This window comes from Halichoerus grypus, chromosome 2 (genome assembly GCF_964656455.1).
Source record: "Halichoerus grypus chromosome 2, mHalGry1.hap1.1, whole genome shotgun sequence".
NCBI classification, from domain to species: Eukaryota; Metazoa; Chordata; class Mammalia; order Carnivora; family Phocidae; genus Halichoerus; species Halichoerus grypus.
In genome coordinates, this window is record NC_135713.1 from 111662399 (window position 1) to 111774825 (window position 112427).

Here is a 112427-nt window from a genome sequence, read left to right on the forward strand (position 1 = left end):
TTCACTTACTAGTTGTTTGGCCTTGGGTAAGTTACTTAAATTCTATAGGATTACTTCCTTATTTGTAAAATGGGGATAATACACATTTCTAGAATCATGGTAGAGACTTAAAAAGGTATTATATGTAAAATGCTTGGCACTCAATAGTAGCTATTAAATTTGGATTCGTTAATTTGGGTTCTTTATCCCATTACATGTGTTGTTTTCTTAAAAGAAAAAAAAAGCAACTGGCTTCCTATGTAAGAAGGGCTTAGGTGTTGCTATATGCTTTCCAAGGGACTTTGACTGAGCTGACTTTTTACAACAAGCACACTAATTTTACTTAGATTACAGGTTAATTTGGGGTGGCTTTGGGAGAAATTACTAGGGATGTGGAGAATGGACTAAAATACTCCCAAAGTCCCCTTTAGCCTAGGGACGAATTTGTCAACGCATTAAAAGAATAGAAGAAAACAAACCAGAACAAAACAACAACAAAAATTAAGTGTCCAGCCAAAAGAGTGAGAGTCCCAACCCAACATTTTTCAAACCAGTTTCCCTCGCTGTCCGTGGGATTCAAGCACGTGACGACAGTACAGAACACTAGCCAGAAGAGCCTGAGAAGAGACAGATAGTGGGAAGTCAGCCCTAGATGGAGATGTCACGTCAACTCTTTCCTAAGTAACCTTTGGAGGTGTAAGGACTGCAGGAGATGGCATTTCTTCTCCTAGATGCCTTTGGACCTCAGGCAAGCATCGCACACAACGCCAAACATCAGGAAGCAGAGATGAAATTTGCAAAACTGGACCGCCCCTCCTTCCAAAGCTGGAGGTCTGGGCTCTGCGGCGAGAGGCGTGTAGGCTCTCGCAGAGGTCTTTGGGAGTTGTAGTCCCCAGGGGCGTGAGGTCTGACGGCGGCGGCCGGCTTAACGCGCTCAGAACTCCATCCCCCGCCGGCCCCCGCGGCCTAGGCTATTGCCTCTTCCTGTTCAGGGGGGAGAAGCCCTGCCGCAGCAAGTTGAGAGGATTTCGGAAAGGGTCTCCGCTTTCTCGCTGACTTCTCGGAGACTGAGGGCTTTGCGGAAGTAGGTAGGGCAGTTCCCTGGTCTTATAAAATCATCCCTCGGGACCGAGCGGAGGGGACAGAGGGGAGGCGGCGGGAAGCGACGGGAACCGCTGAGCTTGCTATGGAGCCGGCTGTCATCGGGGAAGTTCTTTAGTGAAACGCGTCCAAACGGTTGCTTCTTGGGGGATCCATGAGGCCAAAGTCGGGGACTGAGGCGACCACTCCGGAGGAGCGGCGTGCGCTCCTCTCTGGGTCTGGTGACTCCCGCGGGAGCTGAGACTTCGAGGGGCGGTGGGGAGTCGGTGCGTGTTTGAGCCTGAGGGTGATGATAAGTAAACAACCGGGTGAGAAGGAGGAGAATTGGAATTATTGCGAGAATGGGAGAACCTTCTCTGTCCCGAGTAGGGACGAGCTGGAAGGCAGTTGACAACACCTTTGTGCCTTGAGCTAGGATGCCTTGAGATGGATGGAGGGCCAAAACACTGAAGTCCTCGCCACACTTTTCCCCGGCTCAAATGTGAGAGCGGGTGTCTTGATAGTAGGTGACTTTACATCTTAGCTGTCTTAGAATGCTAGAGCTGGAAGAGGCCTTCGAGAATAGCTAGTCAAGCACATTCTCCTCACTTTACTGATGAGGAAACTAAGGTCCACCAAGTTGGAGAAACTGCCTCGCTCATGACCAGACAGCCAGTTAATGGCCAACTTGACTAAAACCTAATTTTCATGACTCTGAAGCAGTGCCTTAATCTATTGCTGAGATCAGTAGATCAGCAAACTCTAACCTGTTACTCTTTTTTTTTTTTTTAATGCTTAGGTATACAAAATAATAGGCAGCCGCTGAAGGGAAAGTTTTTAAACTTCTCAATAGGTCAAAGAAACCCTTGTCTTAACTTGAAAAATCGCTACAAACTTCATAGTAATATAAAAGGTTGGTAATAAATTAAGATGTGACCTTTCCTTTCCCAACCTATGCCCATTTGAGCTCTGATAACACTTAGCCTTAGATTGCTTCTCTCAATCCTAAATGCTGTATATCTCAGTCATATAAAAATAGCATGCTGATTGTGATTTTACAATACCCTAAATATTTACAGTAAAGGGTAAACAGCATAGGAGGATGGGAATACCCACCTGAATTAAAAAATAAAATAATTTATAGTATTTTTTTAAGAAGGAGATAATGACCATAAAAATTAAAAAAAATCATTAAGAGGTTAAAAACTTCTACTGGGCCTGCATTTTATAATACACTTAAATTTCAGTCCTTCATCAGCATTCTTTCTTTCTTACTGCCTAAACATAACTTGAGAGCATTTAGTGTTCCCTTTGCATTATTTTGGCTGGTAATTTCTTTATTAGACTACCTTGCCCTCCAGCACTGTCAAATTTAACACCTTTTGAAGCATTTATTGATCAATTTGGAAGCATGTTCCACTAGTCTCCTCAGAATTGGAGCATTATAGCTCTTATTGGCTGACCATTAAATGATTCATAAGGAAGAGGTTGAGATAAGTTTGTTACTAGACTTTTAGCAGTTACAGACTTATACAGAAGAAAACACATATACATAGCATAACTTCTTTCACCAAGCTGCCTTTTTTATGATATGGTTCCATTGGCTTTCATATTGGCATAGGATGGAGGTGGGTAAACTATGACCAAATTTGCTACACCATTGCTGCCAGATATATTTATTTTTTATAAAGTTTTACTGGAACACAGCCATGCTCACTCATTTATATATTGTCTTATGTGCTACAGGACAGAGTTGAGTAGCTGCAGAGGTCATACAGCTCACAAAGCCGAAAGTATTATTTGGCCCTTTACAGAAAAAAATTTGTCAACCCCTGCTCTGGTAAGCAGAGGTTCAAACCTCTACTGTATGTAGAGGTATTAGGTAATACTAATTTTCAGTCTCTGAAACCTCTACCATATGCAGAGGTATTAGGTAATACTAATTTTCAGTCTCTAAGAAAGAACATATAAATATTTGTATGCTGGGTCCATAATAAAACTGACCCTTAACACAAGTTTGAACTGCACGGGTCCACTTATACTTGTGAATTTTTTACAGTATAGTACTGTAAATGTAATTTCCGTATGATTTTCTTAATAACATTTTGTTTTCTCTAGCTTTTAGTGTAAGAATACAGTGTATAATGCATACAATATACAAAATATGTGTTAATCAACTGTATATGCTATCAATAAGGCTTCCAGTCAAAAGTAGGCTTTTACTAAAGTTTTGGGGGAGTCAGAAGTTACATGTGCATTTTCAACTGTGGGGTTGGGGGGGTTGGGGTCAGCGCCCCTAACCTCTGCTTTGTTCAAGGGTCAGCTCTACATTTCTGTGGGCAAAAACTGATGGGTCCTATTGTAGATGGATGCTAGCATCTTAGCTAGATACTATAGATTGGCTTTTGCAAAGAATTGCGAAAGGACACTTCTGAGCCTAGTATGGAAAAGAGCTGACATTCTTTGAAATATACTGATACTTAATAGTCAATACTTTGAAGAATAATGTCAAATGAACTTTATTTGGTTGCTTTCTATGTCCTTTTTATGGAGAAAAGTATTTTTCAGCACAGGTATCAGCAAGCAGGTCAGTAAACTCTCATTTTCCTATTGAGACTCCATACTGAAACCAATTTTAAAGTGGGACTTATTATTAAATGACTTAGTTTTGACATTAATAGTCTTGCTTCTGGGACTTTGTTTTAAAACTCAGAGGATTGGGGTGCCTGGGTGGCTCAGTCGTTGGGCATCTGCCTTTGGCTCAGGTCGTGATCCCAGGGTCCTAGGATCGAGCTCCACATCAGGCTCCCTTCTCCGCGGGAGGCCTGCTTCTCCATCTCCCGCTCCCCCTACTTGTGTTCCCTGTCTCGCTGTCTCTCTCTCTGTCAGGTAACTAAATAAAATCTTTAAAAAAAATAAAATAAAATAAAACTGAGAGGATTGAGTGAGCCATTAGAAGTGAATGTATCTGTTTATGTCATCTTGCATGTTTAGCTCCCTGTATCAGTGTTGTCTATGGCAAATTAATGGTATAGGAGTATTTAACATTTTAGTTAATCATTGATGGCACTATTTTGTGTTATTATCTATGTAATATTAGCATGGAACTCTAATTTGCCTTTTAATCTAATTCATCAAACTTGAGAATATCTTGTAGTTGTACTCATCAAGACTTCCAAAAGGCATTACATTTCCTTCAAAATAGCATTTTTGGGGTATTTGAAGTTCAGGCTAATTGTCTAATTGAGGCAACTGAAAATTACCAGTTTTCTTACAATTCTTTGTATTTACTTGAATATTATTAAATCTTTGAAAGGCACTATGGACTTTGGACTCATTTACAGCTTATTTAGATTACTGAGAAGAAACAGTGTTCTTGCTCGTTTGGAATAAAGAGCTAATTTTTTTAAAAATATTTTATTTATTTATTTTTTCGGGAGAGAGAGAGGGAGAAAGAGAGAGCGAGCGAGCATAGGGGGAGGGGCAGAGGGAGAAGCAGACTCCCCGCCGAGCAAGGAGCCAGATGCGGGACTCGATCCCAGGACCCTGGGATCATGACCTGAGCCAAAGGCAGACACTCAACTGACTGAGCCACCCCAGCGTCCCAATAAAGAGCTAATTTGACAATGCTACATTTCAGATTTGCTCAGAACAAATACACATATGTGATTAAACTGGAAATTTTATGTCAAATCCTGAACACCCCTCACGTTTTCCCTAACTTTGATGATCATTTTTTGGTAAGGCTGACTGAAATCCAAGGACCTTTCTAGATTTTTCTTGTTCTGGGTTTCCTAACATTTAATCTTAGCAAAAGTATTAATCTCCAGAAGTTAAAAGAATCCTCTCTTCCTAAACTCAACTGCATTGTCAGTTTAGTATAGGAACCAATATTGCAGAGAGTATTGGTTAAAAACAGAAGTCTGGGCCGACATCACAGTATACTGGAAGTAACATTTGGGACCTAAGTAACCTGGTTTCCATCCCAGCTGTGGCTTTATTAGCCAAGTGATATAGGACAAGTTACTTCTGAGTTTCAGTTTCTTTTTTTATAATTTGAAGGTAGTACCTCTTTTTCAAATTCTAAGGATTAGGTACAGTTAAATAACATGTAAAAACTTAGTCCAGGGCGCCTGGGTGGCTCAGTCGTTAAGCGTCTGCCTTCGGCTCGGGTCGTGATCCCTGGGTCCTGGGATCGAGTCCCGCATCGGGCTCCCTGCTGGGCGGGAAGCCTGCTTCTCCCTCCCCCACTCCCCCTGCTTATGTTCCCTCTCTCGCTGTGTCTCTCTCTGTCAAATAAATAAATAAAATCTTTAAAATAAAAAAAAAAAAAAAAAAACTTAGTCCAGTAGTAGGTGTTCAGTAAATAAATGTTAGTCCCAACTCCCACTACTTATTTATTGATTTATCTTTTTCCCTGAGTTTTTCTCCAAAGTGACACCCAGTTTTCTTCTTCAGAAATGAGTTCTGTCCTTTAGGTCTTTTCTCTTTGTGACAGTTCAGTAATACTATGAAGCTCAACTTCTTTATCTTTCTTACCTCACCGAGTTTACTCTCTTTATACTAAAGGCATATAGATCATCAGCTGATTTTATCCACACCACTAAGTTAAGCCAAGACATAATTTTGCTAATTACTTTTAAAGAGCCAAACTCATAATAAAATGATAGCTGTGTTTGTTGAACACTCACTGTGAGTGAGGCACTATGTATATTATCTCATTAAATCTCAAACCCTGTAAGACTAGTACTTTTATTATTCCCTAAACCAGTGAGTCTTAGGGAATTTAAATCAGTTGCCCAAAGTCACATAGGAAATAGCAGAGCCAGGATTCAAATCCAGTGTGACACATGAGCTTTCAGCTACCACACTCTGCTCAATGAACCAGTGTAGGCCATGCCCCAAATTAACCATTGTGTATAATTCAAATGAAGGAATATCCTGGCAATACTTTCTGAAGATGATTTTATCAGTTTTTAGAGATTGAGGAGCAATAAGGTTGTGTCTTCTCATCAATATTTAAATTTTTCTCTAGCCCATTTGCAACAAGTGGATGGAACTAGAGGGTATTATGCTAAGCGAAATAAGTCAATCAGAGAAAGACAATTATCATATGATCTCACTGATATGAGGAATTTGAGAAACAAGACAGAGGATCATAGGGGAAGAGAGGGAAAAATGAAACAAAACGAAACCAGAGAGGGAGACAAACCATGAGAGACTCTTAATCTCAGGAAACAAATTGAGGGTTGCTGGAGTGGAGGGGTCTGGGAGGGATGGGGTGGCTGGGTGATGGACATTGGGGAGGGTATGTGCTATGGTGAGTGCTATAAATTGTGTAAGACTGATGAATCACAGAGCTGTACCCTTGAAACAAATACTACATTATATGTTAATTTAATAAATAAATAAATTTTCTCTAGTATTTCTTAGCAATTCTGTTGATGACTTTTCTCCCACAGTATACAAATTTCATTAAGCTTAGTTTTATTAAGTTCAGAAATAATAGCAAACTTCTATACAGAATTTAACAGTCCCTGGCATGCTTCTAAATGTTTACACAAATGAATTTATAGGTTGTTAGAAAAATTTTTATGTGCTTTGGATTTTCTTGAATGAATATTCCCCCAGTTCTTATGTTATTCTTTTTGTTGAAAGGATACTGGCTGACAATCATCTTTTCAATTCCTAAAATACTTAATTTTTGAAACTGAGAGAATGTTTTAAAAATTCTGTAAAGCTAATAACTTGGATTTTTTCAGGAGGCAAGTTAATGCTGAGACTGAGATTGTATTTGCCAATGGTTTATTTAACATAGGTCCACTGTGGGAATTTCACAAGCCAATAGTATACAGGATAATGACTCTTGATAAGCCAATAAAGAAATACTCCAACTCAGTGACAAATTAATCACACTCTTGTTCAAGACAAGGGGAGATGAAAGGAATAAAGTCCAAATTTAGTTAAGATGTACCTTTTTGGAATTGATACTTGGGAAGGACAGCTTAGCCAACCAGAGCTAATGTCCAGCTGCCTGCACAAAAGTAAAAGTCTCCTGTTGTTTGAGCATGTTGCTAGGGAAGGTCATTGTCCCTGTTGATGGGCAAGATGATCTTCTGGGCTGCTGCATGGCTTTTGCCACTGCAGGTAAAAATAGCCTTTGCCTCAGCAGCATCTAATTGCCCCCAGGTCTTCGGAGAGCTCTGATAGTCCTTCCAAACTCACTATTTATAGTACAGATAATCCCCTTGCCATAGTTGCTTCTTCGTAGTTGCTTCTTCGAATGTTTTTATTGATAAGCAACTGAGCTCCTGAGTTCTTATCAGTGAAAACAGTTGAGATAACATCCTAGCACAGCTTACTTCGTTCTTATGTCAAAACAACTTTTTTTTTAAACAACTTCTAAAACAATTTTTTTTGTCTTTGTCATAAACAGATGGATTAAAACAATTCACTTAGGTTGTAAACAAGTAGATTTGAAATCATATCAAACCAATACACAGCATAACTTCTCTACAATATCTTTATTTCCCAAGTTTTTAATTCCTGTGCTATGTCCACCTTAATTTAAAATGTATTTTTGTTGGTATTTTATATAGAGTATTTTCACTCTTTATATCCAGGGAGCAATTTTTTCACGTTAAGTAGTCATTGACAGTTTTTTTTTTTCTAAAGATTTTATTTATTTAGGGGCACCTGGGTGGCTCAGTTGTTAAGCGTCTGCCTTCAGCTCAGGTCATGATCCCGGGGCGCTGGGATCGCCCCGCATCGGGCTCCCTGCTCAGTGAGGAGCCTGCTTCTCCCTCTCCCACTCCCCCTGCTTGTGTTCCCTCTCACTGTGTCTCTTTCAAATAAATAAATAAAATATATATTTTTTAAAGATTTTTAAGATTTTTGATAGACAATGAGATGGGGGGCCGATCCCAGGGCACACACTTAACAACTGAGCCACCCAGGCGCTCCACTAGTGACAGTTTTAAATTAAGGAAGTTTAATAGGACTATCAATCCTAGTTTTATAGTTAGTGGCTCAAAGTAATCTTGAAAAATACTGCTTTTTAGTTTTAAAATTTAAGACCAAACAAGTCAACTGAATTATTAGTTTTATTATGTAGAGGAAGGAACTGAAAGATCAAGTTTGTGTTTTTGCTTCTCGGCTAACTCTGTTTTTGTGAAATTACTTAACCTTGCCTCAGTTACTTCCATATTAATGGAAGATTAATAACGATTACTTTGAATAATGTATACTTTATATTCAGGATCATTTCTGATGCTTCACATTTAAATATGTACAATGCATTTTGTGAATCTGTGTTTTAAACAGTCAAGTAAACTTCTTACCATAAAAAAATAAATTTTGCACTGATCTATTAGAAAGTTAATTTAGGAGCTAGGACCAGCAATTGTTGTAGATTTTAATTAAAAGTAAAATGATGAACTGAAAATCGGAATTGGTAATTAACATCCTACTAGGTTTTATTATTTAAGTGATTTAATACAAGTTACCTAACTTGTAGGCTTCCTAAATAATAATATTTCTTAAGTTTATTGAGGATGGGGACCATGAGTTAAAAAAATATTTTTTTTCTCAGTACTTCAGTACATTGTAGAGGCTTGGTGAGAAATTGTTGAATGAATATATTGTTCAGGGTTTGCCATTAACTCAGTATTTTGGTTTTTTTTGTTTTGTTTTTTTAAAGATTTTATTTATTTATTTGAGAGAGAGAGAATGAGAGACAGAGAGCATGAGAGGGAGGAGAGTCAGAGGGAGAAGCAGACTCCCTGCTGAGCAGGGAGCCTGATGTGGGACTCGATCCAGGGACTCCAGGATCATGACCTGAGCCGAAGGCCGTCGCTTAACCAACTGAGCCACCCAGGAGCCCCTAACTCAGTATTTTGGTTGTCTCATCTTAAAATAATCATTTTTGCATGTATACTCTTTATTATTTGTATACTCTTTATAGAAAGACATAGAAATAAAGCCCTTCATGACTGGAGATGGTAGTATTTTGATTTCACTTTTTTTGAAAAGTCACTATTACATAAGCTACTTCAACATTGTCTCTAGTGAGACTAATAAGTTAATGAGAGCTTTGGCTTAAATACTGGGCAGGAAAACAGAAGATGGAAATGGAAGGGAATGACAGGAAAGAAAATGCACATATTCTGGGGATAGAATATGTTACCAACATCTATGTTACTTAATAGTGGCATTTTGACAACTTTTGCCTATCTCTCACCTCCTCATTATTACAGAATTTTTCACTTAGAGAAAAGAGGAAAACCTCAAGAGGCTGCACGTGTAAAAAAAACAAACAAACAACAAAACAACAAGTTTTTTCATTTGTTATCTGAGAGGAATAATAATGCATTTGAACATTTATTTTCCGATTACAAAGTGCTAAGTATAACATGCATCATTTCACTTAATTTTCAACCACACCAGTGAGGTGGATGCTATTGTTTCAGTTTCACAGATGGGAAAATAGATTCATGAAGGTTAATCTTCAATTACGTAGGTTGTGAGTGGCAGGTAAGGATTGCTGACTCAAGTGTTTTCTTTCTACTCTGTCGTAAGTGCTATATTTAGAAAAATAGCAACAGCAGATATAAGACTACGTTAAACAAATACAGCACCAATAAAACTATACTTTTAAGTAGTCTGGTAAAAAGAAACAGAAGAAGGTGAAAGATAAAAGAGAGACAAAGGGCAAAGAACAGGAAAGAAGCACAGCATAATGGCAAAGAATATAGGCTCTGAACTTAGACTGCCTGGGTTTGACTTCTAACTCTCCCACTTACTTATTAACTTTATAATCGGTTAACTTCTCTGTACCTTGTATCCTTGTTTATAAAATGAGGATAGTCATAGTAACTTAGAGTTGAAGAATAAAGGTAAAGCACTTGCCTTTAAATGTTAAAACCTATTTATTTCACTTTATGGCGTTTAGTGTGTGTGTGCACGTGTGTGCATGCGTGCTTATGTGTGAAATACAACATCCATTCAGAAAAGTGCATAAAACATATATATAATTATTAAAGCAAATGGCCATATAACCAGAATCAAGTTGAAAAATACAATATTGCCATCACCATTTAAGGTCTTCTCCTGTCCCTTCCTATCAACCTCTTATTTTACCTGCCTAGAGCAGGGTTTTTCAACCTCAGAACTATTGACATTTTGGACTGAATAATTCTTTGTTGTAGGAGGCTGTCTTGTTCATTGTAGGATATTTAGCAGCATCCCTGGTTTCTACCCATTGGGTCTAATAGCACCTCCCCCAGTGATAAAAACCAATTGGGTGAGATCAAATGCCTGTCTTTATCTCTCTACAGCTCTACCTGCTATGTACAGAGTAGACAGTAAGGGCATAAGGGTAGAAGCAGGGAGCTCCATCAGAAAACTGTTGTAGAAATCTTGGTAACAAATTATGGTGGCCAGACCCTGAATATACTTGAAGAGAAAACCAACACAATTTTCCTAATAGATTGAATGTACACTGAGAAAAAGAAGTCATGAATACTTCTAAGGATTTGGGCCTGAATAACTAGAAGGAAGGAGATGCTAGCAATTGAAATCAGGAAAACAATGGGTAGGGTATTTTTTTGGGAAAAAATTAAAAGTTCAGTTTTGGACGTTAGTTGTCTGTTATATCCAAATAAAGATGTTAAGAAGAATATATACATATGTCAAATCATTATATTGTTCATCTAAAAGTAATACAATGTTATATGTCAATTGTATTAATAAAAAAAAAGATGGAGGCACCTGGGTAGCTTAGTTGGTTGAGCGTCTGACTCTTGATTTCGGCTCAGGTCATGATATCAGGGCCATGATATTGAGCCCCACATTGGGCTCTGGGCTCAGCAGGGAGTTTGCTTGGAATTCTCTCCCTCCCTCCCCCCGTCCCCCTGCTTGCACGCTCTCTCTCTTTAAATAAATAAATAAAATCTTAAAAAAAAAAAAGATGTTAAGTAGGCAGTTGGTTATGCAAGTGTGAAATGCAGGAGAGAAATTTTGGCTAGAAATGTTACTATGGAAGTTGTCATTGTCTAGATCAATAGAACTTTCTATAATGATGGAAATGTTTTATATCTACACTGTGCCATATGGTAACCACTGGACACATGTGCCTATCAAGCACTTCAAATGTGGTTAGTATGACTCAGGAATTGAATTTTTTTAATTTAATTTTAATTAATATATATAGCTACATGTGACTAGTGGCTGCTGTATTATATAATGAAGGTGGTGTTACTAAACCATGAGATTGGATAACATTACCCACAAATTGAGGGTAGATAGAGAAGAGAACCACGGCTGAAACTTGAGACTGCAATTTTAAGAATTCTGGGACACAAGAAGTAAACAGTAAATGAGACAAAGAAAGAGGAGAGACCAGTGAGGTATAGAGAAAACCTGGAGCCCTAGTAAATCTAATTTATTAAGAAGGAAAGTGTCCCTTATTGCACTTATTTCTGATGGGGCAAGTAAGTTAAATACTGAAAAGTAACCATTGGCTGTCGGTCATTGGTAATCTAACAAGAGCACTTTCTGTATAGTGATGGGGAAGAAAGCCTGATTAGCATGGTGTCAAGAAAGAATGGGAGGATCTTATCTATTTTATGCTTTCTGTTTCTCCAACCTTTTTTATTTTTCTCCTTTCTTACTTTTGTTTAGGTCTGCAATTTTTTTTATCATTCTCTTTTCCTACTCTACTAGATTTTAAGTTACATGCTGTTTTCTATTATGTTAATAGTTACCTTTAAAATTACAACATGCATTGCTTCAAAGTATAATGTTGATCTGGACAATACAAGGACCTTAGAACACTAATTCCAAGACCTTCACTTGACTTTTTTTCCCTTTGGTCTGGAATTTTAATTCTTTTTTTCCACTCTATGATAATATTGTTTATTAATTCTGGTTGGAATTCATTAAACTTCTTGAATCCGCAGATTGTTGTCTTTTATGAATTGTGGAAAATTCTCAGCCACTGTCTCTTCAAATATTACCTCTGCTATCTCCTCTCTTTATGATTCTCCAGTTATATGCATGTTAGACCTTCTCTATCTCCCATGTCTCTTAACTTGTCTTCCACAATTTCTGTCTTTTTTTTTTTTTCCTCTCTCTCTGCTGTTCTAGATAGTTTCTTCTGATGTATCTTCTAGTTCATTAGTTTTGAACTTTTAAACCCACCCATCAAGTTTTAAATTTTGGCTATTTTATTATTGGAGGGGGTTAAAATTCATGTTCTTGTCAAACATGCTAAGTTACTTGTTTGATAATTTCCACTTTGTCTTTGTTTGTTTGTTTGTTTTACAGAATACATTTATTGCAATGTGTACTGGGAATCAGATTTTAGGCTGTAAACTAAGCTGGTGGATTGAGCTTCATATATGCAAAGTGAGATGTTAATGTAATTAGTATATTAAATCAAAAATCTTTTTAAAGCTTTATTTATTTTAGAGAGAGGGAGTGAGAGAGCATGCAAGCCACAGGAAAGGCAGAGGGAGAGGGAGAGAGAATCCTCAAGCAGACTTCCTGCTGAGTGCAGAGCCCGATGCAGGGCTCAATCCCAGGACCCTGAAATCATGACCTGGGCCGAAATCAAGAGTTGGCCATTTAACCAACTGAGCTACCCAGGCACACCATTAAATCAAAAATTCTTTTTTTTTTAAAGATTTATTTATTTATTTGACAGTGAGAGAGAGAGAGACCACGAGCAGTGGGGAGGGGCAGAGGGAGAGGGACAAGCAGACTCCCCACTGAGCAGGGAGCCCAAGATGGGGCTCAATCCCAGGACCCCGGGATTATGACCTTAGCCAAAGGCAGACGCTTAACTGACTGAGCCACCTAGCCTCCCCTAAATCAAAAATTCTTAATGGCAAGTTGACAATAGAAGGAAAAAAAACCTCTTTTTTTTTTTTTTTAAGATTTTATTTATTAGAGAGTGCACAAGCAGGGGGCAAGGGCAGAGGGAGAGGGAGAGGCAGGCTTCCCGCAGAGCAGGGAGCCTGATGTGGGGCTCTATCCCAGGACCCCGGGATCATGACCCGAGCCAAAGGCATACACTTAACCAACTCAGCCACCCAGGTGCCTCTGAAACCCTCTTGAATTTAGCTTCTATGATGAGCAGTACATTGTACTTAAAATTTTCTTTTTTTTCTTCGTTTTCTTTTCTTGTTTTTTGTTTTAATTTCAGTATAGTTAACATACAGTGTTGTATTAGTTTCAATGTACAATATAGTGATTCAGCAGTTCCATATATTACTCAGTGCTCGTTAAGATAAACACACTTCTTAATCCCCATCACCTATTTCACCCATCCCTCCCACAAACCTCCCCTCTAGTAACCATCTGTTTGTTTTCTATAGTTAAGAATCTGTTTTTTGGTTTGTTTCTTTTTTTCATTTGTTGGCTGTTTTGTTTCTTAAATTGCACATGTGAGTGATACCATATATATTTGTCTTTCTCTGACTGGCTTATTTTGCTTAGCATTACCTTCTCTAGATCCAACTATGTTGCTGCAGATGGCAAGATTTTTTTTTTTTGGCCGAATAATATTCCATTGTATATATATCCACTTTGTTTTTTATTTTAAGATGGGAAGCATAATTGTTTTCTAATCTTATTTTGATAATCCCTATAGTTGAAGTCTTTATGAATATATTTCTACTAGTGTTTCTTCTGGTTCTCACTAAAAACACTTTATTTCTTTGCATGCTAGATTATTTTTATCTGTGTACTGTTCAGTGTCCTTGAAAGATTGTTAGCAGGTCTGCTTTGAGGCATAGGATCAAGGTGTGTCCTCACAGAAAAGATTTATATTTGTTTCTAGCAGGTACCTACCTAGTAGAAGTCCTACCAAGCAGGTTAACCTTAAACTATATTCACGGCTTTTAAGTGTTCTCTGACCTCCTGCGGATCCACATGAAGCGCAGTTTGTGGTACTGAACACTTCCTCCTCCACAGATGCATGCATGTGTGCACGTGTACACACACACACACTGCCTATGGGCATTGTCAGGAAATCTTGTTTGTAGTTCCCTTGTGAGGGAATGCGGCACTTCTACTGCTTGTTAATTCCCAATCTAATGGTAAAGATCTTTGTACTCCCAGCTAAGTTATTGGGAGAAGGGAAAGGGGATGATTTCTTATTACATCATTCCTTACTTTGGGTGAATCCCGGGTTTTATCTTCTATTTTCCTAGTACTTCACAAGGCCTTGAAAACCTCAGTCCCATTTTCTCCTGGTACAGCAAATACTCTCTGGGCAGAAGCAATTTCTTGAGCTATTTACCTCACTAGGTTCATTACCTGCACCTACCAATCGCCTGATTATCATCATTTTTGATGCGTTTCAAAAGACGTTTTCTGATTTTATCCAATTTTTTTCTACAGGAAAATAGGTCCAAATAGCCTAATCTGTTTTATTACTAGAAACAGATTGCCCTACTTATTTTTTAGTAAGCTGAAAAATAAACAGTAATTCCAATTCAGCTTAGCTAATTTCTGATAAAAGATTTAGGCATATACCTCATTAAGATATCATCAGCAAATTCCTATATTTTTCTAATATCTTATGCATGCAATGTATTACTTGTTAGTAGTAAAATAATTTTTAATTAAGTTTTATATTTTTTATACTTTCTGATTTATATAGGACTGACTTCATCAGTGTTTAGAGGCTAAGAAAAGTGGCAGATATGGATAGTGATTCTAGGCATCTTCTCATCCCTGAGGTAGATCATGAAATAATAAACCCTGGACCTATGAATATCCAGTTTGATTCATCAGATCTAAGATCCAAAAGGTAAGTGATTAAAATAAAACATTTATTTCATAACTAGGGTTTTTTGATTATTAGACTAGGACTAACTATGTAACCAAATATATGTAGTTTTGAATATAAAATATCCAGTTACTTAACAGCATCTGTATGTTTGTATGTGGAAGGGAAAAAATATGAATACTCTTTCGTTCTTTATTTTTGACTTTTTTGACTAAGCTCACCATTTGTGTTGTGAAAGGGGTTGGGTTAAATTTTACAAAGTAAGATGCATTTATGTAATTCATTTAACAAATATATATTGATTACCTGCTTTGTGCAAGGTAATATGCTAAGTACTGGGGATAAAACAGTAAAATTAATACATAATCCTTACCTTCACTGAGCTTAAATTCCAGCAAATAGTTTAAAATTCATTTCATTGCATACCTGGAAAACCCCAAAGAATCCACTGAAAAATTACAGAGAATTCAGTAAAGTGGCTATTTACAAAATAAACAAAAATAATAGTATTCCAGTAAGAAAGTGTAATGGAACAAAAGAAAAAATAAGAGTAGCCTTAACAGTGTGCAAAATCTACATGAGAGAAACTTCAGAATAAGATTTAGAGTATTTTTTCATATCTGAGATGCTGATTGTGAGTTGAACTGTTCTTCTTTTTGTAGTATAACACACAAAGATAAACTGCTACCAGTATACCTGATGCAATAATCTCTTAGGATGTAGAGATTTTTTTTTTTAATTTACTGAAAGAACTCTTGAGCTTATTTGGTATTTTATCATATATTTCTTATGCAATTATAAAAATGAAAACAAAATATTTCAGTTAAGATATTACTAATACTTTACATTTAGAATATGATTCTTTGCAATCAGTTTTCTGACTTGGTGTCATCAAAATTGTTTTTTTTTCCCCTTCCCACACCCAATGGTCCTTTGTATCATTAAGAATGTTAATAATGTAGTATTTGTTAAAAGAATTTTCTTTCAAATCACTGACACTTTCTTTAGTTTGGATGCTTGCACTTTCCTGATTTTACCAGAAGGTGTCATAGAAGGTTTTCTGACAATAATATGGCTCATAGTTCTTCTCCAATGGTTCTTAAATGGTTTGATGACTGAAATGACCGGGAATTACAATTACCTGTCATACCACCAGGAATAATTACTTTTATGACAGCTGCCTGGCGGACAGTGATTAAAAGATATCCTGGATTATGCGGATGCGTCCATATTTTAGAAGTGTATATATTAGAATTGGTAAAATATGACATTTAATGAAAAGGCATATTTTGCAGTTAGTGGAAGGACTCTAAAATACAGTCTTATGCTCTTTAAATTTTAGTCCATAAATTTAATGTCTTCCCCCACCCCCAGAAATGTCAGCAGCCAGTTCCAAAGTTTATATGGCCCAGCAGTTTCACTTCTAAGCATTAACTCACAATGTCAAATACTATATGTACAAGGTTGTTTAATGCAGTATTTTTTTTATAATAGTAAAAGATTTGAAACAACCAGAATGTCTTTTCTTACAGGACTGGGTAAATAAATTTTGGCCCATTGATACAATGGAATATTTTTCACCCATTAAAAAGAAGGAAGTGGGGCGCCTGGGTGGCTCAGTTGGTTAAGTGACTGCCTTCGGCTCAGGTCATGATCCTGGAGTCCTGGGATCGAGTCCCGCATCGGGCTCCCTGCTCAGCAGGGAGTCTGCTTCTCCCTCTGACCCTCCCCCCTCTCATGCTCTCTCTATCTCATTCTCCCTCTCAAATAAATAAATAAAATCTTTAAAAAAAAAAAAAAAAAAAAGAAGGAAGTGGCTTTATTACATATCAAAATGAAACAAGTCTTCAACTTGTTAAATCAAAAAAAGTGCAGAACAGTGTATATAGTGTACCATCATTTGGGTAAAAATAAATAAACTGTGTATAATACAATATGTATAAATGATTCTGGAAGAATAAGTAGTAAATTTAAGAGTGGTTGCCTCCTTAGGGAGAAATAGTGCTTGAGGTGGGAAGTGTGGCAGATGCTGTCTGTTCCTTGCCCACAGAATCTTAATTTTGTCAACAGTGAGAATAGGTTCCAATCTAGGAGATAAAGGAAGATTGATTTAAGCTAGTCTTCATAATCCTATTTCCGTTTTCCAGATACTTAATTTTTTAGTCTTTCTTGAAGCTAGAGATGGCAGTGTGAAATTTATCATATAAGAAATGTATCATTGTCATTTACATAGTGACCATCACAAAAGATAATGAAATTAATCTTAAAATTTTCACTTGTGTATTCCAACATCAAGTGAATACAAGAACTTATGAATGCTGATTGAATGCTCAGGATTTTCTTGAAACCTCTGAATTCTATGATAAATAATTGACCACTGTGACAATAGAATATAGGTCATTAAAGTGCATTCCATTGCGATAAGTTGGCAGGAGTTCAGGCAGTTCTCTGAGAATCTGTTTAACCATGTAGATTAAATGGAAGTATATTTTCTATAATGAAACTTGTCAAAATGAGAAGGGATCAACTATTGACAATCATGGGATAACTACCTAGGTGAGCATGTTTTAAGGAAGGCAAATATTTATAGGCACTTTGCAGTATTGAATGCTAATTTGCTTGTGAATTAATTCTGCTTAAGAAAACAGGAACTATTATTTGATAAGGAAAAAAAGTAGGAGTACCTAAAAACATTGTTAATTCTATTAAAAGATGGGTTACTTCACTTTGTATGCCTAAAAAAAACCTCAGACACACTGAGGAAAGTTATCTTCATTAGAAGAACCAGCTTAGACAACTCTTTCTAAGACATAGATCATTTTGGAGTCACCAAATAACTTTGGTATTGTCCCATTACAATTTTACCTGTGTAATATTATAATTTAGATATATTTTAAAATCTGTTCTTAAAATTAGGCTTAATTTAGCCTCATCTTCATAGGTTTGTGAAATGATGAGTTTCATCATTATTCTAATATGCATTATGATAAATATCAAGTAGTTAAGATAGCATTAGTCCTTGTGCTACCTAAAAATCATCTTACATGTAACCACACTTTGGGAAACTGTGTTTGGCCATCAGAGTATAGAAAACAACATTTGATACTAATTTTAGCTTGCTTTTCCTCAGTTTAGCTTGTGATTAATTTTATCTCTTCCACTAGGTGGCAATCAAAATCATGTATCAGTTCAAATGTAACAATTTTAAGAACTCCTTTGAACTGACAGTGTGATGGATCTGCTTATCACATTGGTGGAACTGGGGTCTAATTAGACTCATGGAGGATGAAGCTTGTCACTGTAGAATAGGAATACATGTCATAACCATCTGGATCATTTGAGGAACTTCTGCCAACTCTACATGCACACTTTTCTCTCTACACACCTCTCTTCCCCCTCAGTTTTTCATCTGGCTTGGGGTGGAGTTAAGAATGTGGGTGGAGGGACAGGAAGGTTTAGAAATCTCCTATGTTGTATGTGATATATTCCATTGGCAATCACTAGTCTGAGAGATTGTTTTCCTGCTTTTCCCAGACTTTCTGGTAACCAAAGATAGAGCTGGTATTCAGGGTTGCTTCATACTGTGCTGCTGCTCTGGGATTATGCCCCTTGGGAGTTGAACATTCCAGCCGGCCTGAAACCAGACTGTGAAGTGGTTAATTTCTTTTTGAGCTCCCCTTTTTCAGTTTTCTTCTACCAACATTTCCTTTTCCATTTTTCCTAGGGCCTAGGGTTTTCATGCTCCTTTTGTATCCACAGTGTTCCCTAGGGCAATAATTCACCCAGCAGTTTTCTCTTAGGCAATGCTTGGTAAATCATACTTTTCCTCACCCCTTTTTCTTTTTTTTTTTTTTTAAGATTTTATTTATTTATTTGAGAGAGAGAATGAGACAGAGAGAGAGAACATGAGAGGGGGGAGGATCAGAGGGAGAAGCGATGCGGGACTCGATCCCGAGACTCCAGGATCATGACCCGAGCCGAAGGCAGTCGCTTAACCAACTGAGCCACCCAGGCGCCCCTTCCTCACCCCTTTTTCACTAGTACTTATCTGTCCTATTCTTGTAGGGATCTGTTGTCTGTTTGGTGTTTTAATGGGAAACAATCTGAGGTGTCAGAGACCTGGTCTATTACCTTTTCCATGGCTATTTGTATTTTAATGTGGAGAATCCTAGAAATACAAAAGCCTAACCTAAAAGTTAGATTCTTTTTTTTTTTTTGTAATTGACAACATTGCAAGAAGTCTGGTAAGCCAGTGGGACAGAGGTAGATATTGAAAATAAGCAGCATTCCTGGTGCCTTCAAACACACTATGCTATGGCCCCTGGTTTCTTTGAATGTCTACTAGTCTGCACATATGTAAGTTGGCCTCTTTCTGTTTCATCTGGCAATAATACTATCCCTGATTAGCAGCCTGAATTGACTCTTTTGGGTACTTGTGGTTCTGGGAGAGAGAAGGAATAACAAAGCAAAGTGAAGAGTGTATTAATTTATAAGGGTAGATCTGGGCCCAATAATAATGATTAGAAGTGGTTACTAAGGCTTGGTAGTTCCATAGTTAGGGATTATGGAGATGTATAGCAAGAGATATAAGAGTAGTTTTCCCAGGACTGTTGGTTTCCAGAGCTGCATAAATTACATTTTGAGGAATGTGCCATCCATGTTAAGTAGATGGGACTAGGGTCTTGACTGTATATCAGTGACATGGAACAGATGGCCCACTTGCTGATTGCAGCACTCCTTCTATATCCTCCCTCTTCCTTGTTTTTCCTCCTATTCTCTTCCCTCTCCTGTCCACTTTTCTCACCCTTCTTCTCCCCGTGTTTCACTCCCCATATTACTTTCCACAATGGAACCCTTTTTTGCTAAATGCTTACATACATGTTTATGAGTCTATGTGCATTTGGAAATGCATCAAAATATGAAATGATTTTTTTCTAATGGATGATTTTCATTTTCCTCTATAACTTATATATTATCTTCAGTATAGACAGTGTACTACTTTTATAATGAGAACCAAGTTATCCAAAAAATACAGCATTCAGGGGCGCCTGGGTAGCTCAGTCAGTTAAGTGTCTGCCTTCAGCTCAGGTCATGATCCCGGGGTCCTGGAATTGAGCCCCACATCGGGCTCCCTGCTCGGTGAGGATTCTACTTCTCCCTCTGTCCCTCCCCCTGCTCGTGCACACATGTTCTCTCTCTCTCAAATAAATAAATACAATCTTAAAAAAGAAAAGAAAATATAGCATTCCTATAATTTAGGATAAAAATAGTATATGCAAAATGAAAACCCATTTTCTTAAAAGCATTGTTTAAATCACCTGTGCTTCTGTGGACTATTACAAATCATGTTTTTTCTCTACTTGGTGGAGCTTTTTTAGTAGGAGGGTATAAGGAAGTTTCTGACAACAGAAGCATAAGGAAATAAATTCCATCACATAGAGGCAAGCGTTGTTGAAATATTTTGGTATATTTCATCTTGTCCTTTTCTATGATTTTTTTAAAGAGGTCACATAGTCTATACAATTTAATGTACTGCTTATTCAGTTTAAATTCATTACTTCTGCCTTTTATTCCCTAGCTGTCTCCCTGCCTGCCTCCTTCTCTCTCTATCTCCGTCCCTCTCCATTTGCCTCCTCCTGTCCTTCTTTCTTATATGTTTTCCTTTTGTCAGTAAACATTCGCTAAGCTCCTGTAGTGTGCGAGAAAGTGCTCAAACACAGCCCCTACCTCCAGGGAAGGAGATAGGTACACACTGAAAAAAAGGGAGCACTATGATGAGCAGTTATAAATATTTTGATTTTATTTTTTTTTAACTCAGTACTCATTTTTCATTAGGAAAAATACTGGTTTATCCCATTCTGAGCCAGATTACCAAGAACCCTGTGGAATTACATCCCTATGAGTAACTATGCTCTAGGGTCTGGCTGAGCCCAGCCAGGAATACAATGAGGCCATTTGTAGTACTGATGGCTAGGTGTTTGGGGGGCTTTCTGTAAGGCACTGCTCTGGGTAAGAACATTTGTTGTGGCAGTTGTTTTGACTGAGGTTGAAGTTCTTTCATTTGATTTTTGTTTTGTTTGTAATATGTTGGTGGTAGATTTTCTAAAGGATTAAGCTGGATGAAGTTTACTAACATCTGGTTACAAACATTTCTAAAGGAAAAACCTATTCAGATACTCCCTGACATAGATGTGACAAGGGCATGAGGCCTCCTCCCTCCTTATCCGCTTTGCCCACCAGGAAGGGGAATAGAAGTCCTTATCTCCACCTCTAAGTCCCTAAGGAGACTTTCAGTGGTCTATGGCAGGAGTTAGGAAACTTTTTTTTTAATAAAGGGCCAGATAGTTAATACTTTAGGCTTTTTGGTCCTATGAATTAAATTTTGCCATTGTGGGGTGATAGTAGCCATAGAATACAAGATTATGTGGACATGGCTGTGATCCAATAAAACATGTCGTAGACTGGATTTGTCGTATCCTGCCATAATCTACCAACCTGTGATCTTTAAGAATGGGTTTTAGGGACTTGGGTGTAAGCAACCATAGGGACGTACTTTCTACTGCTGTGACTCCTAGGGATACCTCTTGCCTTGTTTCTGGAAAAGTTAGAAAGTAAGGGCTACTCACCTTAATTTCACTCTGCCCCCACAACTGCTTCTAATAAAACTGTTCTCATAATAAGTGTTCTGATCAAAATGGCCCCTTGGACAATAAAACAATCTCTAGCCTTTCCCCAAACTTCATGCCCCTGATGCAAGCCTAAAGTCCTTTGGCAAGGTTATCCAAGGATTTTAACTGCCATAAACTCTAGGGATAGAGACTGAAGCCCGAATGATGTATAAGGGGAATGTACCAGGTTTCAAGGAGAAGTAAAAAGTTTTACAGTAAAAATTGTGCTTAAAAATCACTGAAACGTCCCCCCAAAAACTGTATTGTCAGCATTTTCTCATATGAAGAATTCTTTTTTTTCCCCAAGATTTATTTATTCATTTTTAGAGAGAGAGAGAGAGAGAGAGAGAGAGAGAGTGAGGGGGAGGGGCAGAAGGGGAAGGAAAGGGACAAGCAGACTCTGTGCTGAGCGACCATGAGATCATGACCTGAGCCAAAATCAAGAGTGGGACACTTAACCGACTGAGACACCTGAGCACCCCAAGGGTTCTTTCTAAACATTATGTTAAAAAATATGAATTTAAATGTATCATAACTTAATAATGTTTAAATATTATGCTGTTTATAATTTTTTAAAATAATGCTGATTAGCAGCTTTGTACATACCATATTTTGATTTCCTTCTAGTAGAGTCTCAGAAGTATAATTATTAGATTAAAGGATATAAACACAATTAAGGCTTTTGATACATATTACAGCCAAATTGTTTTCTACAAAGATTGTTCCACATTATATTCCTACCAGCAATGTATGAAAGTTCCTATTTCACAATCCCCTTTCTAGCACTGTTTATTTTCTTTTTTCCTAAAATATCTCTTATATTTTGTTTATAAAACTTTCCTATATGTAAAAGTTGGTTAATAGAAGCCAGTTAGCAGGGCAGATTTCACAGTGGACTCTTGCCTTTATGGTCTATTCTGTTACTGTGGCTGAGTCGGCTGAGTAACATGCCATATAGCTAACAATGGGTTCTGATCAGCCTACTACAATATTTGCCATCTGTGTTGAAAATGTATCCTTTATCACCTGAATGACCATTTGGATAGACCATCTGTTGCTAGTGTATTTCCAGTGGCAAAGCAGAAGTTCTCTTAGCCATCTGCCTTTCTTGAGCCATGATGAAGATATCTAAGGCTTGATGTGTAGTAGCCCTTTCTTAAGTTATGGGTGAGGAGCAAGAAAGAGGCTTATTTTCTTTGGTGATCTGTTTAAAGAATAGATGAATTCTCCTTTTAGTGTTTTCAATTTCTAGGCAATTGAATTAACATAGCAAAGCAATGTTAATATTCATTTGAAGAATCACATGTATATATTAAAAATAAGATTTTATCTTAGTATTTATATTTACTTAATTTTTCACCTCTTTGTATTACCTTTCCAGTTTTTAAGGAAAGGAAATTTTAGTTAAAAATGCTGACCTGGCATTTTTCTTCTTCCCCATTTTTTTTTTAATGGAGAATATTTAGGTTACAAGACAGGAAATTTTATTTCTTTTCCAGAAATTCTTTTGGTAGATTTGTGTAAGAAGGGGAGTAGTAATTGGCATGACATTGCAGGCTGAAGCCTACCCTTTATTTATAATTAAGACAAATCTTTATTTCAAAATATTAAGTTAATGATATTCTTAATTTATTGCACTTAAGTTAATTGAGACAATTTGTGATTTATTTTTGCATTCTCATAGAGCAGTTAAAAGGAAGAGTTGCTGGAGAACTATGCTGTCTTGGGAATTTTTCCCACATTCCTAATCTTCCTTTGTTGAGGTCACTCACCATGTCCTGTTTGTGGGTCTGCTTTTTCTAGGTGGAAGATAGGATGCAGTGATGGTGGTGGTACTATTTTATATCAACCTAGAGAAAAATGGAAGAATATATGTTGGTATTTGCTTACAAGTGCTTCTACCTTGATTCTTGGTGTTTATTTAATTCTTTTAGCCTCAATCCAGTGCTGATACTAAAAACAAGACAAAAATCCTCACATTTCTGTTAGTGATCATTTTGTAGCCATAAAAGAAGAGACTGTTTATTTTCAGGACAGTTGGATTAAACCAGTTTATGGATTTTTTTTTTTTTTAAGATTTTATTTATTTGACAGAGACACAGCAAGAGAGGGAACACAAACGGGGGAGTGGGAGAGGGAGAAGGAGAAGCAGGCTTCCTGCCAAGCAGGGAGCCCAATGCGGGGCTCGATCCCAGGACCCTGGGATCATGACCTGAGCCGAAGGTAGACACTTAACGACTGAGCCACCTAAGCTCCCCATAAACCAGTTTATGGATTTTTTTAAAAGGTTTTATTTATTTATTTGAGAGAGAGTGTGTGAGCAACTGTGCCAGGTGGGCAGGGGCTAAGGGAGAGGAAGAGAAAGAATCTCAAGCAGACTCTGCACCCAGCATGGAGCCCAACTCTGAGATCACGACCCGAAATGAGACCAAGAGTCAGACTAAGCCACCCAGGCACCCCCAGTTTACGTATTTTTGTAAACCAAAATTTGGAAGCTTGAATTGCATTGAAAGAATTTTGAAATTCATTCTTAGTAGAATCTATATTTAATTAAGATATACAGGCCTGAGAATTAATATTCAGGTGAAGTTCTATGTCTACATGGTGTTGATGAAGTTGTTTACTTGCAGCTAAGTAAAGCTTGGAGTTCTAAAATAAGGAATCCGTAATTTTCAACCTGGGGTTTATTAACATTTATTTTTTTCATCAGACCACCCTTATCAGTTAAAAAAATAAAAATAACAATCTAAAAATAATGGGACTGAATATGTATGTGTGTGTGCATACATGTGGGTATTCATTTGCAAATTATGTATATGTACTACTGAACTTACATATCATGTACCTTATAAAGCATAAAAATTATAAGATACAGTGATCTTGATAAAATTAGCTTTAAATTTTATTTATGAACAGTATATTAATACTTTTATCATGTATATTATCAATAACAATTGAATATGCTCTAGTATCTTTTTTTTTTAAAGATTTTATTTATTTATTTATTTATTTGACAGAGAGAGATAACAGTGAGAGAGGGAACACAAGCAGGGGGAGTGGGAGAGGGAGAAGCAGGCTTCCCGCTGAGCAGGGAGCCCAATGCGGGGCTGGATCCCAGGACCCTGGGACCATGACCTGAGCTGAAGGCAGACGCTCAATGACTGAGCCATCCAGGCACCCCTATGCTCTATTATCTTAAAATATTTTGTAACACTTTGCTACACAGTAATTCAAACTGATCTGAAGTTCATTTGCATATCATCCAACAATTATGTGGAAGTTTTTGTTGAAATTTGCCTGGTAGATTTTCATTCTCCCTGATGTCACTCAGTTCTTACATCGAGTGATGGCAGTACTGTTTTGTATATTCTAGTATTCTATGCTAATTTTAAAGTCCAAAATAGTGTTTTTTAATACTATTAATTTGAAAACAACCAGTGGTTTTGTTCACCTTTTTTGGTTCTCTCTCCACATTATCCCGCAATCTCTCCTTTCCTTCATTTCTCGCATCGTCCTAGCTCTACTTTCCACTTACTTGCAGCGTTTACTTCCCAACATACACACACACACCTGGAGAAGGGGGAGAAAAGGCACTGAATTAGAGTCTTCAGAAGGTGGCTAATCTCTCTGCTGGGGGAAGGAGAGAACTTAATAGAACCATCTTTACCAGGTTAACTGTGGGAGAAATCAAAACTGCTACAACCCATTAGCTTCTGTCCAAAGTGGAGGAGCTGCCCATCTGGTCTGAACCCTCCACTGACGGGGCACTAAATATTTGAGGAAGGTCCTGAAGTTTATTAAAAGGTTTATAAACTTTTACATTTTTTTAAAGATTTATTTATTTATTTGATAGAGAGAGAACATACATGCGAGTGGTGGGAGGGCAGAGGGAGAGAATCTCAAGCAGACTCCCCGCTGAGTGCAGAGCCGACATGGGACTCAATCCTATGACCCATGAGATCATGACCTGACCTGAAACTAAGAGTTGGTCGCTCCTTCAACTGAGCCACCCAGGTGCCTCAAACCTTTGCAGTTTTTTATAAAGTTTATAAAAAATGTTAATATAGGGGCACCTGGGTGGCTCAGTTAGTTAAGCACCTTGCCTTTGGCTCAGGTCATGATCCCAAGTCCCCATATCAGGCTCCCTGCTCAGTAGGGAGCCTGCTCCTCCCTCTCCTTCTGCCCCTCCTCCTGCTCCTTCTCTCTCTCTCTCTCGCTCACTCTCTCTCTCAGATAAATAAACAGATCTTTTTTAAAAATGTTATATAAACTAATGTTTTATTTGATGATTTATAATGTTTGCAAATTTCCATTTTTGAAATATTTTGAATGTTTAATTTCACTGATTTGTAAACATTTTATACTCTTAAACACATTATAGTGAAAATACTGATTGGTGCTTGTATTACACGGAATAAATACCAAGATTTATTCCATACTTGTATTACATGGAATAAATACCATTTGCTTCATTATTACAATTATTATTTTGACTTATTTATGTTTAATAACAGATTCAAAAGCCATTTACATACTTCGGAAGTTTTTAAATGTTAGAAAAAGTTTCATCCATGTATGTAAGATTGCAGATAGGAGTTTTTATTGGTGACAGACATCATTTTCAGCAATAAAATTATGTACAATGGAAACATTTCTAAACATCCATTATCAGAATATTCTCTGCTCATGTGAATTTTTAAAAAGCAGCTACTTTCTTGGGTCGCCTGGGTGACTCAGTCAGTTAAGCGTCGGACTCTTGATTTCAACTTGAGTCTCGATCTCAGATAGTGAGTTCAAGCCCCGCCCAGCGTGGAGCCTACTTAAATATGTGTAGGCTTTTAGGTTTTTAATGCATGCTGTGTACCCATGTAGCATACTTTTGATAGCAACTTGCCATCACAGGAGGGGTTAACAAATTGGGAACAGTTGTCTTTTTATAGAAAAGTAGGTAACTTGTATTTAAGTTTGACACATCTTTATTAAGGTAGTTTGCCAAAAGATAACCAGTAAATTTCTGTATAATACAAAAGACTTTTTTGGTCCCTTTTCATCTCATTACTAAATTTTGAAAGAATGTGTTAATTCAAGTTGTATTTTGAAGTCTTATCACATGATATATGTACAGAAGACTGTGTAGCATGTATGTACTTTTTTTTTTTTTTTTTAATATTTTATTTATTTATTTGAGACAGAGAGAATGAGAGAGACAGAGCACATGAGAGGGGGGAGGGTCAGAGGGAGAAGCAGGCTCCCTGCCGAGCAGGGAGCCCGATGCGGGACTCGATCCAGGGACTCCAGGATCATGACCTGAGCCGAAGGCAGTCGCTCAACCAACTGAGCCACCCAGGCGCCCATGTATGTACATTTTAATTTTATTTTTTAAAAGATTTTATTTGAGAGAGAGAGAGAGAGAGAGCACAAGCAGGGGTAGGGGCAGAGGGAGAGGGAGAAGTAGACTCACCGCTGAGCAGAGAGCCTGACGCAGAACTCGATCCCAGGACCCTGGGATCATGACCTGAGATGAAGGCAGATGCTTAGCCAACTGAGCCACCCAGGCGCCCCATATGTACAATTTTAGAAATAATTATAAAGCCAACACCTATGCAGCCAACACCAAGGTATAGAAACAGCAGCACCCCAGAGTTCCTCATGTGTCCTTCACCAAACACATCCTCCTTCCTCCCTACAGGTAACCACTCTCCTGATGTTTGTGTGACCATTTCCCTATTTTTATTTATTGTTTCTGTATCCCTAAATACTGAATTCAGTTTTACCTTTTTGTGTACTTCATGTGAATGAGATCATTCTATGTGTATTATTTTAGAATTTTTGTTCAGTGTAATTTCCATCCAAGTTGTATGTAACAATATTTCTTTCCCATGCTTTCTGGTATTTTATAACTATCTGAAGTTTATGTATACATTCTACTCTAGTTGGACATTTGGGTTGTCTCCAGTGTAGAGATCTTACAATTAATGTTCTTATAAATGTTATTACATGTGTGTCTTAGCATACATGTGCAAGAACTTTTCTAGGATGTATGTATGTGTATATTCTACTTAACTAGATAATGCCAAACTCTTTTCTACAGGAGTTAAACCAGTTTACATTCCCACTATAGTGTGTAAGAGTTTCCATTACTCTACCTCCTGCTAGTGCTTGGTATTGTCAGATTTTAATATTTTAGCAATTCTGGTGAACATGGAATGGAATCTCATGTTTCTTGCAAGAAAATGAGGTTGGCAAAATGTTATTAATGGTTACTCATTGTGGGATTATGGGTGATTATTGTATTTGTTATGCTTTTTATTATGCTTTCTGAAGTATTTATCCTTAACTCGTTAGCTACCACTCCATTTCTTTCACTCCTTTTTACAAAAAACTCTTTGCAAGGATTATTTATACTTAACATACCCAGTTTTTCTCTTGAACCTAATTCAGAGAGGCTTTTGCCCTTACTACTCCACTGAAACTGCTCACATCACAGTCACCAGTGGTCATTTCATTGATCAGTTCTCATCTCATTTGACATAGCGGTAGCAGTTGACATGGTGTTAATCATTCTGTCCTCCTGAAAACTGTTTAATTGGTTTGAGGATAACACACTAAATTGATTTTTGTATAGGTTGCTTCTTCTTATTTTGTACAGTATTTAACACTTTGATTACTCCCTCCATCATTTTTCCCCCAAGTTTTATTTTAAACATTTAAACCTACAGAAAAGTTGAAAGAATTATCCCCATACTTTTTCATTAACTTTTTTCCTAATTTTAAAAGTAATACAAGTTTTGGGGCACCTGGGTGGCTCAGTTGTTAAACGTCTGCCTACAGCTCAGGTCACAATCCCAGGCTTCTGGGATCGAGCCCCACATCGGGCTCCCTGCTCAGCAGGGAGCCTGCTTCTCCCTCTCCCACTCCCGCTGCTTGTGTTCCCTCTCTCACTGTCTCTGTCAAATACCTAAATAAAATCTTTAAAAAAATAATAATAAATAAAAGTAATACAAGTTTTGATGATTGTACTATGGTTATGTAAGATACCGTCATTGGGGAACCTGAGTGGAGTGTTTATGGGAACTCTGTACTATTTTTCTAACTTCTTTGTGACTCTAAATTATTTCAAAATATTGGGGCACCTTGCTGGCTCAGTTGGTAGGGCATGCGACTCTTGATCTTTGGATCGTGAGTTCGAGCCCCATGTTGGGGATAGAGTTTACTTTAAAAAAATTATTTCAAAATAGACTTTTTCTTAAAGTAATACACCATATCTTACTCACCATATTCTAATGAGCTTTTATGATATGCCAAGTACTATCCTAGCCCCTGAGAATATAAGAGTGACCAAATTGACAAAAATCCCTGCTCTTATGGAACTTATATTTACTGGAAGCAACCAATAATAAATAAGTATATATTGTGTTAGATAGTATAAATGTTAAGGAGATATTGTAAAGCAGAGAAGATATATAAAATGACAAGGGTGGAGAAGATGGGTTGAAATTTTAGCTATGCTGTCAAGGGTAGCTAAATACCTCATTCCTCAAGTGAGGCAAGAATTGCAAAAAGTAAAGAAGCAAGCCACGCAGATATTTAGGGGAAAGGCCTTCAGAAACTTTGTGTTTTACCTGAAATTAGTAACAAAGGTCCTGGAGTAGGTGCATGCTTGTAGTGTTTCAGGAATTGTGAGGAGGCTAGTGTGATTAGTATTTTAAGCAGTGAAGTCCAAGAGATGGGGTGGGGGAGAGGGGGTGGCAAGAGCGGCCTGATACATGAATCAGGAGTTCAGGCTAGAGATAATAGTTTGAGTGCCATTAGCATATACATGATATTTATATTTACATGACTAGATTAGTCCACCAGGAGATTGAGTCTAGATAGAGAAAAGAAAATGTCAATGGATTAAACTCTGGATTACTCTGATTATTCGAGAGTTGGGGTTGGAGAAGGAATCAGCAGAGGATACCAAGACTGGGGGGTTCTTCCCTATAGGATCATATCCTTTGTTGGTATGTGAAGTCCTCCATGTCCTTGCCCAGGTTTACCTCATGTCTTACCCCTTTTCTTCCTACTACTTAGAGTTTTCAAAAATACATCATGCTCTCTCTCCTGGTTATTTCTACATGCTTTTATATATTTTTTGGAAACACTATTTCTTTACTTTTTCCCATATCTGAGGAACTCTGTATCTTTTAGGATTCACCTCAGCTGTAACTTCCTCAGTGATCTGTCAGACGTTGTTTAGCTTCTCCTTCTGTTTGATCTCATAGTACACTGTACATACCTAGTACCACACAACTCTGTCCACTCTTTCTTGCTCCCACTGTTGCTCATAAGTACTCACTCTCTCTCTATTTTTCCCTCTGGATTGGAATTGCTTACCTACCTATCTCCTCCAGCAGATTATGATCCTTCAGGTTTTATGTCTTATTCATTGTTAAATATTTAGAACTATGCTTCATACTTGCTTGGCACTTAAATACTATTTAATAAATTTAAGAACCAGTACAAATTAATTAACCATAATAGAAATAATTCTTGGGCTCAGCCTTTGATAATAATGAGTGAAATTGGAGTGTAGAGCAGGGTTTTTGTGGAAAAAGATGTTGTATAAGCATCAGAGGAAGTGATAAACACATTAGCAAGCTACAGGTCACCAGTATTTTTATTATAGCAGCAAGGAATTTCTAGGTACAATGACTTGATTAACTCCCTTTCTGTCTTTATTAAAAAGCTGCATGTCAGACATAGCGTTTTACCAAGCAGGAAGAGACATGTACAGTGGGTTCATTATTTTGGATGTTTATTTTGCTTGAGATTTTTGAATACTTGATTCTCTTTTCATTTTTTAACAACCTACCCCAGTCTAGCAGGTGTTGGAGTGCTTCAGCTTTCATAGAGATGTGAATAAAAGAACAGCTTTAAGTCATAGGTCTTCATTATTGAGTATGAACCTTAAGAGTCATGGGATTATTGCTAAACTTCAGAGAAGCATAACTGGTCAGTAGAAGGGTGGAGACAAATTTAAAAGCCAAAAATGTTTAAGGAATTTAAGGAGTGGAACCTAGAAAAGGTGTGAGGTAGAAATAACGTTCCTCTGTTTATAAGGGTATTAAATGAAAATATGGGATTTTGAATCACATTTTTAAATATTTTAAAAATTTTGCTAAATGTTAAAAGCATTTTCTTCTGTAGCATGACCATACGTATTTATAAGGTAAAACAAATATAATTTCTACATGAAATATCATAATTTATTTTTACTTTGGCACAGTTGAGCTACATTTCATTTGGGAAGTAACACTGATAGGGAGCAATCATGTGAAACCATGTTCAAAAGAAAAAGCCCAAGTTTCAGAAGTATTTTACTCTTAATACTGTTTTCTGTATACTATTAATTTTAAAAGTGTTTTCAGAACCAACTGAAGTTCAATTTAGAAAGGTAATTTATATTTTTTGCTCTGTCAGATGGAGCCTTAAGCGTGTATGTTTCTAATAATTTAGTTAAAATATGCTGAGTTGGATATTTTCTAAGAGAATCTGTTTTGAAAAGATTCCAAAATATTTGTTTGAACAGGCACTCAGCATCTTGATGAAAACTGTTGGAAAAGAAAAACTTTCAGAGTCATTCTGCTCTCATAGTACCCAAGCCAACTAAACTGGTACAGTTAACACTTCTGTTAGAGGCCAGGAGCCAAAAAATGTAGCACTTCCTGGACTGCTTTTCAGCAAGCCTTCAAGCCAACTTAGTGGTTGATATTAATACTGTTGGATTTTCAGAGTAAAAAGCTACAAATAGAACATCTACATCTCTCTATTAATATCATACTTGTTAGTCTCTTTTAGTAATCCTTGATTAATTACAATCTCTGTTTTATGTTGGCATTAAAGCTGTAATTCTTTCTTGAATTTTGTGCGGTATTATTCTTGCAAAAAAAGAAATGAATGCTTTGTAGATTGTGAAACCAGGTATGATTAAACTGTCTCCTGGACATAAATATTTTTACACTGCTTTTTAGTACTGCTGTCACAGTAGATATACAATTTATATAGAACACTATAATAATGTTTTGGGAGGGTTGGTAGTTATCTAAGGCTACCAAATTTATAAGTAGGGATAGTTTATTCAGCCTCTGATGCTCTTGTTTTCTTTATATCACCTTCAGATTTATTGACATCCCTTACTTCACTTATAATCATATGCTTAGTAGAGATAGACTGTCATGTTGATCTATATAGCCACATATTTGCTCTAGTAAGTGCTCAACTTTAAGATATATGTTGGATTGAACTGGAAGTACCCATCCTATTTAGGTGCTGTGGTGGAGAATAAATAGCAAAAGAAAGATTCAGAGATTCTGTATACTAACTAGAGAGACAGGATTAAATTTAACATCTGTACTATCATTTCTCTAATATCTAGTAGTTGGAAAAATAGCAGAAACTAAAATTTCAGTCACTTGGTTTTTCAAGTACTTCCACAAAATTAGATTGTCTCCAGAAATGACTAACAAATTTAGTTTAAATTCAATTTAATTAACATATAGTATATTATTAGTTTCAGAGGTAGAATTTAGTGATTCATAAGTTATACATAACACCCAGGGCTCATTCCATCAAGTGCCTTCCTTAATGCCCATCACCCACTTAACCCATCCCCCTACCCACTCCCTTCCAGCAACCCTCAGTTTGTTTCCCATAATTAAGAGTCTCTCTGGTTTGTCTCCGTCTCTGTTTTTGTCTTATTTTTCCTTCCCTTCCCCTCTGCTCATCTGTTTTGTTTAAATTCCACATATGAGTGAAATCATGTATTTGTCTTTCTCTGACTTACTTCGCTTAATATAATACCCTCTAGTTCCATCCACTTCGCTGAAAATGGCAAGATTTCATTCTTTTGATGACTGAGTAATATTGCATTGTAGATATATACCACATCTTCTTTATTCATTTATCTTTCAGTGGACATCTGGGCTCTTTCCATAGTTTGGCTGTTGTGGACATTGCTACTATAAACATTGGGGTACATGTGCCCCTTCAAATCACTATGTTTGTATCCTTTGGATAAGTACCTAATAGTGCAATTACTGGGTCATAGGGTAGTTCTATTTTTAACTTTTTGAGGAACCTCCATGCTATTTTCCAGAGGGGCTGCACCACTTTGCATTCCCACCAACAGTGTAAGAGGGTTCCTCTTTCTCAGAATCCTCACCAACATCTGTTGTTTCCTGAGTTGTTAATTTTAGCCATTCTGACTGGTATGCAGTGTTATCTCATTATGGTTTTGATTTGTATTTCCCTGAGGCCGGGTGATGTTGAGCATTTTTTCATGTGTCTGTTGGCCATTTGTATGTCTTCTTTTGGAGAAACATCTGTTCATGTCTTTTGCCCATTTCTTGATTGAATTTTTTGGTTTTTGGGTGTTAATTTTTTTTGTGTTTTTTTTTTTTAATTTCATTATGTTACGTTAGTCACCGTACAATGCATCATTAGTTTTTGATGTGGTGATCCACGATCCATTGTTTTCATATAACACCCAGTGCTCCATGCAGTACGTGCCCTCCTTAATACCTGTCACCGGGCTAACCAATCCCCCTTCCCCCCTCCCCTCTAAAACCCTGTTTGTCTTTCAGAGTCCATAGTCTCTCATGGTTCATCTCTCCCTCCAATTCCCCCCCCCTCATTTTTCCCTTCCTTCTCCTAATGTCCTCCATGTTATTCCTTATGTTCCACAAATAAATGAAACCATATGATAATTGACTTTCTCTGCTTGACTTATTTCACTTAGCATAATCTCCTCCAGTCCCATCCATGTTGATGTAAAAGTTGGGTATTCATCCTTTCTGATGACTGAGTAATATTCCATTGTATATATGGACCACATCTTCTTTATCCATTCGTCTGTTGAAGGGCATCTTGGCTCTTTCCACAGTTTGGCTATTGCAGACATTGCTGCTGTGAACATTGGGGTGCATATGGCCCTTCTTTTCACTACATCTGTGTCTTTGGGGTAAATACCCAGTAGTGCAATTGCTGGGTCATACGGTAGCTCTATTTTTAAATTTTTGAGGAACCTCCACACTGTTTTCCAAAGTGGCTGTACCAACTTGCATTCCCACCAACAGTATAAGAGGGTTCCCCTTTCTCCACAACCTCTCCAACATCTGTTGTTTCTTTCCCTGTCCATTTTTGCCATTCTAACTGGTGTAAGGTGGTATCTCAATGTGGTTTTGATTTGAATTTCCCTGATGGCTAATGATGACGAACATTTTTTCATGTGTCTGTTAGCCATTTGTATGTCTTCTTTGGAGAAGTGTCTGGTTCATGTCTTCTGCCCACTTTTTGACTTGATGATTTATTTTTTGGGTGTTGAGTTTGAGAAGTTCTTTATAGATCTTGGATACCAGCCCTTTATCTGTAGTGTCATTTGCAAATATCTTCTCCCATTCTGTAGGTTGCCTCTTTGTTTTGTTGACTGTTTCCTTTGCTGTGCAGAAGCTTTTCATCTTGATGAAGTCCCAAAAGTTCATTTTTGCTTTTGTTTCACTAGCTTTTGGAGATGTATCTTGAAAGAAGTTGCTGTGGCCGATGTCAGAGAGGTTACTGCCTATGTTTTCCTCTAGGATTTTGATGGATTCCTGTCTCACATTGAGGTCTTTCATCCACTTTGAGTTTATCTTTGTGAATGGTGTTAGAGAATGGTCAAGTTTCATTCTTCTGCCTATGGCTGTCCAATTTTCCCAGCACCATTTATTGAAGAGACTTTTTTCCATTGCATGTTTTTTCCTGCTTTGTCAAAGATTATTTGACCATAGAGTTGAGGGTCCATATCTGGGTTCTCTATTCTGTTCCATTGGCCTATATATCTGTTTTTGTGCCAGTACCACGCTGTCTTGGTGATCACAGCTTTATAATATAGCTTGAAATCGGGCAACGTGATGCCCCCAGTTTTGTTTTTCTTTTTCAACATCTCCTTGGCGATTCAGGGTCTTTTCTGATTCCATACAAATTTTAGGATTGTTTGTTCCAGCACTTTGAAAAATGTCATTGGAATTTTGATCGGGATGGCATTGAAGGTATAGATTGCTCTGGCTAGCATAGACATTTTAACAATGTTTATTCTTCCGATCCATGAGCATGGAATATTTTTCCATCTTTTTGTGTCTTCTTCAATTTCTTTCATGAGCGTTCTGTAGTTCCTAGAGTATAGATGCTTTCCCTCTTTGGTTAGGTTTATTCCGAGGTATCTTATGGTTTTTGGTGCTATTGTAAATGGAATCGTTTCTCTAATTTCTCTTTCTGCAGTTGCGTTGTTAGTGTATAAGAAAGCAACTGATATCTGTGCATTGATTTTGTATCCTGCCACATTACTGAATTGCTATATGAGGTCTAGTAATTTGGGGGTGGAGTCTTTTGGGTTTTCCACATAAAGTATCATGTCTGCAAAAAGAGAGAGTTTGACTTCTTTGCCAATTTGAATACCTTTTATTTTTTTTGTTGTCTGATTGCTGTTGCTGGGACTTCTAGTACTATGTTGAACAATAGTGGTGAGAGTGGGCATCCTTGACGTGTTCCTGATCTTAAGGGAAAGGCTCTCAGCTTTTCCCCATTGAGGATGATATTTGCTGTGGGTTTTTCATAGATGGATTTTATGAGCTTGAGGAATGTTCCCTCTATCCCTATACTCTGGAGAGTTTTAATCAAGAAAGGATGTTGTATTTTGTCAAATGCTTTTTCTGCATCAATTGAGAGGACCATATGGTTCTTCTCCCTCCTCTTATTAATGTGTTCTATCACATTGATTGATTTGCGAATGTTGAACCACCCTTGCATCCCGGGGATAAATCCCACTTGGTCGTGGTGGATGATCCTTTTAATGTATTGTTGGATCCTATTAGCTAGGATTTTGTTGAGGATTTTGGAATCCATATTCATCAGGGATATTGGTCTGAAATTCTCCTTTTTGATGGGGTCTTTGCCTGGTTTGGGGATTAAGGTAATGCTGGCCTCATAGAATGAGTTTGGAAGTTTTCTTTCTGTTTCTATTTTTTGAAACAGCTTCAGTAGAATAGGTATTATTTCTTCTTTGAATGTTTGGTAGAATTCCCCAGGGAATCCATCAGGTCCTGGACTCTTGTTTTTTGGGAGGTTTTTGATCACTGCTTCAATCTCGTTACTGGTTATTGGCCTATTCAGGTTGTCAGTTTCTTCCTGTTTCAGTCTTGGCAGCTGATAGGTTTCCAGGAAGGCCTCCATTTCATCCAGATTGCTCAGTTTTTTGGCATATAGTTGTTGATAATAATTTCTAATAATTGTTTCTATTTCCTTGGTGTTAGTCGTGATCTCTCCCCTTTCATTCATAATTTTATTAATTTGGGTCCTTTCTCTTTTCTTTTGGATAAGTCTGGCCAGTGGTTTATCAATCTTATTAATCCTTTCAAAGAACCAACTAGTTTCGTTGATCTGATCTACTGTGTTTCTGGTCTCTAATTCATTGATTTCTGCTCTAATTTTAATTATTTCTCTTCTAATGCGTGGCTTAGGCATCATTTGTTGCTTTTTCTCTAGTTCTTTAAGGTGTAGAGTTAATTGGTGAATTCAGGATTTTTCTATTTTTTTGAGTGAGGCTTGGATGGCTATGTATTTCCCCTTTAGGACCGCTTTTGCAATATCCCATAGGTTTTGGACCGATGTGTTTTCGTTCTCATTGATTTCCATGAATTGTTTAAGTTCTTCTTTGATTTCCTGGTTGACCCAAACATTCTTGAGCAGAGTGGTCTTTAGCTTCCAAGTGTTTGAATTTCTGCCAATTTTTTTCTTGTGATTGAGTTCCAGTTTTAAAGCATTATGGTCTGAGAATATGCAGAGAATAATCTCAATCTTTTGGTATCCGTTGAGACCTGATTTGTGACTCAGTATGTGGTTTATTCTGGAGAAAGTTCCATGTGCGCTCGAGAAGAATGAGTAATCTGTTGTTTTAGGGTGGAATGTTCTGTAAATATCTATGAGGTCCATCTGGTCCAGTGTGTCATTCAAAGCTCTTGTTTCCTTGTTGATTTTCTGCTTAGATGATCTGTCCATTGCTGAGAGTGGAGTATTGAGGTCTCCTACATTTAACATATTGTTATCAATGCAACTCTTTATTTTGGTTAACAGTTGGCTTATGTAGATGGCTGCTCTCATGTTGGGGCTGTAGATATTTACAATTGTAGATCTTCTTGTTGGATAGACCCTTTAAGAATGATATAGTGTCCTTCTGTGTCTCTAACTACAGTCTTTAGCTTAAAATCTAATTTGTCTGTTATAAGAATTGCTACTACCCCAGCTTTCTTTTGAGGTTGGTTGGCATGGAAGATGGATCTCCATCCCTTCACTTTCAGTCTGGATGTATCTTTAGGTTCAAAATGAGTCTCTTGTAGACAGCATATGGATGGGTCCTGTCTTTTTATCCCATCTTCAACCCTGTGCCATTTTATGGGAGCATTTAGGCCGTTGAGAGTGATTATTGAAAGATATGAATTTATTGTCATCATGTTGCCTGTGAAGTCCTTGTTTGTATAGATTGTCTCTGTAAATTTCTGTTCCGTATCATTCTTGGGGTCTTTCTCCTTTTATAGAACCCCCCTTAATATTTCTTGCAGGGCCGGCTTAGTGGTCACATATTCTTTCAGTTTCTGCCAGTCTTGGAAGCTCTGCATCTCTCCATCCATTCTAAATGACAGCCTTGCTGGATAAAGTATTCTTGGCTGCATGTTCTTCTTGTTTAGTACCCTGAATATGTCTTGCCAGGCCTTTCTGGCTTGCCAGGTCTCTGTGGATAGGTCTGACGTTATTCTGGTGTTCTTCCCTCTGTACATAAGGAATCTCTTCCCCCTAACTGCCCTTAAGATTTGCGAGTTTTACTATTACAAGCCGGGGTGTTGGCCTGTTTTCCTTGATCTTAGGAGGGGTCCTCTCTGCCTCTAGGACACGAGTGTTTCTTTCATTCCCCAGATTAGGGAAGTTCTCAGCTACGATTTGCTCAAATACATCTTCTAGTCCTCTCTCTCTCTCCACTCCCTCTGGGATTCCAATTATTCTGACATTGGAACGCTTCATTGTGTCACTTACTCCTCTGATTCTATTTTCATGGATTCTGAGTTGTTTTTCCCTGGCCTCCTCTTTTCCCTTTTTATCTATTATATTCTCTTCCAGGTCGCTTATTCGTTCTTCTGCCTCAGTTACCCTAGCTGTTAGATTATCTAGATTGGATTGGATCTCATTGATAGCATTTTTAAGTTCTGCCAATTCAGCTTTCATTTCTGCCCTTAGAGACTCTATGTTGCCATTAATTGATTTCTCCATTCTAGCCATTGTCTTCACAATTGCTAGCCTGCATTCCATCTCCGACATCTTGGTTATATCTGCATCCATTTGTAAATCTGCGGCATAAGTCATGATCTCTGAGTCTTTTCTATTTTGGGGGTTCCTCCTCCTAGTCATTCTGTTGATGGGTGTTTGAGGGAATGTATAGAGTCCAAATTATTGACCAGAACCCAAGCAAGGTGCACCTGTTTTCTTGGGACCTTAGGGTTGCTGGCCTCTTGTTTTCCCAGCCTGTCTTCTGTGGGAGGGGCCTGCCGCGCTGTTACTCAGGCAACCCTGTTGGGGCGGAGTTACCCTGCCCTCCTGTGGCGGGGGGATGGGCTCAGCGGGAATCAGTCTTTGGGGCTTTTGTTCTCTGGTGGCTTTCCCTGGCGGCTTTCCGCGTCTCTTCCGGGAGTCAGAGCAGAACCCTCTGCCTCAGAGCAGAGAGATCGCAGTCTGTTCTTCTGTGAGCTCTCCAGGCCACACCGTCTCCGTTTCTGTCCGTGCTGCTATAAACTGCAGCGGCCTGGGGTGTGCACCCCTCCCCAGCGCCCCCAGTCCTGCCTCCAGGTCAGAGCACGTCTCTGCCCTTTGTGCTTCTAAAACTGCCAGCTGCTCCCAGTTCGCTGGCGCCACCCCGCCACTCTGGGTTTCCGCCCCGGGGGCTGCCCTAAAGTCCTTTCCCGCCGCTACCGGTCTGCAAGTCTGTGCCCGGTCCCCAGCGCAGGAGGCTGTCGCTCACCGGCGGTGTAGGATCCCCATGGACAGGCTCCCTCCTGCTGCTGTTTATCCTCGATATCTGCCCACAGAATCAGGGCTCCCCCACTTCCTACCTCAAAACCAACCGCCTGCGATATTCTGTTTGTAGAGATCCAGATCTTCTTACATCTCGGGCTGGTTTCGTGGGTGCTCAGAGTGGTCTGGTAGATACCCAGCTCAATTCCGGGGACCAGTTGAAATAGGGTCCCCTACTCCTCCGCCATCTTTCCTTCTTCCGACCTCTGGGGCTCTGGTTCCAGCAGAACCTGGAAATTGGGATCCCAGCTGCTCCTTCTAGAAGATCCTGAGAGTCAGCAGTGCCTGTATTCCTGTCCCAGCTGAATGCAGCTCCCCTTCCTCTGAATTTAGGTCAGGATTTCTCCCCAGAAACAAGCCTGCATCAGCATGTCCTGGGAAGCCGCCCAGAGCCCCTTCCTCAGCACTCAGCCAACAAGGCAGCTTCTCTGTCGCTCCCCAGGAGGCACCAAGTTGCTGCAAAGGGCCCAGGTTCTCCCCGGGGTGGCTGCAGAACTTACTGGAAATGCAGCCCTGGCTTTCGGAGGGGCGCTGGGTCCTCAGGGGGCGGCAGAAGCCTTTCCTGCCCTGAGGCACCCTGGCTCCCGGTGTTAAGTTTAATAAGCTCTTTATAGATTTTGGATACTAGCCCTTTATCTGGTAAGACGTTTGCAGATATTTTCTCCCATTCCATAGGTTCCCTCTAGTTTTGTTGACTGTTTCTTTGCTGTGCAAAAGCTTTTTATCTTGATGAAGTCCCAATAGTTAATTTTTGTCTTTGTTTCCCTTGCCTTTGGAGACATGTCTAGCAAGAAGTTGCTGTGGCTGAGGTCAAAGAGGTTGCTGCCTGTGTTCTCTAGGATTCTGATGGATTCCTGTCTCACATTCTCACATTTAGGTCTTTCATCCATTTTGAGTTTATCTCTGTGTATGGTATAAGAAACTGGTCCAGTTTCATTTTTCTACATGTGACTATTCAATTTTTCCCATACCATTTGTTGAAGAGACTGTCTGTTTTCCATTGGATATTCTTTTCTGCTTTGTCGAAAATTAGTTGACCATAGAATTGAGGGTCCATTTCTGGCTTCTCTATTCTGTTCCATTGATCTATGTGTCTGTTTTTATGCCAGTACCATACTGTCTTGATGATTACAGCTTATGACTAACATACATTTTAAGCTTCTTTCAGAACTGTAAGTGTAGAAGACTTTGTTTTGTTTTTTTGTTTGTTTTTTGTTTTTTATTTGACAGAGAGAGTCATAGTGAGAGAGGGAACACAAGCAGGGGGAGTGGGAGAGGGAGAAGCAGGCTTCCCACTGAGCACGGAGCCCGATGCGGGGCTCGATCCCAAGACCCCAGGATCATGACCTGAGCCGAAGGCAGACGCTTAACAACTGAGCCACCCAGGCACCCCATTGTGTAGAAGAGTTATATGGAACTCAGAGAAATCTAAGGGTTTTTTTCCTTCATTATTTGGATCTGTGTGTAATTTGAAAATAGCATGTTATATGCAATTTGGGGCATAGCATATGCAGTTTGGGGCACAATATCATTGTGACTTTGAGAGATTTGAGAATCAGTGGAGAAGGGCAGTCCTTTTCATGGTCTTTCTGTTTGGGATTATATTACTGGAAGTTTAGAAGCAAACAGAGGGAGTTTTGGTAATGAACTGGCAGGGTTAGTGACTGAAAATCATGATTAAAAACCTGATCTGCAGTTGATTGGGACATAGTTATGGGAAAGAAGCATACACATAAATAATAGCATAATAGGATTTGTTACTAAAGTCCAAATAAAGTAGAATAAGGCAAAATATCTCTAGTGTCTTGATGTTCCATTTGATAGTACTTCAGACAAGTTTCACAAGGGAGGTGGTTGAGATTACTAATCTTTAGTACATGAACCAAGCAGTAGATATTTTATTTGTCATAGGAAGTAATTTTGGCCCATAAAGAAGGAGTGGAGACTCTTTAGTAGAAGAGAGTAGTTCCTCTTTAGTAGAGGAACATTTATGACAATAATTTCTTTGATTTAGTGCCAGAAGCTTTATGAGAGGATATTCAAAGCTGTGTGGGTCTAAATTTCATTGTTGAAAACTGATAGCTGCTATACTTCTTTTTAATGACTGACTGAAACTCTTTCTGTTATATCTCCTATTGCTAAATTCCTAAAGATTAAAAAAGTGTATTTATAATAGTATTATGAGACAAAAGCTTTAGTCTTTGGATTGGATAATACTTCTTTTGTGATATTTTCTTTTCCCACCAAAAGTGAGAACTGAATGCCTTGCCTTGGTACATCCCATTTCTAATGGAGGACAAGAAGTTATTTTCTTCAATGGCTGACTTCCAGAATTTCTGGCTGAATGTTCTTTGTCAAGTATATATTCCCTTCTCTAGGCCTTTCTATATAGAGCCCACAAACATCGTCAGTGTGAATGATGTCATTCAGAGGGTTAGCGACCATGCCTCTGCCATGAACAAGAGGATTCATTACTACAGCCGGCTCACTGCTCCTGCAGACAAGGCACTGGTAAGGGGCAAACATTGCTAATTGTCTAAGGTTAAGTTGAAATGAACAGTGAACAGCATAAGCAAGGGAAACTCCCAGTGATTGAACTTTTTGCTGGCCATATTCCAAGGATGGCATCATGGAAAATCAAGATAGTAATTAGTACACATCTTACATCTCAGGCTAGCTCAGTCTTATCTAGCATGACATAGAGATTTGAAACAATCTCTCTATGTTGACAGTAGCCTAAGAGATTTGTTGGATTGAATTCTGCTAGTCCCCAATCCTAAGAGCTCTGAAGAGAATAAACTACTGAAGTACTTTAGTAGGTCATTGATAAATAACATAAATAATAACAGATCTGATTAGTCTGTTCAGTTATTAAGTTTGAAGCTACAAGGGAAAAAAGTTTTTAGACGTTTTCTACAGGAGTGGGAAACTGAAATACAAACATATATAATATTTTGCTATTTAGTAATGTCCTTTTGTAGATCAAAAACAAGGGTCAAAGAGCAGATTCTAAACGTTTTAGGCTTTGTGGGCCATATACTATTGCATAGTCTTCTTCACTTTTGGTTGTGTTTTTTTTTAAGATTTCATGTATTTGAGAGAGAGAGAGAGCACCAGAGAGAGAGAGCAAGCACGAGTGAGGGGCAGAGGGAGAGGGAGAAGCAGGCTCCCCGCCGAGCAAGGAGCCCAGTTCGGGGCTGGATCCCAGGACCCTGGGATCATGACCTGAACTGAAGGCAGACGCTTAACTGAGTGAGCCACCCAGGCACCCCTACTACTGTTTTATGATCATTACAAACATAAAAACCATTCTTAGCAAAGAGGCTGTAAAATAATAGGTTGAAGGCCAGATTTGACCATGGGCCATGGTTGTTGACTTTTGATCTTCTAAAATCTGTATTATTATTTTAGGATCAAAAATATGGGAAGTAATTTGGTTGCTTTATAAGAATCATCACATATGAGATATGCAGAAACTTGAAAGCTTAAGGAAAAATGGAAACATTCTGGGAGGAAAAATGATATTTTTATTGATAATAAAAAAAGGAGAAGGGAACCAATACTCTTTAGATGTTTACTGAGGGAGGGACAAGGATTGGGATATCATTTGAACATAGATATCTCACTTAAAGTCTTATGAAGTATTAAGATCTCCTTTTGTATAACCAGAGTAATGACTTCCAAAATATTCTGGTCATTTTTTTTCCCCCCAATTTTTTCATTATTTCCTCCCCTAGGCCTTTATATCAGTACTTGTAGTAAAGTCTTAGTTCCATAACAATTATCTAAGCCCTCTGTGGAGTAGAAGTAATCCAATGTCTCTGGGTCTAATTCAGACCTTCTAGAGGCTCTATTTGTGGAAGCAAACTTCAGAGATACCAGCTGGGCCAGTCTATTCCTGAATGGACATTGTTTGCCTGGAAATTAAGTCAACATTGTACACCAAGTTGAATACCTCTTGTTAACTGACAGTGAGATGACTCTAGTAAAAGTATATAAACAGTGATCTAGAATTAACAGTAAGGCATGGCCATTTTTTTTTTTTTTTTTATTTGACAGAGAGATAGAGATCACAAGTAGGCAGAGAGGCAGGCAGAGAGAGAGGGGCAAGCAGGCTCCCCGCCAAGCAGAGAGCCCAATGCGGGGCTCGATCCCAGGACCCTGAGATCATGACCTGAGCCGAAGGCAGACGCTTAACCAACTGAACCACCCAGACACCCCAAAACATGACCATTTTTAGTGAATGTATGTATATATCCAGGCTCATTTCCTGAGAATTACAAAATTATTTTTCTTAAAAGGCGTTTAAGGGAAGAACAATGTGAAACCACATGTCTCAGGATTTTACGGAGTTGTGCCTTTTTATTTCTGAAAATTTCCTCATTTATCTTAATATTTTTATTCTAAAATGGGGAAGGGAAGAAAATTATTTGACTGCCAACATCTCCTAGATCCTTGTTAATAAAAATGTGGCCTGCACAGGCCAGCAATATTGGCATCACTGAGAACTTACTAAAAATGCAGAATCTCAGTCCTTACTCCAGACCTACTGAATCATAATCTGTATTTAACAACATCCCTGTGTCAGTCACAGGAAAATTTAAGTTTGAAAAGCACTGCCCTACGCCTGGGTGCTGGGTGGCTCATCAGGCTCTCTGCTTAGCAGGGAGTCTGCTTCTCCCTCTCCCTCTGCAACCCCTCCCCCCCCCCGTTCATGCTCACTCTCTTGCTTTCTCTCTCTATTTCAAATAAATATATAAAATCTTAAAAAAAAAAAAAAGAGAAAGAAAGAAAGAACGAAAGAAAGAAAGAAAAACACTGCCCAACATTACTGCCAAAGTATGGAATCCAATTCTCCATTTTGTCTGTAACTCTCTAGAATTTGCAACTTCTTTTTTTTTTTTTTAAAGATTTTATTTATTTATTTGAGAGAGAGAATGAGAGAGAGAGCATGAGAGGGGTGAGGGTCAGAGGGAGAAGCAGACCCCCCGCTGAGCAGGGAGCCCGATGCGGGACTCGATCCCGGGACTCCAGGATCATGACCTGAGCCGAAGGCAGTCGCTTAACCAACTGAGCCACCCAGGCGCCCTAGAATTTGCAACTTCTTAACCTCTAGCTTCTAATCCTGCCTCCTGTAACTTTCAGTTTTCACTTTTTCTGAACTTTGCTAGCCATCATGGTTTATCTCCTGCCTGATGCAGACATGGTCCTTTCCCTTTTTTCTTTTTACTACCTTGAAGAAGATAATATAACTCAGACCCAGGAGGATTAAGGGTAAAAGAGAAGGCAGCAGACCCATTTCTATATATGCCTTTTTATCTCTCAGAAATAGTTGTTTCCAAAGCCACACAAGGCATAGCATTCAAGACATTTTTTACCCACAAGCTACCACCAATTATATGCATAGAGAAGGACTCAAAACTTTTTCTTTTTGTACCAGTCCATATCCTGTCTACCTACTGAGGTTCAATATTCCATTGCTTCCTTGACATCTTCCCTAACTATTCTAGTCCCTGTTAATTTTTTGTCATTCCTGCAGTACAGTATCTCACAATTTTTTTCTCTCTTCTAGCCTTATCTAATTTCTTCATATGTCTTCCAAATGGAATTTAAGCTTCTTAAAGTTGTGGACTGTATTTTTTTTTCTTGAACACTAAACCTAGCACCGAGTTGTAGATTTACATAGTAGGTGCTAAATATAAAAGATAGTTGAAGGACACCTGTGTGGTTCAGTCCGTTAAGCCTCCAACTTTTCATCTCAGCTCAAGTCTTAATCTCAGGGTCATGAATTCAAGCTCTGCACTGGGCTGCATGCTGGGCGTGGAGCCTACTTAGAAAAAAAGGGGCCGCCTGGGTGGCTCAGTCAGTTAAACGTCCGACTCTTGGTTTTGGCTCAGGTCATGAACTCAGGGTCATGAGATGGAGCCCCATGGGGGGCTCTGTGCTCAGCGCAGAGTCTCCTTGAGATTCTCTCCTTCTTCCTCTGCCTTTCCCCCCCACTCACATGTGAAAGAAAGGAAAGAAAGAAAGGAAAAGAAAAGAAAAAGAAAGAAAGAAAGAAAGAAAGAAAGAAAGAAAGAAAGAAAGAAAGAAAGAAAGAAAGAAAAAGAAAGAAAGAAAGAAAGAAAGAAAGAAAGAAAGAAAGAAAGAGAAAGAAAGAAAGAAAGAAAGAAAGAAAGAAAGAAAGAAAAGAAAAGAAAGAAAAAGAAAGAAAATCTTTAAAAAAGAGAAAAGATCGTTGATTTATACCAGTCAGCTCCTATGTTTTTAACTACTATACTACTATATATGGGACTACTACATATTCCAAAGGACTGTTCTCAGGGAGATGGGCAGAATTCTATCTGGAGACTAATTTTTTTCCCCTCTCTAGGGAGGTAGAATTCAGAAGATATGTATGGGAGGTAAGGTGAGAGCTATGTGTATAAGAAAATGTATCTGTTCAGTCATTTTGTGTGTCTTCAGCCTCTCTTGGTTCCTATCCTTTTGTTTATATATTCCATCCTTACAAATCCTTGCTTTGCCTTTCCTTAGGCTATGTTAGCTCACTTTTTACTTCTGCTTTTTAAATGCTTTTAAGTATATATCTCCTTTCTTTACCTTGTATTGATGTGTCATTTCTTTATAGTTTGAGTTCCCTACCTCTTGGCTAAAACCACCCTCACAGAGGAGTTCAGTGGCCACTTGATTCTTGAAATTCCCCTCACTTAAGACCCAGATTTCCTCCATCTAGAATTCTTTAATCTCACTCTTTGCTGACTCTTCTTTCTTTCTCATGAAAATGAAGAGAAAAATATTTTGATAGTTGCATATTTTAGGAATTCATTGTCATTTCACATGAACATTTTATTGCTCTTATTCTTTAAACTCTTGGTTCTGGGGCGCCTGGGTGGCTCAGTCATTAAGCGTCTGCCTTCGGCTCGGGTCATGATCCCAGGGTCCTGGATCGAGCCCTGCATCGGGCTCCCTGCTCAGCAGGAAGCCTGCTTCTCCCTCTCCCACTCCCCCTGCTTGTGTTCCCTCTCTCGCTGTGTCTCTCTCTGTCAAATAAATAAATAAAATCTTAAAAAAAAAATAAACTCTTGGTCCTTTAGATTTTCTACTACATTTGGAAAGGGTTTTTTATATTCATTAATCAGGGATACATGCTATTTGTTTGTTCATGATATTTAGAATTGTGTCTAGAGTCAGGTACTCTGATACTTAGAAAATATCCTACTTTACACATTTACTGGTTGTAGCGTTTCTCTTATAACATTTCTTCTTTTACTAGATTGCCCCAGATCATGTAGTTCCAGCTCCAGAAGAGTGCTATGTATATAGTCCATTGGGTTCTGCTTATAAACTGCAAAGTTACACTGAAGGATACGGCAAAAACACCAGTTTAGTAACCATGTGAGTAAAACTTGTTTTTGGAGCGTAACTTAAACTATATGTTAATGAAAATTCATGGTTATTTTAATTTTTGTCTTAATTAAAATGTTTAAAGAGTCAAACTCCATATTTTTACTGCTACTATTCTGTGTTTTCAGTTTTATGATTTGGAATACCATGATGGGAACATCTATATTAAGTATTCCTTGGGGCATAAAACAGGTAATACAATTTTTCAGCTTTTCCACACTTTTTGCCTGAATTTTTTTCTCTTTATTTGTAAGTTTTACAATAGAGGTTTTAATAAGTCTATACAACATTTATTAAAGAAAATAATTATATTTAGTTTTATATCATCAGGTTTTTATCATAATTGTTTAGGGTATGGTAACATAATATAGTTGCATATGAATTTATTCTAACATGATGATATATGTTGTTTTATGTTTGTATTTTTAAACAGGCTGGCTTTACTACTGGAATGTGTGTCATCATGCTGATGGGCATTTTAACACTTTATTGCTGCTACAGAGTAGTGAAATCACGAGCTATGATATGTAAGAGTTTGCCATGGTGAAAACAGAGTAACAGTTTGGGTATTAATAAGTATATCCTATTGAAGTAGATCACTAATGTGTACATTCCACATGTGTGTTAACTATTTTGTGCCTAATGATTTACTTCTCTAATTCATAGCATTCAGCTGAACTGATATATCAATGAATTAGTGACTACCTTTGAAATTCAGAGAGGTTTGTAGTTCTTTGCAGAATGCATTTACTTTGATGCTGATTTCCTTATAAGAAAAAGTATTAAGGTCATATTTTTAAAATAAAGTCTTTTCCAGAACTAAATTGAAAATTCTATGATTCTGGGGTGCCTGGGTGGGTTGGTCAGTTAAATGTCGGACTCTTGATTTCGGCTCAGGTCATGATCTCAGGGTCCTGGGATCCAGCCCTACATCAGGCTCCTCACTCAGCAGGGAGTCAGCTCGAGGATTGTCTCTCTCCCTCTCCCTCTCCCTGTGCCCCTCCCCCTGCGCTCACTCTCTCTCAAATGAATAAATCTTTAAAAAAAAAAAAGAAAAGAAAATTCTATGATTCTTATCAGGTAATGGTGACTTTTGATCTATCCTCTACCAAGAGATCTAAATGTTGGAATCTCCTAAAAGTAGAAAATGTAACAGAAAAATATGAAAATATGAATGTGTCCTTTTCGGTGAATTCACAAAGCTTAATAATACATTGCCTCTACTCATCTCTACAAATTCTGCATCAGGGAAATACCTTTTTAGATTCTTTTAAAGTAATTTAGGACCTAAATAGACCTACATTATTTCAGTGAATCTTAGCAATTTTGAATCAAGAGATCAGGCTTTGTCTTCAATTTTTTTTTTTTTTTTTTTTTGGGTCTCTATTAAGCAATGGTGTATTTTCTCTTAATTGTATTATTTGTTCTTATCTCTTCCCATTTATCCTCAAGTCCCTTGGTGCTCTTATAGATCTGCTAAGTTCTTTGTATGATGTAGGCATTAGCCCTTTATCCATTATTTCTTGTCAATTTTCTTTTCCATTCAACATTTGAATGGCTTTTGTATTATATAAGTTTGTCTATATCTACCTATCTTTTCCACTGTAATTTCTGTTTCTTCATTTGATAGAAAAGAATAACCCTTCAAGGTCTATTTTTATATTGTCGTCTAACTTTTCTGTTATTTAATTTTTGAATTCTTAGCTCAGTTGTCTGAAATTGGCATGTGGTATAAAGTATGACTCAGGAAAACTTTCCTCCATATGTTATTTAAGTATGCCAAATATTATTGGATAATATCTTCTGACTCTTACTCATGATTTGCTTAGCCTTGATTTATTGTTTGTTGTTATTAATTACAACATATTATACTATAATCTGTTTCTTTTATTATCTGTACTGTTTTGTTGACCTACAATTTTTTTTATGTGTTTATAATGTTTTAATTTCTGTTATGTCATTCTCTGGTTTAATATCTGGTGGTGGAATATTCTTAATATTTTGCTAAATATTTTGAGTTAATTGGGGGAACACAGATTATGATTATGGGATATATGAGTAACATCTAATTTTATTCTTTCTCTTATTTTTATCTAGCATCAGTGGATACCACTACCTGGGAATATCCAGATGTCTGCAGATACTATTTTGGCTCCTTTGGACAGTGGTCGAGTCTCCTTTTCTCCTTGGTATCTCTCATTGGAGCAATGATAGTTTATTGGGTGCTTATGTCTAATTTTCTTTTTAATACTGGAAGGTTTATTTTTAGTAAGTATCCATATCATATGCTTTAACAGTAGTTACTTTTAGATACAGTAACTACTGCAGTGTTTTAGTTTCAGCCTTAAATTCTGGACTTGGGATAAATAAAGCAAAGAGTCATTTGTAATTCTAGAAAATATAGTTGATTCAGTTTGTTTTAATATCATAGATATACTTTTATCCATTTATGAACTCTGTGTGTATTTGTGCTTTATGTGTAAAAAGAATAAGGGGTGTTTTTGTTTTTTTTTTTTCCTCCTAGGCACAGATTTCCCCCCCATTGGGGTCATTATCCTATCCATTGAAAAAACATGATCTATGCTTATACCCACTCCCCGCCTCAGTTAACTATTATTATATACACAGTTCTCTTTTTTAGATAGAATATACATTCATAGAAACACATAAATCTTAGCCATGCGATTTTGATGAATATATCCATGTAACCCACACCTCTTTCATGAAACCATTCCATCTTCCTAGAAAGTAGTGATATACTTTTTAATTATAAAAATTCAAATTATTTGTTGCTATTATAAAATAACCTAATAAATTTTGGAATCTTTGTCTTGAATCTAGCAGATGTGTTGAACTCTTATTGATTCTAATTTTGTAGATTCACTTTGGATTTTATGTTTAGATAGTTATATTTCCATGAGTAATGAAAACTTCCTGTCCAGTTACTACTTTAAGTGATTCATACATATATACATACATTTATATTTGTATACAGATACCCTTATATTTATTTATATATATATATATATATATATATATATATATATATACACAATTTATACATGTTTATATGTAGACATGCTTATCTTTTTTAAAGTATAAAGTTATGTAGATGTAGTGCTGGTAGACATCCTTATATTGTTCCTATGGAAATCTTTCCCCATTAAATATTAAGTTTGTTGTGGGATATTGGTTATACCCTTTAGCAATTTAAAGATGTTCCTGCCTATTATTTTCTGAAGAATTTTATTAATGTGTACTGTATTTTATCAGACACTTAATACTCTACATCCCTTGGGATGATCATAAGTCTTTTTTATTTGTTTTATTATTTTTTTTTTTAGAAAGAGAGTGTGAGCAGGGTGGGGTGAGGCAGAGGGACAGGGAGAGAAAGAACGCTAAGCAGGCTCCACGCCCAGCACAGAGCCCCACACGGGGCTCAATCTCACGACCCTGAGGTCATGACCTGAACTGAAACCAAGAGTCAAATGTTTGACTGACTGAGCCACCCAGGCAACCCAATCTTTTCTCCCTTAAACTGTTAATATGGTAAAGTATATGAATATATTTTTATTTAAATCATTCTTATATTCTGAGATAAACTTAGTTTAGCAGTCACGATGTCTGTTTTTTAATTTCTTACTGGATTCAGTTTACTCTCGAGAGGAGTGGGGTTACTATTTTATTTAGAACCTTTGTGTCTTTTCAAAAGAGATATTAGCCTATAGTCTGTTTGTTTTGTTTTGTTTTTCTCATACTGTCCTTGTTGAGCCTTGGTATATTAGGCTGCTGTAACAAATTACCATAAACTGTTTGGCTTAAAGCAAGAGAAGTTTATTCTCTCACAGTCCTGGTGACTAGAAGTCCAAAACTGAAGTGTCACTAGGGAAGAAGACTCCTTCCTTGCCTCCTCCTAGCTTCTGATGATTGATTGTTGGCAATCCTTGTCATTCCTTGGCTTGTGGCTGCATCACCCAATTTCTGCCTGTCTTCACATGGCCATCTCCCCTCAGTGTGTCTTAGTGCACATTTTTCTCTCCTTATTAAAGCTATCAGTCATTGAATTTAGGGCCTGCCCTAACCTGTATGACCTCATCTTAATTTGATTATTTCCATAAAGACCCTATTTCCAAATAAGGTCACATTCTAAGGTTCCTGTGGACATGGATTTGGGGGGACAATATTCACCTTATCATACTTGGTGTCAGGGTTTTACTAGCCTTATTTGAGTCTTTGGCATCAGGAAATAAAGATTGATCACCTCCAATCTTATCACTAATAACCCTTGAAGATACTACAAAAACCTAGAGCACTACTCTACTGCTTTTATCTTGAGAAGCATACAGTGGAGGTGAATAATTCACATACTTAATTTACTTTATGACCTGAAAATCTAATCCAGCATTTTTTATCATCTCATTTAACTTTCACATTGAACCCTTTTTTTAAGGGTTACCAAGGTTATAAAAGATTAACATCAAACAGAATAACTTCAGTCTAACAAGAAACACATTCTTACCCATTCTCTCATTAACTATAGAATGATTTGAATGCTCAGGTATCTGCACATGCTTTTTTTTTTTTTTTTTTTTAATTTCAAGCAGTCAGATACTTTTTTTTTTCAAATTTTTATTTAAATTCTAGTTAGCATATAGTGTAATATTGGTTTCAGGAGCAGAATTTAGTGATTCATCACTTACATATAACATCCAGTGATCATCATAACAAGTGTCCTCCTTAATACCCATCACCCATTTAGCCCATCCCCCACCCACTTCCCTCCATCAACCCTCAGTTTGTTCCCTATTGTTAAGAGTCTCTTATGGGTTGCTTTCCTCTCTTTTTTTTTTTCCTTCCCCATGTTCATCTGTTTTGTTTTTTAAATTCCACATATAAGTAAAATTATATGGTATTTGTCTTTCTCTGACTAACTTAATTTGCTTAGTGTAATACACTCTAGCTCCATCCACATCATTGCAAATGGCAAGCTGTCATTCTTTTTGATGGCTAATATTCCAGTAATATGTATACATACATATATGTATGTATGTATGTATACACCACATCTTCTTTTTCCACTCATCAGTTAATGGACCTTTAGGCTGTTTCCATAGTTTGGCTATTGTTGATAATGCTGCTATAAATATTGGGGTGCATGTACCCCTTAGAATCTGTATTTTTGTATCCTTTGGGTAAATACCTAGTAGTGCAATTGCTGGGTTGTAGGGTAGCTCTATTTTCAACTTTTTGAGGAACCTCCATACTGTTTTCCAGAGTGGCTGCACCAGTTTGCATTCCCACCAACAGTGTAAGAGGCTTCGCCTTTCTCCACATCCTGGCCAACCTCTGTTGTTTCCTGTGCTGTTAATTTTAGCCATTCTGACCGGTGTGAGGTGGTATCTCATTGAGGTTTTGATTTGTATGTCCCTGATGATGAGTGATGTGGAGCATCTTTCCATGTGTCTGTTAGCCATCTGGATATCTTCTTTGGAAAAATGTCTGTTCATGTCTTCTGCCCATTTCTTGACTGGATTATTTGTTTTTTAGGTATTGAGTTTGATGGGTTTTGGATACTAACCTGTTACCAGATATGTCACTTGCACATATCTTCTCCCATTCTGCATGTGCTTTTTACTTTGCTACTTCCTTTAGTGTAACTTAGTGGCACATGTGAGCAATAATTACTACATAATCTTCAGTCTATAAAAGCATATATAATACTTTGTAAAAGCTTTAAGTGATTCTCCAGCTAAGTGTTGCTGTTATAAGTGTTGGTTTTCCCCTTCTGCAGGCTTTAGAACTTTATATAAGTAACTATACTTATATCAATTAGTGTGAATAGAAGAAAAAAATTGTACACTTTATCTTGATTTCGGGCTTTAACTAAATTCTGCCGTGTGGGTAGATTTCTTTTTCTTTAAATCTTCAATCATGTAAAAATTTTCCATAGTGGGAACAGTGAAGCCAATGACATCATTCCTGTAAGTAGAGGAAGCTGAAAATGGTGAAGCTCTGTTAACAATGAAGCAGTCTTGGTTCAGTGTACTAGGTAGTATTACCACACAGTAGATCTTAAAAGATTTTATAGATCAAAGATTTTAGGGGGTGATTGAATAAGCATCTTTATTTTGGTATTAAACTGTATTTTTTCTTTTAATTTTTAGATTTTATTCATCACATTAATGACACGGATGCTGTACTGAGTACCAATGATAGCAACCCAGGTGAGTAGTTTGAAATTTAAAGTTTAGCTTGTTTTTTTATTTTCCACTTTGCTTCAAAAGGAATTTAAGGTAGAACATATTGCTTTATTTTAGGTAAATAATTAGTGCAACATCATTACCATTATGTTAACTGAGCCACTATGAAATTGATGACAACCAATGTGTTTCAAAAAAAAACAAACTCCATAAAAGGTTGTATTAACGTGAGCTAAACAAGATTGAGTTCATATTATACAATTCACAATTGTAGCTCCATCTATAGAATCCATGTTTGCCTATGAATAGTCAATACATATTTTTAAGAGTTCGTGTCTTTGCTAATTGTTTTGGAAGTCTAGAAGCATAGTTCTCAGGTTGTTAACTTTTTTAGACAATTTACTGTATTATTTACTAATATTTAAGATATACAAATCTATATCCTGTGAAATAATTTCCTAATAATGAAAAAAGGTTAGTAAATGCAGAAAAATAAATTGAAGGCCAGGCAAAAAAAGAAAATCTTAATTTCTTAGAAAAGTTTCCTTTAATTAATTTGTTAAAAATAAATCTTTGTGGCTTGTGGTTTTATCCATTATGGCAGTCATGAGGAAATGAATGTAAAAGCTAATGTAGGGGCACCTGGGTGGCTCAGTAGGTTAAGCGTCTGCCTTCAGTTCGGGTCGTGATCTCAGGGTCCTGTGATAGAGCCCCGAGTGAGGCTCCCTGCTCAGCAGGGCGTCTGCTTCTCCCTCTGCCTCTCCCTCTCACTTGTTCTCTCTTTCTCTCAAATAAATAGATAAAATCTTTAAAAAAAAAAGTAAAAGCTAATGTAACCTTCTTAACAGTTATACTGTTAACCTTTAACATCACCTAAAGCTTTATGTATTAATGATTTAGATTTTAGAGTATTAGATTTCAGAAATACTAATGTATCTTTACATTATGTATTTAGATTTATGTGTTTAGATTTCAGAGATACTAAATTGATATCCTTTTGATGAACACATTGATCAATGAGAAGAAAATTCATTCTATATATATATATTTTTTTTTTTTTTAAGATTTATTTATTTATTTAAGAGAGAGAAAGCACACTGCCAGGGGGAGGGGCAGAGATCAAGCCCGACGAGGGGCTCCATCCCACCACCCTGAGATCACAGCCTGTTCCAAAACCAAGAGTTACCGCTCAACCAACTGCGCCACCCAGATGCCCCTCAACATATATGTATTAAGCCTCTTATATGTCAGGAACTATTCTAGGCTCTGGGGATATAATGAACAGACAAAAGTCTCTCCTCTCTTAAAGCAAACCTTTCAATGTTTACTATTCAGTGTCTTACTTTGTTCCTTAATTAAACTCATTAACCTGTGTTTTGTTAACACTAGCAAATGAGTGAGTGCAGTACCAGCTTTTCTGTGGACACACAGACACACACACACACACCTTTGAATAATTATATTAACATATTTTGGTATAATTTTAAAACATATTCATAAGTTTCATGATTACACTGATGATTTGGAGAGTACCATCAGCAAAGCAGTTTACTTTGCATTCTTCTCTTTGAATGATGTGTTAAATACTATGAAACAGTCCATCTCAGTTAATGTAAAATTACAGCTGACCTTTATTGGATACTTACTGTGTGCAGGCATTATTCTAAATATTTTACAGCACTTCTGTAAGGTAGATAATGTTAACTTCACTTCTTAGATAGAAAAACCAAAACACAGCGAAGTTAATGACTTGCCCAAGGTTACATAACTACTAAGTGACAGAGTCAAGATTCATTATTTAGCCAGTTTACTTCCACAGCCTGTGCTCTTTACCACTGTAATTATTAGCACAAGAAAAATTCAAGTTAATTTACTTCTGTCCAGACATAGAAGACAAAAGTATATGTTAAAATGCTGACTAAGCAAGAAAATTAAGTGTTTGGCTTTGTGGCATGCCAAATATATAATGGATAGAGAATAAAATTAGAAACAGAACTTAAAATGAATATATCATTTTCTCTTTGACTAGTGATGAGAATGATTGTTACTTATTAGGAGTATTTTTCACCAGCATTAAGAGTTCTTTTTAAAGGGCTGATTATTAGGAAAAGTACTATTATGAAATTAGAAACACAGAATGATTTGTATCCTCTCTCCTAACAGCAGAAATTGCCACTTGAAGATCAGTGTTAGGAAAAATATGTTTTACTCAGTTCCCAGTTCTCTGGATATCATCTAGGCTGTTAGGCTGCTATAATATGTGATAAACTTTCACGAGAATTATTCCAGATTGCTGGAATTCAAGATTCGTAAGCTATAAGCAGTAGTTAGGTTTTGGCAATACCATGTCATCTGTTTCAATGCTGTCCACTTTTTATTCCAAACCCATAGATTTTGTTTATTGTTAAAAGAAATCTGTTCTGAGGCGGCTGGGTGGCTCAGTCAGTTGGGCATCCGACTCTTGACTTTGACTCAGTTCATGATCTCAGGATTGTGAGATTGAGCCCCACATTGGACTCCGCACTGGGTGTGGAGCCTGCTTGAGATTATCTCTCTCCCTCTCCTTTTGCCCCTCCCTGCCTTCTAAAAAGAAAGAAACAAACAAACCTGTTGTTTGGCCTTCGTGTGGGTTATTAGCACAAAGGTAACAATCACCCTGAGTATTTCTTACATTATTGTATAAATAAGATCAAATACCATTTAGTCCAAAATTTTCTCTCTGGCAATGGAACCAAAAGATAGTTGGTAGGATAATTTTATAGCTTCCCATAGAAATTAAGGATATACCTCAGAATTTTCTAAGATTCTTCCACCTTTAATTATTTGTAAGTAAAAGTTCCCTAATGTGTTTAAATATAACCCTCTATTTCAGAAAGCAAAAACTTATTCATGATACAAGTTGAGTTTGGTAGAGCAAGTGTCAGTCTCTGGGGTAGTCATTTTGTATTCTTCGTGGTCTTCTCTAATCTGATGCTTTCTGTTGCAGTGATTTGTCCAAGTCCTGGGAGTGGTGACCATCCTGACAATGGCTCTATGATTTTCTATGCCAATGACACGGGACTCCAGCAGTTTGAAAAGTGGTGGAATAAGTCCAAGACAGTGCCCTTTTACCTCATAGGGCTCCTCCTGCCACTGCTCAATTTCAAATCTCCTTCATTTTTTTCAAAATTTAATATCCTAGGTAAGCTGAGGCACTGTGTCATGGAGCTTCTGTGTAATAGAGTACACACTGGATTCTGTGGAAATATGATCTGGCTAGAGAAAGTTACCTACCAGGCCTGTTCACCTATGTTTAATTTGCTCATTCATATGTCACCTTGCTTTCTGTTTTTTTTTTTTTTTTTTTAAAGATTTTATTTATTTATTTGACAGAGAGAAAGACATAGCGAGAGAGGGAACACAAGCAGGGGGAGTGGGAGAGGGAGAAGCAGGCTTCCCACGGAGCGGGGAGCCCGATGCTGGGCTCGATCCCAGGACCCTGGGATCATGACCTGAGCCGAAGGCAGACGCTTAACGACTGAGCCACCCAGGCGCACCTGCTTTCTGTTTTTTTTGTGGAGTTTGACACAGAGAAAAATGTAGATGACCATTTCAAGTCCAAGTTCTTTTTTTTTTAAATATGAGTTATTAGATTTCCCATTCTATCCTTACTGAACCACTGTTCCTCATTTCTTTGGTGGGTACAACTAGAGGAAACAGATTAAGATTTCAGGAGGAAAGATCCAAATTGTATATTACAGGGATTCTCAATACTAAGGATTGGAAACAGAAGAATTTACTAAGGGAAGTTATGGAATATTTTTTCCTACAGATTCTATTTAAGAGTATAGCACAGAATTATCACCTAGCTTTCAACCTGGGGTGTCATTCTCTAAGTCAACCTAATGAGGTTTATTCTGCTTTTGTTCTCCAGTGCTTTTCCTTTATTGGAATACTATTGCCTCCTTAAAAGAACAGACTTCTTACCGTGAGCCCAGTTTTTCAGAAATTTCTGAAATCACTAAAGAAATTTCACAAATTTCTGCATCATTAAAGGAATGTTTTTGATCCCATCTTCATTTGCAATACTGAACTTTAAGATGGCAAAAGGAACCCCCAATAAAAACTTAGATCTGGTTAACTAAAGATAAGGATAACATTCATAAAAAATTGATTACCCCAAATAAACCATAGGGTTTCACCTCCTCCCTATAGATCTGATCTCCTGGTAGGCAGTGTAGAGTATAAAATAATTAGATTACTCATCACATCAAGGAGTTGGCTTTGGGCGTTTTCAGAAAACCAAAGGAGGAGGTAAGGATATTTCTCTATACCTCTCTGCCTTACAATTGGATTCTGTCCAAGACTGCCGCAGACATACACAGAAAATCAAGCATTGTGGTTATATAAGCTTTGTCCTTTTGTTTTTATCGTTTCTGAATCAGCTAATCTGCAAACGCACAGTGAGCTTATATAACTCGTTTGTGGTTTCCTGATTTGCTTGCCGACTTTCCTATGGAACAGATCTTTAAAAGTTAGCATATAGACTGGTAAAAGTATTTGCTAGAACAATCACCAGACCTGTAACCAAGTTGATTATTCTCTACCCCCTTAAGAATATTTTTGCTTTCGCCCTTTTTTTTTTTTTTGGTACTTTCCCTTTCTTTTAAAACTATAGCTTCTTTACAGAAATTAGTATCTAATTCCTATAGAAAGAAACCTACTTGGATTTCTTGACTCTACTCCATAATGACTGGACTTAATTCTTTAAAAGGAAAACTCTCCAACTTCTAGAATACTAAAAAATCTGAATACCCACTTCACCCTGTGTATGATTACCTATGAATGGAATCTGTAATATTGTCATCTAGCAGGTAGTACTGCCTAGTCAAACCCTTCTCTAGTTACTAGATCAGATTGTTCATGGATTATTTGGCTTATCGCCTTTCTCAAATAGTCTTATGATCCACATTCACTACTTTTCTTTCTTTACTTTCTTATCATATAGTAAACGCTGTAACAGACTTTTCCAGCTTATTCACCATCTCTAATATTTCCAATACAAAGAATAAGAGTCAGTTTCATGTTGTGTTTTTTTTTCTCCTGTATAAGCTTACAGTTTTGTAATGAATTCTTTGCATGTGTCCTCCTCTTAACTGAGCTCTTAAATAAATTAAACAGTTTCGCATTCTTCAATATATGAGCTACCTTCATCTAGTTCTTCTTAGGCCTACTGCATAGTATTTTGCTTTCTGAAAACTCATATTAACTTGTTTCTATTCTTTAGATCCCACCTGGGTTTTAGTGGGCATAATCAACGAGAGTAATAATTTTCCAAACTGTGCTGAGAATATAGAAACAAAGCTTAATTTTAAAATAGTCTGTAAAACATGCAAAGATGATAAATGGTTTCTGAATTTTTTCTCACAGGCACAGTGTCCGTTCTCTATTTGATTTTCCTTGTCACCTTTAAGGCCATACACTTGGGATTTCATTTGGAATTTCACTGGCTTGTGCAAACAGAGTATTTTGTACCAGGTAAGCAGTTTTGGCCAAATAAAAAATCAATAAATTACAAAAATGTGATCTTTTAGCTAACTATTGTTGTTATAAAACAAATAATGTTATTTTTTTTTGATGAGCACTTTTTATTAATGCTATTAAGCTAAAAACAGGAGTGCAGTTAAAATTACTCTGCTTTTCTCTCAGGAGTAACCAAGGCCCTTTGTCATTTCTGCTTGAGAATTAAAGTTCAGTGAAATTATAATGCAATTAAAAAATCAAACTCATTTTCTAGGCTTTTCTGGGGAAGCATACCGCTAGAATTTCAGAAGCTTAGAACATAGTCATTGATTAACATATGTGGATAATACTGTTCATTAACATCAGTGTTCCCCTATGTTTTTTTTTTTTTTAATTGTTTTTCAGGCTAATTAAGATGGTGGTTATTAAGTGTTCCCTCCCTCCTTTTTTCTCTTATGGTTATAACTTGGCAATTATCTTAAGTTTCACCCAAATTCAGTGGATTTGGGATATGATAAAAGCACCATGAAGCAATGAATGGACAATGCTAAATGAGAGAACAGATTAGAAAATGGAAGTGAGTATTATACTAGTATCCTGAAAACTCATAAGGAGAAAGCAGTACAAAATTTTCTTGTTGGTTTAGAAAGACGACTTTCCATTCTTCACCTGTTAATTCAGGTAGTCTAGGATGCAGGTCTAATTAGTATCTGGTGTTACTCTCTGAAGTCAACAATTAGAATTGTCTACCACTCTTTCTGTTTCTTTTGTTACAACATGCCTGGGTTTTCCAAGTGTATCGAGTTGTTTGTTGGAAGTTGTTTGTTACTATGGTTACTTATTTTCAGATCATCTGGGTGCATTAGCTTTGATTTTTTTATTTCTATAAGAAGCCCATATAGGGGCGCCCGGGTGGCTCAGTCGTTAAGCGTCTGCCTTCAGCTCAGGTCATGATCCCAGGGTCCTGGGATCGAGCCCCGCGTCAGGCTCCCTGCTCTGCGGGAAGCCTGCTTCTCCCTCTCCCACTCCCCCTGCTTGTGTTCCCTCTCTCACTGTGTGTCTCTCTCTGTCAAATAAATAAATAAAATCTTAAAAAAAAAAAAAAGAAGCCCATATAGACTAAAAAGTCAGTGTAAATTCAGGATAAAGGAATACTGGAGCCCGAAAAGCATCCTTCTCTTCCATATTATATTTAAAATTGGATCTGAATGAAAATGACCACTTTAAGCTAGTGCTTCCATTCATTGATAAAAATAGTCTAGGATGTCTCTTCTAAAATTAGGTCCATACTGATTTATATTAAGAGTCTTAGTGATAAACGTTTCTGCTAATGATAAGACATGAGAGAAATATGAAAAAAAGTATAAATATTTAGAAGATGGAAAAGAAAACATGTTTTAATATATATTAAGCCATTTATTTCACTTTATTTCATTTCTAAATGATCTGAAGGGAGAATCATGAGGATTAAAGAGGCTTGTGTTTATATTTATGGTCCTGAAGTTAGTTACTTTATTATGAATGAAGAATTTTTTAGGAATCAAAATATGTCATAAATCTTTTTCAGTAAAGGCTAATTAAGAATCAGAGAACTTTGGAGGGTATGAGTCTTTACTGTCCTTGATGAACAGTTCACATAAACTTATAGTTCTGATTGAATCTTTATTTATATACTTTTGTTACAAAAATTTCTTTCTCAATGCAGTGGATCCTATTGCCCTTCTTGCCAGGTAATTGGAAAAGTAGGAAAAACTACTCATGTGTGTTTCATCCTATCCTTTCCTCCCTCCAGGACTTTATTTCTGTAGTTATCCCTTCTTTCTCCTTAATCACGTACCATCAAATATTTCCTTTACTGAACTATTCCTACCAGATAAAAATCTCTCTCTCAGTCTTAAAACAAAAACTCAGATAACTCCACATTCCCCGCTAGCTATTGCTTCCCTTTAAAGAAAAACTCTTTGAAAGAGTTGTCTATTCTCACTCCTTCTACTTCTCCTTCCATTTTGCCTTGAACTCGTGTTTGCTAGGCTTTTGCCCCAGTCACTCCACTGATATCCAGTAACTCCATCTTGGTCAAATCCAGTGACCAGTTCTCACGTCTCTTCCTGCTCAACTTATCAGCAGCATGAGCACATTTGGTTACTCCTTCCATCTTGAAACATTTTCTGAACTTCTAAAACCCTATTTTCTCTTTTTTTTTACTTTTTTTTTATTAACATATAATCTTGATGAAGTTTTTTATCTTGATGAAATCCCAATAGTTCATTTTTGCCCTTGCTTCCGTTGCCTTTGGTGATGTTTCTAGGAAGAAGTTGCTGCAGCTGAGGTCGAAAAGGTTGCTGCTTGTGTTCTCCTCAAGGATTTTGATGGATTCCTATCTCACATTTAGGTCTTTCAACCATTTTGAGTCTATTTTTGTGTGTGGTGTAAGGAAATGGGCCAGTTTCATTCTTCTGCATGTGGCTGTCTGATTTTCCCAACACCATTCGTTGAAGAGACTGTCTTTTTTCCATTGGACATTTTTTCCTGCTTTGTCAAAGATTAGTTGACCATAGAGTTGAGGGTCCATTTCTGGGCTCTCTGTTCTGTTCCATTGATCTATGTGTCTGTTTTTGTGCCAGTACCATACTGTCTTGATGATGACAGCTTTGCAATAGAGCTGGAAGTCCGGAATTGTGATGCCGCCAGCTTTGCTTTTCTTTTTCAACATTCCTCTGGCTATTTGGGGTCTTTTCTGGTTCCATACAAATTTTAGGATCATTTGTTCCATTTCTTTGAAAAAAGTGGATGGTATTTTGATAGGGATTGCATTAAATGTGTAGATTGCTCTAGGTAGCATAGTCATTTTCACAATATTTGTTCTCCAATCCATGAGCATGGAACGTTTTTCCATTTCTTTGTGTCTTCCTCAGTTTCTTTCATGAGTATTCTATAGTTTTCTGAGTGCAGAATCTTTGCTTCTGGTTAGATTTGTTCCTAGGTATCTTATGGTTTTGGGTGCAATTGTAAATGGGATCGACTCCTTAATTTCTCTTTCTTCTGTCTTGTTGGTGTATAGAAATGCAACTGATTTCTGTGCATTGATTTTATATCCTGCCACTTTACTGAATTCCTGTATGAGTTCTAGCAGTTTTGGGGTGGAGTCTTTTGGGTTTTCCACATAAAGTATCATATCTGCAAAAAGTGAGAGTTTCACTTCTTTGCTGATTTGGATGCCTTTTATTTCTTTTTGTTGTCTGATTGCTGTGGCTAGGACTTCTAATACTATGTTGAATAGCAGTGGTGATAGTGGACATCCCTGTCGTGTTCCTGACCTTAGGGGAAAAGCTCTCAGTTTTTCCCCATTGAGAATGATATTCACTGTGGGTTTTTCATAGATGGCTTTTATGATATTGAGGTATGTGCCCTCTATCCCTACACTGTGAAGAGTTTTAATCAAGAAAGGATGCTCTACTTTGTCAAATGCTTTTTCTGCATCTATTCAGAGGATCGTATGGTTCTTGTTCTTTCTTTTATTAATGTATTGTATCACATTGTTTGATTTGTGGATGTTGAACCAACCTTGCAGCCCAGGAATAAATCCCACTTGGTCGTGGTGAATAATCCTTTTAATGTACTGTTCTATCCTATTGGCTAGTATTTTGGTGAGAATTTTTGCATCCATGTTCATCAGAGATATTGGTCTGTAGTTCTCCTTTTTGATGGGGTCTTTGTAAAACCCCATTTTCTCTTGATTCTTCTACATGACTGCTTTCTCACATTCCTGACCAGTTAGTTATGGAGTTATGTAGGGTTTTATTCAAACTACTTTTCTCTCTACCTTTATTCCCTAAGTGATATCATGTAGTCACCTGGCTTTATATACTGTCTATATGGTGACTAGTCCCAGTTTTGTATCTAGGCCAGATCTCTCCACTGAGATCCATCCTTATCTACCTGCCCCTTCTACATCTCCACTTGGACATCCACTAGGTATTTCAAACTTATATTTATGAAAACCAAATATTTGTTTCCATCCTCATCCACCCCCATCCCACCAACCTGCTTAATCTGCTCTTCTCCCAGGTATCTCTATGTCAGAAAGTGGTAGCTCCAATTTTCCACGTGCTCAGGCCCCAAACTTTAGAATCATACTTAATTGTTTTTTTCCCCACCTTCCATATCTGCAAAGCATGTCAGCTATACTTTTTTTTTTTTTTAAAGATTTTATTTATTTAACAGAGAGAGAGACACAGCGAGAGAGGGAACACAAGCAGGGGAGTGGGAGAGGGAGAAGCGAAGCAGGCTTCCCGCTGAGCAGGGAGCCTGATGCGGGGCTTGATCCCAGGACCCTGGGATCATGACCTGAGCCAAAGGCAGACACTTAACGACTGAGCCACCCAGGCACCCCAAAGCGTGTCAGCTGTACTTTTAAAATAAATTGAGAATCTGACTACTTTTTACCATTTCCACCAGAAAGAATTAGTCAAGCTGCTAATCTTTCACCTGGATGATTATAGTAGCCTCTTAACTAGTCTCACCATTTCCACTCCTCCTCCCCCTCTGTAGTTTGTTCCATACCTAGCAACCAGAGTGAGGTTTTTAAAACACCACCTTCAAAAGCCTGGTTTCCCATCTCATTCATCTCATTCAGAATAAAACAAGCCTCTGGGTAACTGGGTGGTTCAGTTGGTTAAGCGTCTGACTTTGACTTAGGTCATGATCTCAGAGTCCTGGGATTGAGCCCAGTGTTGGGCTCCCTGCTGAGCGGGGAGTCTGCTTCTCCCTCTGCCTGCCACTCCCCCTTGCTTGTGCTCACTTTCTTTCTCTCAAATAAATAAATAAAAATCTTTAAATAAATAAATAAAGCAAGCCTCTGTCATAGTCCACAGGTCCTATATGATCTGACTCCTGGCATCCTGTCTGCCGTCATTCCGTTACTTTTCCACTTACTCAGTCCACTCCAGCCACACTGTTTCCCTGCTGTTCCACAAGAATGGCAAGCACACTCCTAGCTCAGAATTCTTGCACTAACTTTTACCTATACATGAAATGCCCTTGTCTTTTCTTAGGTATCCACATGATTATTATCATTAGAGAGGCCTTCCCTGGCTTCCTGCCCACTCCCACTTCATAATGGCTTATTTTTCTTTAGAGCTCTCATCACTACCAAATCTTATATGCAAGTATCCCTGGTTATCTAAATCTATTAAGTTCCTAATTCTAATAATGAGTTGAAATATTAAGGGATATCTATTATTCTAATCTATTTGGTTCTTGAGTTTCAGATAGAAAGTAGCAGAAGTTAAGAAAACAGAGGACTTTCTAAAAATGTTTCTTAATCTACTTGGTTCTTGAATTCAAGAGTGGTATGAATTGAATTCAGTTGGTAAGGAATACCTGTATTTTTTTTAACTTGTGTATCTGTCATCCTTAACAAGAATGTTTTAGCTCGGGCGCCTGGGTGGCTCAGTCATTGGGCGTCTGCCTTCGGCTCAGGTCATGATCCCAGGGTCCTGGAATCGAGTCCCACATCGGGCTCCCTCCTCGGTGGGAAGCCTGCTCTCCCTCTCCCACTCCCACTGCTTGTGTTCCTGCTCTCGCTGTCTCTGTCTCTGTCAAATAAATAAATAAAATCTTTAAAAAAAAAAAGAAGTTTTAGCTCCTGAGAAAAGGGATGTTCTTTGTTTTTGCTTTCTGTACTTCTGTATTACTCTTGTATCCCCAAGGCCTATAATAATTCCGAGGGCATAGTGAGTAGTCCGTAAACAATGTTGAATTAATAAAGGTGTTTATCCCTACTCCCTCCTGAATCTCATTAAAGCAATAGTGAAGAAATAAATATAAAAACAAACACAAAGAGACTATAGATGAGACAACAGCAGACAAGAGACAGCAGTAGATTGTTAGATACTGGAAAACTGGTAGATGGTTAGACTGACAGCAAAGCAGACAAAGCTGAAATTTAAGTACCTGTAGAGAGGGATTCCATCACAAAGGAGAACATTTTAAGCTATACATTGAAACCCTAAGTATTTAGAGGCATTTGGGTCCCTCCGAAAACAAGAGTAAGGAAAAGAGCTTAAAATGGGGAGAATTCTTTGCAAGTTTACATCAGGAATAGGTAGATAGTTAGATTATAAACCCTTTTTCCCCCTCAATCTAGCAAGTGATGGAAGAAACTGAGTTAGGCTCAGAAGTCAGATTCTCCACATACAACAAAGGGTGGGAAAAAGGCTTTAGTCTGAAAATGGAGACTAAGTGAAAGTGTTATTTTGAGTGGTAAGACTCTCCTCTCTCCCTGTACCCCTCCAATTCTCTTTTCTTTACTCTTTGGCTCCCAGAATGCTGACAGCATGGGATAACAGAGGATTCTCCTCTGGAGAAACTGACAAGTCCAAGAGAAAAGACCTAGAGTCTTGGACATTTGGGTTCTACCAAAGAAGTGGCAGGTACTTTGCTTGTATCAGACCATTTAGATGTTTACTAAGTATACATTTTTTTGTGCTTCAATATAAAGCACCAAAGCATATGTGCTTCGATATAAAAAAAAATAGGCAAAGATCACTAGATTTTTGTGGAAAGCCTCTTACATGAAAACAAAACTCAGTCAGGGGGGAAGACCTTGAAAGGAAAAGAGAATAAGAGGGAATAAGAATAAGAAAACTTGCAAAAAATTACCGTCTCAACATGACAAAAGAAAGTGATATATCCATGAAACAGTATTTGGGTGCCAAGGAAGGAAAGAAGGAAGGAGGTTGGTCTTAGAAACCAAAAATATAATAAAAATTAAGAATACAAAGAAAATTTGGAAGATAAAGCCAACTTCCCAAAAAGTAGATTAGGAATCCTGGATAGATGGAAGAAAGGAGGGAGGAAGGAAGGAAGGAAGAAAGGAAGGAAGAAAGAATAGAGAAAAGATAAGAAAATTAAAGCATTAATCCAGGTAGCCTAATAACTAAAAATAGTTCCATGGAATAGAGAGAAAATGAAGTGGGGGAGGAAATTGCCAAAGAAATAATTTAAGAAGTTTCCTGCTAACCAAAGAACATGAGTTTCTAGAGGTACAGGTCCCTAAAATCCACACTGAAGCATATCATCGCAAGATTTCAGAACACCATGGATAAAGAGAAGACCCTGAAAGCTTCTAGGGATGAAGAACAAGTTTACACAAAAAGTCTGGAGTCAGAATAGTCTCAGGCTTTTTAACAACTCCTAAAACTAGAAGACAGAAGAAGTGTCATGAAGGTCTCAGGATAAGTTATTTTAACTTAAAATTCTAAATCCCACCATACCCTAACTCAAGTGTTAGAGTACAATAGATATTTTCAGAAGGTAAAGTCTCACAAAATTTTACCTTCCATGCACTCTTTCTCACAAAAAAAAAAACACAAAAAACCCTGCAGAATGTGTTCCACCAAAAAGCAGTAAATCACAGAATCCTCAGAGTAGTGGTGAAGGGCTATCCTAGGAAACAGCCGTGCAGCAGGCCTAGCAAGCAACCTGCCCAGATCACAGCAGCAGACAGAGGGCCCCAGGAGGCATTTTTTCAAAAGGAAAATGAAATGGAAAAGATTATTTGATGTGTTGTATAGAGTAGGTTTTTTTTTTTAAAGATTTTATTTATTTATTTGACAGAGACACAGCAAGAGGGAACACAAGCAGGGGGAGTGAGAGAGGGAGAAGCAGGCTTCCCGTGGAGCAGGGAGCCCGATGTGGGGCTTGATCCCAGGACCCTGGGATCATGGCCTGAGCTGAAGGCAGACACTTAATGACTGAGCCACCCAAGCGCCCCTTGTATAGAGTAGATTTTTACCATTCTTTTGGAGAGTTTGGGGAAAAATTAGTGTTAAGGAGACAGGCAACCAAAAAGAAAATACCTCCAAATCTCTGTAAACCTCCATAAAAACAGGCCAACAAAAGTATTTTTATATAAGAAAATATAATGATAATACATTTCATGGCTTAACTGTGAATAATGCAAAATAATCATCAAAATTAAAACACTGAATATTTATTTTTACAAAACCAAAATTAGAATTGGGGGGATAGGGGATGGGAAAATGTGAGCAGTGGTAGTAACATAAAAGGTCAATGGATTATGTCTAAAATTTTAAAAATAAAGGAAAAGAAATATAAGCATATTAAATAAGATAGATTATAAATTTAAAGTGTGCTGAATAGTTATAAGAGGTATAATTAATTACCTCTAGGAAACAGGCTTCAGGATGGGAGGTATGAAGCAAGAGAATGCTGTTTTTTGTTGGAAGCCCTGTAATACTTTTTAACAATTAGTACACATTTAGGACTACATTTTTAAAATGAAAAACTGTTAAATGCTTTGAAACTGATTTCAGAAAGACTTCAGACACTGATATCCAAGGATTATGCAGTGATTTGCCATTTGTTAGCAGCATTGTGTTCATCTGCAACCAGAAAAAATAATTTTCTAACCACATATGCTTTAAATAGTTTTGTTATTAACTTTCCATTAGGAGCAGACTACATTCTACCATGCACTCACTGATACTTAATAATGCCTCCAAATATAATGGAATTTCTGTTTTCATATTTTTTTACATGTAAGCCCTATCATTTTTTTTTGTTTTTGCTTTTGAACTTTTTATTGAGGCATAACATACACATATAAAAGTGCACAACTCTTAAGTATACAGTTTGATTTTCACAATGTACCAGATACCCAGAACCAGAGCAAAAACTAGCACTCTAGAAGTTCCTCTCATTATGCCTACCAGCTGCTGTCTCCCTGCAAAGTTAACCACTGTTCTAACTTCTAACCCCAAAAGTTGGTTTTGTCTGTGTTTTGTTTTGTTTTGTTTTTAAGTCATGTAAAAGAAATATAGAACATATGTTCTTTAGTGTCTGGCTTCTTCCAGTCAACATTAAATTGTGATATTGATCCATGTAGTTGTGTCCATTTATAGTTCATTCTCATTGGTATTTCATTGTATAACTATACCCACAATTTGTTTATCTTTTGCTGTTCAAGGACGTTTGTCTCCAGTTGTTTAGTATTATGTTTATTGCTGTACTCTATTCTTATACATATTTAGGGTGAAAATATGACAGCTTTCTCTTGAGTATAAACCTAAGAGTGGATTTGCAAGGTCAAAGGGTATGCATATATTCTGCTTTGGTTGATATTGCCAAATGGCATTCCAAAATGGTTGTATACTTTAAATGGGTGAAGTGCATATGAATTATATCTCACTGAAACTGTTGAAAAGAATCTCAGGTTTTTAAGAAAATTACTCAGTGGGGCGTCTGGGTGGCTCAGTCGTTAAGCGTCTGCCTTCGGCTCAGGTCATGATCCCAGGGTCCTGGGATTGAGCCCCGCATTGGGCTCCCTGCTCGGCAGGGAGCCTGCTTCTCCCTCTCCTTCTACTGCTCCCCATGCTTGTGCTCTCTCTCTCTCTCTGTCAAATAAAGAAATAAAATCTTTAGGGCGCCTGGGTGGCTCAGATGGTTAAGCATCTGCTTTTGGCTCAGGTCATTATCCCAGGGTCCTGGGATCGAGTCCCGCATCGGGCTCCCTGCTCAGCGGGGAGCCTGCTTCTCTCTGCCTCTGCCTCTCTCTCTCTCTCCCTGTCTCTCATGAATAAATAAATAAAATCTTTAAAAAAAATAAAAAAGAAAGAAAATCTTTTAAAAAAAGAAAAAAGAAAATTACTCAAAAAGAGTTTTTGTTGGTTAATTGGAAAAAGCCAGATATTTACTCATTCTAATTTGACAAGTTAAAAACAACACTGTTATCACCGGCCATGGTTAGAAAAGGATCGATTAACAAATTGCTTCAGAAAGCATTTAGAGGTAATAGAAGTTGATTGCTCTGAAAGACAGGAAAGATCAGCTATACTGAAGGGAGCTTATTGAAAACTGAAAGATCTTAGCAAAAAGCAAAGGCATTCTGAAGAACAGTTTAAAATAGAATTTTGACCACTTAAATGGCTGAAGTCCTTTATTCTGAATATAAAGGAATACCTCTGATTATGTGCCATACATTGTCAAAAAGAGATGTGGCTCACTACCCTCCAGGATCTTACAGTTGAGCAGTAAGATCAATTTGTGAATTACTGATCATAATGTAGAGATAAATCTAAGAGACAATAATCTAGGGGGATTGCATGCAAATAAAAATTAGAAATCAGAGAAGGTTTCTAAGGACCTAAAGGAGTTCTTTAAATGAAGAATTGGTGGAAGGGATATATGCCAGGTCAATAGAACAACATGTTTAAGCAACAGTTAAGGCCTGAGATAACACGACCCATTTAGGAAATTACAAGAATCTGGGTTGCTGGAGTGAAAGAATACTAGTTGGGAAGTGATTGGAGATAAGGATAAAGAGGCCAAGTCCCAATCATGAAGAGCCTTCTCTTTTAAGCTAAAAACAACTTTAGTGGCACTGAAACACTCCTTCCCCTTTATTTAAGGCTGGCTGAAGTAGGAGATAGTTCTCTATGACTCCAGGACATCAGTAGGGTAGAGGAAAAATAGTCCTATAATTCCCTGCCTAAAAGTAGGGTTCATAATGGAGCTGCTACGGTCAAATGCATAATAATAATGGTAATGGTAATAATAACAATAATAATATAATAAGTTGAGGTGCTATAGCCTCATTTATGCATTCTCTCTGCACCAACAGAATATGTAGAAAAGCAGTGTTAATGAAAATACTGTCAGAACGTGAATGTGCTAAAGCACTGCTGAGGTAATAATTGAGAGGTGGGTGTGGCTGATCCAGTTTGTATATTTTGGGCTCCTTTAACATAAATGAATTGACCATGTATGTCTGGGTTTATTTCTGGGCACTGTCTTCTGTTCCAGTGATCTCTGTGTCTCTTTTTTGCCAGTACCATACTGTTTTGATTACAATAGCTTTGTACTGTAGTTTGAAATCTGGGATTGGGCTATCTTCAGTCTTGCTCTTCCTCAAGACTGCTTTGGCTTTCAGGGTCTTTTGTGATGCTATACACATCCTAAAATGGATTGTTTGTTCTATTTCTTTGAAAAATGCCATTGGAATTTTAATAGGGATTGCATTGAATTGCTTTGGGTAGCATGGACATTTTAACTGTAATAATTCTTCGAACATGGACATGGAATATCTTTCCATTTATTTGTGTCGTCTTCAGTTTCTTTCATTACTGTCTTATAGTTTTCACCTTACAGGTCTTTCACCTCTTTGGTTAAAATTGATTCTTAAGTACTTTATTCTTTCCGATACTATTGTAAATGGAATTGTTTTCTTAATTTCTCTTTCTAATGGTTCATTGTTAGTGTATAGAAGTGCAACAGATTTTTGCATATTGATTTTGTATCCTGAAACTTTACTGAATTTATTTATTAGTTTTAACAGTTGTTTTTTTTTTAAAGATTTTATTTATTTGATAGAGAGAGACATAGTGAGAGAGGGAACACAAGCAAGGGGAGTGGGAGAGGGAGAAGCAGGCTTCCCGCGGAGCAGGGAGCCCGATGTGGGGCTCGATCCCAGGATCCTGGGATCATGACCTGAGCTGAAGGCAGACGCTTAACAACTGAGCCACCCAGGCGCCCCAGGTGTAAGTTTTTTGGTGGAGTCTTTAGAGTTTTCTCTATATAATATAATGTCATTTGCAAATGGAGACAGTTTTACTTCTTCCTTTCTGATTTGGGGGCCTTTTATTTCTTTTTCTTGATTAATTGCTGTGGCTAGGATTTCTAGTACTGTGTTGAATAAGAATGGTGAGAGTGGGCATCCTGTCTCTCATTCCTGATCTTGGAGGAAAAGCTTTCAGCTTTTCACTGTTGAGTACTATGTTGGCCATGGCCTTTATTATGTTGATGTACATTCCCTCCATACCCAGTTTAGAGTTTTTATCATTAATGGATATTGAAGTTTGTGAAATGCTTTTTCTGCATCCATTGAGCTGATCATATGATTTTTATCCCTTGTTTTATTAATGTGGTCTATCATGTTGATTGATTTGTGGATGTTGAACTGTCCTTGCATCCCTAGAATTAATCCCACTTAATCATGGTATAGAATTCAGTTTGCTAATGTTTTGTTGAGGATTTTTGCATCTATGTTCATCAGGGATATTGGCCTGTAATTTTCTTTTTTTGTAGTGTCCTTGCCTGAATTTGATATCAGGATCAGGGTAATACTGGCCTCATAAAGTGAGTTTGGAAGTGTTCCCTCCTCTTTTATTTTTTTGGAAGAGTTTAAAAGGGATTAGTATTAATTCATCTTCATATGTTTGCTAGAAATCACCAGTGAAGATACCTGGTCCTGCCTGGACTTTTCTTTATTGGGAGATTTTTTATTACTGATTCAATCTCCTCACTAGAAATTGGTCTGTTCATATTTTCCATTTATGATTCAGTCTTGGTAGTTTGTATGTTTCTAGTAATGTATCTATCTCTTGGTGTCTAAGTCCAATTTGTATCCAGTTTGTATCCAGTTTGTTGGTGTATAAGTGTTTACAGTCGTCTCTTATAAATCTTTGTATTTCTGTGCTATCAGTTGTGATGTCTCCCCTTTCATTTATAATTTTTTCATTTGAGTCCTCTCTCTTTTTTCTTGTTTAATCTAGCTAAAGGTTTATCTCTTTTGTTTATCTTTTCAAAAAAATACCTTAGTTTTATTCATCTTTTCTATTGTCTTTTTAGTCTCTATTTCACTTATTTCTGCTCTCATCTTTGTTATTTCCTTTCTTCTACTTTAGGTTAATTTGTTCTTTTTTTCTCATTATTACTTGAGGTATAAAGTTGGTTTTTTTCTTTAAGATTTATTTATGTATTTTTGAGAGAGTGAGCAAACGAGCATGAGCTCAAGCGGGGGAAGGGGCAGAGGAAGAGGGAGAATCCTCAAGCAGACCCCCCACTTAGTGCAGAGCCTAACATGGGGCTCAATCCCAGGAACCTGAAATCATAACCTGAGCCAAAATCAAGAGTCAGACACTTAACCACCTGAGTCACCCAGGCATCTAGTTAGGTTGTTTATTTGAGATCTTTTTTGTTTCTTAATGTGGATGTTTATCACCATAAACTGACCTTATAGAACTGTTTTTGCTTCATCCTTTAAGTTTTGGTAAGTTGTATCCATTTTCATTTGTCTCAACATCTTGATTTCTCTTTTGATTCCTTCTTTGGCTCATTGGTTGTTCAGTAACATGTTACTTCATCTCCACATATTTGTGAATTTTCCAGTTTTCTTTTTTTTCTGTAATTGATTTCTAGTTTCATACCATCGTGGTTGGAAAAGATGCTTGGTATGATTTCAGTTCTTTTAAATTTGTTGAGACATACTTTGTGGGCTAACATGTGATGTATCCTGGAGATGTTCCATGTGCACTTGAGAAGAATGTGTATTCTGTTATTGGATGGAATGTTTTGTAAATGTCTATCAAGTACATCTGGTGTAACGTGTCATTTAAGTTCAATGTTGCCTGATTGATTTTCTGTCTGGGTGATCTGTTTATTGTTAAACGTGGTATATTGAAGCCTTCTACTATTATGATATTGCTGTCTATTTCTCCCCTCAGATCTGTTCATATTTGGTTTATGTACTTAGGTGCTCCTATGTTGGGAGCATAAATATTTGCAAATGTTTGATGAGTTGATCCCTTTATTATTATATAATGACCTTTTTTGTCTCTTGATACAGTCTTTGGTTTAAAGTCTATTTTTTTGGATATACATATAGCCCTGCTTTCTTTTGGTTTACATTTGCATGGAATATCTTTTCTCGGCCCTTCACTCTGAGTCTGTGTGTGTCCTTAAAGCTGAAGTGAGTCTCTTGTAGGCAACGTCTGGTTGAGTCTTGTTATTTTATCCATTCAGCTACTCTTTTTCTTTTGGTTGGAGAATTTAGTCCATTTACATTTAAAATAATTTTTGATACATACAGTGGCTAACTGAACATAATATTAAAGAAAAATACTCCTTCTGGAAAGTCATCCCAAGGAAATCATCCTGGATGTGCACAAGAAAAAAATAAATAAAGTAATTATTGATAGGTATGGACTTAATATTGTCATTTCATTAATTGATTTCTGGTTGTTTTGTAATTCCTTTTTTCCTTTCTTTCTCTTTTGCTCTCTTCCTTTGTGATTTGATGACTTTGAATTCTTACTAAAGAGTTTTTCAGTTATTGTTCTGCAGAGAATAAAGTCATGTAAATAATAATTTTATCATATTTCCAAAAATGGTACCTCTCTTACTATTATATAAATATAATTCTGATTATTGATCTGAAGTGATCAATGTATCCTTATATGCCCAATGTATTAAGAGTTGGTTTTGGCAGTGGGGCTCTGGCTGGCTCAGTCAGTAGAGAGTGCAACTCTTGATCTCGAAGTAAGTTCGAGCCCCACGTTGGTTGTAGAGATTACTTAAAAATAAAATTGTTTTAAAATTTTTATTTTTTTAAACAGAAGTGGGAGTTGCCTCCACATTTTATTTTATTGCTTAGATGTAAAAAAAAGTTAAAAGATTATAGACAGAAAAGGGGAAATTTTTCCTGAGAAAAATTTTTTTATTTTATTTTTTTTTTAGAGAGAGCATGTGTACATGGGTGGGGGGGGTGGGTGCAGTGGGAGAGGGAGAGAGAGACTCTTAAGCAGGCTCCATGCCCAGTGCAGAGCCCACCACGGGGCTCGATCTCACAACCCTGAGATCATGAGCTGAGCCAAAACCAAGAGTCAGACATTTAACTGACTGAGCCACCCAGGCACCCCAGAAAAATAGACTTTGAATTGCTTCTGCAAATAAGAATTTAGATGAAAGCTAATAGACCAACAAAAACTTAATGGAAAGCTAAAGTATATAATTTTTAAACTCTTACATCCTGATTTATTTCAGAGCCAGTGCTTGATTGTTAGTTATTCTTATTTCCTTTCCTAAATACTATGGCAAAAATCAGTGGACTTTCTTTTCTTTTTATAACTAAGGAATCCCCTGAGACAGGTTGTTCTTCACTTTTGCCACCTACTTTGCCTAGATATAGCACTGTTTTCATGTAAATCTTGGTCTTATTCTACATAAAAGCAGTTTTTCATTTTTGTGTTAGCAAACCTCAAAGACAGAAATTGGCAGTGCTTTTGAAATATTTATTATTTTATTGTTCTTATTTCATATTAACTTTGAATTTATTATAGAAAATTCAGAGATAATCACTATTTAAACTTTTGTGATTATCCCTCCAATCCTTTTTCTTAGCATACATATGTATATATAGAAACACAGACAAACTTTTAAAAATAAATGTAAAATCATACTATACATGCTATTTGAGTCATTAACATTTGCCATAGCATAAAACCTTCCTTTAGAACATAATTCTTATGTACTATATACCACAGAGCAATTATATCCTAGTTTAACCATTCCCCTCTGTGTAGACATTTGTTATTTCTGTATTTTTAAGCAGTGCCTTTTACATTAGCCCTTGAAAAATGTTAAATGACCAATTCTCCCTTTTCTGATTCCTTTTCTAAAGGTGTTTTTCTGGCAAATTCAGGTCTTAGAAGAGGAAGACCTTAGAGTTCTACATTTGAAACCTGCTGTGCCACACACTAGTTGTGTGACCTCAAACAGCGTTAACTAGTGTGAAATACCCTCACAGAGTAGTCATTTCTTAATTCCTTTCTTTCCCTTTTCAAGTACTTTGCTCAAGTATAATGCCAGCCTTGAGGAACTTTGTAAAGACATTTTAATATTCTTATTCCCTGGATAAGGCAGAGGCAACTAATTTTTGGCAGTCAACTTTTGGCTACTAACATTCGTTTTCTGGCTGTCAGTTTTAATGTATTGTGGTTTTTTTTTTTTTTCACTCTCTTTTTCTCCTAGAGATAAGATTTCAGTTTCCACAGCTGACTGGAGTGCTTACCCTTGCTTTCTTTATTCATAATTGTATTATTACACTCTTGAAGAACAACAAGAACCAAGAAAACAACGTGAGTAATCGTCAGAGGAATTGAATTTTGTTATTGGATCTTAATTCTTAAATTTAAACCATAGAAGTAATCAGCAAACTTTTTCTGTAAAGGTTTAGATGGTAAATATTTTAGGTTTTGTGGGCCTTATGGTCTTTGTTATAACTACCTAACTCTGCTTCTGTGTCATGAAAGGAACCATAAAGAGTATTTGAACAAATGGATGGTGGCTATGTTTCAAGAAAACTTTGTTTACAAAAACAGACAGCAAGCCAGCTTTCACATGGACCATAGTTTGTCAACCCCTGCTATAGAGTAATCACTAAAAAAATGAAGAGGCATAGCTAATAGCCAACAGTGCTGATACAATCTTTTTAAAATACCCAGGTTATCTAAAAGATTAAAAAAAAGAAACAAAGAATAAAAAGAAAAACAAGGGCTAGATGGGACAAACTGAAAACAAATAGCAAGATAATAGATTTAAACCCAGTCGTATTGATGATAACTTTAAATATAAATGATCTAAATGCTGCAATTAAAAGATATCAGAGTGATTAAAAAACAAAACCTGACTACAGTTGACCCTTGAACAAGATGGGGGTTAAGAGTGCTGACTACCTCATCCTCCACTGCCGCAGTCATAAATTCATGCATAACTTTCCCCCAGAGCTTAACTCCTAATAGCCTACTGTTGACCGGAAGCTTTAATGATAACATAAACAGTTGATTAATACATATTTTGTATTTTTTATATATTATATGCTATATTCTTATAAAGTAAGCTAGAGAAAGGAAAATGTTACTAAGAAAATCATAAGAAAGAGAATGCATTTACAGTACTGTACTGTATCTATTGGAGAAAATCTGCATTTAAGTGGGCCTGCACATTTCAAACCCATGTTGTTCAAAGGTCAGCTGTATACTTGAAATATAAAGATAGACCATGCAGACACTAAACATAAGACAGGTAGAGTGGCTGTTTTAGTATCAGACAAAGTCGACTTCAGAATGAGGAGTATTAACAGAAATAAAGAGCAACAGTACATAATGATCTTTAGGGATCAATCCCTCAAGAAGACATAATAATCATAAATATATATGCACCCAGGGACAGAGCTTCCAAATAAATGAAGCAGCAGCTGTCAAAACAGAAAGGAGAAGTAGACAAATTCACTATTATAATTGGAGATTTCATTACCCCTCCTTTAATCATTGATGGAATAGAAAATAAATAAGGATATAGAAAACCAAAATAATATCAACCTACTTGATCTAATTAACATTTATAAAGGTCTTCTCTCAAGTAACAGGTGAATGCACATTCTTTTCAAATGCTTATGGAACATATACCAAGATAGACCATAGGCTGGGAAATTGAATAAATCTCAATAAATTTAAAAGGATTGAAATCATACCAAGTATGTTCTTTGACCACAGTGAAGTAAATTTAAAAATCACTAACGAAGAAATTTGGAAGATTGACAAATACATGGAAATTAAATAGCAGCCTCCTAAATAAGCAATGCGTCAAAGAAGAAATCACGAGAAAAATTGGGAAATACTTTGAGATTACTAAAAATGACACAACATAGCAAAACTTATGGGATGCAGCTAAAGGAGTGCTTGAAGGGAAATTTAAAGCTGTAAATACCTACACTAAAAAAGAAGAAAGATCTCAAATCAGTAGCCTAACCTTCTACCTTAAGATACTAGAGAAAGAAGAGTGAACTGAACCCAAAGCAGGCAGAAGTTAACCAGTTACTTGTGGCCTTGTCTGCAGATTTTGAAATCAGTTTGATGGCTTCTAACCATGTAAACAAAAATCATGGTGAAGCTCTAATAGAGGTCTGTACAATTGTTACTGAAATACAAAGGAAGAAGAGTTCACTGTGCCTGGGGATTCTGAGAAGACTTCAAGTAATGTGTGGCAGAGTCATTATGAAGGCAAAAATCCTTCTAAGGAGAAGGAAGTTAGCTCTCAAATTAGGGCAAGAATATAAATCAAACTCTACCATTTTCATGTTTACTCTTACATAGTAACACATCTGGCATATTACCTGTGAATGAAGTTAGAATTGAGTTAATCTGGATTTTCCAAACTCTCTAACTTGGTGACCTTCAGATTTTTCAGATGTAAAAATAGCATTATTTGATACCTACATCTCAGGGTTTTAATCAAAATTAAACATTATAAAATAGGAAAGGTATTTAACATGCTGTGGTGTATAGTAGCAGCTAGAAATTTTTTGTTTCTATATCCCTCTTACCTTCTCTCCTTACATTTAGACTATGGATCTCTCACCTAACAGGAGAAAATATTTTCCCCTTCAGATTCTTTCCAGTGCCTTAAAACTTATTTTGCAATAAGAACATATTAACTGTTCTCCAAGATTTCTTCCTATAATGCTAATAATGGATCCCCAGAAAAATACATAATGAACCATGTCAATTCTTATCTTTTCTCTCATCACTGCACTAGATTTTAATTTTATTTTTTTACAGATTTTATTTCTTTGAGAGAGAGAGAGCACGAGCAGGGGGAGGGGCAGAGACAGAGAAGCAGGCAGAAATGCAGGTGGAGAAGCAGGCTCCCACTGAGCAGGGAGCCCTACAACACGGGGCTCGATCCCAGGACCTTGAGATCATGACCTGAGCCAAAGCCAGACGCTTAACACACTGAGCCACTCAGGCGCCCCTAGATTTAGTTTTTATCTGGAAATGTTTAGTCTTATTATACTTATACTTTTGTCATAAACAGTTTTAAATCTTCTGAGGGAATAGGAAGAAAGTCTTGTTTATCCTAAGTAAGCATTTGGAACTTTGGGATGTAAGGGGAAAATGAGCATATACTTTTAAAGCTCTGTACTTTTAAATCCCTTCCTCCTCCTTCACAAGTTCCCTCACTCATTGTCACTTGAACAAAGCTACCTACACGAAGTTTTAGGAAGTTTAGAAAGATAGTGGAAAATACCTGTTTCGTCTTCACAGGAAATAATGTATATCTCATTAATAATGTATTCCTTGGTGCCATCTAAATCACCTGTCTACACTAATCAACTTTTCTCTTAGGCCAACTTAGACCAAGTTACGTATCGGATCATTCTATCCATAATAAGGCTCTGCTTCTCAAACTTTACCACTAAAGTCTCCTAATGACAGAGAATACCTCATATACCTGGGAATCTGCAGGTGAAGAACACAATTTCATTGAAGTCTCATATTTCATCTTAAGCATGCATGCACATTTTTACTGTACTCTGAATTAGTTTGTCTTAGTAGAAAAGTCTTAAAATAATGAGTTAAATGACAGGCAAACCTCACTTTACACAGTTCCTATATGCATGACTTTCAGTTACTGTGGTTTAGTTAAATTACCTCAGTCCCCCAACAACATGGTTCAAATTCCAATTACCACAGGATTTGAAATTTGAGTACTTACATAAAGTAATAGCTACCTGCCCTTCAATTCACAAATCACCACATAAATAACAGACATATATCATGATCTGTTACCAATCACATCACGTCTTTCAAAGTCTCATTGATTGGTCACTACACATTTGTCATTCACTTTACACACAGACTGCCAAGTGGATAGTTAAGTTGTCTCCTTCTTAGCTGGTGGTAAATCCACATAATATTTTACAAAAATGGGAAATCGAGAGAGAAAATTGACAAAGGTGAAAGTGCAATAATGAAATAAAAAGTGAAAATGCTGGAAATGAAATTTGAATAAAACAGAAATGAAATCATGGAAGAAACCTCTGCTTGTGGAAAGGTAGACGTTCAAGAGACTCTGAATGTGCAGCCAGAGAAATCTGGGGACCTGGGGAAGGTCAACTTATCAACATGAATGAGGAAAGTGGTTGTGATGAGAAGAATAAAGTTGTCCCCAGGAAGTGGCACTATCAGAAAACTTCACATTGAAAGAGTTCTGAGAAATACTTCACAACTTTGAAGGCACAATGGATGAAGTGATGGAAGGTAATGCAAACTTAGAAGAAAGGAATATGACAGTTCACTAAGGCATTGAAAAGATGCTTGCTCTGTATTGTAATTATACCATGAGAAGGAGGAAACAATTCAAAGTGCCCTTGGTAAGTTTTTACAAATTAAAAAAACCACTTTAATTCTCAATGTTTCTGATGTTTTAAAATAATATATTAGGGCACCTAGATGGCTCAGTCGGTTAAGTGTCTGCCTTCGGCTCAGGTCATGATCCCAGAGTCCTGGGATTGAGTCCCACACCGGCTCCCTGCTCAGGGGCGGGGGGGGGTCTACTTCTCACTCTCCCTCTCACCCTTCCCCCTGCTCATACTCTTGCTTGCTCTCTCTCTCTCTTTCAAATAAATAAATTAAAAAACTTAAAAAAAAAAAAATCGTATATTAAATAAATAGTACTTTTGCTATTGTTTTCATTTCCTTATACATTTGTAACCAACAGTGAGAGTTTTTAATGTTTCGACAAAAATTGTTAAAGGTCATGGAACAATTTTTCTCACAGATTATTATGATCATATCACACATTTTTTTAACAAATGATAATTTATTGAAATAGTTGGTGTAAATATCTACAGTAGTGACTTCAACCATTCGATACTGATGGAAGTAATATGCTTAATAATCTCTGAAGGACTGTGCAAGTCAGTGAGTGGCTTGTGGATCCTTGTCTAGAACTGACTTTGGAAAATCTTAGGAATCTTAGTACCTTCAGCCCAAGGAGTTTAAATCGCATAGTGATTCTCAGAGTCTTGGTGGGCATCCAAACTCATTCTTTTACTTTGATATTCTTTTCCTGTGTGCCTCTGATGAAGTCAGCACAGATTCTCCAGGGCATTTACATTCAGTGAATCCTCACTTCGGGTTTTACGGGAGTCTTTCTGGTATCTGTAAGCCATAGCTGCAGTGCACCGCTTTCTGACCAACTTGTTCCTGGGTGAGAGCAAACAGCAGTGAGGCAGGAGCAGGTGGACCCCAGCTGTGCTGCAGCTGCCACCACATCTTCCTCAAAGAGGTGTCCAGGCAGTTGTAGTGTCAGACTACTATGAAAAAAAGAGGACGGCCTCTCCTTAACTTTGTGCTTCCTAAAACTCTTAAGTAGAATCGCTTTTCTGGAAATTCATACCAGTGTATCTGGAGATGTGCATTCCCCAGTGAGAGAAGCTCGGGACTGCATGGAGAGATAGACATTTCAGTTTACGGTCTTCCAAGGATTGCAGGAAGATTCTCTGCCTTTCTTACTAGAACCCTCAATGGGCCTTGAAATCTGTTTTTTTATGTGTACACACCATAAAATGCGTTCCTATTTCTGCTCCCTTTTGGGACTAGCACTTTGTAGAACTAGTATGTGAGATTCAGCTGATAAAATTTAACTCAACTTTTGGCTTTTGTGGGAAATATTTTTTAAAAAGAAGCTTAAAAGTTTAAGTGGATGATGGTTTCTTATTGTCTTAATTGAAACTACGGTATGAAGTATAGTCTAGCTTTCAAAAAATCAGTTAGACTTCATGTTAACTTCTTAAAACATTAGTAAATACTAATGATAAAGCTAGCATTTTGTAATGTAAAGCTAACACTTTGTGCCAACAAAATTCTAAACACTTTAAATATATGTAAATACATAAACTCTCCTTTTGATTGTACTGAAATTGGCTTATATACTTGCATAAATTAAGCTAAATGGGTACTATATTCTAAGAAAAAAATTGTCATTTGGTTTATTTAATGATTATACTTTTCAGCAGGTTTCAGTAAGTAATTTGACTCATAGAAGTCCTGTTAATATACATTTCCTTGAGATTTAAGTCAGAAAATGTGAAGCTGGCATGCTTGGGTGACTCAGTTGGTTAAACGCCTGCCTTCGGCTCAGGTCATGATCCCAGGGTCCCAGGATTGAGCCCCGTGTCAGGCTCCTTGCTCAGCGGGGAGCCTGCTTATCCTTCTGCCTTTTGCTCACTCACTCTCTTTCTCTCTGACAAATAAATAAAAGCTTTAAAAAAAAAAAAATGTGAAGCTTGTCAGGGACTCTGAATTGTTAATGTTGTGTTAGTCATTCAGAGCTCAGTAAACAAAGGCTTAAAAGTAGAGAAGACAAAAGAATAAAAAGGCCTCACTTTCTTCTATATAAACTGCAGTTGGACTTGGATCTAAAGACATTTGTGAAGGAGGAAAATAATGTGGCTCCTAAACAGGTGTAATGATCAGATTTTCCAGCTTTGTTAAGTTTGGCTTAATTTCATCGTTTTTTGTTTTGTTTTTTTTTCACTAAACATAGTTGTTTTGTGTGTGTGCGTGTGTCACTAAATGGGATATAATTTCTATTCCTTAGTAAGGCATACCTTACCAAAAGAAAAAAAAAAGTTGTAGATTTGAAGATCATCCAACGCATCCTTTATCGTCAGAATATATAGTCTCTGTAAACATCTAGGCTAGATATGTGGACTAACCTCTTGGTATTTCCTCATCATGTTTGAATTAGAACCTATACAGTGCTTTTTTTGTTTTGTTTTGCCTGTCTTTATTTAGTTTCACACCATGCTAATTCTTTAAAAACATTTGCAGTGCCTTATATCTCAATTTGTTATTTACTTTTTGCTTCTTCATATGAATCTGTGTAGTTTACTTAACTATACATCGTCAGAGGTTTTTATGTAAATGTGCGGGATAGCTCTGTGTGGTCAGTTTCTGTCTGTCATTTTTGTTAGTAAATGCTCCATTGCATAGTATTTTCACTATGAACGGTATGTGGAACAAATCATAAACTATATTCGAGAAGCAGAATGTGCTTCCAGCACCACTTGTGCCCACCCCCGATAAAGCTAGTCCTCATTCTGAGGTGGCATTCTTCCCGTCACCCTGCCCCCCGTTGCTCATTCATAAGGCAGAGTAGATTACCTAATTAATGTGTAGGATTCATTTGTCACCTGTGCCTCTTTTTAAATATATTTTTTTACTTTGAGACTTGTTGTCTAAAAGATGGCTTTTTTCCTCCCTTTTCCATTAAACGGGCTTTTAAGAGGCTGTATCTCCAGGCCTAGTACAGTGATGGCTTGTGTTCAAGGCAGAGAATAGCAAAACCCACATGTGTGCATGGTATTCATAGGTGGCATGTTTCCCAGGATCATGCTAACCCTCAGCTGCTTTCATATTAAAACATCTTTTCTGTTCATTAGAGTAGTTTCAGATGAAAACAGATACGCAACTCTTGACCTAGTTGCATTGAGTGTACATTTAGACTACTGTAAAATAGAACTGTTCTGATTTTAATATTTCTCTTGCATCTGTGGTGCACGCTGCTGTATCCTTTGTTACTCGTAACTTGTTACTTCTTTATCTTTTTTCCTTTTTTTTTAAAGATCTTATTTATTTATTTATTTAACAGAGAGAGAGAGAGAGAGAGCACACACAAGCAGGGGGAGTGGGAGAGGGAGAAGCAGGCTCTCCACTGAGCAGGGAGCCCGATGTTGGGCTCAATCCCAGGACCCTCGGATCGTCACCTGAGCCAAAGGCAGACGCTTAACTGACTGAGCCACCTATCTTTATTTTCTTTATTGTTGTTTATTAACTGTGACACAGATGCATTCGAGACTGATCATTTCTCTACTGTAATAGCTAAGGGCATGCAATTTGGAGCCATAACATCTTTAGTTTGAATACTGACTTTACCAGCTACTTACTCTGTAACCATGAACAAGTTTTGTAACCTTGCTGTACTAGTTTATTCATTTATAAAATGAAGAAAATGAATGCACCTACATTTAATGAGATTATACATATAAAGTGCTTATTGCATAGCCTAGCACCTAGCCTATTTAATAACTGGCTACTAACTATAACCAGCGTGGTTATTATTTTTCCTGTACATTTACCAGGTTCCTCCTCTGTCCCAGGTATTGTTCTGGGTATTGAGGATATAAGGATGAAAAACACATAGTCCTTGCCCTCAAGGATCTCATAGTCTAGTGGTATGAACCAACTTAGACATAGAAAAATTAAAATACCAACATGATACAAAAACTCTTAACGTTGGCTACTTTTTGGGTGTTGAGGGACAGTTTTTTTCCCCTTGGGAGCTTTCATTCATGAACATAGATTACTTTTATAATAGAAACTAGTGATAACTACAATGAACTCTAGTAGATGTTGTAATTTCAGGTATGTGTACAGTGCTATAAGAACAGGAAAACAGAAGGGAAAACTGACTTATCAGGAAGCCTTTGCACCTTAGCCTTATCATCTTCATCAGACTTTCCCCCAAAGTCTACTAAGGTACACGTCTTTGCAGAAAGCCTGACCAGAATGATGGGTGATCAGGTGCTATGTAAGCTAAAGACTGTCCATGAAATGGTAGCTGTCCCACTTTATGTATAGCTATCTCTGACACAGCTGTTTTGGCCTCCCAAGATTTTGCATTTTATAAGACTACCTCTGTTTTTGAGTCACATTGAGTAGGTTGAAGGTAGAATGACTTTTAAACATCATAATGGGAGAATACTACCCTTTGGTATGAAAGGTAGAGTTTCCTTGTTCATTTCTGTTCATTCTCTACAAAACCATGAGACAACCTTAGGAGTGACTGATGTCTAGCCTGAAATGGGCCCTAGGCTTCATAAACTAAAGAGGAAAGACTTGGGGCACCTGGGTGGCTCAGTTAAGTGGCTGCTTTCGGCTCAGGTCATCGTCAGGCTCCCTGCTCAGCAGGGAGCCTGCTTCTCCCTCTCCCACTCCCCCTGTTTGTGGTCTTTCTCTGTGTCAAATAAATAAAATCTTAAAAAAAAAAAAAAAAGGAGGAAAGACTTTGAAAGCCCCCTGAAGCCTCTTCCTCAACCCTAAACAATTAGAAGCTCTTTGAGAATGCTAGAACCAACCTGCATAATCCAAGTTCCTGTGGCTTCTTCATAGGCGTGTCCACCATCTAATTCAGGGTCTGGAATCCCTGGTTTGTTTTCAAGCTGATTGTCTATTTAGACCTAACCTTAGGATTTCTCGTAGCTTGTTACTTGCTTTTTAAGTGAATTTATGAACATTCAAGTTTATAACTTTCTATTCTTGCTCAGCCCATTTAAGGAGAAGAGTTGTCCAAAAAATCAGAAATGCTCCCTAATGCCAAATGTCCACTTTCCTTATTGTGTTATCAAACTAAAGTAAAATTGTATATAATTTTTTTTCTTATCTGTTTTCTTAGCTTTCAAAGTAATTTGTGTTTAAAATGAAAAATGAATAGGCTTATTGCCATAATTTAGTTGTGCTGAATTGTTTGGCTGTAACTTTAGCGATGATGGAGACCAGATTTGTGAGCCGTGGGATCTGTTCTGTTTGGATCTGACAGCTGGCTGCATTAAATGTCTTGGAGCTTTTTCCTTCACATGGGGGTAGGAGGTCAGGAGGGTGGGAATAGCAGTGGAAGAAAGCAACCCACTTTATTTAATGTGCTGCATTTGTTTACCGATTCCAATAATAACATTGTGCAGCTGTTGGAACAGTTGCCTTTTGATTTCCTTTTGTTTACTGTTTAGGTTTGTTAAGCTTGTCTGTGATACCTGCTTACTGTCTGCCCTTTAACTAGCTTTCCTTCTTTATTAAATATGTTTTAATACTGTACCAGTTTCTTTCAGCCAGGGCATGCTTTGATGGTTTAGCAAAGTCAATTTACTAAAAGAAAAATGTTTTTTTAATTCTGTAGGTCATACTGAAGGTGGCTTGTTTTTGCTTTCTTGTCCCTTAGCTTTATTATTTTTAATCAAATATTTTGTAATGTGGTAAATAAATTACCTTAGAAATTAGTCATAATTTTTTGTTAAGCCACCATTTATGTTAAAGAAAGAAAGAAAGAAAAGAAAAGAAAGAAAAAAAAAATTGTTGGACTGATTGTGAAGTATGTGAATTTTGTTTTATCTACTTTCTGTGAACAGATTGGATACCTAGAAGGCATGTACATAAAAACACACACAGCCAAAAGATAAATCTTGAATTTGTCAGTTTTCTTATTTAGTCTATTCAAGCAGATTTAACTGCAAATTTATTCAGTATTATGGGAATTTTGTTCTCTTTTTACAGGTGAGGGACTTGTCCATTGCTTATATGCTGGTGACATTAACTTACCTCTATATTGGAGTCCTGGTTTTTGCTTCATTTCCTTCACCACCATTAACCAAGGATTGCATAGAGCAGGTAAGGCACTAGGTACCCTCTCTTGATGATTGTTAACACCTTCCTATCTGCAGAGCAGGTGGGGTGATACGGTAGCAAGATAATCCCAGACAGACCGGGGTTTGAATACCATCTCTACTGTTTACTCTGCAGGTGAGATTTTAGGCATCTTCCCCAGCCTTTCTAAACTTCGGTTTCCTATTCCATTAAATAGTATAATACATACATCATAGATTTTTAAAGAGACTCTCGAGAAAGCATACTGCATGCTAGCCCCTTGTGGTACTCAAAATAGATAATTCCTATTATTATGTGCATGGTATTTCTCTTTATTTGGAAAACTGTTATTGGTGCTATTCATGAATTTGTAAAACCTCTGCTGGGAATACATGCAACCTTCTTATTTTCCAAAGCCTGGATCTGGAAATGTCCTGGATAATCTGGTGTCTTTGCTCATCAGTCCCCAATGATAGGTCTAACACTCATTTTTGTACACCGTGGCGGGCAGTAAAACAAAGACTATTTGGCTGTTAAAAAGAGAGGGAGATGGATGGGCGCCTGGGTGGCTCAGTTGGTTAGGCGACTGCCTTCAGCTCAGGTCATGATCCTGGAGTCCCGGGATCGAGTCCCACATCGGGCTCCCTGCTCAGCAGGGAGTCTGCTTCTCCCTCTGACCCTCCTCCCTCTCATGCTCTCTGTCTCTCATTCTCTCTCTCACAAATAAATAAAATCTTTAAAAAAAAAAAAGGAAAAAAAAAAATAAAAAGAGAGGGAGATGGAAAGAATAGAAGAAAAGATTTTATAAAAAAAGTTGCCATAAGTAATACTTTTGATTTGACCCATCATAAACTTAGGAACAGTGTAGTTTCTAGTTTAATGTGACTGACAAAAATAGCATTTTACAGATGAGTTTCTTTCTAGTCAGAAGAAATTCCTCTAATAAGAGTGTAGCGGAGGGGCGCATGGGTGGCTCAGTCGTTAAGCATCTGCCTTCGGCTCAGGTCATGATCCCAGAGTCCTGGGATCAAGCCCCACATTGGGCTCTCTGCTCGACGGGAAGCCTGCTTCTCCCTCTCCCACTCCCCCTGCTTGTGTTCCCTCTCTCGCTGTGTCTCTCTCTGTCAAATAAATGAATAAAATCTTTATTAAAAAAAAAAGTGTAGTGGAATATACAGTACAATTTATTATGGATGAATTATAAGAGTTATTTCAGCATAATACTGTTAATAATATTCTCATCTTTATAAGAGAAATAAGTTTGAATTATTACTGTTATGATAGCTTGAAATGTTCTTCTCTTGATTTCCATGATTCCAGAAGTTCTTTGGCAGCCAAATGTTTGCTGAAAATTCCCCTAATGTGAACAATCCCTTATAAAGCCCACTGTCTTGGGAATAGGAATATCTATGGTATTTGTATTTGAAAGGAAACAAAAAAATTCTGAGTAATTAACTTTCCTTTTAGATGCCAAACTAAAATGGAGAAAATCATGAGAGGAAATAGAAATAAATCATTTTCTTTTTAATTATAGGCTATAAATAATAATGATACTAGGTGATATATATACTCTCACATTATTCTACAATCTTTACTTTGGAAGTACTATGATGTTTCAGGGAAGGAAAAGCAAGAGAATTGGTGAGGATCAAATAGCATCGAATTAAATTAGCCATTTGAATGTATTGAAACAGATTTATGCTTGTACCTACCTTACAGAGCAGTGCTTCTGAGACTGTGAAGGGCAAGGTTTTCTTTGTCGTTTTAATGTCAAATCAATTACAGACTGATACTTTTGTAAAATAAAATAATGTGGCAATGTCAAATTTCTATAAAAGTTTCTAAACACTTCAATTTTTGTACTTAGTTTATTGAAAAATAATAGTTCACATATAGTTCGTGGGTGAGCACCGGTCCACAAACCAAAACTTGTGTGGCACCTATGTTCCAAATAAGCAAAAGATATTCAGTTTTATAAATTTGTATGTACTGAATTTATTTTTAACATTACTTCATTATCTTTCTTTGATTAGAATTTTTTAGACAACTTCCCTAGCAGTGACATCCTGTCCTTCATTGCAAGGATATTCCTGCTGTTCCAGATGATGACTGTATACCCACTCCTAGGCTATTTGGCTCGTGTTCAACTATTGGGCCATGTCTTCGGTGACATTTATCCTAGGTAAGGGCTCTTCTCTTGACCAGCAAGATGTGCCAAGCAACAAATGACTGTGCAAACAGGTCAGTTTAAAATGTGACTGATCCTTTTGCTATAAAAATTTGCCTAATGAAAATGGTTACTAAGGGTAGATCACAGTTGTTCTTTTCCCTGAAGAGCTATAAAATTAGAAGCTGCTTCCATGTCCAGAATGATTTAAAGTTAGTTCCTTCCATGGGGCGCCTGGGTGGCTCAGTTGGTTAAGCGACTGCCTTCGGCTCAGGTCATGATCCTGGAGTCCCGGGATCGAGTCCCGCATCAGGCTCCCTGCTCAGCAGGGGGTCTGCTTCTCCCTCTGACCCTCCTCCCTCTCCTGCTCTCTGTCTCTCATTCTCTCTCTCTCAAATAAATAAATAAAATCTTTAAAAAAAAAAATAAAAAATAAAAAATAAAGTTAGTTCCTTCTAGGGGCACCTGGGTGGCTCAGTCGTTAAGCGTCTGCCTTCGGCTCAGGTCAGGATCCCAGGGTCCTGGGATCGAGCCCCGCATCGGGCTCCCTGCTCAGCGGGAAGCCTGCTTCTCCCTCTCCCACTCCCCTTGCTTGTGTTCCCTCTCTCACTATGTCTCTCTCTCTCAAATAAAATCTTAAAAAAAAATAAATAAAGTTAGTTCCTTCTAGTATAGTTATGTTAGCTCTGATACCAACTATATTTATCTTACGATTTATTTGCCATTAATCTACACATTGCCAAGAAGTTAATAGTAATTAGTACCTGTATTAGCAATGTATGGCTAATGAGAAGCAATGCTTTTATTTTAATTATTGGTTATTGATATGTACTTGTATATTTATTAACATTCATGCATTTTTACATAAACCATAGTTGCTTAGAATTGAAGGTGAGATATACAAGCTAAAATTCCTATTTGCTTCTGTAACTACTGCTGTAATTTTTAATCTCTTACTGGTGATAGAGCAGTTTTGAGTCCTTTTGAAAACCTATTCAAAGCTACTTACCCTCATCCAAGAGAAATTTCCATATACTGCTTCATAGTTTTCCCTGGAACTTCATTTTGAATTCCTGGTTAACTTCTACTCTAACATTAAGTTTTAATAGAGATTCATCCTAGTAAAAAATACCCAGTCCTAACCTATTTTACTTGAAATAAATGGTCTTAAATGAAGAAAACTTTCAGATAAAAACTTTTTAAATTACATTTACAGTAACCAATTAAACAAGAGGTCTTCATCAGTTCTTTTTTGAAGTGAACTGATGCAATCTGTTCCCTCATTAAGTAAATAATTAGTAAAAATATGTTGGTTTAAAAACAAAAAACTTGTAAAGGCAAAAGCCAAGAGGTACCACCTTTTTAGCATTGACAGTATCAGCAGCTACAGTTACAACGTTGCTCATCTGGAAGATTGGATTTCAGTACATGTAAGATTCCTGTTGTGTTTATGCCCTGTGTTGTATTTACATTCCCCAAATAAAGTAATACAATGAAGTCATAGAAGAAAAAAACGCTAGGTAAATGCATTATTCCTGTTTTCTGCCATTATTTTGCATAATGGTGGCTGTTACAATGCTTCTTCCTCTTGGAAATAATCTGGAAGTTCCCTTTCGTGTTCACATTACATTTCTTTCTCTACCACCAACAACACGCTATCATTTATCCTACAGTTACAAGTGCTCCACAGACTGCATATTTCAGAGCATACTTTTTTGGGCTCAGCACCTCCTTTACACTCTTAAAGTTTATTGAGAACCCCCATGCACTTTAACTTATGTGGGTTATATCTATTAATATTTAACATATGAAAAATTAAAACAGAATTTTTAAATATGAATTAATTTATTTAAAAAGCAATAATAAAACCATTACTTGTTTAAAAATAACAGACTTATGAAAAATAATTGTTTCCCAAAAAAACTTTTGTTTTACATTTTCAAAACTTTTTTTTTTTTTAAAGATTTTATTTATTTATTTGAGACAGAATGAGAGAGAGAGAGAGCACATGAGAGGGGGGAGGGTCAGAGGGAGAAGCAGACTCCCTGCCGAGCAGGGAGCCTGATGCAGGAGTCCATCCAGGGACTCCAGGATCATGACCTGAGCCGAAGGCAGTCACTTAACCAACTGAGCCACCCAGGCGCCCCTCAAAACTTTTTTTTTAAGTTGTATTTATTTAAGTAATTTCTGTACCCCGTGTGGGGCTCGAACTCACGTCCCGGAGATCAAGAGTTGTGTGCTCTTCCAACTAAGCCAGCCAAGCGCCCCACATTTTCAAAACTCTTTAATACCCGCTTTGCTAGTAGATAATTGGATTCCCTTTTCTTCTGCATTCAGTCTGTTGCAATATGTTGTTTTCATTTAAATATATGAAGAAAATCTACTCTCACATAGACACGTTGGAAAAAGGAGTACTTTTAATAGCATTTTCAGATTATTGTGGATATTCTTCTTTGATACTATGCCAAATCTTAACAAGTAGTAGTTTTTTATAAGTTAATTGAATCAGAAACTCACTGATATTAAAACCCATTGGTCTGTAGTACACTTTGGATCCTTTAACCTATGCATGTTTTTGTACCATGTTTAATCATTTGGAAAATATCATTTCACTGAGTTCTGCAGATCTTCCACACTTTATTATATAATATCAAAACCCACATTTGTAACACTGCCACCAGTTTCATCATAAAAGTCCTTAAATACTGGAAAACTGTCAAGCTCAGGGTGGCAAATACAAGCTGTCCAAAATTCTAATTTTTACTTGAAAATTGAAATTTTATCATTGGCCACACATACCACTAGTTGTTTTCCTTGAAATGACAAGCTCATAATCATTCATTTAAAAAAAAAATGTCTGTCAAATACCCAAGTCTGAAGAACCACAGTTTGTCTGCCTTTCAAGTAAAAAAATAGCATTCCTTGGAAAAAAGGGCTAGACTGCTCTCCAGCTCAGTTGCACAAGTACTTTTCTTCAAGACAACAATTTTACTTCACTGTGTAGCAGATACACTGTATTATGTACTTTCTAATTGATCACACAGAATAGTAAAACAGATGTGTGTTCAAAGCATGAGATTTAATAAAACTAATAATTTTTACTTTTTTATGAAGGTCTCTTTTTTGGCAGTGTTTGGCGGTAAGGCACACAGTATAAAATACACGTAGGTGCAGCTGCCTCTTCCTGTGCTAAGGGGCCAGCAGTTTTACCCACAGTTGCTTTTGCAAAGCAAGTAATGTCTCTTATGATTTGAAATTAATATTTATCTCAGTGACTTCCTGAAACGGTATTGGGAACTTCCCTGGGGTTCGTGGTTACACTATGAGAACCACTTCTTTGGAAAATACACAAAGTTGTTTCCTTTTACAATACAGAAATAACAGAGGCCCAGTCATTGTCTCAAAGCTCTGGAGCAATTTTAAAAAAGTTGGAGTTTCTAGATAAATAGCAAGATCTGGAAACCTGAATATCTTTGTAATTCATCAGGATGTATGACTAACTACTTATTTGTGTAAATAATTCTCCTCATTTTTATTCTCTCTGTAATCTTTATCTGGGATTAATTACCCCCTAATAACTTAGGCTCACAAGGTTGCTTTGATGTGTAAATTTCTTTTCAGAATCATCTTTCTGGGAAATGGAGTTATTTCTTGAGCATCAAATTTTATCTACATTATTTTCCTATTCATGATGAACACGAAATATCTTTAAGCGGCTGAATCTGAAAAATGAAAACCTGCCCATTTTGTCTTTCCCTTAATATAATTTATTTTCCTAATTATAAAAATAAAATAAATACAAAAAAATATTGTAAGATATAAAAAGTTTCTTAAATACAGAGAAGTGGAAAAATTACTCCAAATTCCAAATCATATCACAATCACTACTACCTTTTTGGTGTATTTCCTTCTGATATTTTTTCCAATGTTTTCAGATTTTCTTGTGTAGTAAAAAATCTATCTAGCTTTCTTCCAAGTTGCCTAGATGAATTTACCAGCTAGGTAGCAATGATAAGTTATTTTGAATAATTTTTAATATATTCCATCAAGGAAGTTGTTACCTTGCTGTATATGTAGGATACTTGTTTTTGCCACAAATATCTTTATGTTAATAGCTTTTTTCTTATTTTTGTTTATTGTCTTAAGATAGTCCAAATGGAATTATAAAATAAAAAGCGTGAACTCTGATACATACCACCAGTTTGTTCTACAAATCTTTAACCTATTCATATATTTGCACAAAAGGTCCAGGGTCACTGTGCCATCACCAGCATTGAATACTATTGCTGCCTTCTATTTCCGCTGTGATTTTATTGTCAAGTTTAAGACATTCTCATTTTAAAGATGTTAATAATGAATTTTATTCTCATATTAATGGTTATAATTTGCCTGTTTTTACTTTTTCCTCCAAATTCTCTCCTCAACTTCTAGCATTTTCCACGTGCTGATTCTTAATCTAATTATTGTGGGAGCTGGAGTGATCATGGCCTGTTTCTACCCAAACATAGGAGGAATCATAAGGTACAGCCTGTAAGGGAACTGTGCCCCTTCATGTATTGTTCTTTATTTTTATGCTTTTCCTGTTGATATTGCCGTTGTTGTTAATTTAATTGTATGAAATTCTTGTGAGTATTTAAAACTAGTAACATTCAAATATAGTTCCCTGGTGTCAGTTAAGGTGCTCGTTTTCTTCCATCACACTGCTTCTTCCTGATTCTAGAAGCCCCATTATCCCTTAAACATCTTTCCCTTTTTCCCTTTCTCTTTTTCTTTTTCTCATCGTTTTCCTTTGTACCTTCTTCTCTTTACCCAAATTTAAAAAAATTTAATATATAGTGTATAACTTCTTGAGTACCTGGAGGTCTGTCATTTGTTAAGGCTGTGTTGTAACTTCTTTTTTTTTTTTTTTTGAGGATACTTGAAATATGTCTTATAATAAAGACAACCACTATGCTGTTTTTACTTTTATTTGCTTTTATTTTATGCAGAATTTACTCCTGGGCCATAAGTTTTTGTTTCTTCAGTTTCTTCTGGGATATCTTTTTCTTCTGGTTTAGGAATAATTGCTCTTTTTCAGTAAGGATCATCTCAATGTGGCTGTGCTCTAACTTTTTTAACCGATTTCTACTCAAGAACATAATTTTGCTCTGAGTTGCAGTCGGAAAGTAAGAGTTTAGATAGGAGTTTAGGTTCCAGATGGGTCTTTACTTAATATACTTTCTCTAAAAATATTGTGGTAGGTTGAGTAGATGGGGAATAAAATTGTGAACTCAGATTCTCATGGAAGACGGGTTTACAGTGATCTGATTTCTCTTCCTCAGCCTCTAGAAAGCAGGGCTTGAGTCACTTTTTTGAAGACCCTTACCTAAAAAAAGTAGCAAGAAATAAAAGTAGAGAGTATTAGCCTGATGCTTATTGAATATAATGGACTTAAAGTTTCTATTAAGCTGAGGATAGGGTAAGGGAGAAGAAAGTTTGGGTTCCTCTGTCAGTCTTGTGTTGAGGTATTTTTGTTATTATCTTTGATAATTATGCTGAACACCACAGAGGTACTCATCTGTTCTCATTCTTAAGCAGATGCTAGCAGTCCTTCAGAAACTCAGAATGCATAATTAGTTTATAAAAGATCAAAGATAGGAAGCCTATCTCCAGATGTTTCTGAGGAAGCAGCCACAAACATGGAGACACAGAAGAACTATGGAGATTGGAGAGATGAATAAAAAACTCTGTCAAGCAGATGCTATAAAGATGAACAGGAAATAATATTTTATATTAACTTAGGAAGTAAAATGTTTTCAACTCAGATGCTTTATGTCAACAACAGTTGAATCAAAAATAACTTCATTGCAATATCAGACTGAAGAGGGTTTAAATGGGAGTATAGTTGCAAGGAATAATTAACCCAAAAAGTTTTTATTTTGCAGGTATTCAGGAGCAGCATGCGGCCTGGCCTTTGTATTCATATATCCATCTCTCATCTATATAATTTCCCTCCGCCAAGAAGACCGTCTGACATGGCCAAAGTTAATCTTTCACATTTTTATCATCATTTTGGGCCTGGCTAACCTGATTGTTCAGTTTTTTATGTGAAATACTCAATGTCTTCTCAAAATCTTTCATGGCATTTTGAACTTTGACAACAGTTCCACATAAATTGACTTATAAATGCTGTTGTTGCTATAATTCTAAATGTTTTCCTAAGATAATTTGAAAAAAAGGGGTGGGGGGAATAGTGGTCCATGAATAAGTAATTTTGATTAGAGTGGAGAAAGGGGCAAGAAGAATGATCTTTGTCTCACTTCATATGCACCACCCCTTCATTCTCATTGTCTTTTCTGAGTAGAAGTATATGCCCTTAGGAAAAATCATGTTGGTTTTTTATTTTTACAGATATAAGGTGGGTGGGTTTATTTTGACTACAGTGAAGATTCTCAGGGTATCACAGCAACTATTGCCAGATGCTATTTCTGTTTTATGTTTCAATGTATTCACTTTCATTTTATTACTTGCTAGGCCATTTCTGCAGTTTACCCAAACATGTACTGTTTGGGACAGTAAACCAAATACCTCATTTGTAAAAAGAAATCTCCATGGCATCAGTGTTAAATGAGTGAACTCTTAACTGCATCCTTAATCTCTATTTAAAAGAGAGAAAGAAAGAATGTCAGTACAGGCTCTTTGGTCATGAACCTTACACAAAATAAATGAACTGGGAGAGCTTTTTGAGTCTGACTTCTTTTTTCTCATCTAGTATTAGTAACTTAGGTCAAAATTCTAGCTCCCCCAGCCAGATTTTGCATAGGAACCAGTATGATTATCCCCATAGACCCAAGAGGGCTCTTTTGCTTTTTGAATCCCTGAGCATTGCATAGGGATCATGACAGGACCAACGGGGAAGCATGTAGGAATCATGGCAGAGAATGTTGGGTACGTGAGTCCCTACAAGGAAGAAAGGAAATGGAGAAGGGTCCAGAAGAGTGAGGCCTCCTTCCCAGCATATTGTGAGGTGTTGAAGTGTCTCTTTACCACAGGAAGGGACTAATCCTTTTTGAGGTAAGACTTCCAAGAAGGGGACCACCCCCCCATTGCCTTACTTCTTAACTGGCATGGTTAGAGGTTAAATCCCCATAAGAAAATCTCCTTGGATCTGAGAAAAGGATTAGGGAATCTGAATTCTTGAAATTAACTCTCTCTTCTTTTTCACTGAAACTAAAGTCTAAACCAGAATTCAAATCCGTATCTTCCATGTAATACAGCCTTCATGTTCAGCTTGAAAAGTTAGATTTCTCTAACTTTAGGCTAACGTTAAAAAGTGTATTTTGTTAATACACATCCCACATCGCAGGATAATGTGTAGATTTATGTTGCTTACTTCTTTTGAGAAAGACAGACAAAATGGTTTTTGAAAGACAGGTGAAATGGTCTTTTTTAAGCCTAGTAAAGAACCCAAGATTTGAAGACCAGCCATAATTTCTTTCAGGAAAGCTTTCTGTCCATTCCATAGACAGGTATATGGAAAAATTGTGGTATTTCTTAAAATAGGTATTTCTTAAAAGTTCTCTTTGTAAAAGTCTCATGAAAATTTGAAGGCATACACAAAAGTAGAGAAAATAATAGGATAACCCTCCCACATCCCCATCCCCTATACTTAGTAATTATAAAACTTATGCTGTATTTGCTTCATCTATCCTTTTTTTCCTTTTCCACTGTAATATTTTAAAGCCAATCTCAGACATTATGTTACTTCATCTTCACGGTAATTGGAGCCATTCTCAAAAGTTTTTGTTAGCAGAAACTGCTGGTAGAAGTCAGGTTGATTAAAAGATTCTACATTAAGTATCTGTATCCCTATGTTAACCTCTTAGAGTATACGTATGGAGGAAATGTCTCTGTGCTTGGGATCTCCTGCATCTTTGTGACTTCAGTCTCGTTCAGTTAGAGACATAGGAATCAAAAGCTACATAGCTCCTTGAGACCCACGTTTAATCCCTGTTTATCCCTAGTCGCCTCCCTCATCTTTGAAAACTTCAGAGACAGAATTTTCATTGCCTCTTTTCGGTAATGTACTTGAATGTTTTAACACATGGAAAAATGACTTGGTATATTTTTGTCCATGTAATGATCAAAGTGAATATGACAATGCATTATTTACTAAATTAAAAAGCAATGTGGATATTTGGTTTTCATTTTCTTTAAAAGACTTGATAATTTAGAACTTCCAAAATCCTACATTAGGCTTATGCTGAATAATTTTGCCTTCTTAAGTTTCTACTCATGAAACTGATACCTTTGGCTTGTTATTTAGCTTGGCCAGATGCTCTTCATTTGAGTGTGTATGTCCTGCGGCTCACACATTGGAATGATGAGATATGAATTCATTTGGATTACATTATAATTAATTGTAGACTTTCTCTACTCTCTTTTTTTAATTTTCTAATTAAATTTATTTTACTTTTTGCTCTGATGTGGTTAACCTCGGTTTCTTTGAATTTAGCTTATTTAACATACAACTGAGGACATTATAAAATTTTAAATGGCTTGTTTAGAGAAGCATTCCCTAGAAAGGTTCTGGATGAAAATATGGTATGCTCATACTAGGCCAAAAAGAACAAAGAAATGTCCTCTGACATTTGATACCTGTGGATAATCATCCAGAATCAGTTTGTCATCACATCCAAAAAATGTATTACAGTAAAGAATAAATTTACCCACAAAAAGGGACTGTATTAAAGGTAAATACTCACTTATGGTTTGCAATCTCTATTTTGACATTTGTTTCCATAAGTAATTGAGTAAACCGCCACGTTCAATGCTTTGGAGGAGTCAAAGCTGTGTAAGATTTCATTCATATTCTAAAAGAACTTTAATCTAGTAAAGAACTATGGATGTAGTTAACTATAATGCAAGGGACCATTAGAAAAAACAAAACCCCTTCCAATTGGGATCCTCAGAGAGGGCTGGTAAAGGAAATGTGGGGTAAAGCAGCAAGGACCCATTTTTCAGCCTCCTCCTAAGAACTGTCCAAAATTTTAGATAATTGATAGTTTCACTGTCATATGGGATCATGTAAGGTATAATTGCTTTTATTTTGGCAATTATATATTATCATAAGTATTATATTATAAATAATATAAATAAATATATTTTTCTAAGATACTTTATGGGAAGTATTTAACTGCTTCTGGTTATTATTTATTGTTCTCTTTGCATTTGTAACACTACATTATTCACTTCTGTGAATCTTGGACAGCAAAGCACAATTGCTTAATACGGGAAATAAGTAGTAACACATTGGGCCGTGCAAATAGATTGCATAAAATTTTCTCTCCAAAGACATGACTTGCTTAAATATCTTGGTATATTTTTGTCCATGTCATGATACAAAATGTCAAATGTTTGAGCTCATTGATAAAAGCAGAAAATATTGATGCTGCATGTTCTCTTTACAAAGCACGGACCTTACTGCTTTTTAAAATCTGGTGGTGGCAGTTTGTTTTCTTATCCCAATTTGAATGTCCAAAACAAAACCCAAACCTACTTGACACTTAAACAATAGAACATTACATTAGTTTGTGATCCAAAGTAAAATGTGCACAAGGCGGCCTGGCTGGCCCCAGTTTCACAGTTGACTGCCGACCTCACTTCAGATTATGTAAACACGTATTGCAAAACAGCTCTGACGGGAACCTCGTAACCTAAACAGCATTCTCTGAAATGTAATTTGTTGTCTTTTTATATAAAAGGAGAAATTAAGTCAAAATTATTTTGAAGAAAAACAACTCCGGGATTTTGTTTAATTGAATTTTACCAGGAAATGCTTTTGCCTAGTAGCACTGACCTCAGGGCAGAGAGAAGCTGAAGTTGCGTATTTTGCAGGGTCAGACTTCTCTAGTGACTTTGTGTGCGTCACATCAAGTCACTCAAGTGATTGGGGCATCTGTCACCCTAGGCCACAAGGAGCCCTCCTTTAGTGTATCTTGAAGAAAGGTATGTGCTGGGTTACATTCACCAAAATCTAAAATGATCACCCCTTTTGGACAATAAACTGGTGTGATCTTGCCCTGCAAGAAATTGCAAAATGAATGTGGCATTTCAGGTAAGTGTACCCCAGTTTCTGTCAAAGAGCTAGGTGTCATAATCTTCCAGAGCTATTTAAGGGCAATAAAGAGCTCTACTTCTCTTCCTTCCCTAAGTAAAATTTCTTTTTTTTCCCCCAATGTCATTTTTGTTTATTTCCTTACTCTCTGCAAAGAGAAAATAAGGCTGTCTTTTTAAAAGATTAAAAACTTCTCCATTCTCCTTATTCATCATGGGCCATAAAGTAAGGATTAGGATTGGAATTGGGACTAGAAAGAGCATACTCTCCAGATTGTTCCTCCTTTCGCCCTCACATGATCCCAAGTGATGTAGTTTTGTTTGGTCATAGCAGACACTTAATACACAAATTAATGAGACAGATTCAACTTTAATGGAAAGCAATAAATTAATTGCTATTTTCTAAAATTTTGTTCTATCAACCCTCCCCCCCCCAAAAAAATAGAACTGGTTCAGTCAGATTCAGAATTAGTCCTTAAATCAATGTTTAAGTTCTTACTGAATGCCAGACCCTGTGCTAAGCACAGAGTATACGGTAGTGAACAAACGATACAGCCCTGACAGTTTAGGATCCTTTTTTTTTTTTTTAAGATTTTATTTATTTATTTGAGAGAGCATAAGCAGGGGGAGGGGGTGAGGGAGAGGGAGAAGCAGAGTCCCCACTGAGCAGGGATCCCAATGTGGGGCTCGATCCCAGGACCCTGGGCTTATGACCTGAGGTGAAGGCAGATACTTAACAGACTGAGCCACTCAGGCGCCCCAGTTTAGCATCCTTTTCCCACCCTCCTGTGTACCAGCAGCTGGTCATTTTCCCTAGGTGACACTGAAATGCCAGGCATTGACCTTTTCCTGCTGCTCTGTCTCCACTGAACGCTGGGATGTAGCCATGTCATACAGGTTTTGAAGAGGTAAGTATAGGATAGGTGCAATAAATGCAACTTTGTGTTGCACATTTATCAAGATAAAACTTTCTTTTAAGATAAAACTTTTAAAAATCCTAGGGTTATCACATAAAATGATGTAGACATGTGGACAAAACCTGGAAGGGGCCACAGGAGAATAAACATGGGTGACCTGCTGAGGTGATGGGATTCTAGGTATATCATTTCTATTGTCACTTTGTTACTTGCATAACATATTTCCTAAAAGGATGTCTAGGGAAAATCATGGAAAGAAGGCTTGCAGAAATGAATCTACATTCAACCCGTGAAGTAAAGAGCAACCTACAAACAACATTCGGAACAGGTGAGAGAGATCTTTTATTATAGGGGCAGACCCAGGTTTTGTGGGGCTGGACGCTTATATAATTTGGAGTTCCCTCTTAAGGAAAACATGCAAAATTAGGAAAGCAGCCATGCAGATGAGGAGCCGTGACTTAAGCTTCTCTCTAGCTTTGAACAGTCCACAAACTGCTCCAAGGGTGGGGCATTTAGGAGGCTGAAGGAGGTGTAATGAAGAAAAGTTTTGTGCCCTCCCATATGTCAAACTGAGTTTCTCTGCTACCTTTAAGAACTCTAACTTTTACCAAATCTGAGCTTCTATTTCTGGAAGTCAAACAAGATTTAGCAAAGTAGCACGGGGTACAAATTCATTAATGGTTAACTTGGGATCAAAATCGGACTTTTTTTTTTTTTTTTAGATTAGAGTTTTTACTTGAGGGTGGGTCTTGCAGCGGGTTTTGTTGTTGTTGTTATGGTTTCTTTCAATTTTTACAGAGATAAAGAGTACAAAGAATACTGTTTCATTGTCCAATAGCTATTTAATGAATCTGAGGATAGCTGAGGAACATTTTAAGGGCTCTTGATGTAAGAAAACATACTACCAAGAGCAACATTTATTTATTTACTCTGCTTTGTTCCAAAAAGGATCTATTTCTACTATACTAAAATAAAATCAGATTTTAAGGATTAACTTGAACATTTTCTAGAAAATAAATTAGAAATTTATGACACTCCTTAAGTAGAGGAAACTAAAATGATTCAAATAAATTACTCCTTAGTGCCATATCATAGTCCTTTATTGTATGTAGATAAAACCTAATTCAGTGCAGTAAACTTTTACTGATTGTCCTAGATTTGGAAAGGCACATAGAGTCATTCTTCCCAGTGCTGCCAGAATCCCATATTTAATATGACACTGATTATGTTCTTCATCTGCAAAATCATTCATTGCCCCAATAGAAAAAGGTCAAGGACCTTTGTAGCAGACAGTTCTGAGAGGAAAAACTGCAAATAAACATGAAAAGAAAAAAAGTACAGGGTCGAACTAGTAATCCATGCTAATGGATAACCCCAAAAACATAATGTAAGTGAAAGAAGCCAGATGCAAAACACAGCATCTTGTATGGTTTCATGTATATGAGATGTCTAGAAAGGCAAATTTATAGGAACAGAAAGCAAAGCAATGGCTGTCTGGAACTGGGCGTAGAAGCAGGGATTAACCATTAACAGGTGTGGGGGAACTTTCTAGGATGATAGTGTTGCAGGGCTCTTGTCTCACAGAGTCAAAGAATGAATCTCACAGATAAAAGGGTGAAGTGAAGTGAAAGTTTATTAAGGGAAGGTGAGAACAGAAAGGAAAGCTCTCTAGAGAGAAAGGGGTCCCGAATGGGTTGCCACTGACAGTTTTTATGGTCAGTCTTTTTTTTTATTATTATTATATTATATTAATCACCATACATTACATCATTAGTTTTTGATGTAGTGTTCCATGATTCATTGTTTGTGCATAACACCCAGTGCTCCATGCAGTATGTGCCCTCTTTAATACCCATCACCAGGCTAACCCATCCCCCCACCCCCCTCCCCTAGAACCCTCAGTTTGTTTTTCAGAGTCCATAGTCTTTCATGGTTCGTCTCCCCCTCTGATTTCCCACTCTTCATTCTTCCCTTCCTGCTATCTTCTTTTTTTTTTTTTAACATATAATATATTATTTGTTTCAGAGGTAAAGGTCTGTGATTCAACAGTCTTACACAATTCACATCACTCACCATAGCACATACCCTCCCCAATGTCTATCACCCAGCCACCCCATCCCTCTCACCCCCAACCACTCCAGCAACCCTCAGTTTGTTTCCTGAGATTAAGAATTCCTCATATCAGGGGCGCCTGGGTGGCTCAGTCGTTAAGCGTCTGCCTTCGGCTCAGGTCATGATCCCAGGGTCCTGGGATCGAGCCCCGCATCGGGCTCCCTGCTCGGCCAGGAGCCTGCTTCTCCCTCTCCCACTCCCCCTGCTTGTGTTCCCTCTCTAGCTGTCTCTCTCTCTCTCTCTGTCAAATAAATAAAATAAAATCTTTAAAAAAAAAAAATTCCTCATATCAGTGAGGTCATATGATACACGTCTTTCTCTGATTGACTTATTTCGCTCAGCATAATACCCTCCAGTTCCATCCACGTCATAGCAAATGGCAAGATTTCATTCCTTTTGATGGCTGCACAATATTCCATCGTATATATATACCACATCTTCTTTATCCATTCATCTGTCGATGGACATCTTGGCTCTTTCCATAGTTTGGCTATTGTGGACATTGCTGCTATAAACATCGGGGTGCATGTACCCCTTCAGATCCCTACATTTGTATCTATGGTCAGTCTTTTATAGAAAACTGACCAGGGAACTTGGCAAATACCTTGTCTATAACATTTAAGACAAAAAAGGTGGATTTGTAAATATTATGAAAATATCTCATCTATATTTAGAACAAACAAAGTAAATTAGTTATGTTCCCTTTTCTCTGGTTAATATCTCATCTATAACATTTCTTACACATCTGGGATTTCTGTGAGCCTGCTTAGGTAGCCCCCTGCATGACCCTACTCCTGTCGCCCCCTACCTGTCTCTCCCTACCTAGACTCATCTGTCCCTTACTCAATAGAAATGTTCTAAAAGCAGATTGTGGTAATGGTTATACAACTACATAATTTCTAAAATCATTGGATTGTACACTTACATTGGCTGAATTTTATGGTATATAAATTATCCCTCAAAGCTCTTAAAGAAAAAGAAGTTCAATCTTACTAGCCAAAAAAAAGAAGAGAAGTAATTTTAAATGCTTTCCACTTGACAAATACTAAAATAATAATAATAATAATAATAATAATAGTACCCTGACAAAGATGTGGAAAATGGACACTCAAACACATGTGGTAGGTATACGAGTGGGTGCAGATTTCCTGTGAGTTATTTGGCAGTAGGCACCAAAGCTTCAAAGTGAGCCTTTGGCTCATTTCCAGAGGAATATTCTAACGAAATTATTGGACGAATGCTGACATACACACACAGAAATGTTCATCTCTTTATTCTTTATAGTAAAGTTAGAAACAACCTTAATGTCCAACAGTAGGAGATTAGTCATGGAATAGCCATCTAACAATACTGTGTAGCTATTTAAATGATGATGCAGATGTATAAATGTAACATCAAAAGATGTTTATAAATATTAGTGAAGAGAGATTACAGTTAACTGTAGAATTAAAAACATTTATACATATATAAATACGCATTTATACATAATAAAGGGCTAGGAGTTTATATAAAAATATGAACATTAGGTGCTAGGACTACTGGATTTTTTTTATTGTCTTGTTTATCTGTATTTTCTAAAGTGTTAAAGTAAAATGTATCATGTTTTATGAAAACAGCAATAAAAGTTGTTTCTTAAAAAAATCTTTCACCAACTTCTCATCACTTAAAACTAATTTTAAGGATCTCTTTTCATAGTAATAAAAATCCACTGGACCCTCACATAATAGTACTTCCAGTGTTTACCAATTGATAAAAATAATGGCAGAAAGCTACCATAACTTCTGTACCACTTAGTTAGAGAGACAGATCCATGCTTAATATATGAGTAGTCCTATAATAAAAGATGCGAATGAGTACACGGGAGAGATAGTGATTAATTTTGACTGAGTGAATAGGAATTGCTTCCCAGAGTCTATTTGAATTAGACTTATTTTGACAAGTTGCGAAAGGAAAAAGGAGGAATGAAAAAAAAAAAAAGCCTTGGGCCCCTGATAGACTTGGAATTCATTCTGTAGAAAAATGGGGATATCTCACCAGTTGCTCCCTGAACTTCCAGCTCTCCAGCCATCCCTACCACTAGTTGGACCTGGTTCCCAGTGCCCTAACCTCCCTTTCCTCTCATCTCCTTGTCAAAAACCACTGACAGCACAGACAATGAATTTCCTTGTTAGGATGCTAAATTGGCATTCCAATTTGACAAAAAGTTTGCTTACCTGGCCAGATATATGTTTGAGTGGTAAGAAAAAGTACTAGGTAAGGCATAGAAGAACTGGTTTCTAATCCTGACTTTTCCCTAGACTCACTGAACAGACTAGCTGTATGACATACAGAAGTTAAATTCATCCTCAGTTTTCTCTTTTCCAAAATAGGGTGGTTATAATAGTACCTCTGTTACCTAACTCATATAGTTGTTTAGAAGAATTTAGAATACTTTATTTGAAAGCACTTTATTAAACTGTGACACATAAATGCTCAGTTTTAGGACTCTGTCATTACATTCCTGAAAATACTTCATGGATTGGGCCAGACCCCTTCTACTGAGAGGCTTGATAGCTTGAGAACAGAGGCATGGCAGTGGGTTGGGAAAAGCAACCTTATCTTCCTTGTGTAATCAGATCAGTGGTTTTCAAGTAAGTGTGCGTGGTAAAACATCTGGGTATCATAGAAACACAAAATATTGGTGTATTTAATTATGTCACACAAATCAATCAGGACTATTAATTTTTGTTTGTCTGTTTGGCAAAAGTGTGATTATACCTGAATGCAAATAGAAAGCAATGGAGATACCCTACTCCCCAGTTCTTGCCTCAGTCTAAGCCCAAAGTAGGGTTACTTGAGCTCTTTACTCATGGTAGCAGTCAGGGTTCTCCAGAGAAACAGAACCAATAGAAGAGAATGGGGGGGGGGGGGCGGTGATACATAGTATTCATTTTAAGAATTGACTCAGGATTGAAGAGGCTAGCAAGACCACAATCTGCAGGGCAGGCTAGCAGGCTGGATGTTGCAGCTTCAGGGTCTGAAGGCAATGTGTTGGCAGAATTCCTTCTTCCTCAGGGGGTGTCATTCTTTTTCTTGAGGCCTTCAAGTATTGTGTGAGGCCCACCCACATTATGGAGGGTGATCTGCTTTACTCAAAGGTTAATCTCATCTAAAAAAAATACCTTCACAACAATGTCCAGATATGTTTGAGCAAATATCTGGATACTGTGGCCTAAGAAAGTTGACACACAGTTAACCATGACACTCACTAACTTACAAACCACAGCAGCAGGTAGCAAATCATTTCCTCTCCTTTTTCTGTGACTTTTTCGGGAATTTCCTAAAGCTATGAATATCCAAGGATGCTGCTGGATGTGCCTTATTAAGGAAACAGCATGTCATGTAATGGCAGAACCAGCAGATATCATCTCTGAAACCCTTAGGGATGAGGCCCAAATGAGACAGCTTACACAGACCAGGCAGCCCTGGGACCTAGATTGAGGTACGTGAATGGATCCTCTGGTCAGGCCATTGCTCAAGGCACAGCAAGAAACAGAGCCCTCACAAAGCAATTCTAACCCCTGTCCATTGGGCTCAGCACCTCCTTGACCTCAGATGAGCCCAAAAGGCAGTGTCAGGTCAAGTTTAGGTGACATCTGTCTCATGGGACACTCAGAGCCTCTCTGATTCCAAGTGATTGTTCTCTTCTGCACATTTACTAACCATTTTGAGGTTTCCTTTAATTGTTTATTATGCAAGTCTAAATCATCTCAGATATCCTGCTACTCTGAATCCTGATTTGAAATCTTGGCAAAGGTGTATTTTGTTGTTTTCCTAGGTCCTTTTTATATAGATCTCTTGGTTTCTTTGTTTCTCATGACTTTTTGCCTGATAGCTAGAATATAATTAATGCTCTGTGGTTAATCAGATTTACCCTGCTGCAGAAATCATTTCACTTTATCAAGTTAACTCAAGGGGATTCTCTGAGAAAAAAGTTAAGGTTTGGAGGGGTTCCAGTAATTCTCAACCCTGACCTACTTTACTCGACTCAGTACTGCACCCAGAACAGCCAAACTACCTTCCCCAGCACTCCTCAACTGCATGGAAATTGCTTATTGTTACTCGCAGCTCTCTCTCACCCAATGGGAGGGGGGTAGGACCACAAAAAATTGAAAACTCTAATAGATTAAGATTTTTTTAAGATTTTTTTTTAGGATTTTATTTTTACGTAATTTCTACACTCAACATGGGGCTTCAATTTACAATACCAAGATCAAGAATCGCATGCTCTGCTGACCAAGCCAGCCAGGCACCCCTCTAATAGATTAATATTAAGATATTCTATTAGGGGCACCTGGGTGGCTCAGTAGGTTAAACTTTGGACTCTTGGTTTCAGCTCAGGTTGTGATCTCAGGGTCCTGGGATTGAGCCCCTCCTGGAGCCCTGCTTCAGGCCTTCTCTCTCTCTGTCTCTCCGTCTCTCTCTCTCCAAGATAAATAATTCTGGGGTGCCTGGGTGGCTCAGTCGGTTGAGTGTCTGCCTTCAGCTCAGGCCCCGATCCCAGAGTCCCGGGACTGCTTCTCCCTCTCCCTCTGCCCCTCCCCTGCTTGTTCTCTCTCACGCTCTCTCTCTCTCTCTCTCAAATAAATAAAATCTTTAAAGAATAAATAAATAAAATCTTTAAAGAATAAATAAATAAGGGGTGCCTGGGTGGCTCAGTCAGTTAAGTGTCTGCTTTCAGCTCAGGTTATGATCTCCAAGTCCTGGGATCGAGCCCCACATGGGGCTCCCTGCTGGAGTCTGCTTCTCCCTCTCCCTCTGCCCCTCCCCCCTGCTCGTGCTCACTTGCTCTCTCTCTCTCAAATAAGTAAATAAAATCTTTAAAAAAAAAAATTATTCTTTTATACTTAAGTAGAGATCAAATATATTTTATTATTTGAAGGGTGTGATCTACATGTAATCCACCAACCCTTTATTTCAGTCATCCATACCTTCAGTGAAACAGTCAACAGTGACTACAGATAATAATAAAATCAGTTGTATTATGGATACTTCTTTTTATTGGAGGTCCAGAGAGAATGATAGAATGAAGCATCAACTTTCATGTACAGCAATGTAATACAAATAAAAATTTCTTCTTTAAAATCTTTTCTCCTTCAAAAAACCATCAGTTTATTCTCTCTGAATAAATTTTAATAGAGATTTTATCATTAGCATGGGCCTCAAAACAGAATAATTATAAATCATAAATCAAATCAGTTTCAGAATCCTTTTCTTTCTTTCTCTTTCTCTTACTCTCTCTTTTTTTCCTTGCTAATCACAAACCACAACGTGAATTTCTGCCGAGAGCCAGGATGCCATGTCACAAAAGATCAGTCTGGCTTCAGAGACTCTTCTTATTTTCCCTGCGTGGAAGACAGATGCTTTTTGTTGAATCGGGACCATAATTTACATCTGGTAGGACAATGGGCCATATTCTCCTCTCCTGTCTACACACAGAGCTGCATTGACAACAGCAAGAGTTGCTCAGAGATAGAGGCAGAATTTGGCTCTGCCAGCGCAAATTTCAGCCTGATTTTAAAGAGGAAATGGTACAGTTAACATTTAGTGAAGAGCAAACCAGCTAGTGTATCTGGAAGTTTCCTTTAAAATTTCTTGAAATTTTCCTTTGAAATTTCCAGCCCAGCGTATGAAGTAATTCCAGACTCTAATGAGCTTCAGAGGCCTCTCAGGCTGTAAATAAGAACCAAAATGATTGCCTATATTGGATCCAGGACTTTCTTAGCCAGTGGATAATTTATTGTTATGCTCTATGTCCTGGTTTTCCCTCAGTGATTGATGTGTTCTCTTCTGTTTCCAGAAGTCTTTTCTAATATTCACCTTTCTTCAAAAGTGACCCTGAAAGATGAGTCAAAAGTTCCATACCTGTTTTCCATATGGGGAAGCTGAGGGTCCAGAAAAGTTAAGCAAATGTTTTACTTGTGCAACAAAGGAACTCTGGGTTCTCAAGTGGTTATGGAAATATAGTCAACATGGAAACAAAACTTCTGCTTCCTTAGGTTATCTCTCCTGTTTGTTTAAAATGAAATCCTTTACATTTCATCGTTTCCTAGGAGATTGCTTTTTGACTCATGTAAATTTGGAATCCCCTCTAATTGGAACCAGGACATCTCAGTCGTTCATATGAGGAGCCTCTTCTTAAACCTCTCCTCCCCAATACAAACACAGCCCTTTTCTGGCTGAGCAGATCACTGCTGATAGACTTCACCAATATTGCACGGAGGGTTTAAAGAGTGATTCATTTAATTGTGGGCTCTGCAGTGTATTGTCTTTGAAACCCACGCAACCCATGCATTCGGGTTTTTTTTTTCTTAGTAAAGCTGTTTGGACATATTTACCTTCAGTGTTTCCTTATTTACTTTTAGGTTCCAAGATGTTTTGATCCTCTCGATTGAGAAATAAAGTAGATTTAACCTTGAGAAAGGAGAAAAAGTAGAGAGGGGGTTATTGGTTTTGTGAATTTCAGATTTTCCCAAGGGAAAAAATGAAAAAGGGTTAATTCTATTTTTTTAAGACCACAAAAATCTTGAGCTATATGACATACTTCCTTTTTTTAGAATGAAATTTGAAGGACTCTTAGAGATGTTTTTAGTTCAATCTCCCCATCTTACAGATGAAGTTAAATTCAAATGAATTATGGTAAGTCTTAGAGCTATTTCCACGTCAATATGTATAAACTTATACTTTTTAAAAACTGTGTAACTGTCTGTAAGGATGTACCTTAATTTCTAGCAATTTTTCTTTGAGAAATATTTTTTCTCTGAAGAATATTTTATTTCCAATTTTTCCATATTAGAAATCATGCTGCAATGAATAACCTTGTATAGGTATCTTAGCTCAATGCATGAGCATTTTTACAGGATAGATAGTGAGAAATGAAGTAAAAAGATTTTTTTTTAATTTTATTTATTTACTGATTTGAGAGAGAGAGAGTAAGCGCGCGAGCTTATACAGGCATGCACATATGTACCAGTGTAGGGAGGGGCAGGAGGAGAGGGGCAAGCAGACGCTGCACCAGTGCAGAGCCCCCCTCCACCCCCCACCCTCCGCAGGGCTCAACACAGGGCTGGATCTCATGACCATGAAATCAGGACCTGAGTGGAAATCAAGAGTCAGTCGCTCAACTGACTGGTCCACCCAGGCACCCCATCAAAATTTTAATAGAAATAGATGTGAAATTATACCCATGAGTGCACATCTTTGCCAACACTGGATGTTACCAAATTTTTAATTTAAATTTTTAAAATAATTTTGGTCTGGAGAAAAAAAATAATTTTGGTCTTTTACATTTAGCTCATTATTTTATGTGAAATGTGCTTTCAGGTACTATGTGAGGTTGGGGCCTAACTTACTTATTTTGTCAATATGTAATATGAGAAGAGGAGCAGAGCACTAGGCATGTGAAGAGTAAGGATAGCAGCTAAAGGCAACTGCCACCACACACAATCCACTCAGCAAAATGAAAGTCCTGCAGCCTACTGGACCTGCCCCTTGTGGCCACTTCCGAAGGCTAGTTAGGGGCCATATATTGTTACAGCAGAGTTGCATCACATTAACTATACAGGCTTATTACTTTCTGAGGGCCCAGATACTAGGGACTTGAGGACATGTTATGAGACCTGTAAATGTAATTTTGCCTTCAGTGATTTTTTTTTTTACCTTCCATGTCAACAAAAGAACCCAGACTGTCTGCCCCCCACCACCACCCAACAGATGTACCCAAGATATGTCTAGAGGGTGCTGCCTTTTGTGTCTCTCACCCACAGCCTCCAAGGATCTTATAAAAATATTCCTTCCAATCACATATATACACATATAATATGTTCCTGAAAGGATCTTGAAAATACAGTTTTCTCCACTTCATTAGGTTTAGAGTTTCTAAGTTTTCTAGTGATTTCTTTTTTCACCCTTATGAATTGGTACCTAGCTGTCCTAATCCATAATCAACCTATTGCTTCTCCCAAACTTCAGAATTCTCAGTAGAGTGCTCTGGGCAGCCACTACCAGGTGATAACACTGTTGGAGTCAGTTTACTGTCTCTGGGTCACTGTTAGTAAAAGTCCCACGGTCGTAGCGGGAGATCTGTGTCTTAAGTATAAAAATTTTATTACCATGACGTCTATCAGCAGCCTTGCCCACAGATGTGAGATGAAGATTATTGGCCACCCGTGGAAAAATAAGATGTGGCTCTTTGGGGAAGAAGGCCCTTCTTCTTTCCTTCGGTGGCTGAGGTACGTCATAGGTCTTCCTAATTTCTATACTGAAAGGCATGGTCAGTGATGTGATTTCATATGAAGACTTGAGAGGTTGCAGAGGGGGTACAGCGGATGCCCTTGGTGCCCACCCACGTCCTCTAGCGCTCCTCGTTATCATAAAAGCAGGTGGTTTCTGTGACTCTGCCTGAAGACTTTCTGGCTGACGGAGCTCATGTGGCTTATGCATGGGCTGGTGGCAAGTGCTGGGCAATGCCTTCAGGAGCAGAACTCACCAGTAGCAGATGGGAGTTGTGGTACAGCACTCTAAGGGGTACTCTTTGCAGTTTCCTAGGGGTCTCCCAGCTGCCCCAGTGGTGATGGGCTTTTATGCTTCCTCTTTATGGGCTGCCTGTTCTTCCCTGTCTCACATCCCCATTCCCCCTAGCAAGATCCCCTTCCAGATAACCTACTTGAACTCCAATCCTTATCTCAGAATCTGCTTCTGGGACAACCCAACCTAAGACAGGAGGGGACATCACCTTTGTAGAGGCGTATGGCATATCCTTTTGAGAACTGATACTAGCTAACAAAGCATTTTTAGGAGCTACTATTAAGTAAGAACAACTTTTAATTCTTCACCCTGGAAAGAGATGCAAAGATTTCTGGGAAGGACATCTGTTGTTTTGGGTTTTTTTGTTTTTTTTTTTATTTATTATGCTATGTTAGCTGCCATACATTACATCATTAGTTTTTGATGTAGTGTTCCATGATTCATTGTTTGCCTATAACACCCAGTGCTCCATTCAGTACGTGCCCTCCTTAATACCCATCACCGGGCTAACCCATCCCCCAACCACCCTCCTGTCTAGAACCTCAGTTTGTTTCTCAGAAGGGACATCTGTTTTTATAGAAACCAGGGAGCTGCAAAAGGGAGGGGGTGAATTTCAGGGCAGGGAATCCCTATCAAACCTACCATCCAGCCTGAAGTGGGAGCATGCTGGGCTTGCTCAGAGAACTCCCCAGGGCTCAAGCACCAGCAACAGTACCAGAGGCAGCAGTGGTAAATAAAATATTATATTGTGATTTCTCCATGTGAAAAAAAAATTATATCATTTTTTATTTTATTTTATTTTAATTTTTTAAAGATTTTTAAAATTTATTTGTCAGAGAGAGAGCACAAGCAGGGGGAGCGGCAGGCAAAGGGAAAAGCAGGCTCCCCACTGAGCAGGAACCCTGATGCAGGGCTCGATCCCAGGACCCTGGGATCATGACCTGAGCCGAAAGCAGACACTTAATCAACTGAGCCACCCAGGCATCCCTCATTTTTTAAAAATGTCACTTCAGGATTGCCAAATGTTGTTTGAGGGAAAAACTGTCATTGTTCTTAGGTTTTGTCTTTTTAAGTTAAAAAATCGTTAAAATATTCGTATTTGTATGAAATGATGTTGATAGAAGATACTATTTTTTATATAACATTTTCATTTGGCAGAATTAAAAGCTGCCAACCATTTGTCAGTGCTCTCTTTTAGTGGAGGGAGAGGGATGGTTCTTGAAATCCTAAACACTGAGAGCCACTGATCACAAACCCAAATGGATGTACCTTTTTCTGTGATGCAGGGGTTTATACAAACTAGCCATATTGCAAAGCCAGTGTAATGGTTGGTCCCTGATGTCACAGGCCAGCCCAACTGATGAATTTTGGGGTGGTAGCAGAGGTACAGATTCCTCAGAGAATGTTTTTCTGGAGCCAACTGGCTAATCCCTCATGCCCAGTGGTTGTCCTTATGCTCTTCACGTGTCTGCCAGGATTTCTCTGGGATGTCCCTAAGCTTTCCCCAGATAGTCTAAATGCTTTACTATCCCTGCCTCTCCCTCAGCACCTAGACTTAAGGGAGAACAGAACCTTCACATGTCCTCAGTCAATCCCCAGTCTCCTAATACTCCCTTTAGGGGGACATCAATTTAGAAAAGAACCTGCCTTAATAGTAAAGGCTATTTTTGTTGTTGATTATACTGTTTTAATTTCTTTGAGGTCAGAATTGCACCCTTTTGGGAGAAGTTATTACAAATTATCTGTATCACTCCATTCTTCAAAAAAATTCCTCCAGTAACAAAGTGCCAAGGTTTATCTGTGTAAAAATGAAATTGAAGCCCATTCTTAATTTTAAATTGATAGAAATCAAAGGTACCATTAATGAGAAGTAAGGAACACAAGTTTGGACATAAGAGGAGAGTGGCTAAGCTAAGGATGTTCTTACAAAAAAGAAAGGTGAGTAATTTTTAAAATAGATTGAGACAATTACTAAAAATTAAGACAGGGTGCCTGGGTGGCTCAGTCGGTTGTCTGCCTTCAGCTCAGGTCATGAACCCAGGGTCCTGGGATTGAGCCCCGCATCAGGCTCCCTGCTCAGTGGGGAGCCTGCTTCTTCCTCTCCCTCTGCCTGCCGCTCCCCCTGCTTGTGCTCTCTCTCTCTCTCTCTCTCTCTCTCAAATAAATAAATAAAATGTTTAAAAAAAAATTAAGACAATTATATAAAAAGGGAATGCCTATTTCACATGGGCTCTGGGGAAATGAGTTAAATGGGGACAGCTTTTAAAACGGAATAGAATGGGAGTAGGTAGGGAACATCTTCCTGCCTCTATTAAAACACAGAGATCCCAGCATGAAAGAACAGAAATGTTATTCTTGAAATTCTTAGACAAACTGTCTCTCTTGAGTACTCTTGTTTTCTGTGAATGGTAACTTCATAGTGTTATCTCCAGTGCAGGGGGCAATGTGACCCAAGGAACTTCAGGCAGGAGAGTCAGGAGACCCAACTGGCATGGCCATTCTAGAACTAAGATTCCAGGTGTGATAGTTTGCTAGGGCTGCTCTAACAAAGCAACATAAACTGGGTGGCTTAAACAACGGAAATTTATTGTCTGATAGCTCTGGAAGCTAGAAGTCTGAAATCAAAATGTCAACAGGATTGTTTCCTTCTGAGGCCATGAGGGAAGGATCTGTTCATGGCCTCTCTCCTTGGCTTGTGGATGGGCTGTCTTCCTGTTCACATGTCCTTCTCCCTGAATACATGTCTGTGGGTCTAAACTTCTTCTAATGAGGACACCCATTATATTGGATTAGGACCCATCCGACTGACCTCATTTTAACTTATACCTCTGTAAAGACCCTATCTCCAAATAAGGTAACACTCTGAGGTTCTGGGTGTGAATTTTGGGGAGACACAATTCAACCCATAGCACCAGGCAGCCTCTCTGGCTTGTTTCTCTAGAGGAGAATGTTGGTCTTAATGGTCTTACGGGCTCTTTCAGTCCCAGCTTTCCAATTCGCAGCCCTTATGAAGCTGCCAGACCTGCACCCTCTACCCACCCCCTCCCGCCACGCCCAGCCCCTCCTTCACAGGACTATAAATATAAGAATTTTCCTGACCTAAGACTGCCAGGAGTGCGGGAAATGAGTGGGGAAGTGCAAGGGTGGAGTTTTCTTTAACCTTTTGTCAGTTGCATGAGTTCTGTAATCAGATCAACACGCAGGGTGTGGTGAACTGGGGGTCCTGACATCCTAAGGCAAACAAGCAGACTCAATGACATTTGTTCTTTTCCAAATCCCAAGTCTTATGTGCTCCAACGATAGATGACAAAATAGTTCCAGGAGAGCTGCAGTGTTTTGTTCTCCCTGCCAGTTCATTAGCAACAGAAAGGTTGCCGGGCTATAATCCAGCCAGGCTGACATCAGTTTGCCAGTAAAAAGAGGACACAACTGGAGCTGGGTCCGTACAGCCAACAGGGATCAGGAGGGCTCGGCTGCACTGACACGCTGGCAAAAAGAAGAAGAAGAAAAGAAAAAAGAAAGAAACAGAGAGGAAGAGAAGAGGAGGGGAGGAGAGGAGAGGAGAGGAGTTGGGAAAGTTCATAGAGATGAAGAGCTCACCCACCTTCTTTAAGGGACTCAGGAGGATAGGATGGAGGGGGCGCTAGGAGCGGTCATAACCCAAATTAGGTTCTTGCCAGCATTGTCTTCAGTGAGTATTTAGAAAAATTAGGTTTTGCTTAACCTGCAAATAAAACCCATCAGTTTTAGAAACCTAAACTAGGAGCATGTGTGAAAAAAGAAACCTATATAAGGAAGCTGAGCTGGACTGTAGTTATGGGAGGCCCCAGAACAGCCCACTTCCTTTTTCTGTGCCTTTTTTATTCATCTCTAAATGTGGGGATGGTAATACAATTGCACTCCTCTCAACTTAAAAATACTTTCCTTCTGAATCACCTGACAAGGCTTTTTTTTACCCCTGCACAGTGCCTGCATCCATTAAGAGATCTTCCAGAGCCACTTTTATCAGTCTAGCAGATCTTGCTGGAAGCTTCTAGCACTCCAGATGCTGAATTCTCTATCACTGACCCCTCGCTATCCTGCCTGTCTTAAAGTGCCAAAACTTTATGTTTATGCTGTGTTTTATTAGGAGCTTCCTGGGCTTTCTTTCCACGGCATTTCTCCATTTCTACTTCTGGACTTTCTTCCCAGCTTTTATGATATGAGAGAGTGAGCTTTGGATGCCACTTTATGGCTGGATATCATGAGTGTGTCCACATCCTACCCTCTGTTTCTACCCCATGAAGCAGGGCAGGGAAGGAAAAATAGTCATCCTGGTGACCCCATTCCCAGCTTCATGGAAGCAGAACATGTCCCTGATGGGGCAGGCACGTTTCTGGCTATGCAGGGGCCGGACAAGGGACCTCTGCCTGCAGATAATTAGGACACCAATGAGCTCATCATCAGAGCAAAGTCTGGAGTTAGGTGGATTGAGGACAAATTGTAATACATTCAACAACTTACTGTGTTTCAACCCCATTTTCCAACTGGATTATCCTTGACTTAGGTATCCCAAAATGCTATGTTCTGCCATCTCCCATCTGTACCCTCAGATGTTGACTCTTACATCCTCCCAATTAAACTGAACTCTTGAATACTAAATCTGACCCTGCTTCTTTAGAAATAATATCCATTTACTTATTTATTCATCCATTCATTTATTCAACAGCAAGGATTGGGTGCCTCTCATCCACCAAGCATAGTGCTC

At 37.5% G+C, this 112427-nt stretch overlaps 1 protein-coding gene across 7 annotated transcripts; it reads left to right on the top strand.

The window, feature by feature from the left end:
• The first annotated feature begins 912 nt into the window (after positions 1 to 912).
• On the top strand, positions 913 to 94455 carry SLC38A9 (solute carrier family 38 member 9). Of its 7 annotated transcripts, XM_078067314.1 has the most exons (16): positions 915 to 1067; positions 14726 to 14875; positions 41034 to 41166; positions 45029 to 45064; positions 45929 to 46050; positions 46188 to 46251; positions 46493 to 46586; positions 48157 to 48327; positions 52224 to 52283; positions 55246 to 55440; positions 57669 to 57776; positions 73593 to 73699; positions 83735 to 83848; positions 85858 to 86006; positions 90423 to 90512; positions 91916 to 94455. In XM_078067314.1, the coding sequence occupies exons 2-16, from the start codon at positions 14769 to 14771 to the stop codon at positions 92079 to 92081; spliced, it is 1716 nt and encodes a 571-aa protein (XP_077923440.1). In that variant the 5' UTR covers positions 915 to 1067; positions 14726 to 14768; the 3' UTR covers positions 92082 to 94455. The 7 variants fall into 7 exon arrangements, 6 of the variants coding, with proteins under 6 accessions (XP_077923440.1, XP_035921581.1, XP_035921584.1 ...); XR_013445813.1 differs by lacking the exon at positions 91916 to 94455 and having other exon boundaries at positions 913 to 1067; positions 85858 to 86065; XM_036065688.2 differs by lacking the exon at positions 45029 to 45064 and having other exon boundaries at positions 917 to 1067.
• Positions 94456 to 112427: the final 17972 nt, after the last annotated feature.

Bases quoted from the DNA above. Each gene is read 5' to 3' on its own strand.
- SLC38A9 (XM_078067314.1), top strand. From the start codon at position 14,769: ATGGATAGTGATTCTAGGCATCTTCTCATCCCTGAGGTAGATCATGAA. The intron at 57,777-73,592 runs GTAAGCAGTTTT...TTTTTCTCCTAG, and splicing joins AACAGAGTATTTTGTACCAG to AGATAAGATTTCAGTTTCCA. The intron at 83,849-85,857 runs GTAAGGCACTAG...TTCTTTGATTAG, and splicing joins CCAAGGATTGCATAGAGCAG to AATTTTTTAGACAACTTCCC.